The sequence below is a fragment of the Sorex fumeus genome, unplaced genomic scaffold, assembly GCF_029834395.1.
Source record: "Sorex fumeus unplaced genomic scaffold, SorFum_2.1 ptg000011l, whole genome shotgun sequence".
In the NCBI taxonomy this organism is placed as follows: domain Eukaryota; kingdom Metazoa; phylum Chordata; class Mammalia; order Eulipotyphla; family Soricidae; genus Sorex; species Sorex fumeus.
In genome coordinates, this window is record NW_026606068.1 from 6015717 (window position 1) to 6138918 (window position 123202).

At 57.0% G+C, this 123202-nt stretch overlaps 1 protein-coding gene across 12 annotated transcripts; it reads left to right on the forward strand.

Moving 5' to 3' along the window:
- The first annotated feature begins 2017 nt into the window (after window positions 1-2017).
- Window positions 2018-116734, forward strand: PTK2 (protein tyrosine kinase 2). Of its 12 annotated transcripts, none has more exons than XM_056110917.1 (34): window positions 2018-2160; window positions 37791-38017; window positions 41660-41826; window positions 47865-47952; window positions 55796-55875; window positions 56848-56910; window positions 58947-59001; window positions 60668-60808; window positions 61177-61254; window positions 63546-63653; window positions 64673-64790; window positions 67213-67243; window positions 68887-68939; window positions 71963-72046; window positions 72938-72955; window positions 78619-78675; window positions 80308-80328; window positions 81350-81447; window positions 83664-83748; window positions 87475-87575; window positions 88938-89053; window positions 89936-90036; window positions 92265-92354; window positions 94189-94393; window positions 102988-103099; window positions 107426-107512; window positions 109377-109514; window positions 109900-110031; window positions 110642-110707; window positions 111395-111434; window positions 111820-111926; window positions 113817-113972; window positions 114769-114849; window positions 115725-116734. In XM_056110917.1, the coding sequence occupies exons 2-34, from the start codon at window positions 37823-37825 to the stop codon at window positions 115935-115937; spliced, it is 3285 nt and encodes a 1094-aa protein (XP_055966892.1). In that variant the 5' UTR covers window positions 2018-2160; window positions 37791-37822; the 3' UTR covers window positions 115938-116734. The 12 variants fall into 12 exon arrangements, with proteins under 12 accessions (XP_055966892.1, XP_055966893.1, XP_055966894.1 ...); XM_056110918.1 differs by having other exon boundaries at window positions 110645-110707; XM_056110919.1 differs by lacking the exon at window positions 80308-80328 and having other exon boundaries at window positions 110645-110707.
- Window positions 116735-123202: the final 6468 nt, after the last annotated feature.

The following is a 123202-nucleotide window of genomic DNA, read 5'->3' on the forward strand; positions in this document are numbered from 1 at the left end:
TGGGGTGGGGGCATGGACGGGGGATTAAGTCCCCTATCTGAAATCTGACATATTTGCACATGTATGTTTGATTTGTGATGTCTGTTTATCAACTCCCCAAACCCTCAACTGTTCTGCGCCCCTAGAGGGTTCTCTGTCCTTCTGATCCGGGAACGCCGGGGTGATGGACAGAGTCTGACCTAGGCACCCCAGGGTGGTGGACAGGAGTCTAGTGTAGGATACCTGTCTTTTCTCCTGTCTGTCTGTCCTTCCCCTGCTCTCTCCACTTGTAAAGGGCAGCCAGAGCTGCTAGCTAGAAGTGTCAGCGTCACCCTATGATGAGAGTGGACAGTATGCACCCTGTAACCAGGATGGGGGGACATGAGCCCCAAACCCAGCGGCCAAGAGTGGTGGGGGGTGTGGGGTAGGAGGGCAGAAAGCAGGCAAACAGTCTCTGGAGTGTTAGAAGGCACTGGACAGCCAAGAGACATTATGACTAGACAGATGGAAGTCAAGATTCAGAGAAGATGGATCTGAGGGTTGCCGGGGATCAGTCCAGGACCCTTAAACGCAGCCTTTCGCAATGAGGCCTGAAGACAATCTCTTTTGTCCCTCTATCTATCCCCCTTACACTTTTATAATGTTTCCTTCTGTCACATCACCCAAAGCTTCATTCACTCACCCAACAAATATTTCATTATGCGCCAGGGCCCCAGAAGTGAGCAGAAGCACGGCCCTGTGCTAGTGACTCATGCGGGGACGGGCGGGTGCTGATGACCCTAGCAGGCACACGGTTGGGTGATGGGGACAATGAGAACTCTAGAGAACAGTCGGGAAAGGAGGGGGCTCTGGGGCCCCATGGAGCGGAGCTAAGCAGGGAAGGAGCAAGAAGGGGCAGGCAGCAGAGTGGGCGCCCCAGCCCTGCAGAGACAGTCTCTCCCCGTCTCAGCCGGCCTCAACCCCCCAAGCAACCAGACACTTCCTAGAGGGCCAGAGAGCACAGCGGGAAGGGCACTGCCAAGCACGGATCTCACCGAAGCTGGATCCCCAGCACAGCAGAGTCAAGAGGGTCCCTGGAATCCCCCAGGTGTGACTTCTGACTGCAGCGCCAGGATTCAGCCCTGAGCACCACCAGGTGTGGCTCAGAAACAAATTAAAGGGGCCGGGGCTAGAGAGAGAGCACAGCGGGTAGGGTGTTTGCCTTGCACGCGGCCAACCCGGGTTCGATTCCCAGCATCCCATATGGTCCCATGAGCATCGCCAGGAGTTAATTCCTGAGTGCAGAGCCAGGAGTAACCCCTGTGCATCGCCAGGTGTGACCCAAAAAGAAAAAAAAAAAAAAATTAAAGGGGCCGGAGCGATAGTCCAGCGGGGAGGGCGTTTGCCTTGCACGAGGCCGTCCTGGTTCAATCCCCGGCATCCCATCTGGTCCCCGAGCACCGCCAGGTGTGATTCCTGAGCCAGGAGTAGCCCCTGTGCATCGCTGGGTGTGACCCAAAAAGCAAAAAAATAAATGAAAAATTTAAAAAAAAAATCCTTCAACAGCCATACACCGGGCAAGCAAAAGTGTCCCCTGGCCTGCCCTGTCCTGGCGGAGCGCAGGGCCCGGCGCGCCCGCAGTCTTGCGGTGAGGGTCACCGCAGCCCGCAGAAAAGGAAAGTTGCCCGCTTCCGGTTTCGCTCTCGCCGCAGGCCGCCGGCGGGCTGGGCTTTTTTTTCTACCACCAATCGGAGGCCACTTCCTGCTCGCGCCCGGGCCCCTGGTGGGCGGGCGGCCGGCCGGGGCCCAGGACCCCGACTCCGCGTCCCGGAGGCCCTGCCCGGGCCCGGGAGCCGCCCCGCGCGCAGCCGGTCCCGGAGCCCACCGTCCCGCGCATGCGCAGCGCCCCCCTCCTTTTTCCCCGGCCGGGCCGGGGGCTGCGCATGCGCGGGGGCGCGCTTCCGGGAGGCGGAAGCTCGGGGCGGGGGCGCGGCCGGGCGCGCGCCCGAGTCGGCCGCCGCGCACGCGCACGGCCCCGAGGCGCGCGCCCGCCGCCGCCGCCGCCGCCGCCGGGAGCACCGGGACCGCCGAGGCCGCCGCGACCGTCGCCGCCGAGCGCCCCGAGCGGCGTGGGCGTGGGAGGAAGCGCGGCCGCGCCCGCCGGGCCCCGTCGTCTGCGCCGCCCGCGGAGGGCGCCGGCCGGTGAGTGCGGGCGCGCGGGGGCGCGCGGGGCGGGGGCCGGGGGCCGGGCCGCGAGGGCGGCGGGGGAGGGGGCGCGGAGCGGGCCCCTCCCGGACAAAGGGGGCCCCGGGGGCGGCCCGGTCGGGGGACCCCCGCCCCGGCGGCCCGCGCCGCCCCATCCCCGCCGGGGGTCGCCCCGCGCCCCGCAGCCCCTCGGCGCGGGCCGGCAGGCGCGCTCGGGCCGGTTCTCTCGGGGCTCGGCGGCGTTTCCGCGGCGTCTCGCGCCGGCGGGCGCCCCCCGGGGTGTCCACTCCAGGCCGGCCCCGGGCGCGAGGGGGGACCCGCGCGTCGCCCTCGCGTGTTCCCCGCCCGAGAGGCTCGGGAGAGCCGCCCGCTGCCCCGGAGGGCGCCGCCGAGGGAGCGGCCTGGCCACCGCCGCCCCGCGCGCGCCGCTGAGGAGGGCTGAGGAGAGCTGAGGGGAGCTGAGGAGGGCTGAGGAGGGCTGAGGGGAGCTGAGGGGAGCTGAGGGGGGCTGAGGAGGGCTGAGGAGAGCTGAGGGGAGCTGAGGAGGGCTGAGGAGAGCTGAGGGGAGCTGAGGAGGGCTGAGGAGAGGGGCGGCCGGGCGGGGGGCGAAGCCCGGAGGAGGGTCGGTTGGTCCGTCGGTCGGTCGGTCGGTCCGTCGGTCGGTCAGTCAGTCAGTCAGCCAGTCAGTCAGCCAGTCAGCCCTCCCCTCGCTCCAGCCGGTCGGTCGGGGTCCCGCGCCTCCCCCGCTAGAGAAGCATTCCGGTTCGGTCCGGTCCGGTCCGGGGACCCCGCGGGTGGGACCCGGTCCCGGTCTCGCCGCCCCGCAGCAGCATTTCAGCACATGCAACTTCGGAAGGAAGTCGGTGGTGTCCTTGCTGGCCGGGCGTGGAGTTCGCCGTGGCCCCATCCAGCCATCCTTCCTCCCCGCACTCGTCCTCCCCAATGATGCAGAAACCACTCGTCCTCCCCAGTGGTGCAGAAACCACCGGGGTCGTCGTCGTCATCATCATCGTCGGACCTGGACCGAGGGAGGGTCCTGGGACTTAGCCCCGGCCCCACTGAACGGCCACCGGAAAGAAGTTGGTTCTAGCTCCCACGCCAGAAGTGACTTCGCCGTCCTGTCGTCCGGGTCGCCGTCTCCAGGGTGGTGAAAGAGCACTTCGGGGCGGACTCGTGCCCGGAGTCAGTCTGAGTTCTAGCAGGAGGTCAGAGTTGGCATCGCTATTAAAGGTTTTGTGGAAACTACGTTGGCCCGCGCGTATTGAGGTGCCTTTTTTTTTTCTTGCGTGTGTCTGGATTTGGGGCCACCCCCGGTGGTGCTCGGGCCCTCCTCCCTGGCCGGGCTCTGGAGTCCTTGCATGCTTCCTGGGATCGAACCCGGGTTAGCCGCAGGTAAGGCCAGTGCTCCGGCCAGCCCCAAGGCTTGGTTTTTTGAATTTCTGGGCTGTGCCTAGGGGTGTTGAGGGACTGACCCCCAACCGCCAGGCTGCTGTGTTCCACCCTTTGAGCTCGCTCCCCTGCACAGCTCTCTTCCCTGTGTTTTATTTTTGAGAAAATAAATTAAGAATCGTTTCACAGGTAACAAAAAAAGGCAATTCAAAGTACAAGCATGTAAATCTTTTTTTTTTTTGTTCATTTGTTTTTTGCTTTTTGGGTCACACCCGGCAATGCACAGGGGTTCCTCCTGGCTCTGCACTCAGGAGTTACTCCTGGCGGTGCTCAGGGGACCCTATGGGATGCTGGGAATCAAACCCAGGTTGGCTGAGTGCAAGGCAAACGCCCTGCCCGCTGTGCTATCGCTCCAGCCCCAGCATGTAAATCTTTAACTTCTATACTTAAATATTCTCCTGTCCCTTTTAGGCAGTTTTCGACGAGAATGATTCTTGGTTTAAATTTTAATAGCATTGAAAAGTTCTGTTATTTGTGCAGGGAATTATATATATATGTATGTATATATTTTTTGCTTTTTGGGTCACACCCGGTGATGCACAGAGGTTCCTCCTGGCTCTGCACTCAGGAATTACTCCTGGCAGTGCTTGGGGGACCCTATGGGATACTGGGAATCGAACCCAGGTTGGCCGCGTGCAAGGCAAACGTCCTACTTGCTGTGCTAATCGCTCCAGCCCCTTAGTGGAGCAAATATTTTTGCTAGTAAATCTGAGTGGTTTCAGTTTTCTAGTACTTTAAAAATTCTCCTTTAGGGTCCAGACAGATTGTGCAGCAAGTCAGTCAGTCACCTTGCATGCAGCAGACCTGGGTTTGATCCCTGGCGTCCCATAATGTACCCTGAGCACCACCAGGAGGGAATTCCTGAGTGCAGAGCCAGGAGTAACCCCTGAACATCGATGGGTGTGGCCTCCCCCCCAAAAAAATTCCCCCAAAACAAAAACCCCACAAAACCCCTGTAAAGCTCCAGTTTAAGAGAGTATTTTGTTACTATTTCCAGTTAATAATTTAAGTAATAAGGAAAAAATTGCTAGAAAGGTCCTTGAGAAGTTTTACTGATGCCTGTATGAGTTATTAAAAGTGAGAACATTGTAATTTGAGCCTGTGGCAGAGTGTATAGCTGCTCCCAGTGGCTGGATGGGGCTCGGGAACCCCCCACCCTGCTCCTGGAGACCCCCAGGGAGGAAGTGGGCAGCTCATCCCTGATCCACTCTGCTTGTCTTCTGTAAACCGTTTTCGGGTGGCTTCCAGGAACCCTCTATTGCTTTTCCTCTCTGCCAGCATTTGGGGACAATTTTTGTCTTCTTGATTGCCAACCTCGTGTCGAGGGAAACGAAGGCCGTTTGTGCCCTTCTGAGCATCAGTTTCTAGGAATCTCAGCGCATCTCTGCAGTGTTCCCTTCGTGTCCCTGATGATGCCAGGGCTTGGAGGAAGCACCTTCGCTGTAGCCAGGCCACTGTTGGCTTGCGCCTGGGCTGTAGGATGGAAATGAAGCTCAGAAGCATGTGCAGTATTGTGTCCAGTGCCTGGGCTATTCAGAGGGGTCCGGGGGTCTCTGCGCACACTCAGGAAATGATTTCCAGCCAGAGGGTCTGAATCCTCAGCAGGCCTGTGCGCTGTCGCGGACAGAAGCCTCACACGGTCTCTAGACTCCCTGTTAAAATAATCCTCCCTGGGATCACTTGGCTCTCTGCTCTCCTCCTCTCTTTAACACTTACTTCCCACTAAAATAATCCCTCCTAAGGCTTATTCAGTAAAAGAACCACAGATGCGATTGCATCCAGTAATGGGGAGGAAAAGTGGTGATCCCGGCCCCTCTGGGCCCCAGGGGTGGTGGCAGGTGTGGTGCAAATCTGGGAGAGCCCCCTCTGTGATGCTGGCTCCAGGGGGATGGTTGCCCATCTCTAGCCTCACTGTTGCTCCTGCTCCTTTCTTCCGGGAACTGTTAGTTGTAGGGCTATTTATAGCCTCATGGAACCCTGAAAGTTTAGGGGTGGAGCAGCAGTGACCACTCTCAGCTCTTACACCTTGCTGCTCCTCCAGTGCCCTGCTAGCCTGGGGGCCTGGAAAAGCCAGTGACTAACCTGGCCTGGAGATTAAGATCTTTGAACTCTTTGTGCTTCTGCAACAGAGCAATGTATTGCCACATCAGCCTCCTCTCTCTCTCTCTCTCTCTCTCTCTCTCTCTCTCTCTCTCTCTCTCTCTCTCTCTCGTGTGTGTGTGTGTGTGTGTGTGTGTGTATGTGTGTGTGTGTTGCTCCTGGGGCTCACTCCCAGCAGAGCTTAGGGACCACACAGTGCTGAGCGTCAGCTGCAAGTGGTTCTGCCCATTGAGCTCTCTCCAGCCCCTTAGTGGTGTTTTCTGTCTGTCTCTAAATTTGGAGTTTGCGATCAGGAAGTTTGTGTTTGGCAGTTGAGACCCCATGTTAATAATGAATGTACCAAAACTGTTGAACGAGTTGGAGTTGGTTAGTTGAGGGTCAGTCACCAGTGTGTCTGGTCACTATGTGGGGCATGAGCACATTCTGATTTTTCACGGACAGGCTCGAGTAACTGCGTTTGCCATGTGTGGCGGTGACTTGTTGGGGCTGATGTTGTGTGTGAGTAGTTTTGTGGCAGGCAAGGAGTAACTTACGGGAAGCAGGATTCCACTGTGTCATGCAGATAGAGCCCTAGTGGTCATCTTGTCGCTGCGTGTAGTGGAGGATCCTTCCTTTCCATAGATGCCCCTCTGAAGTCTTTCTTCCGCCTTGGAACATCAGTTCATCTGCTTGTGTTTCAGATTTTATTTTGGCTTGCCAGGGTTCGAACCAGGCTCCAGCGTTTGGAGTTGGCCTGCTCTCACTTGGTACTTGGGTGCTATAGACCCATACCAGGACCCAGAGGAATCCCCAGGAGTCTGGGGACCTCTGGGGCTCTGCCTCCTCTCCCCTGGTGGCTGTAGGCCCACGGGTGTTTTTCCTGGACTCAGTGGGAGCTTGCACACTCTGTGTCCTTTTCACAGATTGTGTGTCTTCTTGGGAACATTTAACTAACCTGGAGCACAGGAAACTCCTGGTTCCAGGCACCAGGGAAGATCTGAGCAGTTTTCCTTCTGCCACCGGCTGTGCATGGAATGCTGGCTCCCCACCTGTCTGCTCATTCCTGTCGTCAGGCCGGGCCAGGAAGAAATGTTCTTTTTTTCCCTAGGAATTGTTCTTATGTTCCTTCAGACTCATCCTGGCTTCAGTAGACTAATGTGGGCCTAGGAGGTGAAGACGGGGTTCCTGCGGGAGCTCTGTGCCCCTTGGATTCCTGGCGTGCCCCTGGTCTTCAGTGCCATGCAGTGCTCTAGGTTTGAGACAGAGAACGACCTGGCTAGGGGAGAGACAGACGCCTGGGTCCAGGTAAAGGGCATCAGGCTGGAGCAGAGGTGGCAGTGCCGTGCTGTAAGCTGATTGACAGACACTCACGACAGATGTCCATGCTGTGAGGGGCTCCCAGGTCCCTCTGGCCTCTGACTCAGAGGGGGTGTGTGGGCACACGTGAGGGCATCACGGGCACGGGCCTATGGGCTGTGGCAGAGGCGGCACATCTGTGTGTGACTTTGTTGTAACCACTGAGCTCTGCTGGTAAGGTTGGCCTTTCAGATGGGAGCTGTTTCGGAATGTCTGTACCGGCTGTGCTTAGGGGCTCGGCTGGGGTTTGAGAGGGGCGTATGCCTCACGGCAGCGGCAGGACTATGTGCCGTTGGTACCCAGTGGATGCTCATCACTCAGTCCATGTTTTCGGGCCCGGAAGGTAGCCTAGGCGAATGGTGCGTCTTGCCTGCTGCTCGCCCTGGTTCTGTCCCTGGAAGCACACGGTTCCCTGAGCACCCAAGGGTGCTCCCGAGTGTAGACCAGAACCAGCACCTGAGCACTGCCGGGGGTGCCCTCTCCACAGTGTGTTTCATCTTGCTTTTTCCTTGTTTGTAGGGAAAGGGCTGAATAAAGCTGCTGAGACTCCTGTGTGTTGGGGGTCTCTCGAGGACAGTTTGGAGGGTCCGGGGTCCCAGTGCCTGGACGTCCTTCCCTAGCTGTGATGGGGGTCCTGAAGACTCACTCAGTCCTTTGTGGATGGCCCTTGGGCACGGGTCTCGAACTGACGAGGCCGACAGACGGGACCGGTTGTGAAGTCCTCTCTAAACTCAGAGTAGGAACTTTTCTGGTAAAACAGCTCTGGGGACCCCACTGTGGTGGGACCATCTGGGCCTTCGGGGAGATGACCCGTGGCCTCAGCTCTGATGATGGCGCGTGGGGCTGGACCTCCGGCCTTGCTGGGTACCCGTGGGCTGCTGCTTGGGTTTTAAATAGCCTTTGCCAGTGGCAGTGAGGTTGCACATCTCCATCCCCTTGTGGTCGCCCCTCCTATCTGAACCTCTTTATGCGCACAGAACACAGGTCCTTTGTGGCCGCCTTTCTCCCACTCGGGTGCAGTTTTGCTGACTCCGTGGTGTTTTGTTGTGTGAACCAGAGTGCAGCTTTTTCTATTTTTTTTTTTTTTTTTTTTTGGTTCCTGGGAGACACCCAGCAGTGCCCAGGGGTTCCTGCTCGTCCTGGGCTCGGCTCTGGGCTGGGCCTGAGTGGCCGTGTTCCCTGCGGCTCCTGTCCTTCCAGAGATGGACTTGCTGCTTGGGTTGCTGGCTTTCTCCCTGCAGTCTTGAATGGGGCCATGAGGATGGTGTGCGCCCCGCCCTGTGCTGTTAGCCTGCCCTTTGGGGGGCTTAGGGGGCTTAGGCCGAGCCAGCCCATGGGCATGTGTGCTTGGGCGCCTGAGTCCACTGTGAGTGGCCTGAGCTTGGGTTCCTGAGCGGTGTTTTTGGCCCCTTGGGGTCCCTGGAAGCCTCTCTGCCTCTTTGCCTTTTTGTGGGAGAGACAGGACCCAGGACCAGCAAGGCACCAAGCTCCAGTGCTGAGTACCCACAGCGCTCAGTAGCGGCCGTGTGGGCGGGCCCAGAGGAGGGCATGCGTGGGGGCTGTGGCACTAGGTGTCACCATGTGTGACTCTCAGCTGCGCCTAACGGGAGCAAGCCCGTGTGGGGAGGTTCAGGTGGGCTCATGCGCCTCGGGCCATCAGTGGTATGGCTCCTGCAGAGCCGCTGCCTTGAACCTGGAGGCCCCACAGTCATGGCGCATTTCCAAGAGTTGGGCACAGCATGTCCGTGCCCAGGAAGGGGCAGGTGTGGCAGGAAGTGGGGCTGTAGCTGGGTGGGGCGGGTCTGGCCACAGAGGGCAGGTCCGCTTGCCTTGGCCCACGTGTGGAATTCAGGGAAGCAAACCTCAGAAAGAAAAGCTCAGCCCCCTTGGGGTTCCCCAGCTTCATGGTGCCCCCCTCCAGCTCCACAAATTGTAGGTTCTGGTTCAGCCTGCTGGGGGTGGGGTGCCCAGACCTGTATCTGGCAGGTTCCTGTGGTACGCAGTGCTTGGGGGCAGTGGACCCTCGGGTTGGGGTCTGGCATGGTTAGTCACTTCTCCTGATGCGATTCCTTGTCAGTTAGTGGGCAGTTAGTGGGCGTTATAGCTACTGTCGGCTATTGTCAGTTAATAGCCACAGCCGTGGGCGGCAGTGAAGAAACAGCACCTGGCATCTGGGTGCTGACAGGGCCTGGCCTAATGACATGGTTCACTACAGGCAGCAATTAGAAAAGTGTTTACAGTCAGACTCTGCTGCCTTCAGTGTCCTCAGCCTTCCCCAGCGGCTAAGTGTGTCAAACTGCTGCTCCAGGGAAATTGGGCATTTCCTTCCTGCCCTTCAGGGGCCTGTGGCTTCCTTCTCGCGCCCCTGCCTGTCCTGCCATCCTGCAGCCTGTCCAGCTCTCGCAGACTTTTGTCGGTCTGTGGAGAGCAGTGGCTATTACCCCAAGGTCACTCCCCCAGGTGCCGGGACTGGTTTACCGTTTCCCTTTCTTGGGTTCACAGGTCGCTGAGGACAGTGGCTTCCTGTTCTGCTGGGTCAGAGGGAGCAGGCAGGCTTTTACCTGAGCAGTGTTAATATTGAGTTTTTGGTAGCCATTGGTAAGCTTGATGAAAAACTGTTTTGTGTTTAGGATTTTGGAAGCTGGAGAAGGGTTTCTTCTACATGGGGAATAAAGTTAACGTAAGTCTCTTTGATTTTATTTGATTTCTTGTCCTGGTGCTGGGCTGGAGCCCAGGGCCTTCTAGGTGAGGTGTGCACTGTGCGGCTGTGCGCCTCCCCATGCCCCTGCAGTTTTATTTTAAACCAGGTTGACTGGTCACTGCCCGACTGTCGAGCTGAGTTCCTTTCCAGAGCTCGGTGCCAGCCCACTTCCCACCGACTGGGTCCTGGTGGCACATCCTGCTGGCAGTTTCTCCGGCAGTGCCTGTTGGTGGGGAGGGGGCTGGTACCCACAGCTGCACACCACGTGTCCTTTCTTACTAGTGAAGTGAGTCACCGTGGACACGTTGGACAGGGTCTTCTGACTGTGAGGTCCGTGTCCGACTTTGCTTCTCTGTGTCTCAGTGACCTGTTGCCGCCCTTCCTGTGCAGGTCACAGTCCTGGTCTTCGTGGCCGTGGCCGTGACTGGGGTCGTCGTGTCGCAGTTTTTCTACTTTCGCGGCATCTCGGGACTGAAGTTATTGGTTCTGTTCCCATCAGCTTTAGAGGCCTTTCCAGAGTGGTGGCTTTGCTCTTTCCAGGAGTCTTGTTTTGGGCCTCACATCCCGCTTACTGCTTCTGTGGGGCTGCTCCATCCCTGCTGGAGACCCGACTGGCCGCCTCATGGCCACCTCCTTGCCCTCTGGGCTGTTTCCTGCCCCTGGAGTTTCTTGCTGAAGGTGGAATTTTGGGGCACTCATCTTAACCTCATGAGGAGGAGCTGGGGCACTGCTGGGACCTCCCCTCCAGTGTCCTCACACTGCAGCCCCAGCCCGGCTCTGCTGGTGAGCCCGTCTCCTGGGCCTGGCAGAGGGCAGCGGCGAGTGTGGAGTGGGGCTCTGATGCCCGCTCTCTAGGGCCTCAGGTCTCCCAGGTTGGTTTTAAAAGGCAGCATTAACTGATGGGCACCTTAGGTAAGACAGGGGTCAGAAAGGACATTGCATGTCCCCAGCATTGTCGTCTGAGGCGTAGCTGGTATGAGGGCCGGCCCCAACCCCATGGTCTGGGTGCTTAACTGGAGAGGGCCGTCATGTGGGTGCCTAGGTGGCAGGGCTGGTGGCAGCCCTGTGGTCTGGGTGTTGTAGCTGGCAGGGCCATCCTCCCAGAGGAGCAGTGCCCAGGACACCGGCGTTTCAGCAGCCTGTCTCCCCATCCAAGTCTCTGTGACTTCAGCCTTGGGGATTCTAGTGCATTGCACTGTCAGGGTACTGTCATGTGGTTGCTGGGATGCAGCTGTGCCACAGGAGGCTGCCAGTTGCTTCCCAGCTGCTCCCCCTCCTCAGGGGATCCCTCGGGGTGGCCTGGTGTGCAGCATGTCACTGACCTGTGCACCCAACACAGTCTCAGTGGCACCCAGCCCCCAGAACGAGGCTGATTCATCCTGCTGGTTATGAGCATGTGGCCGGGACTTGTCAGCGTCGTTTTGTGGTGAGTGCCTACGGACAGTGCTCCAGATAGGGCCCCCAGAGACCTACAGTGGTCATAGGCCCTTCCAGGAGATATGTTGGCTCTAAAGTCACAGCTGGATGCTATTGTGTTTGAAATGGGCGTCATTGGAGACCATGTAGGAATTCTGTGACCTAGACGGGGGTGTGTTGGAGATGGGCTCATCTCTGAATGCTGCTTGCTGTCCCTGCCACCAGTGATGGTGCTCACTGCGGAGAGGCCAGTGGGCAGGCCATGCAGAATTCATGGTGCGGGCTGGGGTGATAGTGCGGGGCTTGGGCGCTTACCTTGCACATGGCTGACCTGGATTTGATCCCCAGCATCCCATATCACCAGGAGTGATTCCTGAGTGCAGAGTCAGGAGTAACCCCTGAGCATTGCTGGGTGTGGCCCCAAACCCGCTTTCTCCCCAGAAAAAGAATTCATGATGGGGCTGGTATGAAATTGCATCCCACACGGTCTCCTCCAGGCTCTAGGTGGGGAGAAAGGCAGGGTCTGTGGGGGTCAGTGGGCCTGTGGCTGGTGGAATGGACAGGGTCCTGATGGCCAGCAGCAGGATGAATGCTGCTCTGATTTTCGTCCTCTGATCCACAGTTGCCCACAGACTTCCCAGCCCCATTTGTCCTAAAAGTCTGAAAGGTGATTTAGACCCGCAGAGGTGGGTAGAATTGAGGGTCACCTGTTCTGGAGATGAGGAAAGAAGCCAGAGCGGGTGAGTGATGTTGGGTGCCGGCCACCTAAGGTCCGCATGCGGTATGTGAGGACAGTGGGAAAGACTCGGCAGGGGCTGAGCACCTGGAGTGCCCCTCAGCACTGCAGGGAGTGACCCCCCTCAAAAATGTACAACATAAACCCCCAACTTCCTTGTTCGTTGGCGGAGAAGTTGAAACGGCTCCTGTCACGGATGCATTGGTTTAAGAGACGCCTTTGTGAATGAGTGAGTGCTTGGCCACACTTTGCAAGTGGCTTGTTGCATCCTTTTCCTTGTTTTCCCCATATCACCTTTGCTACTTAAGGAATTACAAACACATTTTGAATATTCTTATATTCTGATTTATTATTTATTTTTTTGTGGAAAAAAGGGAAGAAAGCTTTTATTGAAAAGTATTTAGAAGGCACGAGGGGAGAGAAAGACAGAAGTGGACGTTCAAGAGAGAACACAGGCTTCTCCAGACTGGAAATAAGCAAAGAAACAGGGAGAGAAGCAGCAAGACCAGTGTTCCAGGGAGCTCCGTCTCGGGAGCTTTCTGCCTTCTGAATAGGGAAAGGGGGCTGCTTTACCCAGCCGTCCGCGGGCCTTCAGAGCCTCTTCGAACACGATCTGTGTGGTGGGTGGATATCGGTGGTGGCCAGTTACAGACAGACCCTGCTCTCCTGGGGCTGTGGGGGCACTGGTGACCCCGAGTGGTGTCCTGTGATTGTCCAGCTGTAGAGCTCAGTGTGTGGACAAATGCTACACACTGTTGGTGAGACTGGCGGTGGGTCGCCAAGACCAGTAGAACTCTTGCAGCGAGAGGAGTCAGAGAGCAGTGGGTCGGACCCCATCATGGGGAAGGGCCGCAGGGGCCCTGCCCAGCTGGAGGTGAGTGGAGAGAGAGCGTATGTCAGCCGGATAGTCCAAGGCTGAGGGTCACACCTTCATCTGGGCGTGGCGTGTCCTCTCCCTCCTGAAGGTTTACTTCTCAGACCTGCGAGGTCAGCAGATCACTGTCGAGGGGGAAGAGGGTCGCAGGCCCTTTCTGCAGCTGCCCTCCAGCAGGGCGTTGGTCCTGAGACTGGCAGGCATTTTTATTGGGAGTTTGAGTGAAGATCAGAAGTCAGGCCGTGGAGCAGCTGCTCATTTTCAGAACCAGAATTAAAAAATATTTGGACAAATCCTGATGAAGTGCTAACATCAGAAGGTGAGACATCTCAGGGATGGATGTGGACTGGCAGTCATTAGTCCATGAAGGCCCACTGAGCTGGGCGAGCCAGGCCGCAGAGGTGGAGACGGGCTGGGCAGAGATGCAGCAGGGGGACGCATGTCCCCAACTGACTGGGTGTGCGCCCTGCGCTCTGCTAAGACAGTTCCTGCCCGCCGAGCTGAGGGCATCTCCTGCCAAGGGCCTGAGTTTGTGGCGCCCTCCTCTGAGGCTGTGGATGGTTCTTTGCCCAGACGGAGCCCTTTCTTTCTTTCTTTCTTTCTTTCTTTCTCTTTTCTTTTCTTTTCTTTTCTTTTTGTAGGAGTACTGCTATTTATTCAGCCACTGATTAGCTGATTGAATTGTGCATGAACTCCACCTTTCTTTTTTTTTTCATTTTTTATAATTTTATTTATTGAATCACCGTGAGAGCAGTTACAAAGCTTTCGGGTCTAAGTCTTGGTCATATAGTGAAACACTCTTACCTTCACCAGTGCCCATTCTCCACCACCAAAAACCCCAGTATACCCCTATCCCACTCCCTCCCCCTACCTGTGGGGCAGATGATTTCCACATTACTCTCTCTCTACTTTGATCACATTCAGTATTTCGACACAAGACCCACCATTATTATTTGAGATTTTACCCCAACACTCAGATCAGCTGGAAAGGCAGCAGTAGACAATTTGTTTTCTATTGCTGGTTATGAATAACATATGATGTCACATGGCTGCAGTAGGGCCATGTGATTTTGAAATTCCAAAATTTTAACACTTAAATCTGGAGGGATTTCTGCCAAAAGCCACTGGGTTTTGAGATTTGCTCCCAAGTCTCTGGGATCATGGCTGTTGAGCAGCTTGATCAGGAGCCAGAGAGGCCGTTTGTGGGCGATGACTTGGGATCTCGTTGGGACTTGGAGACCAGGACCGGCTCCACCCCCATCCTGTGAGGCCCAACAAGTTTCGTCACTGCGGGCCCAGACCTGACTGTCCAATGGCCTCTGTAGGATGACGGCCACCGAGCAGCAAGGGGGAGCAGGCGGAGGGACAACACCCTTTTCCCCCCCTGGGTTGGCTTGATGACAGTAACCTACTGCGGGGTCCAGACGGGTTTCTGCCAAAAGCTGCTGGGTTTCGAGATTTGTTTCTGAGTCTCTGGGATCGTGGCCGTTTAGCAGCTTGATCAGGAGCCAGAGAGGCCGTTCACGGGCGATGACTTGGGGTCTCGTTGGGGTGGGGAAGACAGGCCCGGCTCTACCCCCATCCCTGTGAGGCCCAAAATGTCTCGTCACTGCGGGCCCAAACCTGACTGTCCAGTGGCCTCTGGAGGATGATGGTCACTGGGCTGCCGGGTGGGGAGCAGGCCAAGGCACGAAACCTATTCCCACCTGGGTTGGCCCAGCGCTGGTAACCTACTGCAGGGACCGGACGCATTTCTGCCAAAAGCCACTGGGTTTCGAGATTTGTTTCTGAGTCTCAGGGATCATGGCCATTAAGCAGGAACCAGAGAGGCCTTGCCTCCAATTATATAGCTGAGCTGGAGGTGGTTTGTGGGTGTGTCTCCCACATACCTAACTTTTGGCCATTTACTTTCTTGGTAAACTTTGCCCCAAGTTTTTGGGGTCTGGCCAAAGGCACAGTAGCAATTTTGGGGTATCTGGAAGTCTGAAGGTGCCATCAGGCTGCTGATGCACTCGCCTCACAGATACAGATTGACCTGCTTTTGGCACCATAACCCCCAGAGCCTTTTTTTTTTTTTTTTATCTTTTTGGGTCACACCCAGCGATGCTCACGGGCTACTCCTGGCAAATGCACTCAGGAATTGCTCCTGGCGGTGCTCGGGGGACCATATGGGATGCTGGGAATTCAACCTGTATCGGCCATGTTGACTGCAAGGAAGGCAAACACCCTACCCGCTGTGCTGTCGCTCCAGCCCCAGCCTTTTCTTTTTGTGCCTTTCAGGCCGTCATCAGGAGGCAGTTCTCAGCCGACCAGGCTGGTGGCTCAGTTTAAGGACCTGGGGGTGCGGTGCTGCGCGGACCCCGCGGGAGGAATGCTGGGAGGAATTGAAGCAGGATCAGCCCCACACTCGGCCTGCGGCTGGCTCTGGATTTTCTGGGCCTGGACAGTGCTGCTTCAACCAGCATAGCCACTGCTCAGCGGAATTCTTAGACGTGCCCTGATAATTGCCTCTGTGTGTGTGTGCGTGCGCACGCGTACATGTGTGTATGTGTGCATATGTTCATGTGTGTGCGCATGGGCATGCCACACACAGTGGTGCTCACGCCTTGAGCACCGTGAGCACCCCTGACTGTTCTGGGATCACTCCTGGCGGGGCTTGGGATGTGGCTGTGTGGGATGCTGGGGATCAAAGTCCAGGTCCTCTTCCTTAAGGTAAGTGCTTGCCACTGTGTTACGGCTCCAGGCTTGACTTTTGCTTTCTCAGTGTATCCTTCCATGACAGATGAATCGTCTCCAATAGGTGGTCAGGCACAGTTGCTTACGGACAAGGGTTTGGACACTGTTTCATTGTGCTCTGTGAGGTTTACTGCAAGCTGCTGGAACGGTCTGGTCTGAACTCAGGAAACTGAGGTGCTGCAGATATGTGTGGCTCTGGCTGTCCCACAAACACATTTGGGCAGTAGCTTGAGAGGCCAGCTTGTGCTTCCAGCTGGAGGCAGGTGGCCAGGTGGGATCTTGCTGTGAGGTGCAGGAAGTTGGTTTTCTTGCCACTGCCCGGGATCCACAGAGCTGGGGCTCCAGAGTGGATGTGCTCAGACCTGAAGACCAGGGCACATCGTGGCTCTGGGCTGGAACAAGGCCCCCTGGCGCTATCCCTGGACCACCACATCCCACAGCCACTGAATGAGTGACCATGCCTTGGGTAGGAGGGCGTGGGGGCCCTGGCATGGGGAGGCTCACCTCACAGGGGAAGGACACAGGGGAACGTGGGCAATTGGGAGTCGCCATCATGGGGAGTACGTGGGAGCATGGTGAGTAGTTGGGGGTTACCATTCTCGTCGTGGCAGGTGCTTCCCTACCACGGGGTCTGGACATCCCTTCCCAGGAGTCTCCATGCCCTGAGTGCGGGTGGGAGCACAGGCTGGGAGGTGCTGCGCATCCTTCCACTGCCGTGGGTGGTCACGGGAGCCGTTGGGCAGGGTCTGCTGCCGAGGACTCACAGGAGGGCACTCGGGTTGTGGTCCTGCGGGAGAGTTCTTGTCAGTGTTCCTGGGCCTTGACTGCCTGAGCTGGCAGCGTCTCTGCACGATCCCCCCTGCACTGTGCCGCTGCCCGCTGTGGTCCCTGGGTCCGTGGGTGTGGTTCGTCAGGGGTACCGTGTGTGCTTCCAGCAACCCTCAGCGCCTCTCCCTCCGCAGCCCTGTAGCCGGGCGCTCGTTCTGCAGCTGGACGCCGGCTGGGTACCACGCTCCGAACTCGGCATGAATGAGCCAGTGTCCCCACCTCTGGGCCGCACCACAGTCTGGGGCCAGAGCTGTCTTGGCTAGAATGCTGCCTTAGAGCATAAAGAAGCTTTGTGTGCCTGGATGATTTTTGTGATGACACTGACATTCTTCGTATGTGTTCCCGGTATTTAGACAGCTCCTCTGACTGGGGTCCTGAGCATGCAGGTTCCGGCGGGGGGAGCGACTCGTGAGGCCAGTGTAGCCCAGGCTTGGGGCGCTGCCCGAATAAGAGAGACTGCAGGCATGGAGGGCGGGGGGAGGGGCCGCGACTGGGCATGTGGGTGTGCAGAGTGGGCATCTTGGTTCATGGCCGGGCCTGCCAGCTCCAGGGGGCTTTGCCGCTCTGTCCTGGGGAAGGCTCCTGGGATTCAGAATGTGTCTTCCTGCTTCGGGAAGCCTTGGCCTTGCTCACTGCATGCCCCGAGGTGCTCAGTGATGGATGTGGGGAGCCAGACTGGAATCAGCGTCCCCCGGTGGAGACTCTGATCTCTCCCTGTGTGCGAGTGCATCTTAGAAACACTCTGCTGTTCTCGGACTTGGTTTGCGGAGAAGTCAGCTGGTGCTTCTTCCTCCTGCTTTCCTGCTGGTGAGCAGTCAGGACGCTGAAGGCCAGGTCCAGTGCTTGGAACCACTGAGTTCGGGTTTCCGACCATCCCTTTGAGGCAGAAGTGCCCAGATGTGATGTTGGGGTTCCACTGCCATTGGCTGGAAGCTGTCCCAACTGGGTGTGCAGCAGGAGCAGCAAGTGGCCCTTGTGTGAGGGGCACAGTGTGGGGTGTGTGGCTGGTGGACAGGGCTTCAGGGCCTCTGTTCCGCACATGCCTGCCGGCCCTGCCCAAAGGTGAGTGTGACTCCTCTTTGTTCACTTGCAGCAGGACGTGGGGCCATTTCAGCGGTGGTGTCCGGGCAAGGTCTTGTTTCCTGCCTTTCCTGAGTGGCTGCCACTGCTCCCATGTATGCTGATTTGGCCAGTTTCCTGGTGTGGACACACAAGCTAATGGTCTTAGAGAAGACAGGTGAGAATCGAGGTTAAGTTGGATGAGTCTGCATGTAGCACTCAATGATAGGCCGTTCTCTGCTACCGTGGTGAGATGCGTGGCCCACGTGTTGTTGTGATGTACATGTCCCCGTCTGCACATGTGGGTAAAGTGGAATCCTGATGGATCCGTCTCTCCTTCACCAGGTCCATCAGGGTGCGTTGGTAAGGCCAGCCTGAGCTGGGCATTGGCGTGGGTGAACCCTGCAGAACCCTGTGGTACTGCCAGGCGTGCAGCAGTCTCAGCCCAGATCATGAGCGTCAGTGAGGAACGGTTTCTGGGGCACTCCCATGAGGTGAAGGCTTCGGAGGTGACCCTCCTGTAAGGTCACTGCTGGGTCTTTAGGTCCTTCTTCTTCTTCTTTTTTTTTTTTTTTGACCATACTCAGCAATGCTCAGGGGTTCTGTGCTCAGGAATCACTCCTGGCAGGGTTTGGGGACTATGTGTGGTGGTCCTGGAGGTTGGACCCAGGTTGGACATATGCAAGACAAATGCCCTGCGTGCTGTAGCCCTGGCTCCTGGGTTCCATCTCATTGGGTCTTGGGCTGGTAGGGAGGGCCAGTACCTGCAGGGCTGCGCGGGGTGCCCGCCCTTGGCCCCTGCTTGGGAAAGGGAACAGGAGCCGTTTCCGTCTGCTTGGGGGACAGCGTCACTCCTGGGAGAGGCCTGCTCAGTGTGGTGGTGGTGTGTGCCAGTCCGCCTACAAATCCTTGTGTGGAGTCAGGAATGTGGGCGGCCTGGAGGGCCCGTGGTGGGTGTGGTTCCCAGGGCTGCCTCCCTAGAGGGCCTGGAGTGTTCGTGACACCAGTCAGTGGCACCTCCATGAAGGGCGAGGCAGGCAGGGCAGCCCCCTGTGGTTTGGGTCTCCTTTGGTACAGAGGAGCAGTTCCGAGGACAGGAGGCAGGTCTCCTGGTTCCCCGGGTGAGGGTCCTTTCCCTCCCCGTCGCTGCTGCTTGTACTGCCAGATCTGTCTCAGCGGCCTGCAACCCCCATCAGTGAGTGCCTGCCCCTCTGGGGGACTGAAGACACAGGGTCTTTGCACAGCTCAGGGAACAGCCTTTGCCCTGGGGTACTCCTGTCATGGGTACCAGTCTGGGTTCTGAAAGGCAGAGTTGGTGAGTGACGCCCCTGTCTACAGGGAGTATCAGTTGCATGGACGGACCACACAATTCACAGCGTATGGGGGTGAATTGGGGCCTGTAATAATCCAGGGGTGAGTTGGGACGGGCATGTGGGGGTGAACTGTGATGGGCATGTGGAGTGTGAGTCATGATAGGCACGGGGAGGGAGAGATGTGTTGGGGACACGGGTGAGCTGTGATGGGCATACAGAGGTGAGGTGTGCTGGGCATCTGGAGATGAAGTGTGGTGGGCACGTGAGGGTGAGCTGTGATGGACAGGCGGGGCGAGGCATGACAGGCAGTCAGGGGTGAGCACACTGTTTTGATGAAGACCCAGGATGGGAGTCTGGAAACAGCCCTCTGGAAGCTCCGTGTTACTGAGAGTGGAGTGTGACCGGTTCAGGTTGGTGGGACAGGACAGGAGGGTTGGAAGCTCGGCCTGCCTGAGGGTGGGCTCCGTCTGGAGCCTTGACCACAAAGGCTGCAGGGGGATAGGTGCGGGGCAGCAAGTGGACTTCTAGGTCTGTTCTTTCCTCATTCCCTGTTGCTCACGCCCTCCTCTCCACCTCTGCCCTGGTAGGCCCCTCCCCCCCCCCCCCCTCCCCGCATCTGTCCTGGTTGGAGTGGGTTGTATGAGGTGTGGTGGTTGGGGGCAGGAGGGGGGCGGATACATGCTGCTGCCCACATGGTGCCTGCAGCCTGGGGATGTGTCCTCCACCCTGTTGGAGCCTGGTGGTGCCTCGGAGCCTTATGAGAAGGGTGGGGTTTGAAAGCTGGGTAACGTCAGTGGGGTGGGGCTGGGAGGGTGGGGATGAGGGTCCTGGAATCAGGGTCTGCTTCCGCCAGGGTTTCAGATGGAGGCCGCAATCACGGTGCCTGTGCAGCTCCAACACAGGTGTGGGCACGGACAGTGGCTCCCTGAAACCCAAACTTTAACCACAGAAGTGACAGGTGGCCGGAGGTTAACTCCGGAGGTCTTCGATGTGGGCAAGAGGTCGAAGGGCTCCTGCAGGCTGCTGTTCTTGGGGAGACCTGCTTGGGGGAAGGGGGGTCAGATCTCCCTGAGTGTGTGGGTTTTCCTTTTTGGTTTTGTGCCACAACCAATGGTGCTCAGGGGTTACTCCTGGCTCTACACTCAGGAATCACTCCTGGCGGTACTCAGGGGGCCCTATGGGATGCCAGGGATCGAACCCAGGTTGGCTGTGTGCTAGGCAAATGACTTCCCTGCTGTGCTATTCCTCCAGTTCCCTGGTCTCCCCAGCTGATCTTACTGTGGCTGATGTCTGCTTTCTTGGCTTGGTTGGCGGTTTCAGGAGCCATCTGTGGCCACCTGAGTCAGGAGTGCCCTTTGCTGGTCAGATGGCAGAGCTGGGCCTGTCGGCGGCAGCTTCCTCCAGGGCAGGCACTGGGAGCTTCCTCGGCCATGCTGTCCTCCCCAGCGGGTGGCGAGCAGCCTCTGCAAGGGTGTGGTTGGGGCTGCTCTGCACTGTTGAAGAGAGGTGAGGGTCTGTCCAGAGAGTTGGCCGTGTCTGGGAGGCGCTGGCTGACCTGGCCCTGGGAATGCTGGGACCAGCTTAGTGGGCAGTGGAAAGCATGTGCAGGGCAGGCAGGGTTGCCCTGATGGGCAGCCTGAGAAGACCTGGTGGCTGTAGGGCAGTGGGAGACCCGTGTGCTCTGCAGGTGGAGAGTGAGCACGCGAGGGGGGGGTGTGGGGAGCTCATCGGGGCCCCAGCTCCGTAGCCATTGTCCCGAGATGCCCCTGGGGTGCAGCTGGGTTCCCCTGCCGGGGTGTTTGTGACTCCAGTGCCCAGGTGCTGTCAGTATCCCATGGTCCCGGCTCAGCAGGAAGCCAGTGCGCTGGCTCAGAGACCCTTTGGGCCCGCTCCCATGTAGCGCGCACCGGCTTCTGGGCCACCAGGAGGCTGCACCCACATCTACCCACAAGTGCTCAGTGCTGACTGGTTGATGCCTTGTACGAGACGTGGCTCTTAGAGTTCGGTCTGGAGTGGCCCAGTGGGTCCTCCTGCATGGACACAGCAGCTGTGATGACAAGTCCTGTGGCTCAGTCATCGCCTGATGTTGGTGAGCTTGGCCTCGCATGTGGTCAGTGGCCTGCTGTCGGTGCTCCTAGCCTCGCGTGCGGTCAGTGGCCTGCTGTCGGTGAGCCTGGCCTCGTGTGCGGTCATTGTCAGGAGGGTCACCTCTGGGCGGTGGACTCTGTCTCATTGTGACAAGCCAGCCAGGGCAGGAACTGGCTGCTAATTCCGTTCTGGAATCTGTCTGCTGGGGCTTCCTGGACCTAAGCATTCAGCTTCTGTCAGATGCTTCCTGGGTCAGATCTGACAGGTCTCTGCCCTGCTCACTGTCCAGTCTGCCACCCTCAGCTCTGGCCACTGCCCTCCCTGCTTGTCTGCCATTACCCTTGACCTTTCCTCCAGAGATGGGGTCATGCGCTGTCTCTCATCCTTGTCTTAAAATTTTTTTTTTTTTTGTGAACGAGAAATGAGGCCTGACGGCTCGGGACTTGCTCCTGGCTTTGTGCTCAGGAGTCTTCCTGGCAGGTTGTGGGGCCTTCTGTGCTGCCCTGTTCTCCGTGCCCAGCCTTTCTTTATCCCGACTCATTCTTCTGCTCAGAGGCCCATCTCTTGACTGTGTTTTCTGGCCACAACAGGCGGTGATGGGGATTAAACTCGGGGCTCTTGCATGCAGAGTCCGTGTTTCAGCCCTTTGAACTCTCTTCGGCCCCAGGTTCAGACTTGAAAAGTATGGTACATGCTTTTGATCCGGGCAGACACAGCCTACTGAACCCCCTCCCGTGGGACCACACTGCTTCGGCCAGATCTCTCCTCCCATGCACATCACTTTCTGGAATCTTCCTTTACCACTGCCCCGCCCTGAAGACTTCCGTTAGCCCAGGTCCTTTGGGTGCCTTGTCTGTTGCATTTTGTGTGTCTGCTTGTATTTTGGTGGGGGCCTTTGCCCAGTGCGCTCTCAGTGCGGGCCTTCGTTTCACAAAGGAGTGTATGAAGGCCTAGCTGACCTCTGACTGGGGGTCATGTCTGCGTGGGCCCCTGTTTTCTTCCATGAGCTCAGATGCCACTGTTACCTCTTGTCTTTGCCTGACTGTTCATTTTAATAACGGCCGCACCTGGCAGTGTGAACAACAGTGCCCCGGGGTGGAGCAGAGCCTCACCCTGTGACCCATGGCGTGTGGCCGGGAGCGGCTCTCAGAAGCGCCTCTGTTTCCCGCTTGCAGTGTTGGTTGCTGTTGTTTTTGGATGGTGGGAGAGGGTTCCTCCCTGTGCCGTGCCCACGGCTTGTTTCTCCTGGTCATGTTCATGCCCCGGCCCTGAGCCTCCGGCACACATTGCACCTGCCTGGCCCATTTCACCTCACAGTCCGTGCCCCCTTCCCTGTGCCGTGGCTGCTCCTCGTACTCTTAATGGTCACGGGCCTAGGAGTTGTGGCGCTCACACATGCGTGGGTGTCGTCCTGGGGCTTGAACTCAGCCTCACGCCTGCCAGGAAGACGCTCTCTCCTGCTCTCCCGCCCAAGTCCAATTTCTTATTCTACGTATAGAGCTTTTTTGTTTTCTTTTTGTTTTGGCGCCTCAGCCAGCACTGCTCAGGGCTCAGTCTGTGCTCTGTGCTCAGGGATCACTCCGGTAGGCTCAGGATGCCGGGGATTGAACCGGGGATGTAACCTGGGCCATTGCACGCAAGGCAAGTGGCTTCCCAGCTGTGCTGTTGCTCCCACCCTGTATGTAACGTTTATTACCCTGTGTCACAGGAAGGCTCCCTGGCCGAGAGCTCTGTCATAGGAAGGTTCTCTGGGCCGAAAGATCTGTCAGAGGAAGGTTCCCTGGGCTGAGGGCTCAGTCCTCAGGAGGGGTGGTCATTGTAAGAGGAGTGGGAAGGAGGTCCGGTGATCGGGGCGAATGGTGGGTGGTAAGAGCAGAGCAGGTGATGGGCCGGGAGCAGTGGTCAGGCAGTGGGGGTGCTGTGTCCCATAGGCGCAAGACCCGGTGCAAAGCTGCAAGGACTGAGTGGTAGGATGCTGCGGTATTGGGAGAGAGTGTGTAAACTTTTGTGTGTGTGTATATATGTGAGTGTGACTCTGAGAGTGAGTGTGTTGTGTGTGTGAGAATGTGTGTGTGTTTGTTTCTGTGTGTGAGAATGACACACTGTGTCATTCTGTGTGTGTGTATGTGAAAATGTGTGTCAGTGTGTGTGTGAGAATGTGTGAGAATGTTAGTGCATGAGTGTGTGTATGTGTGTGTGTGAGAATGTGTCTGTGAATGTGCGAATGTGTGTATGTGTGTGAGAATTTGTCAGTGTGGGAACGTGTGTGTTGTGAGAAAGTGTATTTGTATGAGGACATGTGTCAGGGTGTGAGTGTGAGTATGTGTGTGTGAGTGTATGTTTCTGTGTGTGAGAATGTATGTGAGTGTGTGTTTGAGTGTGAGTGTGAGGGGCAGATGGGGCTGGTGGAAGAGCCACCAGCTCTGAGCATCAAGAGGCTTGGCCTGAGAATTTTTGAGGGGATGGTCATAGCCAGGAGAGCGATGGCTGCACTCTGGGCTTTGTGAGCTTGCAGGCTCCCAGTAGAGAAAGAGGGGGAGTGGGCGGAGGGTACCCCAAAGCCTGGTCCCCTGTTCTTCCTCTCAGTATTCATAGAGGGGCTGTGAGAGGATGAGGGAGGAGGGACCTGTCCCACGTCACCAGCTCTCACTGAGGCTGCGGTCAGCAGAGGATCAGTAGCATGGTGACGTGGGAAGAAAGCAGGCGTGGGAGGGTGGTCTGCAGGGTTAGGGAGGTGTGGACCTGCATTGCCTGTGGCTACGCAGGAGGCGGGAGTCACCGTGGACTTCAGGCTGCTGTGGGCACTGGATGCCGGACACGTGCCCACCACGGAACAGCTGGAACGCCAACACACACTTGTGTTGGCCAGGCTCAGGCCCAGCTGCTCCTTCTCCCTGGCTGGTGCTCTGCTGCCCTCTCCTGGAGGGCCCGGGGAGCCGGCGCTGCCCTCCTGCTCTGGTCACTCCGCTGTATAACGTCATGCTTCTGTGACCCGTGTCAGGCGTCCCCTGGGTGTGAGCAGCTGCCCCTCCCTGTTCTTCTTGGCAGGGTCGCAGCACACTTGACCCGACTCCTGTGCCCAGCCAAGTGACTGTTCGTGTGACTGTCCGTGCTGGCTCTCCTCTCCTTCCTGGCAAACCTCGCTCCTGTTTTCTTGGGTTCGAGTCGTCGTTTCCCCGTTCCTCTCTGGAGCCTGCTGAGTCTGTGCTCCTGGAGCCTCATACTGCCTGTTCTCACTGTCAGGCCAGTGATTCCGTCTGGGCAGTCACTCTTGGGCATTGGGAGCAGTGGTGGGTCCGGCAGGCAGAAATTTGGACTGGGAGCAGCTTTTATTCCAGGAATCCTGTCCGGGTCGGGGACCGGGATCAGCTGTGGGCAATGGGTGGTGTATGTGTGATGGGGAGTCCAGGAGAGAAGCATGGTGACTCCGGCTTTGGGGGTTGAGACACCTGTCCCGTGCGCCATGCTGGACCGTGTGCTCCCTCCATCAGCATGTGTCCCCATTGGTATGGGACAGTAGGGGCCACTGTGCTGCTGGGCATCAGCCAGAACTCGGGAGCTCTCAAGCCCCCACCTTGCCGTGCTCACTTGGGGCTTTATGAGGGGTTTGTGAGGGGCCTGTGTGTACCCGCTGAGGTTAGCGGGGCTGTGGTGAGTGGAGTGTGGGGATGACCAGGGAACAGTTGAGAGCCCTCTACTCATGGTAAGTTTTTGTTTGTTTGCTGTTTTGGTTTTGGGGCACTCCTGATGGGGCTCCGAGGTTGGAGCCCAGGCTGGTCGTGTGCAGGGCATCTGCCTTCTGCCCTTAGTTATCTCTGCGGCCCCCTTTACTTAGTGTTTCTCTTTGATATGTAATTAGTGCAAATCAAAAACACTTGGAAAATGGTCTCAGGATTCTTCCCACATTGTCGAAGCTCTCATTCTTAAGAAAATAATTTTGCCAACATCTGAAGTGAATCTGCAGTGCTTTCGGAGCTTGAGAGATCACAGGCCATGAAGCATTTTCCTCGAAAGCGGCTGCCACCACCTTGACCCTGGTTGGAATCTCCAGCACCATCTGTGGTCCCCTGGGCCCTGCCAGGGTCACTCTTGAGCACAGAGTGGAGAGTAGCTCCTGAGCACCATATGGTCCAAGGACCAAACCCCCTCCCCCCCCAAAAAAAAATAATCCAAAGACAAAAGACAAAAAATGCTCTCTCCGATAGCCCTGCACCTTCAGTCATGCTGTTGTCTTCGGCGGACAGTGCTGCAGTCAGCGACACTGGATGTGCGCGACCCTGTCGCCTGGCTCTGTCTTGTGGCCGCTGCACTGCACGGGTCGTGTTGCCCTGTGTGGTTCGGTTTGTCTTGAGTAAGGGTCTTCCCAGAACTCGTGCTGGCTTGTTGTGGCCCTGCTGTACGTTTCCTTTTGTGCCGTCATGGGGAACCCAGCACCTCACATGCCAGTGAACACTGAGCTGAGGCCCTGTGAGAAGCGAAAGGTCCCGAAAGGTCACAGCGTGCCTTGCTGCCCATCTGTAGAGGTGTGGTGTAGAATAGAAAGAGTGTTTGATTCTGCTTCGTCACCATGAATTTTAGTCTTAAATACCTGTATTAATTTGTGAAATTGAAATTGTATCAGTCAGAATAACTTACTAGAAAGTGGCCTCTCATGGAACAAGGCGCCATGGACATGTATAGATCTTAGCTGCTGGTGGGAACTGCAAACGTGGTGGCATTTGGGGACTGCATCTGTTTGGGCATGTCCTGTGGTCCTCAGGCAGCCACGTGAGGTGCTGGGAGGGTCCCAGCCATTGTCACATGCTGGGCAAGCACCTGCACGTTTGTGCAGTCTCTGTCCCAGTCCGTGCATACCACAGGTCAAGGCAGACCTGAGTGAGGGACTGAAGGACACTAGTAACCCCTGTGACCTCGTGTAATCCCGTGACCCCATGAGCACTGGGCACTTAGCCTGTGAAGATCTGGCTCTTGTCTGCTGGGGTCGTGTGCAGGCCTCCCACCCGAGTGGATGCTGGATCCTGGCTCAAGGGTGGGCTGGCCAAGCATCGTCCTGGCTACTGCGAGGTACCTGTGGCACACAGTGGCTGGAGTACTTGGGTCGAGTGTGCGCTTAGTTTCATTGTCATAATTTCTGTTCTATTTCCTTGAAAGAAAAATTTTGAATTGGTGAACTCACAAATGGACTTTAAACATCGATAGGGACAGTGTCTGGCTCCAGGCCGAGCCCTCTGGTCCAAAGGGCAGGATGTTTGTCAGGCAGCATACGGTGTGTGGCCTGGGAGCAGGGCTGCTCGGATTCCCGCCACTGCTTCTCCGTGCTGCGTCCGGAGACGAGTGAGGGTGCATGCTGGCACAGTGGCGCCTTCAGAACTTGCCCAGAGAGCAGCGCCGAGTGGGCCTTCCTGTGCTGGCGGACTCGGAGCTGGGCCTGGTGGACTCAGGGATGGAGCCTGCCGTCCACTCCCCATGTCAGGCTCGGTGTCGGCAGACGAGGCTCTTTCCTCCGTTCCTGTGTGTCCTGCTGTGGCAGTTGCTCAGAGAGGCGGTGTGTCTGCTCCCTCCCAGCAACCGAGACTTGCTGGGCATGAGGGGAGAGAGCGGGCATGAGGGGCATGAGGGGAGAAAGCGTGTCATTTCCCCCAGCGGGTGGGTGCCCAGCCATGGAGAAAGGGGAGAGTCAGCAGTGAGGGCAGCGGGTGCCCGAGAGGCGTCCCTAAAGAGCAGTGCGTGTTCCGAAACGTTTGGGGCTGTGCCGTTGCTTTTGGCTTTTTTCTTTCTCTTGTTAGATAAATTCACATTTCTGTTGTTTAAAGTTCATAGTTGATTTTTGTAGAAATCTTGTAAGTAATACAACAGACAATTCTGCATGCTCATATTCTAAGTGTCGTGAGGGAGATGCACGAAGCACCTGTGACTGGTGTCCGTGTGTCTGCTCTCAGGGTCACTCCTGGAGGTGCTTGGAACCATGTGGCGCCTGGGGTTGACTGGGGCCCACACTGCCACAGCCGCACGTGGTTCTATTTCCACTTCCAGTGCCATTGGAGAAGAAAGTAAGCACACACTTGGGACTGGGCGACGTGTGTGTCATGGCGCCTGACTCGGTCGTGGCTGTTCTCAGCAAGTCAGGTGTGGGATGAGCCTGCGGCTGGAGTTCTGACTTCTGGGGAGTGAGTCTGATGATGGTTCCAGAAAAGAGAACTTAAAAATACATGTAGTTTCTTCCCCCCTCTCACCACACTTTACTGGAAGTAAAATAGTTCTATATTTTTCAGTGTGCAGGTTAAGTTTGGTCTCCATGTTCATCGTGGTTCCTGTGTTGGAAGAGAGCCTTTGGAGTGTTGTTCATTGTTGCTATTTATTTTGTTTCCCACATTTGTTTCCTGTTCTTGAATGAGCACGCTCCTTAGCTGCAGAGCTGCCTGGAAGACCAGCCCAGAGATAGTGGACACAGTGATGCTTGACTCAGCAGAAGACACTTTTCCCTGAAGGAGGATTTTCCTAGGAATTTTTTGGGCCACACCAGTGCTCAGGGCTGACTCATGGCTGTGTGCTCGGGGTCAGTCCTTTTGGGACGCGGACTGTCTGGGATCCGGGGATTGCACCTGGGTGGCAGGCGCCTAACCCCACTCTGCGCTGTCTGGGCCCCTTCTTCAGAATTACTGTTAGCAGTGTTGGCCGCACCTGGCAGTGTTCAGGGATCCCTCCTGGTGGGGCTTCAGGGAACAGATGCCCGCCCACCTGAAGCATTACCTGCCTGCCCCCTTGCAGGGACTTGTGAGTGTGCTATGCTGATGCCCGCCCACCCAGCTATTCTTGGGCTGCGCGTCAGGAGATGTGGGGTCGCTGGCTCATCCTGCGAAGGGGGGCAGACCTTCTCTCCTTCCCGACCAGGCGGAGCGGGGCTGGGGTTGGGCCCTGTGTCCCTTGGTGCCTGCTGGGCATCACCTCCACCTGCCTGCAGGCCTGTGGCACAGCACGCAGTTCCCGGCTGTTGTGAGCACTGATTGGAGAGTTGCTGCAGGTGTCTGAGACCCCAGCGATTGGTGCTGCGGCCTCAGGCGTCCAGCCCTGCGATGGCTCCTTCTTTCAGCCACTGCTGCTTTCTATTGCTTTTCAAAGCTGTGGCATCTGTGTAGGCGTGAGGTCGGCCCTAAAGTACCGTGATGGTCAGGGAAGACTCTGCTTTCTGGGTAAGGTGGCCAGGCTTGGGGGGCAGTTCAGCCCCTGGGCACCTGGAGGAGGGGGCTGGGGGCTGCCAGAATGGGGGATGTCTCAGGAAGGTCATGAGAAACTCACACTGACTGGCAGGGTGCCTTATTCCCTCCTTCTCATGGCCCCGGTTCCTGCCCCCTGGGCCGGCCTTGGCAGGTACTGGTCAGACTATGGCAATACGGACTTACTCATGAAAATGTTCCCGGGGCTGAGAGGGCATGGGCTGCATGTGTATCAGTGCCAGAGTGGGCCTAAGGAACTGCGTCATGGTCACCTGGTTTTTGGTGAGTCCAGGAAGGCCCTTCCCTGTGCAACCCCCAAGACAGATTCTAGGGGCGTCTTTCTGACCTTCCTGATGGTGAACTTCCGACCCCTGGTGCCAAGCTCAGCAGATGCTCTGATCAGAGGGGGCTGCTGTGGCTCCGTATTCTTTCCCTGGCACCAGGCTCAGCCCTTTCAGAGTTGTCTTTACCCTGATTTCCCTATGTTACTATTGCCTCCATGATAACGTACTCCCCTGGTACCAGGCTTCTCTTTGACCTAAACACAGGCAGGCAGTGGCCAGCAAGAGGATGGGCACATGTCTGCTGGGGTGGTGGCTGTCCATGGGGTCTCTTTCCTTCCTCTGTCCTTGGTGCCACCCTGTGATCTCGCACCTTTGGAGGCCCAGGGATCTGTTCACTGCCCGCCTGCCAAGATGCCAGCACTGGGCTTGTCTGCCTTGGGGGCTGCATCGGTGGCTGCAAGTGTGTCCAGGCCCAGTGGCAGTCTGGGGGAGGACTGAGGGATGGCCACCTGTTCTGGGACCCACATGCACTCCAGTGCTGGCTGGAACAGGCGGGACACTCACACCATGGGGCTCTCCGCATCCCGAGGTTGGTGTATAGTCTCTCTGCCACACAGCACAGATACCACACAGTGTACATACCACACAGTGTAGATGCCGCAGTGTAGACATAACACGGTGTAGATGCCACATGGTCTAGGCACCACGTGGTATAGATATTACACAGTGTACATACCACACAGTGTACATACCGCATGGTGTAGACAACCACACGTTGTGGCTCCTACGTGGCTTAGGTGTAGTCTCCTCTGACAGATGGGCTGTGGGCTTCTTCTTGCCTGGGGAGTCTGTCCACAGACAGAACCAGGCTCCGTGGCATGTCACTGGCATCCCAGTGCCTGCCTCAGTATCCTCAGTTCTCCCAGAACAGCCTTGTTGACGCCGGGGAGGAGTTGTCTGGTCTCTGCTCCCCATACCTGTTTTCTAGGTAGTTTTACAAGTTCGGCAGCTTTCCATGTGGTAGCCAGGAAAGTGGTTGCCTGGTGGGTCTCCTGTGGATGTCATTTTCACAGACCTGTTTTTTTGTTGGTCATCCCCCTCCTCCACTGGCCGTGAGATTAGTTTTTCATCAGAGTGATGATTTTGGCTCCAAGGTCGGAGCAGGGGTTGGAGAGCAGGGCAGGTCTGCGGAGGAGCCGGCTGGGCCCTGATGTGGGTCAGGCTGGACTAGCTGCTGCTCTGTGTTCTCACTGAGGCTGCCGTGAATGGAACCCCAGGGTGACATTAGCATATTAATAAGGTGCTGGGTGCCGGCCCCTTTCTCCGCCTCTGGCCCGCCCTCTCGGGAGTGACTCGAGGAACACAGACCCTGGTCACTCACGGCCTCTTTTCCTGCCTGCCGCACCTTCTGGCCTGGATCCGGCGCTGGGAGGAGGCTGAGCAGGCCCTGTATTGCGCCCCGGGGGAAGCTGGGGCGCTTGGAAACGCAGCTGGACAGGGGGCAGGCAGGCAGGCCCAGAGCTGCGCTGGGCCAAGCCGACTCGATGAGGGGCGAGAGACCACGGATCCCGCAGGCGCCCCATGGAGAGGAGCAGATGCAGCCCGTTCCCCGTGTGCTGGGCCAGAGGTACAGAGTACTCCCCGGTCAGGGCGCCACGGAGGCGGAGCCGAGGTCTGGGGAGTCCTTTCACTAGATCGCCAGTGACGTAGTGTGGCACTGTTCATGAGCCGGCAGTGTTTTGGCCTCTCTCCTGTCTGTTTCATGATGTGCTGTGTTGTGCTTCGCACTGTAATCAGGGCGTTTATTTTCATTTCATTTTTATTTTATGTTTTGGCCCTTGGGCCACACCCAGCTGTGCTTGGGGAACCCCCTGTCGTACCAGGGATTGAACCCTGCTTCGCTGTATGCAGGCAGTTGCTTCCACTGGCCTGTGTCCGTGAAATTTTTAAGGAATAAAGAGATGATTTAAGCTTAAGTTGGATTAGGAAAACAAGTCAGCCTGGTGTTCTTGCTTTGAGGTTGGCGTTCTTGGTCTGTGGAGATTGTTTGCTAACCCTGAAGGCCCCTTACTGAGAGGTGCATACTCGGTTCTGCCACACTGGCAGCCCTTGGCTTTGTTGTTAGGCTTTTTTTTTCTTTCTATAATAAAAATAGAAATATAAAATTTCACTTATTTTTTTTTGGGTCACACCCGGCAATGCACAGGGGTTACTCCTGGCTGTGTTCAGGGGACCACATGGGATGCTGGGAATCGAACCCGGGTCGGCCGCATGCAAGGCAGACGTCCTACCCGCTGTGCTATCTCTTCAGTTCCCAAACTTTCACTTTTTTATTGTGACCACTAAGACAGTGTCTGGCCTGGAAGCGAGAGTGCTGTATAATTCTTGTGTGAATGAGATGGAAGTAAGTTTTGCTGGGAGGATGACTGGGAGACGGGAGTATAGTGTGTGCACATGGAGCCCCAGATTTAGGCCCAACCCCGACGCCACAGTGTCCCCCATCCCGCACACCGCCGGTGAGAGAGAGAGAGAAAGAGAGAGAGTATACACGCTCTTGCCATTCTCACGCCTGCACCAGGAGTAGCTTCCAGCACCTCCAGATGTCACCCCCAAACGAAAACAAACAGGAAGCCGAGACTTGAGCCACGTGACCTAGGGACCAGGTCTTTAGTCTTGGCTTCCTGCCACGCTGATCCCTGCAGAAGGGGGGTTTCAAGGAGCAGCCCCTGGCAGCCTCAGACCCTCTGGGTTTGGCTGCGGGGGACAGAGCTCAGGCCGAACTTTCCCTGGCGCCAGTGGCGCCCAGACTTGTGAGGAGCCTGGGAACAAAGCATCTGACACTTTGTTTCCAGTGTGGTCAGGGGACTGTGACTCGGCTTCAGGCTTCCTTTGTCTGGTGTAAAGGAACTTTGTGACCAGGCAGAGAGGGAAAGTCACCGATTAATCTGGATCCCAGAATCCAGCAGCCTGGCATTTTGGGTTTTAAGTTGGAGTGTGTGTGTGTGTGTGTGTGTGCACCCCGGGGTATTCGGGGCTCTTTCGTGGTTCTGTACTCCGGGATCACTGCTGGTAAAACTCGAGGATCGTGTGGGGTGCCTGTGATTGATCCCAGTCGGCCACATGCAAGGCCAGCACCCTGCCCACCCTGAGCCTGGAGCTCCATCATTAGTGGTCTCTTAGAGATCACCAGCGAGTCAGTAAAAAACAACAACCAAGAGGATTTGAAGTAACCTTTGAATTGGAATTTTGGGAGGAAAGCAAGATGGGAGTGGTTTTGTGCCTTGGTGATCCATGCGATTTTGTTCCATTTGCCAACAGCATCTGAAAGGTGCATTGACAGAGGTGGGGTGGGGAGCCTCCCAGGATAGGGCACCCTGTTTGTTCCCGAGCTTCGGGTGTCTGTTCTACTGTGGTGAGGGGGCTGGTGTGCAGGAGTGGTGGAATTGGTTATTTTCAAGTGTAGAAGTAACTATTTTTAGATGAAGGCAAAGTGAAAAGCTCAGATCTGCAGAACACACCAATCTGTGTTTGCAGCGAGACATTCTAAACCTCGCTTGATTTTATCAGCCTCGTGCCCTCCCACCCCGGCCCACTTTCAGACAGAATGGGAGCCAGGGGCTGGGCTGTGCTGCACCAGCCGCTCCCCTCCTTTCGGTTCTGGGAGTCAGGGAGGGGGACGGGGCTCAGATGGTGTGGGGGCTTCGTCCCTCATGGTGTCTACGCCAACCCTCCCAGCAGCATGGCCAGTGGCCAGCTTGTCTCCAGGGGCCTCAGACGCCAGTGCTGGGCTGCAGAGGAGACCAGGCGCCTGCAGGCTCAGCCTCGGCGCCTCTTCTCACTGCTGGACCCCACCACGCTCTGGCTGGCCCAACGGGGTGTGACCCCCATGGCCCCTTCCTGCTCCTCTGTTCTGGGTCCCTCTGTTTTTCTCAGCTGGAGCCACTTCCTGGCTGGTGTCACACTGTGACTCTTCCCTGGGACTGTCCTGATTCTTCCGTGTCCTTAATTTGAGGCGGGGGTGTATGGGGAGGGGGGTGTTTTCCAGCAGCTCTCATGCTCAGGAGGCCATGTGGTGCTGGGGCTCACACCTAGGTCCTGTGCGCCCCAGCCCCAACGTCACTTGAACTATAAATCCACCTTCTGTCTGAAAACTCCCTGGAGACTACTGCTGCATGGATAGAATGTCAGCAGGGCCCTGAGTCCCCCAGCTGCTCCCCAGCTCCTTCCCCCCTGTAACTCCTCCAGGCTCCTCCCCCAGCACCCCAGCTCCCTCTCCCCTCCAGGCTCCTCCCCAGCACCCCAGCTCCCTCCCCCCCTTCAGGCTCCTCCCCCAGCACACCAGCTCCCTCCCCCCTGTGACCTCTCCAGTCTCCTCCCCCAACATCCCAGCTGCCCTTCCACCTGTAACCCTTCTGTGCCAGGTCCTTCAGCTTCTGTTCAGCTTGCAGGGTCAAGCACCTCTCCTCCCCGCCTTCTTTGTGACCCTGCTCTAGCCTTCTCTCTGTGGTGAATCTCAGGACCCAATTGCTGCTTTGCTGTTGCATCTTTTGGCTCGGTCAGGGACTGCACAGTGGTATTTCTGGTTCTACCATGGGTGCCGCTGTCCTCTCCGCCGCTGGAGTCCCACCATGCCTGGTGATGGCTTCCTGGCAGGCCTGTGAGCTGCTGTGGCGAGTCCCCTGGCAGCAGATGGCTTTGCTCCTGTGCCCTGCCCGGCCCTCCTTGGGAGTTGCTGACCCCATGAGCACACGCCCCACGCTGTTGTGCTGAGAGTCTGTGGCTGTCCACCCCACAGGGCTGGCCACCTGCTGCTGGGGACGGCCAAATCAGGAAGTGCAGCCCTGCTCCTGCAGGTGGTGGACATCTGGGGTCTCTGTACTGCTCCCCCAGGCTGTCTTGTCTCCCTGCAGCACGGGGGAATGAGGGGCAGTACCTCCTGTACCCCCACCCCACTTTTCTTTCGGGAACTTGGCGTTGGGTGTCTACTTTGCTGGAGGGGCCCTTCTTGGGCTCGTGCATTGATGTCTCAGGCTTCCTGGCCTCTCATCCCCACACTGGCCGGCTCTCTTCTCACTGCTGTCTCCCTCTCCTGCTCCCTTCCAGGGTCCCAGAGCTGCTGCCACCATGGCAGATCAGAGGGCCTGTGCTGATAGAAATACAGGCCTCGGGCTGTGCTTGGGGCCTGGGCCTCTTGCAGCCATGGTGCTGTGGGAAGCCTTGAGGCTTATGGGACCCTGCAGGGCCGTATCTGCTCCTCAGTAGGGATGGGACCAGAGTTCCGTGCAGTCTTTTCCAGGCTGTCTTCTTGGCTGTCTTCTTGAGTTCATAGTTCTAGAATCGCTGATCACGAACCTTTGATACAAGACCCTGGAGAGAGAATACAGAGGATAAGGTGCTTCCCTTGACACAGCCAACCTGTGTTTCATCCCTGACATCACATAGGGTCCCCTGAGCCCTGCAGGAGTAATCTCCGAACACCCCCAGGTGTGGCCCAAAAGGACAACACACACACACACACACACACACACACACACACACACACACACACTCCTTTGATTTCAGACTCAGTTTGCTGGAACTGTAAATTTTGTCTTTTTCTGATTTATTAACTGTCAGTTTTCAGATAAAGAGAAGATCTAGCTTTAGAACAGTCCCCACAACCTATTTTGTCTCTGCATTCAAGTGATGTTCGTGTCTTGCTCTCATGACATACAGCTCACTTGTTTCTGATTTGTGCTCCGCTGGCATCTCCAGGGTGACAGTCTTTATGGACGCAGGTGCCACTCCTGCTTCAGCACCTGTGGGGATGTCCTTGGCATGGGGGCTGGTGCCCAGAGGCCGACTCAGTCTCTGCCTGCTGGGGCCTTCGCCACACACTCATCGGCGTTTGGTGTTTCTCCTGAGTCAGATGTCAGGACTCCGCACAGGCTTGGTGCTGGAAGGATGCCTTTGGTGTTACTTTTTTCATCGAGTGATGAGACAATCAAAGCTTTGCACATTTTCGTGGTTCCTGTGGTTTTGGCTTATTTTCTGTGTTCTTGTTCTCTGAGATGTTGGTGGGAATGGGGTGTCAGCTATTGATGGTATTGAGTGAATTTTACAGACTGTGGATGGGAGTCTGGCCAGCTGCAGCGGTTTCTGGAGCTGATTTAAGTTGTTTTGGTTCTGTTGTGATGAGACTGTGTTAAATGCGTAGAGCCGTGTGGACGAGCTGTTGTGAGGACAGTGCTGAGGCTGCTGTGGGTCTGTCCCGCTCTCCGGCACAGTGTGCTCATCTGGGGTGTGTGTATGTGTGTGAGTGGGTGTGTGTGAGTGTAAGTGTGAGAGGATGCCAGTGGGAGTGTGTGTTAGTGGGTGTGGGTGTGTGGGAGGGCGGATGCTTGGGACTCTTAACCCCGGTCTCATGCATTCATGCTGCTGAGCTGCATCCCTTGTCTGTCTTTTATTTCTGTTGAACTTTACAGTTCATGGCAGAGTGTGGAGAAACACATGGACTTGTTAGCCTGTACTGCAGTCTTATTACCCACGTATTTGTTGTTTCTGCTGTTTCATTTGAGCAAGCAGGGCGTCCTGTAAATCTGTGATCGTGTAATCTACAAGTAGAATCTCCTTTCCGCTCTATGATTTTTCATGCTTTTCTCTTTTTGTCATGCCTTTGTGCATCCATGGAGGCCCTTAATTCTTGAATGTGTAGGGCAAAGTCTGTGAAATAAGATTTGCCCGAGTTTCGTCTCTGTTGGTATGCTCTCTCTCATTCTGAGGCCTTACTTTGAATTTCTGCTTTTCTTGGAGGATTTTCTTTTCATTTTTGGGCCACACCCCACTGTGCTTGGTCTTACTCCTGGCTCTGTGCTCAGGGTCACGCTTGGCAGTTCTCTGGGGACCCTGTATGCTGCCAGGAAGCAGATTTGAGTCGGCTGTGCACAAGGCAGGTGCATCAACCTCTGTACTGTTTCTCCCGCCCTAGGTTTTTCATTTTATGCTGAAAGCACGTATATCTTTCGTTAGACTTTTTTTCTTTTTTTGATGGGGTGGTATACTCGATGGTGTTCAGGACTTAACTCCTGGCTCTGCACTCAGGAATCCCTCTTGGAAGTGCCTGGGCAACCATATGGAATGCTGGGAATCAAGTTCAGGTCAGACACGTGCAAGGCAAGCGCCGTAATGCAGTCCTCTCTCTGGTTCCTGCTAAGCTCTTTTTCTATGGATTTTACCATAAGTTTTTGTTTTGAAATGTGAGGAATTACCTTTTGGCTGTGAAGCTGGCCCTTGGTTCCTGAGATAATTCCCACCTGATTGGGATGTGTTTCTGCCTTCCTCTGTTCCTTAAGTATTTTCTTAAGGAGATCTGTGTCTGTATTCATGTGGGAATGCCAGTCTGCATTTTCTTTTCTTGTGGGCTTTTTTGGTCAGGATTTCACATTTGTCAGCTACTGCTGTTAAAAACAAACAAAAAAACCCCCAAGACTTTCTTTGTGTTTCTATTAAAATGACAAATTTAGATAAGATTTTAAAAAACACCAGTTTGGGGGTTAGAGCGATAGGTCAGTTTGGGAGGGTGTTTGCCTTGCTTGTGACTGACCTGGATTTGATCCCCAGCATCCCATATGGTTCCCCGAGCACCACCAGGAGTAATTTCTGAGTGCAGAGCAAGGAGCAGCCCCCGAGCATCATCGGGTGTGACCCAACCCCCACCCCCCCAAAAATAAAATCCAACCAGAACAACACACCAGTTTGTAGTGAGAATGATGGTGGGTCAGTGCTCAGGAGCATTGAGGGACATGCTCAGGCCTTTGGTCCAGGACTAGCGGGGGACACAGCTGGGAAAAGTCATCAGCTGGTTCGCCTGAGATCTGTTCACTCTACACAAAACGTTGTACTCTACGCTCAACGCTCAACGTGCACAGTTGAAACAGATCCAGCTTCCTGTTGCATTTCTAGAAACAAGGCATTGTTCTGTTTTTGGAAAAGGAGCCTTAAGTACACATCAGACATCCAAAGCCAGTGACTAGCCCAGAGAGAAAACCTGAAGTGTGTGTGGTTTAAGGTGTTGTTTCTTCACCACCTGACAGCAGAGACAGTAGTGGGAGAAGAGCTTGTGTGACAGAGTCATCAGGCTTCAAAGTTGGGGCTGCTGGAAAATGGGAGGAAGACTTGGCGGTGGTGTGCGGCTGTGGATGGAGAGACCCGGGGCAGGGTGGGTCCCTGGGTGCTGCAGATGGAGAGGCCTGGGGTGGGGCAGTGGGGGGATGGGAGGTGCTCAGGGCCTGACCTGCTCATCCTAGATGCCTCTGGGAGGCAGTTTGAAAAGTAGCTTTGTTGGCATTCTTGCTGCTGAGAGTAATGTCTGTGTGTGGTACTTAAGAGCTTAGGGTTTTCATGCAAGAAATTAATTTGCTGACACTTTGCTCTCAAACTCTAGGGGATTCTTGCATGCTAAAAGTTGTACTTGTATGTTTAGATTCTTTCCACAAAAGCTTTTGTCTGAAATGATCTTTGTGTTTGGAGATTTTGGGGGTGGGTGTGTGCAGGCAGGCTATGCTCAGGGCTGACTCCTGACCCTACTCTGTGCCCACACAGGGACAGGGAATCAGGCCATCTTGCGTTCTCCCCGGTGCCCAGTCCCTGTTCGTAGAGAGCCTAGTCTGGCAGGAAAGTGGACCAGCCACTGGAACGACTGTTTCTGACACTGCCCCAAGTCCCCAGGCACAGGCTTTTGAGAGACAGACTCTGTTTCCAGGCCCAGGACCACCACAGGCAGAAACCAGGTGAGCCGGAAGCCTAGGGTAGGTCAGGGGGAAAACTGTGTGTGTGGAAGAAAGAGCAGCAGAGTTCTTCCAGGGCATTTGGACACCAGAAGCTTACGAGCAGAACTGCACTCGTGGGTGCAGTGGTAGAGTATATGCAGACACCCATGCATGCACACACACAGGCACGGGCTGGCAGAGACACAAGGATGGGTGGCAGGCAGGAAGGTGGTCTGGACAGGAGGAGCGGTAGAGGACTTCTCACTGCACCTCTGGCTGTGTCTTGTGTCCCCCGTCCCACCCCTTTCATTCAGGTTGTTCTGCAGTGTTCAGCAGTGCCTGTAGGGTTTGTGTTTGCTGTGTTTTGGAGGTCGGGGTAGGTGGGTTTGGGGGCCACACCTGCAGTGCTCAGGCAGTGCTGGGGGATCATCTGTGTTGCTGGGTATTTGAGTGGAGCTGTGTTGTCTCCGGTGGTTCTGCTCTGGGCTTGCACTGGGCGTGTGGGCTGGGCTAGGGCTGCTCAGGGATGGAGGAACCCTGATCTCAGGTCAGCGCAGCATGTGAAGAGGGCGCTTGCTCAGTGTGCACGGAGAACCTGCAGCCACTCTTGGCCGCCCTTGGGAATGTCTCCCTGACCCCAGCTCTGGGTTCTTGAATGAAGAGGCAGGTGTGCCTGGGGGTCCGGCCTCGCGCAGTCTGCCTGAAGGGTGGAGCCATGCACTGACCCCTTCTTCCTTTGTCCTGCAGAGTATGACAGATACCCAGCACCTCGCAGAACGATGGCAGCCGCTTACCTCGACCCGAACCTGAACCACACACCCAGCTCCGGCACCAAGGCCCCGCTGAGCACAGGCGCGGAACGCTCCCCTGGGGCCATGGAGCGGCTCTTGAAGGTCTTCCATTATTTCGAGAGCAATAGTGAGCCGACCACGTGGGCCAGTATTATCAGGCATGGAGACGCCACAGATGTCAGGGTGAGTGCTACCCCCAGGTGGGATGCTCCCTGGGCCTCCGCAGGCTTGTGCAGAGGCGGCCACACTAGGACATGTCGCTCCCTGGTAACGCCGGCTTCACGCATCGTTTCCTGGGGAAGGAGCAGCTGGATCCTGCTAGTCACGTGATGTGCTTGTGCCATTCCTGACTTGTCCCCCTTTTTCTTCTCTGCTCCTTGAGTGACGCGAGAAGAGCAAACAAATCAGCCTCTGATGCTTACACAGTGAGATTCTGTTCTCGGAAGTGTCCTTTTGAAGTATGTGAGTCCCTTCCGTAAGACCATTCCTTTGGAAACGTTGAATACCTGCCGATACTCTTCAGGCGCCAGGGAGAGAAAGTTCCTGCTCGCACAGTCTCTGGTCTTTGTGGTTCTTCTGAGCTCCCTGCTGGTCCTGTGGGTGTCGCGGGAGACACCCAAATGGGCTTTCTGTGCCCCCTACATGCACTGAACTGGGCAGGGCTGCTCTGGTTGCCCAGTGAATGCCCGTGTGTGGTTAGCAGTTGGCACAGAGTGCCTCGAGGCCAAGTTACTGAGAAAGGGCAGAGAGGAAGTGGTACTGAGACATGAAGGGTCTGGCTGTCTGTCGAGACGCACTTCTCTGTCCATGTTCAAGGTGGAGGAACGTGGGGCAGTGGCCGCACTCCCATGGAACTGCCTCTCCGCTCGGCCTCATCCATCTGCTGCTCTTCGTCCCTGGGCCCTGACGATTTTGGAAATAGCAGAATGGGGCCTGAGTGAGAGGACAGCAGGGATAGCACTGGCCTTGCGCGTGGCCGATGTGAGTTGGACCCCCGGCACCCTGTTTAGTTCCCCGAGTTCACCAGGAGTGACCCCTAAGCACCACTGGATCTGGCCCCAAAAGAAATAAGAAAAAGGAAAGAGTGTCATAACCAGGAGTAAGAGTGTAGCCGGATTTTCATCTACTGTGACTGTGACACGAACTATTCTCTTTTTTTTTTTTTTTTGCTTTTTGGGTCACACACAGTGATGCACGGGGGTTACTCCTGGCTCTGCACTCAGGAATTACTCCTGGCAGTGCTTGCTCGGGGGACCATATGGGATGCTGGGAATCGGAATCAAACCCAGGTTGGCCACGTGCAAGTCAAACGTCCTACCTGCTGTGCTATCACTCCAGCCCCTGATTATTTCATCTTTGTGTGTGGGGTGTCAGGCCACACGCAGTGGCACTCAGGACCTCTCCCGCTTCTCTCCCCGGGAGGGTGTACTGTCATTTCTGGAGATGCTGTAGGGGGTTGTGCATGGTGCTGGGAGGGAACCAGGGCCTGCTACATGCTCTGATTACAGCGTTCTCTGGATATGGGGCATGACAGTGCAGGCGTGAGCGTGGTGGGTGGGGGGGCATCCTGGATTCCATGTTGGGCCCCTCTTTGGGGTCAGCGGCAGGGGTAGGTGCAGGAACACCGGCCAGCTCTCTCCAGCTCCAGCCAGTCACCTTCCTGGCTAGTGCACGTCACGGGCCTGTGGAGCTCGCCCTGCACTGACAGAATGTGGGAGGGAATGCCGTGGGGGCCTCTGGGGAACACAGTGACCTGAGGAGAAGGGGGCTCGGAGACCAGGCCTATGTGGGAGCTATTGAGAGGGATGAGCATAGGGAGGGGAATGGTGTAAGTGAGGGGTGAGCACTGTGAGGGGTGAGCACTGTAGGAGGTGGCACTGTGAGGGTTGAATGCTCCGAGGGTTGAGTGCCATGAGTGGTGAGCACTGTGGGAGGTGGCGCTGTAAGGAGTGAGCACTGTGAGAGTTGAGTGCTGTGAGGGGCGAGCACCATGGGAGGTGAGTCTGTGTCGTCAGGGTGTCACACACTGCCCTGGGCTGGCTGACCCGCAGGCAGTGGCTGGGGACAAAGGCTCTCTGTGGGTGTTTGAAAGCGGCGCCAGAGTCTGGGCTCACCACTCAGGGGTTTGTGTATTGGCCAAGGGAACTTGCTGGATTGTCTTTGAAAGAATTACGGGAAGCGGTGGCCCTCCCACTGGGCCATGTTCAGTGAACAACCTTCCTTGGCCTGTCTGGGCTCCTGCAGGCCTGGCTGGCCGCCATAGCCGTTTATGGGGTGCTGGCGGACACTATGGGTCTCACTGCACCATGGGCCCAGTGCCCACCTTATTCCCACAGCCCTGGAAGGTGGGCTTGCCTTCTAGGGGGAATGGGTGTGCCTTGGCGGGGAGTGGATGTGCCTTCTAGGGGAGAGTGGGCGTGCCTTCTGGGAGGTAGAGTGGGCGTGCCTTCTGGGGGGAGTGGGCTTGCCTTCTGGGGCGCTCTGTGCAGCCCTGTTGCTCCTGCTGCTTGTGGCCACATTGCTTCCTCCCTTCGCTGCTGCTCTGCTGGAAACCAGTGTCCTGCTGCACCTGCTGGGCCTGTGGACTTGTTTGGCATTTTGCCACTGTTGGGCCTGTTCTGTTTGTGTCCGGGGGCTGCCAGGGTGTGGGAGCACTTAGTGCCAGGTTGGGTATGGGGCTCTGGACTCTGGACCGAACCATTTCCCAGGGGCTGAACTGGCATGTCCTCAAGTCATAGAGACACAACTTTGTGCCATGAAATACTTGGTTCGGCTGGGACTTTGAAGTCAGGCCTTCAGGGTCTGGGGTTTGTTTTGTTTTGGGGCCATACCCGACGATGCTTAGACTCCTGGTCTACACTCGGGGATCACTCCTGGCAGGCTTGGGGAGCAGATGGGATGCCGGGAATCAAACTGGGATAGACCACGTGCAAAGCAGATGCCCTTCCTGCTGTGCTTTGCCCCAGCCCCCATGATCTGAGAATTGCTGGTCTTAGAACTCAGGGGTGATTTTTCTCTATTACGGGAATGTTATTGCTGGTTTCATGCAGAGAATCTTACCAAGGGCCTGAGATGTGTGAAGGACGAGGTGCTCCCCTCGAGGGAGGCATGGCTGGGTCTGTCCTGCCCCCAGATTCTCACAGATTGCCCATAGATCACACAGATCATAGATACCACAGACCAACCAGAGATCCCCATAGATCACATATAGATCCTCACAGCCATCCACAGATCCCTGCAGTCACCCATAGATCCCCATAGATTACCTATAAATCACTTGCTCTTACAAACCCTCTGGCTCAGGGCTCCCAGTTTCAGCCCTTCTGCAGCCCGAGCGCCAATTTCCCATGCTCTGGGAACTTCCCTTTTCTGAATGCACAGGCCCAGGTGGTTGAAGCATGAGACTGGGGGGCTCCAGTCAGCCACTGCCCGAGACTCATTATTCCCAGCTCCAGAGGCTGTCTCTGCCATCAGCAGTATTGGGAAGAAGGCTTTGAATGTGTCTCCCAAAATGACACACAGGCCGCAGCACACTTGCCGTGGCTCTGAGCTTGCCTCCCCTCCTCTCTGTTCAGCCAACAAGCTTGGGAGGTGGTGTCCAGTGAGTTTGCGGGAATATATTTCAAGTTTCCCTGCCTTGTTTATTCATTTGTGTTCTTTCCAAATTTTTCTCCTTGTTCAGAAAAATGCTATTCAATAAAAGAGGAGAGTCCTAGGTAAAACCTAAGTTATTTATTCTCAGTTCTCTGTCGGGGTTTTGAGAATTTACTACAGGAGCTGAATCGCCTGCTTTTCTGACAGTCACTTTGTGGGGCTGTGTTTCAGGGCATCATCCAGAAGATAGTGGATAGTCACAAGGTCAAGCACGTGGCCTGCTACGGATTCCGCCTGAGTCACCTGCACTCGGAGGAGGTTCACTGGCTGCATCTGGATATGGGCGTCTCCAGCGTGCGGGAGAAGTACGAGCTGGCACACCCGCCTGAGGAGTGGAAGTAAGAAGGCGCATATGCACACATGACACGCACATGACATGCACATGACACGCACATGACACCGTGCCTGCTGTGGCTTCCCCCCTGCTCATCTTGGCACTAAGTGAGGAGGACTGGGCACCGTTCTCCAGAGCGGTTTCTTGCTTCCGGGACACCTTGGCGAGACCGTGGTAACCTTTGTTGACCACACTTTCCATGTCCACCGCCGCCCCAGGAGAATTCCAGCCCGTGTCCTTGCCGCTGTTTATGCCGGTGGCATCTCCTGGGGCAGAGGGACTGGCTGGATTTCTAGGAGCCCACCTCCCAGGGTCTTGGCCTCTTAGGGGCACAGGGCTGGCCGGCGCACTTACAGCTGCAGTCCCAGGAGAGGAGGCGACCATCATGGCCCTCCACATGTGTGAAGAGGAGGTAGAAGCAGACACCTTAAGTGCCTTCTTGCCTGAGACACCCCCCCCTCCCCCAACCCGGACAAACAGCTCTGGTTTGTGTCGAGTTTGCTGTACAAGTAAGGACAGGAGGTCTTGGAGAGTGCCAGGGGCTGGAGGGTAGTACAGCATTGTGTATGCCTTGCATGTGGCCAGCTCAGGTTTGACCCTTGTACGGTCCCCTGTCCTCCCATTCCCAGCAGTGCCAGGAGTGATCCCTGAGTGCTGCTGGCTATGTTCTAAAAACAGTGACTTTTTTTTTTTTTTTTTTGGTTGGAAGGCAGAAGTGTTTGGGACAGTAAGACTCAGTTGGATAACCTCCCTGTTACAGAATTTATTTAAAAATTCCTTCTATCTTCAAGTTTATCAAATCCCCAGAGTTGGGCTAAGAAAAGGTTTCATGAACATTCATGCAGTTGACTTAAAAGTTTTGACTGCTGCCTCTGAATCATTTCATCAGGTTGCTGTTAAGAAACTAGACAGCCTGGGGAGGGGGCTGGGGTGTCGTAAGTGCAGGGCTGAGGGTCAGTGGTCACCCCTCCACTCACCGTATGGCCTCACAGACAAAAACTAAGGTCTTGAAGTGAAAAGTTCCCGTGGGGATCTTTTCTGGTACACTCCTGTTCCGTCTTGATTTGTCCTGACAGATCAAGGTTTACTCAAGGTGCTCAGGGTTTACTACTGGCTCCGCACTTGGAGGTTACCCCCAGGTTGCTCATGTGCAAAATATGCACCCTCCCTGTTGCACTATCGCTCCAAGTTTTTACTTTTTTGGGGGGTCACACCCAGCGATGCATAGGGGTTCCTCTTGGCTCTTCACTCAGGAATTACTCCTGGCGGTGCTCGGGGGAACATATGGGATGCTGGGAATTGAACCCTGATCGGGTGCGTGCAAGGCAAACGCCCCATCCACTGTGCTGTCACTACAGCCCCAGCCAAGTTTTTACTTTTACTTCAAGTAAAACTGAGGAGGCACACTGAGTCAGCGGCGAGGGCATCTGCCAGAGCAGGGTTGGCATCGCCTGCTCTGTGTTGCTGCCACAGGTGGCTCTGCGAGTAGGCTGGGCAGCAGCTGTGAACTGATGGCATTTGTCTGTTCCACTCAGTTCTGCCCAGGCCTGAGGGCCACTGGCCACCGGCCCTTTTCCACAGATAAAGCAGAGACACATAGCATTGGCTTCGGCTATATTCGCAGAGGTGCTGTGACCGGCCTGTCGCAGTAGGTGCTGTCTTACAGGCTCAGGCGGCCAGTGAAGAGTCCTGGGTGGTGGTGGGGTGATGGGAGGAAATGAGAGAAGGTTTTTTCTGCCTGGAATCCTCGGGGGTGATGGCTTATGAAGTTGTTCTGGGGATCTGGTGTGGGTTGGGGTGATTTAAAGTGTGGTAAGGAGCAGGGAACTGAAAAATCGCCTTCGTAGTACTTTCCCAGTATGTCCCAGTGCCTTCCCAGTATATCCCAACACCTTCCCGGTACATCCCAGTGCCTTCCCAGTATGGCCCAGTGTCTTCCCAGTACATCCCCGTGCCTTCCCAGTATGTTCCAGTACCTTTCCATAACCTTCCCAGTACATTCCAGTACCTTCCCAGTTTGTCCCTATCTGTCTTGGACATTGAAGTCCAGTTTTCACTGTGTGTGAAAGAATGAGGGGTGGGGGAAGAGGAGGAGGGAGAAGAGAGGGGGAAGAGGGGTCCGGGAGAGGAGGGGGGAGAGAGAGAGGGAGAGAGAGAGAGTGTCCCCTCAGGTCTGACGTGTGTGTGTGTGTGCGTGTGTGTGTGTGTGTGTGTGTGTGTGTGTGTGTGATAGCAGCACTCCTCAGGTCTGACCTGTGGATGCCAGATGCCAGAGTTTGTGTGTGTGATTGTGTGTGTGTGTGTGTGTGTGTGTTTCTCCCTTTCCGCATGGGAGGTCTGGGTTTGATTCCTTGCCCCAGAGTATTAGCCCCTACCACGTGGCCCCAAACAAAAATGTCAAGTGGAAAGTGAAGCAGTGTGGGTGACGTTGTGAAATAGTTACGCATGACTCGAGGAAGGAGTCTGACCTTGTATCTGATCCGCTCCCGCCATGGCTGTTTCTGTCAGATTGTCGCCAGGGCCAGACTCTCCTGGCTGAAATCGCTGCCGCAGTGAGGGCCCCATGGAGACTGGCTTTCCAAGAGTTGGGTGAGGCCAGGCTGCCTCTCAGGAGGCTGGAGTAGGCCCTGGGGTGCAGAGACCCGGGGGACGTGCCGGATTCCTCAGCAGCCTTGGGACTGCGTGGATGCCTCCTGTTCCCATTAGTGCTTGTGCTTTGCTAGGTGGAGTTGGGGTGCATACTGGGCTGGACTAGTAGCGGGGCCTCAGGGACCGAGCCAAGGGAACAGAAGTGGGGAGGCTCTGGGGCAGGCAGCCTGTGACCCTGGGAAGTGCCCCGCCACCATAGTTCCCTAATGACGATGACCAAAGGACAGCACAGTCGCCTCCCTGAGGTCACATTCCGGGTCTCTGAAGGAATGATTTGAGGCGTGGGCACGGGGTTCAGTCCTGTACCAGGTCTGGAGCCACCGAAGCAGCCATGAGAAAAAGGTGTACCTGAGACACGGAGATGGGGTCAGATACATTCTTGCTGTTTGCTTTGTAGGACAACCCGGGGGTGCTCGGGACTTTGGCATATGGGATGCCTGGTGGTGGGGGGCTTGTCTGCTGGCCAGTGAGAAAATTGCAAATGCTCAGTAAAGGGGCGGGGCTCTGAAGGTGCTTGGGCCAGAGACCCAGAGGCAGCATGACCCCGGGGCAGGGACACCCCAGGGCGGAAGGACACAGGGCTGGGGGGGGGGGGGGTGCCAGAGAGACCCCAGGGCAGAAAGGTGAAAGGACATTGGGCAGAGAGAGCCCAGGGCGGCAGAACACGTGTGACCTCTGGGAGATCATGGAAACGAGTCCAGTGCTCAGGAAAGGGCCACAGAGTCCAGCTTCGGACAGTGCTTGGGTCACTCGGCCATGCCTTCGGCTCAGTCCTGGGCCTCCGTGCGCAGTGTGTGACCCAGTGTGTGACCCACGGTCTCCAGGGGTTGCACTGGAGGCTGAGGGGACTGAGGACACTCAGCCGGACTCTCTCCCTGACTCCGCTGCCCAGGCCCGCCTGTCTCAGCCTGGCGCAGAAACAGTTTAGTTTTGGGGTCTTAGGGAGCCCATACCTGGCCCAGCACAGGGCTCTATTGGCGGCTGGCCTGTGTCCCAGCCCCTGACGAGCTACTCATGCTTTTGCAATCTTCGCTGAGTGCTTGCTGCCTCCCTCCGGCCGCCCTGCTCTCGGGAATGGGGCTGTCTGTGGGGAGAAAGCTCCACCACACCATGGTTGGGGCCGGGGCTGTCTGTGGGCCTCACTCTGTCCCACATCATGGTCGGGACTGGGGAGCCTCACTCTTCCCTGTTCCTGGCTCCTGACTGACTCTCCTACAGAAATGGAAAGGACGATGACAGCCAGCCTTCATTTGCCTCCCTTCATTGCCCCCGTGGTCTTGTCGGGGTGTTTCAGCACAGCTGCCGCTGAAGCGTGTGTGGGGTCCTGGCTAACACCCTCAACAACCCTGAGATGGGTCCGTACGTGTGGCAGCTCTATGTTTATTGATCGGCTCATCTGCTCCTCTCAGCGTTCCTTCTGAGGAAACTGAGGCCCAGCGTGACCTGGGCAGCCCCGTTCCTCGGCCCCCATCAGTGCACTGGTTGTGATGTACGTTGTTGGAGCAGGTTCTGTCCCTGCGGTGCCCCCTCCCTGATGCGGCCATGCTGCCCAGGGTCCAGCGTGAGCGCTGTCAGCCCTAGGCCTCTGGCATTCCTATTGCTGATTTTCACTGAGTGTTTTCCTAGTTGACAGTTCTATTTCCTGGTAAATAATTTTCCTTCTCTGATTTTGACCTCGGGTAGAGAAATCAATTCCTCTAAATCAACCTTAAATTAAAGCTAAATGAAAATGTCTCAGGCATCAGTGAATGTCTCTGCTCTGCAGTGGGTCAGTTGCCTCCCTATATGGAACTGAGTTCTTTGGCACAGGTGTGTTACAAGAAAACAGACAAAAATCTTCGTGTAACTTGTGTGTGATACTGTGTGTTTCCACCCTTAACTGAACTAAAGTAATTGCATTAATAATTAATAATAAACTTACTGCATTTTTAAGCAGTCCATTAGTAAAATTTTGAAAAACATAGATCTTGTTATAACCTTTGGGTGCACAAATAGTTTTTAAATAAAACAGTAAAAGAAATGAATAAATAGGACTGTCTACACATTCTAAACTCAGGGAGGGTGTTGAACGTTCCCTGAATCTGGCTGCCTAGTCTGTGGGTGCAGGCAGGTCGCCCTACTGAAGCAGGTCGCTGAGATTGAGTATGGTTCACCAGGAGGGAGCTGAGGCGCCAGCACCTGTGAGGACATGCCCCCTCACACCGCTCTGTGCTGTTGTGAGGAGGAGACGGGGTGCAGGGAGACGGGGCTGCTGGCAGGAGCCACTTGTGACTGTCTCAGAAGATGTGCTCATTGTCACACCCCTGCTCCCTGCCCCAGTAGACCTGAGCGTGAAGATTCTGAAAAAGCTCTGTGGGAGAATGTTCACATACAGACACACACATGCCACGTACACTCCAGACAGTACATATACCACAGAATACACACTACATGCACACCACAGAATGCACACATATGCATTCATGCCACACACACTCAACAAACAGCACACACCACAGTATACACATACACATACTATATACACACCACCCAAGCCACATATAGTCACTGCAGTATGCACACACATACTACATACATGCCACATATGCCACACACACTCACCAAACAGTACACATCATACACACCACATACACTCACCAGACAGTACGCACCACCGTACACACACAAATTGCATACACAATGCACATGTGTATATACTCACCGGACAGTACATACTCCATTATACACATATACTGCATACATTCCACATACCAGATAGGACATACCACAGTACACACACACAGTGCGTACCACATTCTCACATTGTACATATAGTACACTCAGTGCATACATACCACATACACACCATCCACACAGTACATACACATACTGCATACATACCACACAATGCACAGACCCCTCCTACAAGAGAGAACCTTCTAGTGAGCTTATTCTGTTTCCTTGAAGGTCATTAAATCACTGTTTCTGTTTAGGGGAAGGATGTAGTGACCCCAGCACCATTTCTGAAAGCTAAAGACTGGAAGCAAGTCAGTAGCCTTCATGCTCCTGTGGGTGGTCACCGTGGCTTCTCAACCCCATGCTCTCTCAGAGCTGCACAGCCCAGTGGCAAGGTCCACATGAGTCTCAGCTGGCACCGGGTGCGGCCACATGTGAGAACTGACGGGTAGTGTGATATGGGAGCAGGGAGTGGGGGCCTCTCCCATTTCACAGGCTTGTGGGTCAGTGTCACGCAGCAGCCCGCTCCATCAATGATTAAAATGGAACATTCACCTTTAGCTTATTTAAGTCATATTTCAGAATAATTGGCAGTTGCCGTACAATAATATTGTTATTGTGAGCGATGAATCGAGAAGTAACTTAATCTAATTGTTGTTTCTGTGAATTAATTTTTAGGTATGAATTGAGAATTCGTTATTTGCCAAAAGGATTTCTAAACCAGTTTACTGAAGACAAGCCAACTCTGAATTTCTTCTATCAACAGGTATCAAAGGGTGCTCTATTAACATAGCGGTTTCCCCTATCTGAGTCCTACTAGGGTGTGTTCCCATTGTAGAGTGAGTGTAGTCTAACATTCGGGAGAACAGCAGCCTGTCTGTGTGGCTGTGAGAATCCTGGTGCTCAGGAGAAGTGTTGCGTTGTGTCTCTGACGCTCTGTGGCGTTTCCTCTGTGTGAGCATGTCTGATAGAGACCTCTGTGGCCGCCTTGAACCCTAAGTGATCAGGCCTTTGTCTTTCATTTATTTAAGTGGCAGGATTACTGTGAGTGGCGCAGATTGGCCTCTTGTGTATGTAACTGTCAAAACCTGCTTCACACACAGACTCTTGAAAGCAGTTTTCGTGGTGAGGCCAGGCAAGCACAAGACTTTGTCCTAGCGGCCGCAAGCAGCAGGGTTTGGTCAGGCAGTAGGTGCACGTGGCATAAAGCACCGCGCAGGTCTAAGACCGACTGGATGTCACTTCTCAGTATCAGGCAGCATTGCCACGGGTCAGCTGCATGTCACAGGCACATGGGCACATGCCATTTTGCTCCTGAATGCCCCTTGAGGAAGTTTCAGCTCTGGATAAAGGAGGTGTACAGTCCAGACTGGGTTGGGGAGGGAGGGGATGAGATGCATCGAAACCTGAGCTGTCGCAGCCTGAGGGGTGAAGAAGATTTGGGTTTTTTTTCCTCCCACGGATGACTGGGGCCATTGACAAGGTTTGATCCAGCAGGGTGCAGCCCAAGCGCAGGCACCACCTCCCGTGTGCCAGCCTGGGTCACCACAGCACCACAAACACCAGCACAGTCAAGAAAACAATTCTGTTAGTGAACGCCCACTCAGACTGTTTTGTCTTGAGTGAAAACTGCCTTCTGAGATGGCACTGTGGGAGTTGTTCAGGCTTTCCAGATACTCCAGTGAGTCAGGGTCCCGTCAGCCATTCAGACAAACAAGGACACCAGAAACTGCCTTGTGGAGGGGACCTGGGTGATGCCTGGCCCCGTGGCCCCCCAGGCACAGCGCAGTGGGAGAAAGCCCCGGGTATCCATGTGTGCGTGTGTAAGAGGGCAGCTGTCTGCATGTGTGAGAGAGGCTGGGTGCTGGGTATTCCTGGGGTGAGGCTCTCAGGTTGGTATGCTTGGGGGTTGGGGTGGGGCGAGGCCTAAAAGAGACAGAGTGTGAAATGGGGGCCTGTGAGGTGAGGAGCAGAGGCCTGCTCGGGTACCTGGTGCCATGTGCCAGGGAGCCCCCCGGCCCCCCAACCCAACCCCAGCCTCTGTGTGTGGCAGAGCCACTGGGTTGTCCTGAGGTGGAGAGATGTCTTTGGCAGCGTCCCGCGGTAACCTGGGGTCCCCTGGTGTGTTAGGGGCCAGTGACTGTCCCTGTGACCGATGGATGAAAGAACGGACCCACAAACTGGTAATCAGTGGCCGTTTATTCAAACCCCTGAGCGCCATTATATAGGAATTGTGAAGGACTGGGGGGCAGCAGTTCCCCGTAGGAGTGGTTGAATATTAGCACAAACAGTGAAGAGAAGGAAAGCCCCTCCTTCAGGGAAAGCCCTACTAGGAGATCCACCCAACGATGCAATATCATCACCCAGGGGCTCCAGTATTCTAGATTCTTCTAGGAGATCTTCCAAGGATGAAATTCCATCTAAGGGCATATTGCTTTCTCCTTTACTGGCAATTCCTTTAAACATTTGTTAAATTTGATTCTTAATAATATTTCTAGTCATTTTGTACGAACACAGGAAGAGATACTTATCTGTGCCCTAGATTAAGCTTCATGGTCTCTCTGTACTCATGGTAAAGGATGGCTTTTCCTGGGGACATCTCGCTGTTTTTCCCAGACCACAGTCCTCAGGCCAGGTTAGTTTTTCCTAACCCCAACAGTGTCCTTATTCAGTTACTTCTTTTTGGGTCATGTCAGAGTTTGTTCCATGACTGTATTCTTAGCCTATTATACTTCTTATGGTGCTTAGGTTGTCCTGTGTCCCCATCTCAAAGCCAGGGTAACTTACGACTTGCCCTGGGTCCATTCAAGTCCCCCAGGACAACTCACCATTTGGGGTGTAAGGAACTAAGGTCAATCTAAGGGCAACGGAGGCTTAAGTCAAGTAAGTATGATGGATGCCCAGGAGTAGATAATATTTTGAGTCAATTACAAAAGCATAGCATTACTTGTCTTCCTGTGTCTCTGCAAAAAGGACATTGCTCTCAAATAAAAATATGCAAAGGACATAAGGAAAAGAGAAAAAGCAATATTTCACTTACATATGCAAAATCCAGAACCATCAGAAGGTTTGGCTTTACAAGTTGCAGTGTCTGATTAGGAGATACTTGTGACTAACAGGGGAAGCAGAGCACAAAGAAGAGTTTAAAGATAAACACAGAGGATTGGGAGCACCTGATGGAATTGGGTCTGCCTTGGGAGCATTGTGGTGGAGTGACTCAATTAACCTAAGCTCCCTGCAGGAGAAAGGACAACCCAATGTTAAACCTAAAATGCTTGGAACTGTAATCCTACACCCCTGACCTCCTCCTCTCAGTGGTCTGTCACCTTGAAATTCTCTGGCCAGCCCACCTTGGGGCTGTGGGGCTGGAGTGGATCCTGGTGCCTTCCAGGCTGACCAGCTGGCGAGGCTTTGGGTGTCCCGCCATGACTGTTCCCACTTCCCTCCTTGAGACCCCCCTGCTCTGGGGAACTCGACGCTGTTCCAGGTTTGCTCTCAGCAAGCCCTTACCGTTGTCGGCTGCCTTTGAGCCTAGTGCTCCCTCTCAGGAGTGGAAAGTGGGATGTGGCGCCCTCACTGTGTCTGCCGTGGCCCCTGTGTGCCTCCCCTGACGAGATCCCGCTCACCTTTTCCAGGTGGGATTCTGTTGATCTGTGTGCAGTGCCAGCCATTGAGCAGGGCCTCCCTGGCAAGGCTAGTGCCCTGTCGCTGAGCTCATCCCGTGCCCCAGTGCCCAGCATCCCTGTTGAGCGAGGGTGTGGTACTGCACAGGCTTCAGTCCACCCTGGGAACCTCCAGGACTGTGCCACAGAACTTGGGGACCCACTGTGTGCCTGGGACCCAACTTGGGTGAATGTGTGCCCTGCATATGCTTCACCCACAGCCTCAGTGTGCATTGGAGAGCCTGGCGAAATCCTCAGCCATCGCTCACCTGCTCTCCTTCCCACTGGGCGCTGTGCCTGCGAGCTCTTGAGATGGCCTCGTGCCAGAAGGGAGTCCAAGAAAGGGAGGCCAGACCGGGCTGAGGACATTGGTTCAGAATACCAAAGTGACAATCCTTAAATGTTTCTACCTTGCAATTCAGTGTGGCCCCATAGACATTGGTAGTTCTGTAAGTTAAATGTAGAATGCCTGTAGTTTCTGTTTTTGGTTGGTTTGGGGGCCACATCTGGTGGTGCTCAGAGCTTACTCCTGATCCTGTGCCCAGGGATCACTCCTGGCAGGGATTGGGGGACCATCTGGGGTGCTGGGAATTGAGTGCCTGGTCTGCTGTGGGAGATTCAACCCTGAGCTGAGCCCTTTCCAAGCCCACAGAAGTCAGTTTAATTCTGTTTTCTGAGTCTCCAAGTGCGATGCAGGGATGAGGGATCTCCACCAATGATACTCAGCCAAGTGGGCTGGAGGACGTGATGTTGGGCACGCGTAGAGCTACTCCAGGAATAGAGAGTTGGACACATGCAGAACACACATGCTGACCACTGTACTATCCCGCAACTGCCACACTCATCGGAAATCCGTTAGTGCCTCAGTGCTTCCTATCTGTCCGAGCATGTTGAGCCGGCAGCCCTGCTCAGGAAACTGAGGTCAGAGCCTGGTATTTCTGTGGGGAGGTCACCCTGGTCTTTCTGGGAAGGAGGTGAAGTTAGTATGGGTCCAAGGCTGACGCTATGGTAGTCTCTCTCTTGACCCCACGGTGGCTTCTGGGAACTGTGCCCTGTGCCTGGGGTCTTGGAGAAACCCCACCGCCTCCTCTCTTCTGCATAGATATCTCCAAACAGAAACGGGCACTTGCCCTCCCTCCTGTTCTCCACTCCATCCCTGTCTCCTGCTCTGTCCTGACCCCCACTCCATCCCTGTCCTCACTCTGTCCTATCCCCTACTCCATCCCTCCCCACCTGCATATATTTTAAAATTGCCTCTATCTGTGCCAGGGATCTTGCTTGGAAGGAGAACTCTGGTCTTTTCTGGGGGTCCCAGGGCTCCTGTATGCTCAGGCGATCATCAGGAGGGTCCACAGGACACAGTGGCGGGTGTGTTTGAAGGACCAACAGGGAGACGGATAGTAGAGGTGGGGTGCAGGGTTTCTTGTACCTCTTTGGCATTTGACAGACAAGTTTGTGATCAGGTCCATTGTCAACCTTGGGTGGGACGGGGCCGAGAGACCAGTCAGAACTGGAGAGTGGGCTTTGCCTGGGGGGGTCCCTGGGCTCGGGCACCACATGGCCCAGAAGCCAGCACAAAACACACAAAACCCAAAACAGCTCTCAGAGGTTTTTACCGGAAAGAACCACGTGGCTTTGTGGGGCCAGCCGGGAGATGGAGAGCAGCCATGTTGGGGGGATAAGAGCCAGCAGGGGTGGTGGCCAGATGAACTAGGAAGTGAGGGCCCTGCCGTTCTTGCTGTGCACCTGGACCTTGGTCACACCAGACTTCTACGACTCCTCTGCTGAGTCCTGGCTCTGTTTTTTGTTTGTTGGTGTTTGTTTGGGGGGCCACACCTGGCGATGCTCAGGGGTTACTCTTGGCTCTGCACTCAGGGCTCACTCCTGGCAGTGCTTGGGGGACCATGTGGGATGCTGGGGATGGCCATGCGCCAGCGCCCTCCCTGCTATTGTCGCTCTGATCCTCAAGTTCTTGCTCTTAACGCCTGCTGTGTCACCTCAGGCAGACAAGGCTTCTGATCTTCCTGACAGCGCAAGCCTGCCTGGAGTTTTGCAAAGATGGGGACTGCTGCAGGGGGAGCGCTGGGCCCTGGGCCGGCACACAGACTTCCTGCCTCCATCCTCACTGCTCTCAGGCCCTTTCTAGGACTGGAATCAGGGAATGAAGGCGGTGATGCTGTGAGGGTCTGTGGGGACATTCTGTGATAGTCATCCGACACAGGGCCATGTGCGCGGCACCAGGCTATGTCTGTCTCAGATTGTAGCAGCCAGAGGCAAGCTTGAATCTCGGGAGATGCCTGAGGCCAGCCGTAGGGGAAGGACGGACCACCGCCCCTTGGGGCCCTTTGCAGACGAGGCAAGGGGCCCGATGGCTCCCTGGGACAGGCCTGCCCTGCGGAGAGGGGCTGTCACTCCCCTTTCACTTGTGCGGCCACCTGAGTTTGAGGCCGACGGGTCTCTGCCTCCTCTCCCCTGTGGATGATGTTGCAGACCGTGATGCTGGTGTTGGGGACAGCTGTGCAGGGACTGTTCTCAGTGTGTCTGAGACTGCCGAGCACCTGAGTTCATGGCTCCTGCTTAGGTCCTCTTGCCTCATCACCTGAGTTTTGAGTTTTGAGGTCTATTTTTTTTTTTTTTAACTTTTTGGGCCATACCCGGCTATGCTCAGGGGTTACTGCTGGCTTTGCATTCAGGAATTACGCCTGGCAGTGCTCAGGGGACTATTGAAACCCAATCGGCTACGTGCAAGGCAGACGCCCTCCCTGCTGTGCTATCACTCTAAGCCATCTTGCTCCAGTTTTGAGTTCTTAACACAGTTCAAAGCCAGGCTCACCGTACCTGGATTTCCAGAGAGCCAGTTGGAAGTGTGGACAACGTGATGCCAGAAATGAATCTGCTACTTGGTGTACTGAGCTGTTCCTCATCCTCTCGAGTCTGACTTGGGGTGGGGGCATTGGCCAGAGGTTCACCACGTGCTTGACCCCCGAGGTCTCCTAGGCTCCAGGTGGGAGGCCCCTGCAGATAAAATGACTGAAAATCAAGTAAGCGAGTGTTGCTTTAGATCTTCACAAAAATCATACCTGCCATTGCCCAGAGGGCAGTTGGCTGGACACTGCTTGGTCAGTGTCGATTGTTCCCCTGGGTATGAGGCCCAAGGGCACTGAGGAAGGTGTACCTGGTGCCCGGAGCTCGCTGATGATCTGCTGTACCCAGGGAAAGCTCAGTGGACAGCTGCCCCTGCAAGACAGGGACCTCTGGCGAAGGTGGAGGCGGGGGCCCTGCGGGCCCTGAGGGTGGCACTAGGCCCTGGCAAGCTGGGAGCCGCGCTCTGTTGGGGCTTGTCTGTGGTTCCCAGCAGGGTCTCATTTGCTCGACCTGTGACTTCTTTACGCGGACAAGGGCTCCAGAAACACCTCAGATTTGTAGTGGGTTTGATCTCGACTTTTTCCCTTTTTTTTTCCTTCTTTTGGGTTTTTGTGCCATACCTGGCAGTGCGCAGGGCTTCTTCCTGGCAGGGCTCTGGGACCCTATGGGAATCAAACCTGGGTCGGCCGCGACCGAGGCAAATGCCCTACCTGCTGTACTGTTGCTCCGGCCCCCCGAGTTAATTCTTAGTTGTGTGCTCAGTGACCACCTTCTGCCGCCACATTCTTCCTGCCCCGTATTCTGTCCCACAGCCGCGTGGGGTCTCAGTCCCGTGTCTGTGAACCTGAGGCTGGTACTCCAGCTCCACGGCAGCTGTTTGAATCGTAGGGGTCGGGGGGGATTGCGGCAGTCGGGGTGAGTTCCCAAGGAGTTGGAGGTGGCTTGGTGGACGGCAGAAGAAGAGTTCAGAATGTGGACACAGTCAGCTGGGGGTATATGTCTTCTGAGCAGACGAGCAGGCAGGCTGGAGACTAGGGCCGGGAAGACAAAGGTCTTTGGAGATTTGTCTGCAGCTAAAGCCTCCACATTTTCTGTCGAGCTCCAGAGAGTGAATATAAATAATGAGTCAGGGCAGATGCAGATTTTATGGCGATAAAATTCAAAATATAAAAACGTGCAGGCCAGAGAGAGAACTCTAAGGACCAAGCCCCTGCTTTGTGAGATCTCTGCCCTGCACGGTCCCTTGAGTGCCGATGGGGTTCCTTTCCAAGGGAGGAGGAACATTAAACTGAACTGAGCCTCAGAATGAGTGTTCTCTCCCAGTTCCTCCATCACACACAGTGACCCTCGAGCACAGAGCCAGGAGTGAGCCCTGAGCTTCTGTCATCAGTATGCTCCATGTTTCAGCTGCTGATCTGGATTGGTCAGGGACTCCCCCAGTTCTGGGTTTTTGGTATACGCAGCGGCGGTCAGGGCTCACTCCTGGTTCTGTACTCTGGGGACCAGATGAGGTGTTGGGGATTGAACCCCGGCTGGTCGCATGCGAGGCCGGCACTTTCCCTTCTGTACGGTCTCTCCAGCCATGCCTCTGAGGCACTTGCAGTACCCACCTAACATTTGAAGGTGTCCCCCCGCCCAGCTGGTCGAAGGCCCAGCTTAGCTGCACTTCCTTTCCCTTGGGCATGGCCTCGGATATGTTCCAGGTTCAGTGGGTCCCCGCTGGGCCTCATGCCTGCAGTGTTGCCAAGTGTTGGGGAGGCACAGAGCATGCGGGGTAGGCTCTGACATGGACACTGGGGCTGGTTGGGAGAAGGCCCAGGCGTCTGTGTTGTCCCCCGCCCCGGGCAACAGGGAAGGCGTGAAGCAGCTGGATGTGGCTGGGGTTGGAGGGAGTCGGCTGCTTTTCGGCCCTTCCCAGGCCAACGGCATAGGAGGCTTTCTGGCGGGAGAAGCTTCTGCCATTCCCTGTTCCTTGCTCTTCTTTATTGTTACAGTCCAGGAGAGGGCAGGCATGGCATGAACAGAGGGGCGGGCGAGCGAGGTCAGCCTGTGACCACAGCCTGCCTCATCCTCCCTTTGTAGGTGAAGAGCGACTACATGTCAGAGGTTGCCGACCAAGTGGACCAGGAAATCGCCCTGAAGCTGGGTTGCCTCGAGATTCGGTAAGGAGGGGCCTGTGTCCACAGCGTGGTGTGGGCTGGCCTGGCGGTTCCTCCTGGGATGGGGCTCGCCACCTGAGCAGCAGAGGAGACACCTTGCTCCCACTTTCAGCCAGGAGAACCTTTCGTTTTCGCTTTCAGTTGGAAGTGGGTGGTTTCTGGCAGCCTCGTGCTCCCCAGAGAGCCGCCCCGGACCCCCAGCCTCCTCCCGCCGTGCCACCTCGCTGCCCGGCCCTTTTCGTGTCACTGACTCATGAGCTGGACCAACGAGGGTTCCGCTCCGGAAAACCCCCAGTGGTGCTGAGAGACAGTACAGGGATGATGGCTTGCGTGCTGTGACCCAGCTCAGCGCCCAGCCCTGCCACATTCCCACATGTGTCCCCCACCCCGTAAGAAAGAAGAGACCCCCCTGCTCACAGAAGCCAGCTCACACCCCCTTTGTGCCCGATTTCGTTTTCCCTGTAATCCAGCCCTTCCATTTAAGGAGGCCAGAGGGAAGTGACGAGATACAGCAGGTGAGGCCTGTGCTGTCCAGCTGACCGCACGTTCCTGTGGATGGCCCCGGGGGCTTGGCATTGTCGTGCTTCCCCTGCTGCACAGCCGGCTGAGCCCCCTGCGAGCGAATGTGTGCCTGCCAGAAGTTTAAGTTCCCATCCAACTGGAACTTGGTCCAGGAAGCTCTGCAGTTCTGAAGTCACCCTCCGGGAGGCCCTGGCGGGTGCCATGTACCATGGACACTGCCTGGTGCCGCCCACGCCCCTTGCCCTTCCTTACCTGGACCCATCCCTGTGGTTCGTGGTCCTGTCACTGCTCTGCTGGCTAGGCGCAGCGGCGACACCACTCAGTGCCCACAGCTGAGGCAGGGCTCCTGCTGCAGGCCGGTGAACACGGAGGCCGCGCAGGGCCTGGCTCATGGCTAGGTCTTGCAGACGTTCGCTCCTTGCATCTGAAACTCTCTGTCATCCCTGGTCACAGGCGATCCTACTGGGAGATGCGGGGCAACGCGCTGGAGAAGAAGTCCAACTACGAGGTGTTAGAGTGAGTCCCCGCCTCCGTTTGCTCGGAAACCTTCATTTTCTTCTTTAGTGCTTAGCAATTTTCTGGGTTTTTTTTTTTTTTTTTTGTCCTAAAGTCTGTTTTACTTGCCTTCGGTTAGCTTTTATTTTCCGTTTTTACGCTGTGTTTCTTTGCACAGGCACTTTCTCAGGCATGTCTCATAGTGGTGCCAAGTTTGGCGTCTTAGAGCTAGCCTGGTCTTTGGGCAGGCTCAGCATGTTCCCTTACAGGGCTGGTCTGGGCCGGCTCCGTTGCCTTTATTACTATTGTCCTTTCTCGTCATATACTTTTTTGTTTGTTTCACCTTAGTTTTGGGTTTTCTGTGTGTGCTGCCCTGGTTTTTGCTGTTTAATTCTTGGTTGGTTTTCTTAGTTTTTCTTCTCTAAAGATTAAAAAATTTGGGAATGACCCTTGTAGTTAGTGACTGGTACCTATTGAGCTGGATAGAGATCAGGTTTTATCTGCGTCCCTGTCCCCCATCCTAAAATCTTAGGCCACAGGTCGACCCTGTTCCCTGAGTCCAGCTCCAAGTAGCTCCCTCTGTCCCCCACCCTTGACAATAGGCACTCCTGTCCCCTGAGACAGACTGTCCATTTCCTGCCCCTGTGTCCTCGGCTCCCCTGGGCCTGCCCTGCCCCTGCCATGTGCCTTCCCATGCCCTGCGGGTGGCTGGGGCTGTGCAAGCCTGTGGTGGTGCTTCCAGATGCTCCCGCCTCTCTGGTCACCTCATTTGTGTTCTCTGAGTCCAGCTCGGAGCCAGTGCTCCTTGACTCCAGGGCAGGTCCCTGTGGAGGTCACCTGCTGTCCCTGTTTGGCCTTTGGTGGCTGTGTCTGTCATTTCATGCTGCTGAATTCTGCCCCCTCCCTGCCTTCCCTGCAGAGGAGCTCATGGCGCGGCGCCCCATGGAAAGTGGCCCCACATTCACCCCTCACTGTCATGGTCCCACTGAGGGACCTGTCTCTGAGTACAGAGACTGCCACGCCTGCGATGCCCAGAAGTCGGCTTTCTTCCCGATGAGCTCTCGGGAGAGTGTCTCCCTGGCTGTGGGACTCTAGAACTGGGGTCCACTGGCAGGTGCTGGGGAGAAGGGAGGCCGCACCTGCCTGGCCTAGGGGCCCCGGGGGGATTCCAGGCTCTGCTCTGAAACACCCAGTGCCAGTGTCCCTCGCAGGGACATCCTGTGCCTTTCAGAGCACGTGGCTGCCATCTAGTGGCCACTGCATGCAGGTCCCTGAGTTCGCAGGGAAGATGTGACTAGTGGAACTGGATCCTGTACTGGAGCTTGGAGTCTCTGGTGGGACCTTCATACTCCAGATGCATCTTGCACGCTAAAGATAGCCACTGTGACTGCCTTCATCTTTACAGCTTTAACTCATGGTCTCTGGAACTGAGACGACAGAATCTTGATTGGGTAAAGGAATCTCGTAATCAAAATGTTCCATCGAGAGGCCTGAGAGAGTACAGTGAGTAGTGCACTTGCTTTGTGCACATCTGACCCGGGCTCGATCCCTGGCATCCCATATGGTCCCCTGAGCACTGCCATTCCTGAGTGCAGAGCTAGGAGTCGCCTGAGCATTGCCGGGTGTGACCCCAAAACAAAATTGTTTTATTTAAAAAATTAGTTTTTTTGCATTCATCCAGGGGATTTGAAAAAAGACTTAAATGACATATGTCTCCACTGATCACCCAGGTGGCACTAATGTTTCTCAGTCTTGGCTTGAAGCAGAAGGTTGCACTGGGCGGTCAGTCAGCAGAGACAGGGTTCTCAGGGTGCCTTGGTGGTGAGTTTGAGGGTGCTGAGGCTTCGTTTCTGCACCAGCTTGTCCTGCGTATCTGGAGGGCTCTGGAACCTTGTCCTGTTCATCCCAGGTGCCCGTAGCAGCGGAGCTCAGCCTGACTGCCCTCTTTCTTGAGTAGTTTGTGGAAGAAGTAACTTCAGGTGCCTCTGTGTGTTGGTGACGTTCATCATGCTGGGTGGGCCCTTGCACTCGTTAACATGCTTCTTTCTGTGTTTCAGGAAAGATGTTGGGTTGAAGCGGTTTTTCCCTCGGAGCTTACTGGATTCTGTCAAGGTGAGTAAAAGTGCGTGGCTGGGACCAAATGGCCTTGTGATGCATAGGCACCATTGGGGTCAGTTGCTGAGGCTTGATCCATAGTGGGGGCCCTGAGTTCCACCTCCAGAGAGGCCCTGTAGGAAGCTGGTGGCTCTCCTCATCCGGTTCCTGTGCTTATGTTGGCTGCCCTTGGTGGCATGCGGGCCCAGGGGTGCCCTGCCTGGGGTCAGTCCATGGGAGGTCTCTGGGTGTGCCACAGCTCATGTTCCTTCCCAGCACTGAGGCCAGTGCCAGGGTGAGGAAGAGGAGCGTCTCCATGGGCTGGATCACTCCCCAGGCCCTCCTTGACTATCCCTGTGTGCATGCCTCCTGTGTGGGGATGGACTCTTCCCTTGCCCTCCGGGCTCCTGGAGCCTTCCGTTAGAATGTTGTAGTCTGTGCACCAGAGTCGTCATGTGAGGAACTGTGGCTGGCTGAGACACTTTGGATGACTGGCTCCATCCTGGCCCATCCCTGGGAATTGCAGAACTCTGGCCAAGCCACTTGTCTCGGTGCTTTGGGTCCACCTCTCTGGTGGAATAAGACCACTCAAGCGCATGGGCCTGATCTCGACTCCAAGGATGGAAATGAATCATTCAACGTGAAGATCAAAGTAAAGTAAAGATCTACCACTGCCAGACAGCACTGCAGCCACGTGTACCTGACTCCCAAGCATGATGCTTGGGAGTTTCATATTGGATGTTTCTTCCCTCGTGTCCTGTGGCACCAGCGATGCGACTCTCAGACATTGTCCCGTGCGGCCAGGATTACCTCTGCCTGGCACCATTTCTCCTCAGGGGCTGACCTGGGTGTTCTGCTTGTGGGGCTGGAGGTGATATGAGGTCATCTGCTCCTGCCTGGTGGGTGCCCAGATACCAGGGAACAGCGCTTGTTCACGGTACAGGAACCAGGACCCCGGAGGAGCAGATGCAGTCCCTGGCTCATTGGGAAAGATACTCCAGTGAGACCAGGGCTGTGATTAGGGGTCAACTCTGTGGTGTTTGCTGACCACTGCAGCTTATGTGGCTCTGCCTGGGGCCTATCCCCCAGCTGCATTGGGGGCAGGAAAGGGGCAGAACAGCTACTTGGGGATGGTGTAGCCCATGTTGAATGACCATAGCGCTCAGTGCCTGGGGTCCACGTGGGACTAGTAGGAGGCCCCTGTGGGGCAGCCCGAGGAGGAAGGTCCAGTCTGCATGATGCTGGCAGCCTTTTAGGTTCCTGTTTCAGAATGAAGGTCAGGCTGGACAGGGCACGTGCCTCACATACTCTGCGGCCTGGAGCCCTGGACTGAGCAGCGCCTGGGCGGTGTGGCCTGGGGCCCTGAGCATGCTTGGGAGGTGCCTTTCCAAACAGAGCTGAACGGTCACAGCTCAGAACCACTGAACGTTGTCTTAGCAGCCACTCAGGGACTGGGGCTGTGCTGCACGGGAGGCCCTGCCCCAGCCAGTGAAGGGTTAGGGTCTGGCGTCCACTTGGTGCACTCCCCAGCATTGACGGATGCCGCACAGCCCTGACTCTGACGGCAGCTCTCGAGGGGCATGGATAGGAGGAAGTGGCGTCATGGTCCTGCCCTGGTGTCAGCAGTCACTGCCCCGGTCTTTATTCTGTGTTGACTGAGCCAGGCTTATGTTTTCACCCGCAGGCCAAAACACTAAGGAAGCTCATCCAGCAGACGTTTCGACAGTTTGCCAACCTGAACCGGGAAGAAAGTATCCTCAAGTTCTTTGAGATCCTCTCCCCGGTGTACAGATTCGACAAGGAATGCTTCAAGTGTGCCCTGGGGGTGAGTGGGGGCGCCCTGGGCCTGGGGCTCTGTGTGCCCTGGGAGTACTTGTCCCCTGCTGGGACTCTGCTTTCTGTCCTCTCAGTGAGGAAAGCTGCCCGTGTGAAGGTGGGACCTGCCTCACTGATCATTGGCCAGAGGCCCCAGTTCCGCCTCTCAGACCCTGCTGGTCTTCCAAGGCTGAACGGGCAGCCTGTGGTTTTTCCTTCTTCAGAGAATCTTCCAGAACCGCCCCCAACCCCCTGCACGTGTCTGAGCAGGGCCCCCGGCTGCACTGCCTGTTAGTCTAAACTCCAACCCACTTGTCCTTGAGTCTGTCTAAAATCATCCTTTTTCCTTCTGCTTCTCTGTCCTGTTTCCTCTTTAAGTCAAGCTGGATTATTTCGGTGGAACTGGCCATTGGTCCTGAAGAAGGCATCAGTTACCTCACGGACAAGGGCTGCAACGTGAGTGTCTGTGGGGCTGAGAGATTGGGCGGGCGGGTGAGGATGCGCAAGTGCTTCCTGGACGGGAGGAAGCAGGTGCTGGGCTGAGTTGTGGGGGGGTCCCTGGCTGGGGTGTGGCGGAGGGAGGCTCTGGTCTCCGGGGAACACAGATACCGTCTGCCAGTTGTGGGGCCTGAGGCAGCACGGGCCTGCTGGGTTCTGTCAGGCCACTGACGTCTTGGGGGATTTGGTCACAGCCAGAGATCGAGGGCCGAGCTGCTCCCAGATACTGCAGCCCTGGCTGGCCAGTCCCAAAGAAAAATTCCCGTTTTTATTTTTATTTATTTATTTATTTATTTTGCTTTTTGGGGTCATACCTGGCAATACACAGGGGTTACTTCTGGCTTTGCACTCAGGAATTACTCCTGGCGGTGCTCAGGGGACCATATGGGATGCTGGGAATCGAACCTGGGTTGGCTGTGTACAAGGCAAACACTCTACCTGCTGTGCTATTGCTCCAGCCCCCCAAAATTCCTTTTTTTTTTTTATTCATTTTTGTGCCTCTCCTAGGCGGTGCATGGGGCTTAATCCTGGCTCTGTGCTCAGGATCACACCTGGTGGGGCTTGGGAGACCCTGTCAGTGCTGGGGTTGGAACTGGGTTGGCCACATGCCAGGCCAGTGCCCTGCTCGCTGTGTGCCCGCTTGGTCTGGCACGCGTGATTTCTTAGAGCTGCTCCAGTCCACAGTGAGCTCTGGAGGATATCTGCAGATGCGGATCTTTCCCGTCTGGTTTCTCTCTGTTGTTTTCACAAGCCTCTGGTTGGCTGTCGGCTTGGAGCAGACAACTCCGGAGCCTGTGAGTCCCCTCCAAACCCCCTGTGTGTAGACATAGGCTGCTTTGTTTTGGGGGGGGCCACGCCTGGCTCTGTGCAAGGGGACCCGGTAGGCGGTGCCGGGGACTGAACTGAGGTGGGCCATGTGCGAGGTAGGTGCCATGAGAGCCCCCATCTGCCTCCGTGCTGTGGCCTGGCCTCTAGCAACCCTCGTGAGCTTCCCAATCAGCAGTGCTGCATGAGTGGAGCATCAGGGGCCAGTAGATGAGCGAGACCTGCATCACAGGTCACACCTTCCCTTTATTCCACACGGGGAACTGTACATGGAATGGCAAGCTGAGTTGAGCTTCACAGAAATTGGGATCAGCTGAGAACTTGGCAGGGAGTGGTCTGATGGGACTTAAGATGCCGGCTCTGACAGGAAATCCTGACTCACTTCCAACAGGAGAGAGAGCCAGGCAGGCGTTGGCAGAGGGGGCTGGGTTGTTCTTTATGCACTAATTTCTGTTAAAATCTAATCATTTTGGGGTGGAGGGATAGCCTTGCCCACACCTGCCCAGGTTCAGTCCCGGCACCCGCCGTGATCCCCTGAGCATCGCCAGGAGTGATTCCTGAGTGCAGAGCCAGGAGGAAGCCCTGAGCATGCCTGGTGTGACTCAAAAAAACAAAACAAAAATCTGATCATGTTTGCAGTAGAGACCATTTTTTTGTTAAAAATTGTTTTATTTTTACCCAGACCACTGGTTGTGCCAGGGGGACCAGGAGGTACTGGAACTTGGACCCGGAGCTCCTCAGCCCCAGCCTGTTGCCTGGGGTGTCCTTTACCGTGTCTTGCCACTTTTCGTGGGTGGTAGTATTGCCTTTTCCTTGTATTTCTACGTAGTTCGGAATTCTTGTTTTTAAGTTGTTCTGGGAGCCGGTCTCAGTTGTCATTCTTATGTTGCTGTCTTATCCAAGGAGATGGTTTCCCAGACATTTCAGATGCGTTGGGTCTTGATGGCGGTGGATAGGGTTGATCTGTGTAAACATGGCCTGCAAAAACGTTCTCTTGTATGGAGGGCATACGACTCTAGACCCTGGGGAGTGACTAGGAGCTTAGGTCGGAGCTGCAGGAGGCTGTTGGGTGGCCCGGACAGCCCTGGATGGTGTGCTGCTCCTCATCCGCCTGCTCTGGTGCTCCTGTGTAGGATGAGGTGACTGTTCGCATGCTCCTGGCCTCACCAGGCCAGCTGGCCTCCAGGCCTTGCTGCCTGTTCCCTGCTGTGGCTCAGTAGCTGACTTGTCTGACTGCTTCAGTGACTGCCCCTCCCGGTCGCCAGGAGCACGGCAGGCACTGTGTCTTCCCTGGACAGCAGCGGGCGGGCCGTCCCCTGTGCCTGCATTTGCTCCCGGAGGCTCTTTGTACTGTGGACTGCAGTGCAGGATGTGCTGGCGGGGCTGCCGGCCTGGCACCCACAGGCTGTCCCCTCCCTCCCCAGCCCACGCACCTGGCTGACTTCAACCAAGTGCAGACCATTCAGTATTCGCACAGCGAGGACAAGGACCGCAAAGGGACGCTGCAGCTGAAGATAGCAGGCGCCCCTGAGGTAAGGTGCTGCCCCTCACCCACCCTCTGTTCCTCAGCCACCCGCCTCGTGACCCCCTGGGTGAGGCGACCCTTGTGTGCGTGAGCAGCTGCTTCCCTGGCAGAGCCTTCTGTGCCATGCTCCGGGGGCACTCGTACCTGCTGCCACGTGTCCTGCTCTTCTCGAGCTACAGCAGCCAGGAGCCCAAGGGTGCTCTAGGACCCAGTGGAAAAACCCTTCCTTGGGGGCCCCAACCCTTGGGGGAGATAAGATGGGTGCACCCCACAGTCGCCCTAGATGTGGGCTGCTGTGAGGGCTGCCGTCATGTGACACATGCATGTGAGCTGACCATGCCCTCTGGGAGACAGATGTGACCCTGCAGGGGAGGCCTCCGAGCCCCCATGCATGGCTTGGTGCGTGGGTCTAGCATGGGCTGGAAGGGTGTCTGCTCCCCTGGCCCTGGGCCCCTCCCGGGAGACACGCTAGGTCTCAGGCTGATGGCTGCGGTGCCTTGTGGTTTTGAGACCTGCAGGTGGAGACGGCCCGCCTGCGTCTGCCGCTGGCCTCCTTTTCGCTGTCCCCAAATGGAATGTGGAGCAGTGCTGCTGAGGGGCGGGCTGCTGTGACCCAGGCCAGCTCTTGCTCTGGGAAGGGCTGTCCCCGTGGCGGCTGCTCCGGGAAGGGCACTGCGTCTCTGTCTCTGCTGACACCTGGGCTCCTAGTCCTGAGGGCCGGGCGTGCTGGGGAGTAGTGGACGTCCACTCTTTGTTTTTCGCATTGAAAACGTATAACAGGTGTTGGACCGAGAGCTGCTGGTAGCCTACTTTCTAAAATGAGCCATTCTTGACGTGTGAGCTCAGTGCCTCCCTTAATCAGAGCGTGCCCGAGGGGCTGGGCTTCTGCAGGGAGCGGCCCACCTTTCGTTCTGGTTGGCTCCCCCTTTTCCTTGGGGTCCTTCCCGTGACCATGCCTGGAGCAAGCTCTGATGTCCCGGCACAGCTGTTTGTGCCGGTGACCGACAACCTCTCTGTCCTGTGCAGCCCCTCACAGTGACTGCACCGTCCCTCACCATCGCAGAGAACATGGCCGACCTGATCGACGGCTACTGCCGGCTGGTGAGCGGGGCCTCGCAGTCTTTCATCGTCCGGCCTCAGAAAGGTGAGTTGCCCGTGGGTGCTGAGGGTGTCCGGCAGCTCTGGGTGGTGTGTGGGGACACCGCTGTGCCCCGTCCCATATTCCCGACATTGTCTGACAGGGTTTTTTTGGTTCTTGTCACTGTGTACAAATAAGTGTCACTGCTTGCTTTTTTTAAATTTTGGGGTCACACCTGGTGATGCTCAGGGCTCACTCCTGTCGGGGGGGGGGGGCTCAGGGACTGTGTGGGGTGCTGGGGGTTGGTCCCGGGTTAGCTGTATGCAGGGCAGACCCCCCTCCCTGCTGTTCTATTGCCCTGGTCCTATGGTCGCCATTTTCTTAGGTGTCCCTTGTGATCCTGAAGTAGCCCCCATTTCCTCCTTGTCAACTCGGAGGTTAGAGCCACAAAAAAGTGAAGTGTCAAGAACAGTGGCAGTCTTCAGTGGGGGACTCCTGGCCTGTCAGCCATGGCACTCTCATGGGGGTTGTCGGGGACCATCCTGGGCCTGTGCCCCGCAGGGTATTGGCCCCTTGGGTATGGGGACACTGGGCCATGGACTATCGGTCACCGGCATGAACAGCTGCACTGGGACATCAGAGCTTGCTCCAGGCAGGGCCACGGGAAGGACCCCGACGAAAAGGGGAAGCCAACCAGAACGAAAGGTGGGCCGCTTTCTGCAGAAGCCCAGCCCCTCGGGCATGCTCTGATTAACGGAGGTGCCATCAGTGGGTCTGTTTGTCAGGCCCTCAGGAGCTCCCAGCACAGAGGCACCTCTGTCCCCACGGCAGGCATGAGCTCTGTCTGTTCCCCATAGCAGGTGATGCCTGTCTGTCCTCACAGCAGATGACACCTTTCTGTCCCCATGGCAGGCTCTCCTGGAGCTCTTTGGGTACCCACCCATTGCTTTGTTTCTCTCAACCCTACTCCTGAGGTGGCAAGCTTTAGGGGTGGCGCCTGCACGGGGGACATGGCAGAGCCCTGCAGAATTCCTAGCCAGTTCCACCCAAGTGACTTGGGAGCCCACAAAGCAGCATCAGCCTTCCTGCATTAGCCTGGTTCTCCGGGGAGAGAGGGAAGCAGAGTGACTGGGTCGTTCTGGGTGCATATCTCTGAGCGCCACCCAGGAGATGCAGCACACGCAGCCAGTTGTGTGACTGGGAGATGCGGCACACACAATTGACGGTATGACCGGGAGATGCGGCACGCACAGCCGACGGTGTGACTGGGACATGCATACGGCACGCACAGCTGACGGTGTGACTGGGAGATGCAGCACACACAGTTGGCGGTGTGACCGGGAGATGCAGCACACACAGCCGACGGTGTGACCGGGAGATGAGGCACGCACAGCCGATGGTGTGACCAAAGATGCAGCATGTGCAGCTGACAGTGTGACCAGGAGATATGGGATGCGTAGCCAGTGGTGTGACCTGTGATTGGGAGATGTGGCACACACAACCAACAGCGTGACCAGGAGATGTGGCGTGCATAGCCCATCCCAGTGTGGCAACAAAGGCTCCTGGAGACCTGCTCAGGCCAGCACATAGGCCCCTGGAGTTTGGTGGGGCGGGGTGGGCACAGGTCTGTCCTAAGACCGAGGAGCAGAGAGGCAGGTGTATCCTTCCCTTCCCTGGAGGCCCCTCCGCCCTGCCGGGTCAGGACCCACCTGGACTGGCCCTGTTCACCCTCCTGTCGGGGCACTGGCTCCTGGGTGGGTTTGGCAGACAATGCCTAAGGCTGGCATCAGCTGGTGGTGGTTTGAAGCTGAGTAATTCACTGGAGCCTGGTGGGGGGATGACCCTGCACCCGCCCTCTGGGGACCCCCTGTGTTTTCATGGAGATCTGCAACAGGTTCCTCTGTCCCCAGGGATGGCCAGTTAGACGGGGGTAGGGGGCAGCTGCACCCTGCTGGGTGTCATGTGTCCTTGCCTCCTGCTGTTGCATCCCCGCCAGTTCCTGCCCCGTGCTTGTGTCTCTGTCCCTGCCAGCCCCTACCCTGTACCCGTCTCTTTCCCTGCCAGCTCCTGCCCTGTGCCCATGTCTCTGTCTCCGCCAGCTTCTGCCCTGAACCCCTGTCTCTGCCCCTGCCAGCTCCCTCCCGGTACCCCTGTCTTTGTCCCCACCAGCTCCCACTCTGTGCCCATGTCCTTGTTCCCCATGAGGTGGCTGGTCCATGACTGACCCTGAGGCTCAGTGGTCAGCGCTTTGGATGGGAATGTAGTCTGCGCCTGGAGACACCCCCCGCCCAGCCACGCATGTCAGGGTGCGCTGCTGACCATGCAACACCTGCAGACTCTGTTTGTGTGGTGGGAAGGGGTCAGCACCCTGAGGCCCTGGGTAGACGGATGTCCCTCCGAGCTTCTGCCGAGAGTGGAGCTGGCCCAGCTGGCCCTTGCTTAGTCTTGACAGAGCATGCCACTGAACCTCAGTCTCTTCCTCCCACAGAAGGTGAACGGGCTTTGCCATCCATACCAAAGTAAGTGCCGCTGTGTGTCTGTGTGTGTGTCTGTATATCTCTGTGTTTGTGTCTCTGTGTGTCTCTGTTGGTGTCTGTGTGTATATCTCTGTGTGTATGTGTGTCTCATGTCTGTGCCTGTGTGTGTCAGTGTCTGTGTCTGTTTCTCTGTATGCTGTTTGTGTTTGTCTATGTATGTTTGTGTTTCTCTTTGTGTGTATTTGTCTCTCTGTGTGTGTCTAGTGTGTCTATATATCTGTGTGTACCTGTGTGTGAGTCCGTCTGGGGGGTTCCCATTGGCAGCTATCGGGAGTGTTCTGCTACCCACATCCCATGTGCTAGAGATATGTCAGGGAACTGCCTAGCACATGTTTCCTGGAAGAAGCAAGTAAGTCTTCAGTCACGTCAGGGAGCTGAGCACGCAGTCCCAGTGATGAGACCCTGCATAAGCCCAGCGGGACTGTCACAGTCCAGGCGGTAGAAGCGTTAGCAGGGTGGTATCGGCTCTCGGGACCCTTGCATGGCCCTTCCCGTCCTGCGTCCCCCTGGCTCCATATCCTGCACACTCCCGGCCAGTCTGGCCACTTATACTCCTCCTCCTCCCCAGCCATCTCCGGGCAGAGTCTCCCACTGACGGCCGGTGCCTCCAGCCGCAGGACGGTGGTGGGGTGTGAAGGCCCTGGGGAAAGGAAGAGGCGCCCTCGTTGCCCTGAAGCCACCGGAGGGTCAGTCTCAGGATACTCGTGACCTCGCAGCACTGGTGCCCAGTTGCCCCTGCCCTCAAACTCAGCGGGGCTACCCAGGGGGCTCGGGCAGTTGCATAATGGGAGCACAGAGCTTCCCCCACTGCCACCAGCAAGCCTGGGGGATGAACACAGACCCTGCTCAGAATAAGCCGGGCAGCCTTAGGGGTCTGCAGACCCGGCTTGGCGCCTTCTGCCCACTGCCCCCAGGGGTGACAGGTGGGTGGGTGGGCTGGGGCGAGGGGGCTGGGGGGAAGGGGAGACACTGGGCTCTGGAGCGTGTGCCTGAAGCCACAGGTGCTGTTCAGGGTGCTGGCCACAGAAGGCAGGCTGACTTCCCCAGCTCGGTCCAGCCCTGCTGGGGGCCCGTGAGTGAAACTGCTCTCAGTGCTCCCAGAGAAACGCCGAGTGTCTGGATGGGTGTTCTGGCGTCGGAAGCACCCACATGACTGGTGTCCCCACACTGAAGGGCCTCGTTTCCAGTGTCCTTAAAATCCTGAGCCGGTGACCGCATCTACTCTGTGCGTCTCCATCGAGTGCAGGGGGCATGTGCCTCATCCTGCTCCCCGGGGAGGCTGCTGATGTTTTGTTGGGGCCGTGGCACCTGGTGGTGCTCAGCGGCTGCTCTGGGCTCTGCTCTTGGGCCACTCTTGGCAGAGGCGAGGGAACTGTATGGGGTACTGGGGAGCGAAACTTGAGGCAAGACCAGTCCGGCCCCTGACCAGGCCAGCTGCATAGACATTGGCTCTTGGGTTTCCTCTGAAGTTCCTGCCCCCAACCCCAGCTTGTCTGAGTTATCGCTGCCCAGTGGCCCATGACTGGGGGGAGTCTTTGTTGGTTTACCTCCGGAAGCGGGCTCTCTGGTGTTGTCCTGCAGTGCTGTGGCCAGGCACGCCTCCACATCCTGTACCTCTGTTGCAGGTTGGCCAACAGCGAGAAGCAGGGTGTGCGGCCACACGCCGTCTCCGTGTCAGGTAAGGCCCACCCGCCTCCCCAAGGAAGAGCACTGTGTCCGCTTCTGGTATGTGAGTCCAGCTCTCTGTCCCCGAGTCTGCGTGACCCTCTGTCAGTCCCTGGCTATGGCCCTGGCCAGGTGTGTGGCATATGTCTGTACGGTTCCCGGAGTCCCGGTCACTCAGTCTTAATGTCCTGTCAGCTGTAGAGTGTTGGTCCTCTCCAGCACCCAGTGTCATGTGCCTGACTGTCCAGAACCACCATGCACTCAGTGTTCTCAGGGATCAGGCTCTGCAGGCGTCTGTCCCCACCAGCACCTCTGTGTTCATGGTTAACGCTGTGGCAGGTGGGGATGCTGCTCTCCACCCATGTTTTCCCACGGAAACACGATGGGACGTCGGGGCTGGGGCTGTGTCCCCATGTGACAGCCCTGGGCTCCAAACCTGACCCTTGCCCAGCCAGCACCTCCCTGTGGCCAGCTTTCATCTCCCTTTGTGGAAATGACTGTCTCTCTCCACACTCTGGAGGAGTCACCTCGGCAGAACCATGCTTGTGGCGGCTGACTGGGGGGCTGGATGTGTGCAGGTGCGGCTGCGGGAGTCTCTTGAGTTCCCGGGTAGCACTGCTCTGCCGTGTTCCCCGAGTGGGTGAGACCCCACGGCAGCGGCCCCTGGCGGGGGACAGGTTTCCTGGAGGACGCTGAGTGGTTTCTTCTGAAAAGGGCTCTGGACACCAGGTCAGTTCGGGCTGCTCTGCTTGAATGGACAGTCCATGACCAAGCTGCTTCCGGCCTGGCCTGGAGCATTCTGCAGCGCTGAACAAGGCTCAGCCTCTCCCTCATCCCCTGGCCGCTCTGTGCTGGGGATATGGGCAGTCCTGCAGGGATGGCTCACCTGATGAAGAGCAGGTCTCTGAGCACCCACGTGAGAGCACGGGCGGGGTCGGTCAACGAAGGTCTCAGCAGGGTGTTCTAGAGTGTTCTCGGGCACTCTAGAACCCGTGTAGACTGCCTCTGCTCCCACCCACACTGCCCCTCCCAGCCACATTCCCTGCAGGCTCTCGGGTGCTCCCTGCTCTGAGCCCAGAGGTGCTGCCACCCTCTTACTTAAGGTGTGGGCAGCCTTCCGGGCAAGAGCCTGAGGTGGTCCTCTGTCCAGTGCTGATCTGTGCCTGCAAGCCTCCATCCCCTTCCCTCCTTCAGACTTGACCCCCCAACATCAGCAGTGGCCAGCAGTTTGCTGGGGACTGTGGGCAGCTGCTGGCATTCCTGCAGGGCCCCTGACCATCCCTAACTGCCTGCCTCCCATTGCACCTGAATCTCCAGTGTGGTGTTCGCCAGCTATGTGACCACCCACCCCGGAGCCCTGCAGAAGTCCCCCCACCCCTGGGACAGTGATCACATGGCAGGACCCAGTGTGGTCTGCAGCCGCCAGACTGATAGAAGGGCAGGGGCCAGGAGTGCTGTGGCAGTGTGTGGGCGGTGGGGTCAGGATTTATATCCAGAGCAGGCCCAGCGCCTACAGGAAACTGCACCGCAGTTAGGGCCCTGGGTGAGCCCCGCAGCCCCACAAGGCTCCTCCTCCCCATAACAGATGCACAGGAAGAGACTTGGAAGCAACCCTCCTGGCCATGCGGCTCTAGGGCCACCCTGACCTTGAGGCACAGAGCCTTTCCCTGCACCCCGAGGCATGGAGCAGTACTTCGGCAGTGCAGACAGGGGGTTCAGGCCGACCCCATTTCCTTTGATTCCTGCCAAGTGCTTCCTTGATATTCTGAACAGGGCAGGTGCTGCCACCTCCTGGAAGCCTTCCCTGACCACTCCTGCTCTCCTCTGTGGCTCTCATCCCAGATGGTAGGGAAGGACTGTAGAGACCCTTGTCCACCAGCCTGTGTGCTGTATCAGGCCTGGGACCTAAGCACTCAGTGATAGCTCTCCACGGAGCTGCTGGATGCCCGAGCAAAGCAGGAGGATGAGCTGGCTTGATGGGGTCTGGGCCGTGGGAACAGAGAAAAGGTCGACTACTCTGAGCTGCAGGGGTTTGGCTGGCCTGATGCTCTCCCACGCCCTCCGGAAGCTCCTGCTCAGGGGAGGGCTGTGCTGTCCCGAGGCCCCAGAGTTGAGCGTGCGTGGCTATGGGCGTGGGGCCCGTCTGCTCCCTCTTACGCACAGCCCTGCTTTGATCTCCATCCTTCCCGGACCTTGGAAAGAGAGCTGCAGGCTTGATGGGCCTTTGCTGGGCCACGTCTCAGTGAGGTGTTCAGACAAGTCAGTGGAAAGTGAGGCGTCCACCCTGGCAGGGCCCACAGAACCACTCCTGCATATGTGCTCCCAAGACCAGGGACCACTGCGCAGTGGGCTCTGTTAGTGCTCATGGGAATTGCTCTCCAGTCCTGCTGAGGACCTGCACACTCTGGCCTGGCCACCCAGAACCCTGGGCAGTGCTGTTCGTTACCCCATGCTGGCCGCCTCTCAGCCGCTCATGCCCTCTGCCCCTGCTCCAGACTACACCGGTGTCAAATGCTGTCCTGTGGGTTCATGGTAGGACCTGTGTGCAAGGTCCTCACACCCGTGGATCTGCCATGGCCACCCCTGCCTGAACTCGTGTGTCTGCTCCTGGGACCCGGCAGAGCCCCAGGTGTGCCCGGGCCCGAGTCCCCCAGGGGCAGCTCAGACAGCTTCCACAAGCCACGGGCTGCCACCTGGTATGTGCTGACCATCACAGACATTCGGGTCACTTCCTGGGCCTCCTTTCCGCTCTGTTTGTAAAATCAGTGGTTGCCTTGTGTCACTGGCCCTATTCTCTCTTGCCGAAATTTCCTCTGTCCTGTGCTTATTTCTGCGGAAAGAGGACATAACCCTTTAAAATACCCGTGGTTTTGGACAACCCAGGCCAAGCATGGTAACGCAGGGCACCACTGACAGGTAAAAGCCTTGTAGTGGTGTGTGTGTGTTCGTGGCTGTACCTTTAAAATGTTGCAGACGTTTTCTTTCCTACTGAAATAATGTCTCTGTTTCTCTCTCCCCTCCTGCGTCTCTGTGAAGGAATCACTCACTGCCAGCACAGAGCTAAGAGGGCTAGGCGCTTCTTCCCCCTGGTCTTCTGCTCCCACGAGCCTCCTTCCGCCGGTACTGCTCCTTTCTGCACAGGCTTACTGGCCAGGCTGTGCCCCGGCGCCTGCAGCCTGCCCGCCCGCTGCCTGGCTGATGCCCCTTGGGGCCGCGCTCCTGCTGCCCATCGGCCTGTTTGTGGGTGCATGACGGGGCCTGGCGGTGGCTTCCCGCACTCCCCACGCAGCACGCAGTAACGGGGGAGGGAATCTGGGATGCTGCGGAGCAGAGGAGGCAGCCGGGGCTGTCGGGGAGCTCCCGGGAAAGCACAGAGACCCCGCCCCCATCCAGAGCCGCTTAGTGAGAGAAGAGTGGTGAGGGTGTGTCTACCCCATGGCTGTGTCCACCTTCCTCGGGGATGTGTGTAGAGCCAGGGCTTTGCTGAATGCGGGCGACTGGCCTGGCAGGCTCCCAGACACCTGGGACAGAGTGCGTGTGCACGCACATGCACAAGCACACACACGCACATAGGCACCCTGGAGCAGGGTTCGCACACACACACACACACACACACACACACACACACACAGAGGCACCCTGGGGCAGAGCACACACACACAGGCACCCTGGGGCAGGGCACACACACAGGCACTTTGGGCAGGGCACATATACACAGAAGCACTCTGGGGCAGCGTGCACACACACACACACACACACACACACACATATGCACACCGGTATCTTGGATCAGAGTGCACATGTGCACACACACAGGCACCCTAGGGCAGAGCACGCGCACGCACACGCGTGCACAGGCAGCTTGGAGCAGAGTGCAAGCTCGCCCTGCAGCTGTGCCCCGGGAACTCTAGTGGGGGGTGAGCCTCTGTTCCTGTCATTCTAATAGTGTTTTTCCTCTCTCCCTCCCTCTCCCTCTGTCCCCCTCTCTTTGCATGCCTCCTGGATCTGCAGATGAAATTAGTGGGGACGGTAATATTTATTTTCACCTTTGTGTTATGATGAGATGTTTGTTCATATGACTACAGTGCAGCTTTTCACCAGAGGCAAAATACAGTTAGGTCTCCCCAAACCAGTGTGACGAGAGAAAGAGCCAGTGTCCCACACAGCCCGGGGCTTTCTGGCCATGGTAGGAAAGTGACTGTCTCCTAGGATGTGGCTCCAAGTGTCCCTTGGCGAGACCAGTCCTTATGATGGTAGCAATGGGGTGGCGTCTGGCCCAGGCTGGGAGTCCCTGGCTGGGCTGCGGAGCAGGAGAGTGAGCCCACCCATGACTTCTAATGGGTCTTGGGGCTATCTCAGGGCTGTCACAGGGCTGGTGAAGACAAGCCTCAGATCTTCGGTGTCACACTGGAGTCTCTATGCCGCAGTGGTGGACTAAGGGACTCTGCCCTCCGCATGGTCCCGAGCACTGGGGGCCATTCCCTGGCAGTGCTGGTGTTGGTGGTAGGGCTTCCAGAGGCCTCTCACAGGCCAGCAGAAGTGCGGAAGCTGTTCCCAGGTTGCCGGTGTGGTTGGATTTGGGTTAGCCTCTCACGCTCACATCTTCATCCACTGCACGGTGAAAGAAAGACAGGCCAGGCCATTGCGGGCGAGGCTTTCCCATGATTGCCCCGTTAGGGTGCATTTTCCTCACATCTGCACCCAGATTCAACAGGACACATGCTGTGACCCCACGTGAGGCCTGAGCAGCACCCCCGGGCGGAGCCTCCTGCTTGAACTCAGGCATCAACAAACAAGGCCCAGGGGCTAAGGATGGGGTGCTCTGGGCTCTGGGACTGGCAGAGCCTCAGGACCTGGCCTCGGCTACTCCAGGCTGACCCCAGCAGTCAGCAGTGCTGAGCCGTAACACCTTGCTAGCCTGTCCGAGAAAATGCAAACAGCGTTTGCCATACAACGGTGTTTATTGTCAAGGCTGCGGAAGGGCTGTGAGGTGCCCTCCTTCCCCTCCTCACAGCCTGTGATCACCTCTGAGGTCACTCAGCATTGGGCCCCGAGACCTGCCTGAGTAGCGGGGAGCTGGCAGTAGCCTTGGGATCTCAGGGTCCAGTACTCAGGGTTGTCTGGGATCACAGTCTAGTGAGAGGCCCACATGGTGACTGCCCGATGGCCCCGGTGAGGTCGTGTGTGCCCCCACCCCACTCTGGCAGGGGGACCCGGGCTTCTCCCTCCTCACTGCCCTTCCTGTTGGGGCGCCGCCTCACGGGGAGACCCCCCAGGCCAAGTCTCGCATGGCGCAAGTGGACTCGGCAGGACTCCAGGCTCCATTACCACACTGGCTGTGGTGTCTCCCCAGCTCCATGTGCAGCTGCGTCCAGGGTAGTACCGGGAATCAGGTATCCCATGTTAGAACCCCACAGACTCGGTGGGAGAGAACCAAGGGGGAAGCTCAGTGCCAGCTGAGTAACCGTGTGTCACCCAGAGCCTCGTCCTCAGCCTGTGATGTCTGTCACCAGTCACTTGACCATTTTATACACCTCATACCAGCGTCTCCCAGGGCCCTACCTGACCTGGTGATCGCGTCATGTGGCTACCTGCATCAGTGATATAGAACTGTCATTGTCAGAACTGTCACTTATAGAACTGCCACTGGTTTTGTTTGTTTTGGCTTTTGGGCCACACCTGGCATTGTTCAGGATTACTTTGGGCTCTGCACTCAAGGATCAGTCTTGGTGGGCCCAGGAGACCTTATGGGATGCCAGGGATTGAACCCAGGTTGGCTGCGTGCCAGACAAACACCCTGTCCACTGTGCTGTATCACTCTGGCCCCTGGAACTGTCACTATTAAGAAATAGAGATGCCACGTGTCATCAGCAAAGCTGTCACTCTGTTGCTGTCTTGCTACATGTCACTCATTGTTCTGTTCCATGTGATCATCCATCGATATCATTGTTCTGACAGGGTCTGGGTTGCTCACATCGTTACCGTGTCACATAGCTTTTGTTGGGGCCATTAACCACCCGGGTCTTGTGCCACCCGACACCTGCACGAGGCCCCTGACCCCTTGTTGCACCATTAGCATCTGCTGCGTTTAGGACAGCTTTCGTGCTGGGGCCCACTCCTGGGATCCGCCTCCCATCTTGCTCTCTAGGACTGTGACCAGCTGCCCACTGTCTCAGGCTGGGCTTGAATGTTTCAGGGACCTTGTGGAGGCCAAATACTTGTCCCTGCCGTGCTGTGTTAGTCTGTAATGTGAAAGTTAGGGAAAATGTAGTAGCGAATCTATTTTAAGAATGCCTGGGAAAATGTGCTCAGCGTATACACGAGACCAGGTCTGTGGACTCACCACTGTGGATCGTGCTATGTAAGAAATACCCACAAGGATCTCTAAGCCCCTCATCTGCAACAGAATTTCTCTCAGATATCCAGAATCTACCTCAGAACCATCAGAAGATCCTGGATCCTCTATCCAGAACTGTTAGGAGATTCCTGGATCCTCTGTCCAGAACCATCAGGAGATTACTGGGTCCTCTACACAGAACCATCAGGAGAGATTCCCAGATCCTCCACCCAGGACCGCCAGGAGATTCCTGGATCCTCTACCCGGGACCATCAGAAGATTCCCAGGTCCTCTATCCAGGACTATCAGGAGAGATTCCCGGATTCCTCTGTCCTGGACCATCAAGAGGGATCTCAGTTCCTCTACCTAGGACCATCAGGAGATTCCCGGATCCTCTCTCAGAGACCATCAGGAGGGATCCCCAGATCCTCTACCCAGGACCATCACAAGATTCCTGTATCCTCTATCCAGGACCATCAGGAAGGATCCCCAGATCCTCTTCCCAGGACCATCAGGAGAGATTCCCGAATCCTCTACCCAGGACCATCATGAGAGATTCCTGGGTCCTCTACCCAGGACCATCAGGAGAGATTCCCAGATCCTCAACCCAGGACCATGAAGAGATTCCCGGATCCTCTACCCCGGACCATCAGGAGATTCCTGTGTCCTCTACCCAGAAACATCAGGAGAGATTCCCAGATCCTCAACCCAGGACCATGAAGAGATTCCCGGATCCTCTACCCCGGACCATCAGGAGATTCCTGTGTCCTCTACCCAGGACCATCAGGAGAGATTCCCAGATCCTCAACCCAGGACCATGAAGAGATTCCCGGATCCTCTACCCCGGACCATCAGGAGATTCCTGTGTCCTCTACCCAGGACCATGAAGAGATTCCCGGATCCTCTACCCCGGACCATCAGGAGATTCCTGTGTCTTCTTCCCAGAAACATCAGGAGAGATTCCCAGATCCTCAACCCAGGACCATGAAGAGATTCCCAGATCCTCTATCCCGGACCATCAGGAGATTCCTGTGTCCTCTACCCAGGACCATCAGGAGAGATTCCCAGATCCTCAACCCAGGACAATGAGGAGATTCCCGGATCCTCTACCCCGGACCATCAGGAGATTCCTGTGTCCTCTACCCAGAAACATCAGGAGAGATTCTTGGATCCTCTACCCCGGACCATCAGGAGATTCCTGTGTCCTCTACCCAGGACCATCAGGAGAGATTCCCAGATCCTCAACCCAGGACCATGAAGAGATTCCCGGATCCTCTACCCCGGACCATCAGGAGATTCCTGTGTCCTCTACCCAGAAACATCAGGAGAGATTCCCAGATCCTCAACCCAGGACCATGAAGAGATTCCCGGATCCTCTACCCCGGACCATCAGGAGATTCCTGTGTCCTCTACCCAGGACCATCAGGAGAGATTCCCAGATCCTCAACCCAGGACCATGAAGAGATTCCCGGATCCTCTACCCCGGACCATCAGGAGATTCCTGTGTCCTCTACCCAGGACCATGAAGAGATTCCCGGATCCTCTACCCCGGACCATCAGGAGATTCCTGTGTCTTCTTCCCAGAAACATCAGGAGAGATTCCCAGATCCTCAACCCAGGACCATGAAGAGATTCCCAGATCCTCTATCCCGGACCATCAGGAGATTCCTGTGTCCTCTACCCAGGACCATCAGGAGAGATTCCCAGATCCTCAACCCAGGACAATGAGGAGATTCCCGGATCCTCTACCCCGGACCATCAGGAGATTCCTGTGTCCTCTACCCAGAAACATCAGGAGAGATTCTTGGATCCTCTACCCCGGACCATCAGGAGATTCCTGTGTCCTCTACCCAGGACCATCAGGAGAGATTCCCAGATCCTCAACCCAGGACCATGAAGAGATTCCCGGATCCTCTACCCCGGACCATCAGGAGATTCCTGTGTCCTCTACCCCGGACCATCAGGAGAGATTCCTGGATCCTCTATCCAGGACCATCAGGAGAGATCCCCAGATCCTCTACCCAAGACCATCAGAAGATCCCCGGATCCTCTTCCCCTGGGCTGAGACTTTACACCAGGTGCTGTTTGCTTCAGGACCCTGGAGAGGCCTGACCAGAGACAGCCTCCTCTCTCTCGGCCCCTCAGGGAACCTTGGGAGTTCCAACATGGGTGTAGCTGCTCTAGGAAGGCAGCCTGTGTTGGGGTACAGTCCCTATCGTGTGCCATCAGGGTCTCCTGGGCCCCGGTCAGGTGTGGAAAACAGACTTTTCATGGTGTACGGGCAGCAGAGGGCCCGGGCGATGTTGAAGTGGTGGGTGGGCGGGGCTTGTCCCCTAAGGGGCCTGGGGGTACAGGGCTGCACCCGGGCAGCAGCAGCTTCGTCCCTGTTGAGGCCCTGCTCTTTCCAGCCACTTAATGCCCAGGAGCTCCGACTGTGCCTATGGATACTAGTCTCAAACAGGATCCTGTTGTGTCCTTCCCTAACTGCTGCCCTCCGTGGTTCCCTTCTGTCCCAAGTACCGTTCACAGAGCTCCTGTGACCCTCTGGCTCAGGAAACAGCTCTGCAGGGTGAGCAGGCACTGAATTGCACTTTCTATTACCCGTGAGCAGTGCTCGTGCAGACATGCCCTCAATGCACAGGCGTGAGCTGGACAGGGCGGGCCGATAGCAGGACTCCGGCATGCCGTGGCATGCGCCTGATATCTGTCTCCCGTCCTTGGAGCCTGATGGCGGCAAGAATGTCAGTGCTGTCCTTCCCCGTCAGACTCGCCTCTCTACGGCCGAGTGCTTCCCTGCCTGCAGGCATTAGCGTAAGCCCGAAGCCAGGCTGGCGGCACTGGGCCTGGACGGGGGTCAGCTCTGTTGCCAGAAGGGGCTAGTGGAACTTGTTTTGATCTGCTTTTTGTTGTTACTTAACTCGCTTTGGTAGCTGTCATATCCCCTCTTCAAATACATAAAGTTACAGGAGGTACTTGTGAGTACCTGAGGTTCTAGTGAATTTTCGGAAAAATCTGCAGTGTCCGGTCTCAGCTGTGCTGCTGAGTCCGATCCTGAATAGAATCTGAGCTGAGGTGGTGCTGGGCCTGCGGAGGGCAGAGCTGTGGGCTGCGGGTCGGGAGGAGGCCTGTGTTGGAGTCAGATGTGGTGGGTGGGGCGCTCTGGTCTGAGGGGCTGTCGGGCGGGACGTCAGGCTCCTCTGGACAGACTCGTGCTGGGCAGAGACGGAGTGGCGGTGTCTCAGGACTGTCCGAAGAGTAGGCATTTAACAAAGGTCGTTTTGCCTTTTCAAGTTATCTTAGAGGCCGGGGGTGAAGTATTTAACCTCTCCCGACACGATCTGCTCCTTTCCTCCAGAAACGGACGATTATGCCGAGATCATAGACGAAGAGGAGACGTACACCATGCCCTCAAGTAAGAGCCTCTGCTCGCTCACAGCTGTGGGTGCTTCTGGCCTCTTAAAACTGCTTTCAATGCGTTGTGTGCACAACTAAATTGTTCTTTTCCTTCTTTAGAATTCTTTATTAGCGCCTAGAGCTCCCGCCATCTCTTGGTTCCAAGTGTTTGTGATCTTGTTTTCTAGCTCTGATAATGTCCTTAACATTTTGGCAGGGTTCGAGATCAGTGTCCGCATGCACATGTAGTCCACGGGGTGTGCAGTCGCTGACTTCATTTCCCCCTCAATGGGTTGTTCTTTACTGCCCCTGGGGAGCCCTCCCTGTTCCCTGGGATGAGGGTAGAGGAAGGCTGTGCCCTGCAGGTTCAGCATCTGAAAAAGCTTGGACTCCCCATTTGCCTGGTGGAATGGACTGTTCCCACTTGAATCAGAGAAGTCCTTTTGTTCTTTTTTTGTTTTTTGGCCCACACGTGGCAATATTCAGGGGTTACTCCTGGCTCTGCATACAGAAATTACTCCTGGTGGTGCTCAGGGGACCCTATGGAATACTGGGGATCAAGCCCGGGTCTGCTGCGTGCAAGACCAGCGCCCTCCCCCTCTGTACTGTCGTTCTAGCCCCAGTCCTTTGATTCTTGAAACGAGAAAGCACTCAGGGGAGACAGTGCTGTAAAGTGTACCAGAACGAGGCCCCGAGTTCGATGCTGGCCACCTGGCCACTGAGCACCACTGGTACGTCAGTCTGTGGCCCCATGTCATGGAACCAGCAGCCCACATGACCAGGCCATGAACTGTGGGAGAAAGAAAACGTTCAACCTCCCTTATAGATGGGCTCAGCTAAGACTCCCCCTGACTGCCTCAGAGCCCGGATTCCGTGCTGGGCTGGGGAGAGAGCTGGGGTTTGGTCAGCCCCAGGGAGTTCCAGCACCCCATGGCACCGCAGGGTGGCATAGGGCCTTGTCCTTCGGCCTCGCACTGGGCCGAGCCCCCAAGCAGGAGGGGACCTGGAACCCCCTCAATACCACTTGGGAGACCCAAAGGAAGAACAAGATGATTTCTGAAATGAATGAGAGGATAATTCACATTCCTTTCCTGAGGTGAACATATATGTGATGTCCGAGTTCAGGTCCGCCTGTGTGGCTGTGACTCAATGTGGAGGGGTCATCTGCAGGAGCTGAGACCGCATGTGCTTGTGTGTCTATGTGCGTGCGTGCGTGTGTGTGTGTGTGTGTGTGCGCGCGCTCATGTGAGACTTTCGGTAGCAATTAGGGAAATGTGTCTATTCAGACATGCATTTTGGTTAGCCTTATGTACATGACTACAGAAAGTCAGTTTGTGTATTTATTATTTACAGTTGATTAGTAAGTGTCTCACATGGCTGACTTTTGTGGTTTGTAGAACCACAAGAATAGGTTATTGTTTAGGGGTTTATGAAATAGAAATTACAAAGCATTGTTTGTTTGAACTTTGAATTCATATGGCAATGTTTGATTTTTACTTGTTTAGTCCTTGTCTGAATCCATGTTCATGGTTAAAATATTTAACAAAGTAAACATAGAAATGTGCTTTCCAAGTTTGTTGCTGTTTACTTACTTGCTTCCAGCTGTTCTAAGAGAGGTCTTCAATTTTTTTCTCTTTTAATTGCAATACAGAAAGCTATGGAATAGATGAAGGTAACAGGACTCCTTTAAAATACTGCATTTGCTTGCATTGCAACCTGTGGAATGATATGGGGTGTTTCTGTTTTCAGTTAACTTTTATTTTTAAACTGTTTTCATTGGTTTACTCATGCTGTTAAATCAATGGAACTTACTGGCTAAAGTGATTTTAAAGAGGAAAATCACCGTGCACACTGGGACTGGCATCTCTGTCATTAGACAGGGTGAGAACCTGGGAAGGAGGGTATGTTTCAGCTCTTCCCTTCCCTGGTGATCGCAGCTGGCATGGGTCTGAGGGTGGGGGTGGGGCAGGAAATCAGGCTCCTCTGGGGCTGATCGGCTCAGAATTTAGTCGCTACTTCCTAGGGGATATTTTCTTGCCTTATGCCTCACCAGCGGATGGAACAATTGGTCTTCTACAAACCACTGCTAATGAAAACAGGAATTAATTTGAGGCATATGCTTTCAAAAATAAAAAATGCTTGTAATGAATTGTGATCTGGTCGGCCTTGACTGCCAGTCCTCTGATTTTAGAATGAGTGTTTGGATCTGCCCTCTTTAAACTCTTTTAGCTCCATAAATAATCCAGAGACTAAGACCGTGATGGAGAAGTGGAAACTGGACTGTGAGGCACAGCGTCTCCGGACATGGCCTGCTGCCGCCCTTTGACGGATGACTGGTTTTCACCTCCATGTATTAATACTTGAACTAATAGCATTTATTAATTGAGCATGTCCTTTAATATTTGGAGAACTTATTTAGAAAAACATCAAGCAGATAAAACCTTAAACATTCAAACACATGGAAAGCTTTGCCTCTGGTAAAATGCTTCCTCTTCATAGTTCAAACAGCGCTTAACAGTAACGTTAGTCTGATACTGTTTGAGAGGGTCCCACTCTGTCCTGACGTTGCTTAGAGAGCCGTGACTCTGATGAAATGTTCTCCTGTGGGTGGTAATGAAAGGAAAAGTATTGAATGTTGTGTTCATCTGGAATGTTCGCTTCAGTGTTTTTGATGTGTGGGTCCTGTTTCGCAGCCAGGGATTATGAGATTCAGAGAGAAAGAATAGAACTTGGACGGTGTATTGGAGAAGGCCAGTTTGGAGATGTCCACCAAGGCGTTTACATGAGTCCAGTAAGTCCTGCGAGATGATGGGGGTTGGGGCGAAAGGCCAGATGGTGGATCCAGCCCCCGTCTGACTGTGTAGATCCAGGGTGAGCCCCTGACACACCCTGACACAGAACTCACTTGCAGAACTGCACACAATCTCACGTCCTTCCGGAACCCCCGCACTGCTGGGCAGTGCCACCCTACGAAACCGAGAATCAGACATCTGGACTCTGACCATCTGAGTGTAAATTGCCTCTCGATTGTCCTCACAGGTTTGGACAATTTCTGAGGTATTTTGCAGCTGACCTTCATAAAACTTGTTACAGATGTCACCGTACTTGGTACCTTCAGAATCCAAAGAGTAGCTTGGCTCGCTCCCAGGGGGCTGATCTGCCCATGCTCTTGATCGGTTTCTGTCATACGTCAGAGTTCCCAAGCAGAAACGAACAGACACCAGGGGCTTGGAGAGACAGGACAGCGGGGTGGGCGACTGCCTCGCTTGCAGCTTATTCCAGTTTGATACCAGACATCCTGGATGGTCCCTGAACCTTGCCAGAAGGGACCCCTTAGTGCAGAGCCAGGAGTGAGCCCTGGACACTGCCAGGTGTGACCTCAAAATCAAAAAGCCAAAACCAGACAAGAAATAGAGCGATAGCGGCTCCAAACGAGGGGAGCGTAGCCCCATTCCTGCTTCCTGCCTTTCTCGAGGAAGGCGGATGTGCCCCCATCAACCCGTAGATGCGCTCAGTGGCGCTGCTGAGCTGTGTGATTTCTCTCGGGGGAATGGGGTGGATGCCGATTCCCTCCCACTTCTGCATAGCCTGGTCCCTGAGTGCTCCCAGGAGTGACCCCTGGGCACTGCCTTGGGCACTGTCTCCAGGGCCCCAAACAAAAGAGAAAAATCTCTGCGCTTCAGAAAGACCCCAGGCTCAGGAAATACCACCAGAACTCGAGCATGTGCCTGGCAGGGTCTTCCCTGAGCTGCTGCCCCCCCCGCCCCCCACACACACACACAAGCACTGGGGAGGCCCGGCACATGGGAACAGAGAGAAGTCCTGCCTTTAGCGCACGGTCCATCCCTGCCTTACTTCCTGCTGCATTTGCAGGTGGACATGCCCTCGACCCTGCTGCCCTCGGTCACAGGGTCCCTTCAGGCCCAGGACCCCTCACTTCTGCTCCCAGTCCAGGTCCATGTGCTGGTGGCTCTGGACAGCTAGTACTGCCACAGACACCACAGGCTCCTCTGAGTGGCCCTTCTGAGGGGTTGCCTGTGAATGGAATTGCTGAGCTAAGGATCCCTGGCTGGCTGCCTTCTGGGAAAGGTCAGATGTTCCCAGTATCCATGGTGCCACCCACGTCTCATCCCCACCAGCTCCTGGAGCAGCTGGTTCAAACGCCATTGTAGAGTGATACGCACATTTCCCCCAAGGCCTTATCCTGTAGCCCCGAGAGTGAAGCTGGGCCCTCACCATGCGTTGGGGACAGGTGTCCGTGCCACACCTGACCAGTGCCGGGGTCTCTTTACCCAGTGGTGGCCCCAGGCAGTACTCCGGAAGCCGCATGCGGTGCTGGGGACTGGACCAGGGCTGGCCGCCTACTTAATCCCTGTGCTGTCTCTCCACACCAATTAGGTTTTGGGGATTTGGATTTTTGTGTTTGGGACACACCTGACCGACTCTGCTCAGGGGTCATTCCTGGTCATGCTCTGGGGACCATATATGGTACCAGGATTCAAACCAGGCTGAGTGAGAGACCAGGACAATACTTTCTGCCTGCTGTTTCACCCATGGCCTTGCTCGGGGCTCAGGTGACTTTCCTTCACGGGTACCGTGGAAAGTTCCCCCCTTTCCCAAGCTCACGAGCCGGCCTGAAAAGCAGGAGCATATTTTTGCATGAAGGAGCCCAGGATTTGGTCCCTGGGATCACTTACTACCTGGGGTGACAGGAAAGAGTCCTTCTAGGCATGCCTGTTAGTCTCTGTCCCCCGACTGACCCCTGTGCTCAAGCCTGGTCCTCTACTTCTGCATCTCACACATGCCACACCGCCCACATATACCACATGTATACAGACACACTGCATACATAAACAGACCTACACCACACACACACACACACCAGCCTGCCCCTTCCTGGCCACCCCCGCAGCCCAGTGTGTGCACATGCATCCCACACATGCGTGCCCTCTGGCCACCAGGGTAAGCCTCTTTCCCTGTGTGTAACTCTGTCCTTTCCCTCTCCAGGAGAACCCAGCACTGGCTGTCGCTATAAAGACATGTAAAAACTGTACTTCGGACAGCGTCAGAGAGAAGTTCCTGCAGGAAGCCTGTAAGTTCCCAGATATGTCTTTGGAGTTTGCTGTGTGGGAATCAGAACTGTGTAGAGCAGCGTGTCCTGCCTGCTGAGGCCCTGTCACCCCACTTGCCGGCTCTGGTGTATCTGGGGAGCTGTGGCTGCTGACATGGGCAGCAGTGACAGCATGACTCTTCCTTTACCCCCGCACTTGTGACTGGTAGGCGCTTTTGTGCTGGGCTGGCGTCCTTGGATCTGTGATTCCGGCCTGGTGCTGTGGGTCCAGTGAGGGAGCAAGATCGGGCAGTGCCGGCCCTTCTCTCTTGGTGCCCATGGCTCCCCAAGGCCTGTCCAGGCTGCTCATCCTTCCCCTGATGTGGACTCGGGGTCCGGTCTGCCCACACATTCTCCCCCTCCCGCTCTTGCTTCAGCAACCCCCAAATCCCCCATCCCCGTCGGAGAAGCCATTGCTGACCCTGTAGGTGAAGGGTACTCAATCTCGGACCCGTCTTCCCAGCACCCGGCACGGTTCCACACCGGTTCCACACACGGTTCCGGCTGTCCAGGTGGCAGCTCATGTCCCTTGCAGGCACACAGGGCCCAGGCGACACATGGCCTGGCACTGCTGGGTACAGCCCTCACCCTCTCTAGGCCCCACGGAAGAGTCTGCAAAGAATTATTCTGGGCTCTTCGTCCAGTGTCCAACATGTCTGCTTGCTTCCTGCTCAAAGCCCCGGGCCTCGCCCTTGAAAGGTGCTCATGGATGCTGGTCATTAATCTTGGCCTTCCTGGTTCCAAGCATGCTGCATGACTGTTTGCCTTCTCCGGCAGCGCATCGGGCCAAGAGCCGGTGTGGTGGGTTCTGCCCTCAGCCCACAGTCGTCCTGCCCGCTCCCTGGGGCCTCTTGCGGGCAGTCACTATGTCTTTTTGACACACCCACATTTCAGATGCCTCCAAGCCTAACTGCCTAGTTATTTCCTCTGCTTCTGTAGTACCCGTGCACTCACAGAAGCAGTCCCAGAACTCTTCTCCTCCCCGTCAGGGTACCTCTCGCTCTCTGGTAGGGATACCGTGGTTCCACCCAGGTTCCACTGGGTCTTTCCTCTGTGTGCAGATGAGGGGAGGCTGCCCTCAGGGGCCAACCCATTGTCTTCTGGAGCTCAGCTCTGTGGCTGGACTCTGTTGACGCCAGCCTGGCTGCAGGGGCAGGTACTGTGAGACCTGGGCCTCTGAGCACCAAGCTTTGAGGCCGCCTCCCCTCACCCGCTCACTTTTCAGCAGGGCGGGTGCTGTGACTCTCTCCTGTGAGCCAGGAGTGGGCACACCCACAGCCACGGCCCCATGTTGCCTCCGTGGAACACCAGAGAAGGAACGCCGTTAGTCCTGCTCTTGGTGAGTGGAGGGAAAGTGCAGGTCAGGGTCACAGAGGCCAAGATCACCATACATAGCGCAGGCACGTAGGCCCTTGGTCAGTTAAAGGGCCAGCTTCCCACAAAAACCCAGGGTTGAGAGGCGACTGAGGACTGGGTAAGGCGACTGCGCGAAGGTGGAGTGTACTGGCTAGGTGTTGGTGGCCAACAGGCGGCGGCACCCCCACGCCCGCCCTGTGCATGGTGTAGACTGGGCGTATGCCATCCCATGGAAAAACCTTCTCAGCACTAAAGAAGCTGAGGATTATGTGGAGTTGTTTAGTCTTGAGGAGGCATGCCAGTCAGAAAAAAAAAAACAGAGCTTTTCAAAGGGCCGACACGGAAGCAGATGTTGTAAACCATTCCGACAGCATGCGCTGCAGAAAGCCCAGTCAGTATCAAAGAGCAAGCCAGGAAGTCCCCAGCTGCGCCCAGAGAGCACAGAGCGGGGTGGAAAGCCCTATCCGAGCCGGGACCGAAGCCTCAGACGGGAGTCGCCGCCCATCAGCCTCAGCCCTGAAAACAATTAGTCCACGAATTGTGCTCCCGACAGTGACAGTTTCATAGCTAGCAATTAATAATTTCTGGTTCTCAGAACTTGGAAGTTACAAAATATTTTGGAAACGGTGAAAAAGAACGGTGGCTCAGTGAAGATTGGAGACAGAGGCACACGCAGTGTGGTCTCTGCTTCCTTCTAAGTCTTGCCCAGCTTTTACTGGCAGCATCTAGATACGTGGTTTTATAACATGTTAGTGACGTAAAAAGACTTGGTGGAATTATTTTCATGTTCTTGGTTGGCATAATCTCAACTCTTTACCAGTCCCCTAAATTAAAAAACATCCTAGGGCTGGAGATACAGTACAGCAAGTAACCAAAAAATGAAAAGAAAGAAGGAGAATCCATTTTAATAGCATGGCATCAGGAGCCTTGGTCTGATTTGGGGTTTGGACTCTCTCAGCTGAGCACGTGCTGAGGCCTGCATTCCTACTGGTCAGTTCTGTCAAGTCGTTCCTGTGTTGGGCATTCTTGGCAGCTGCCCTGTGCCTTGGTGATCCAAGCATTGTAAAAGGGGCCCCTTAGCATTGGCGTTAGAAATGACACTCACACACCAGCATGTGTGGGGCAGGTATGGTGAGGGGTTGGCCTTCTGGATTGTCCTGGCGAAGGTGGTCACATTTGTGGCAGCTGTCCGCATGAGTGGGGCAGGGGACTGGCCTGAGCTGAGGCCACTTGACCACAGCATGTTACCACTTGCGGTTTTGTTGCTCGACGTCACTGTGGCACCACCACCACCAGTGTGCCCCCAACCTCCCCCGGTGTCCCGTGTCAAGGCCGACCATCTCTCATCCTCCCTAACAGCCTGAGGATCTGTCCTCCCTACTATCCCCATTCTGTTTCGTGCCTTCCTCCCTCTAACTGCACTTGGCCTATCCTACCACGTGGGGCTCGGGGCATGTCCCTGCCCAGCTCTGCATGTGGGACTCTGGGCGTGTCCCTGTCCAGCTCTGCGTGTGGTGCTCCGGGTGTGTCCCTTACACGCTCTGTGTATGGGACTTGGGTGCTTGTCCCTTCCAAGCTCTGTGTGTGGGACTCGGTGCGTGTCCCTGCCCAGCTCTGTGTGTGAGGACGTGTGTCTGTCCACTTCTTTGTCATGTGTTCCACGCTGCAGTGGCATAAGTGTGGCAGCTTTCTGACTCTACATTTTGCATTTGGAAGCTGAGGCAGAGACGTTGGGTCATTGCTTCTGTGGGCAATGTGTTTTTTCATCTGATATTTCTCTCACCATTGTCTCTGGAGGCTGACAGGCACATCCCCCCACACAGCATGAGGCGTCATTCCCACACTCTTCCAGTCACTGACTGCAGGCCGTTGCCACCTCACTGCCCTCAGTGGGCACCTTTCACCAGAACCTGTACTCCGCAGTATAGGCGGGGGACTGGGACTCGTGGGGAGGCACCAGTGTCAGTCCTACTCAGGATCCAACCCCCAGAGGGTCTCCACACCAGCTCGCACTCTGCTCTCAGTGCTTGCTCCGGGCTGCCTGCCCTGGGGCGATTCTCCCCCAAGGCCATATCTCAGGAAGGACCTGTCATCCAGCCCTGCTGGGCTTCTCGGGAGAATCCAGGGACCCTGTGCCCCTCTACCCCCAGTCAGTTCTGAGAACTGGGGACCCGGTGCCCCTTCTCCCTGGGTTGGTCCCAAGAACCAGGGACCCAATCCCCCTTGCTTACCGGTGTCTTTTCCCTGGACAATGGCTGCAGCTCCCTCAGGTGCTGCCCGCGGCCTGGCCTCTGCCCTGGGAGCATCTTCAGTGAGTTCCCCAATGTGACTGTGCGCCCCATTTGCCTACAGTGACCATGCGGCAGTTCGACCACCCTCACATTGTGAAGCTGATTGGCGTTATCACTGAGAACCCCGTGTGGATCATCATGGAGCTGTGCACGCTTGGAGAGGTATGTGCCCGCCGGCTGCCACGCTGGTCCCCTCTCCCCGGCTGCTGCCCGGGGATGCTGCATTAGCTGCGGGTTCCTGCATCTGTGGGACCAGTGACAGACACGTGTGAGCGTGCTGCAGAGACGGTGCGGGGCATTCAGCCATGAGCCGAGCCCTGGTACCACGGCACATGGCCCAAGAGCCCCTGCGTTGTGCTGAGGCGCTGTAAGAGCTCTTGGGACAGAATCCGAGTCCTCTGCGCATGCATCTTCTCCCTCATCCAAGGACGAGTGCTGCTCACTCCTCCTCCCTCCCTCCATCCTGGCCAGGCCTCATCCGGGAGTTGTTTCCAGAGTCTGCACTTGCCTGTTTGGCCGTCTGAAGCAGTCGACACATTTTACACCTCCCTCCCTTCTTTAAGGGCACCCAACACTGCTCGGCTCTTTCCAAGCGGGAGAATTTCTGCGGTTGGGGTCCTTTTCCTTCAGGGAAGTACCGCCCCACCCTCCTTTGCAGGACATCCCCTCCCCAACACACACACACACACACACACACGCATACACACACGCACGCTTGCACAGCCACACGGCTCTCTCCTCTGCCCTGGGTGCTGGAGTGTGTGTGGGGGGGGGTGTGCCCCACTGGCCCCCCTGTGGCTGAATGGGCTCCACATGTATTTTTTTATCCCCAGCTCTCTTCTGCTTTTACTTTTGGGAACTTTGCTGATCATTTATTTATTTACTTATTTTCAGTCTTTGGCCCACGTGTCTGGGGGTTGCTCCTTTGGGGCCAGGGGTCCTTAGGGTTCCAGCCTGTCCAGTTTGCACCAGTCCTGTGAGTCCTGTCCCCAACCCAGGAAGGTGCTTGCTTTCCTGGCTCTGCAAAGCTCCAGGGGCCGATGCTGTGGCGTCCCTGTCACTTCCCTCTGGTCTGTCTGCACTGAGCTGCTTCAGTCTGACCAAGGGTCAATTCATCTGGAGAGTGGTCTGGATGCCAGCCCGCAGCCTTTCATCTATGGGCACTTTCATCTATGGTGTGCCTCCCCGTTGCCCGTTCCCCAACTTCCATCCTTCACTCACAGTGCCCCGGCCCTCGGGGTGCACTGTTAGGACTGACACATCTGTCTGTCCTCCACCTGCTGGTCTGCGATGCTCTACTCAGTGTCTTGTTTTAAGCACATCTTTTCTGTTCTTTGCATACTTGCTGGAAAATCATGAGGATTTCAATCCTACAGTAGGATGAAAGATGCCAGCTAACCCTAACCTGAGCCAGCGTGTTCTGTTGCTTTGCTGAGTGAAGATTGAAGCCACTTTCATAAAAATATGCTTGGAAACTGTCGCTAAATCTTTTCCCCTGTTTTGTCTTGGGCGCTGTTCCAAAAGCTGAGGTCATTCCTGCAAGTGAGGAAGCACAGCCTGGCCCTGGCCTCTCTGATCCTGTATGCCTACCAGCTGAGCACAGCTCTCGCCTACCTGGAGAGCAAGAGATTCGTGCACAGGTGAGCACCCATGCTGGACAGGAGGCAGGCAGGCTGCCCCCAGTATGCTGCTGGCCCTGCTCCCCAACCCACCCACCAGAGGCAGCCAGTGTGTCCTGCTGCAGAGGCTGTGAGCCCGTGTGCAGTGTCCGAAACAGGCTGCCAGGCCTTGCCAGGGCCCCATGCTTCCTGCTAATTCCCAGTGGGAAGCAGGGCTCACATGTATGGGAGTGCAGGCCCCAGCTACCTATGCTAGCCCCTGTGTGTCTGCATATCCCCCCATGCAGCCCCCACTGCCCCAGCAGACTCAAGCACAGGCGTTCAGAGCTGGCTTCCTGCAGGGCTGTAGCTGGCTTCCTGCAGGGCTGTAGGCCCCTGCCACGTCTGTCTCCTCTCAGGCAGCTGGTGACGCAATGTTTAGACAAACACATAACTGTCCTGGTACCACAGAACACGCTCTCGCCGGCCAAAAGCAGCATCTCCCAGTTACTAAGTGAATGCCTGCACAGAGGCTCAGCACTTATGAATGTAAAGCAATGGGTTGTTTTTAGGGAAGGTTAGCCCGCAGGCATCACACGCAGGCTTCCGTGCAGGGTCAGCCCTCCCCCACCCCCCACCCCCCAAAACACACACACATACCTGGGCATCACACACAGGCTCTTCTGTGGGGTCAGTCCCGTGGGCATCACGTGCAGGCTCTCCTGTGGGGTCAGCCCCCCGGGCATCACACAGGCTCTCCTGCGGGGTCGGCCCCCCAGGCATCACACAGTCTCTCCTGTGGGGTCGGTCCCCCGGGCATCACGCGTGGGTTCTGCAGTCTGTTCCTGTGTGCCTTCACAGAGTGGAGTTCATGGATCTGTCTTCTTCACTCTCAAGTCTGTTGTCCCAAATTCCTCCTCACAGGGACATTGCTGCTCGGAATGTTCTGGTGTCCTCCAATGACTGTGTGAAATTAGGAGACTTTGGCTTGTCCCGCTACATGGAAGACAGCACGTACTACAAAGGTCAGAAGCCGGATGGGGCTCGGGGGCCCAGGTGGGCTCAGGTCCGTGAGGAATGTGCTGGGATGCTCGCGTCTCTCAAGGTAGAGGTGTAGCGTCACCTCTGCAGTCAGGGATCATCCTTGGAAAGGTGGCATCTGCCCAGGCTGGCACATCTCTCCAGAGCTGGCACAGCTGCAAGGCTTACAGGGAAGGAGGCAGCAGGGTCCTTGAATTTGACACCAGAACCTGGTATTTAAAAGGGAGGGTATTACATTGAGCTGCACTGAAGTTGAAATCATTTGTTTTGTAAAAGATCCTGATAAAAGAAGAAAACAGCATAAGCTGTAGCAAACCCAGCAAAGAACTAGTATTCACACTGCAGAAGATGTCTCCGGACTTTGAGAGTTGTTACCCAACCAGCAGAGATGCCAAGAGAGGCCCCACTGAGGCGGGCCACACATGCAGATATGCACAGAAGCTCTTGACAGCTCTAGCCACCGGGCACAGCAAGCTTGAGAACAGAGAGGGCCGGGGTGGGAGGCCCTGAGTTCACCTCCGGCGCCAGAACGCAAAATGGGGCCAGAGCCATGGGACAGTGGGGCAGCATTGGCCTTGCACGCGGCCCTCCCGGGTTCGATCCCTGAGCCCTGCCAGGAGTGATCTGAATACCGAGACAGGCGTAAGTCCTGAGAACCACCCAGTGTGGCCCAAAAGCCAGGGGAAAAACCAACAGCGTTTTGTAGATCATGAAAAATCTGCGCCTGCAGCTGTTGTCACTTCCCACCCCCAGCAGCCACGCCTTCGGCTCTTCCCAGAGCGGGAAAGTGTGTCCCCCAGCCTACACATGCTGCTCGCCTGGCGTCCTTGGCCATGAGACAGGACGCCCGGCGAGCAGACAGTCCAAGCACTTCGGAGCAGTGCTCGATGGATCAGTGCAAGAACTCAACATCAGGGGCCCAAAGAGATGGTCCAGTGGGTAGGGAGCTTGCCTTGCCCAGCTTTGATCCCTGGCACCCCATTGGGTCCGCTGAGCCCTACCAGATGTGGCCCCAAAAACCAAATGGAGAACTTCACCCCGGAGTCCCATTGTCTGACTCTGACTGGGATCTGTATGTGTGAGGACCGAGGTCTCTCCCCTAGTCTCTTCCTTTTGCCAGCCCTGTTATGTTGGTGTCAGGCCACACTGCCCCTCAGGGCATGGCTGGAGCCCATATCAGTTCATGGTCCTCTCCTGGGGCTGCAGGACGGGCTGTGTAACCCAGGACAGGGCGCTGGAGGCATAGTTGCTGTGGCTGCTCCTCCTGGGGGCCAGACACGGCTCCGCTCGTTCTTTTCTGCACCCGCGTGAGCGCAGGTTACAGACAGAGCTCATTTCTGTGTGTTGTACGCTGTAACTCAGGACTTGGCTCTCAGAGCCTCAGCCTGTGACCAGAGTGGCTCTGCCGGTGGCCCGTGTCGGGGACCCCTGAGACTGCTCCTTAGCTTGTTTAATTAGTCGTTTCTTTCCAGAGCGACCAAGGCAGCTTTTTCTGCTGTTTGTTGTGTTAGTATTAGGCTGGGGGCCATGCTGAGCCTCTTGCTCTGACGATAGGTCTCACCAGTTCAAGTCCTGGGGGTCCAGGAAGGATCTGAAGTGTGAGGGGCTCTGATACACATAGCATTTGGGGTTCAGAGGGGCGGCGGAGGGCCGCTGAGGTGCTCTCCTTCATGGGCCCGAGGCGTGGGGCTGGTGGCCTGTGGTGAGGGTCTTCTGAGAGCTCTCTTTGTGGAACTGGGGCTGCTGGCGTGCTTGAGTTCGCAGTGGGGCATCCCTGCCATCCATGCGACTCGTCTCCCCCCACACATACTCCTCTCAAAGCCTTGGCAGCCACATCCCTGGGACCCTGAACTGCCTCCCTCTGTTCTTCCTGTGTCTTCACTCTGCCTCCCTCTGTGTCTTCGGTCTGCGGAACAGCCTCCCCGAGTAGGGGCTGGTCTGACCTTTGGGCGCCCCCCAACTCTGTGCAGCCCGTGGGGAAACAGGGCCCAGGGCCTGACCCTGCAGAAGGGGGACTCCGGGAAGCACTGCCCAGGTCCTACGTAGGGAATCTCTCCCCAAGGACACTGGCCATGTGAGTCTCACCCCAACTGTGGGTCTCACCTGACTGTGGGTCTTACCCGACTGTGGATCTCACCCTGATTGTGGGTCTCACCCGACAGTGGGTCTCTGACAGGACAGGTAGATTGACTTTCTCCCACCATTCTTGTAGCTTCCAAGGGGAAACTGCCTATTAAATGGATGGCTCCCGAGTCCATCAACTTCCGGCGCTTCACCTCGGCCAGTGACGTGTGGATGTTTGGTGAGTATCTGAGACTTTCTGTGGGTGTCTTCCTGCTCTTCATTGTCTCTGCATAGAGCGGGCTGTGGCTGTCCTGGTGCTCTTGTTCCTTGATGCTGGTGCGAGGATGCATCTATGCTAGGCACAGAACCTTCTGGAAGGTTCCGGCTGTCGCTGCTCTTATTCCTGTTTCTTGTGGGAAGACACTCTTCTGCTGCTCCTTGAGAGCGCCCTGCCCCCTCCTCCCAGCAGCCCCATCTCCAAGTGTCGCTCTGGCCTGCAGCTCTCTCAGCCCCTTCCTGTCTCAGAGTTCCACGACTGACCCTTGGTCATCATTGTCTTCTGTCACTGCTCTGGTGTCTCACTCTCTGTCCCTGTCCCTGCCCCGGACTACAAGCCTCCAGCTTGCCCACTGCCGCCCCTTGCCCCGATGCCCCTCTTCCTTGTTCTCTGTCCCCCGTCTTTCTCTTCTCCATCTGGGGGTGCCCTGGGGAGGCAAGGCTGCCTTCGCCCGCCTGCACTCCCTGTGTTGGTCTCATGAGCGGGCCTGTGTGCTGGGTGTGGACTCGGTGTCGCTGCCTTTCAGACGCCACGCAGCCACGTCTGTCTTGTTTCCTGTCCACAGCTATGGGGCTCCCTGTTTCTTGCCCTGATTGCTGCTAAGTTAGGAACTTTCCAGTAGAACAGGAGTCAGGAACTTGGCCCAGGAAGACTTGGCCCCGAGGCCCCGGGGCCTGTGTGCTGGGTGGGCCACAGAGTAGGTGCCCCCCGAAGGGAGCTCTCATCTCCTGATAGGGCTGCACCGGGGAACCAGGCCTTTGTTCCCGTCAGTGCTCCTTTGTTGGGTTTTGACAAGGCCGTACCCACTGGTGTGGCATGGGTTATAGCTACCAGGGCCTTGTCTGACCCTTCAACCATCTCCCTGATCTTGGTGTGTTACTCTCATATTGATCAGTGATGTTTAATAGCTTTTCAGTCAGAACAAACAAGAGTTGAAGAGTGATGAAGGAATATGTCACAATTTCATTGGCATTCACCCTTTTCTTGGTCTTGTAAAAAATATGTTTGAGATCTTCTCCCAGAGAAGTCCAGGACAGCCTTTTGGGACCCATGGCTGGTCCTTGCATCGCTAGTCCAGCCTGGTCAGGGATTGCCTGGAGCATCATTCATCCGCCACTAGTGTTGGCATAGAAAGGTTGAAACCAACCTGCTGATCTGCCAGCCACCGTGGTGCTAACTGCGGTGCATGAATGGTGTGCAGGGAGGTGCTGCCCGCAGGTGTTGAGGAGCTGCCCTGGGGTGTCCCCTGGCTTGGAGGGCATTTCTCTTTGGCTTCGGGTCAGCTGCTGTGGTCAGCACAGGGATGAACAGATGAAGGGAGTGAAAGACACCTTCGAGTCCAGTGTTTTGTGAGCTGCTTCATTGGACCTATGGCAGCTGCCGGGTCCATTCTAGGCACATGAAATTCCATTAGATGGGCAAAGCTGACCCACGGTGGGTGGAACTGTCCTATTGTGGGCGGGGTTTTTCCACGGTGCGCGGAGCTGTTCTATTGTGAGTGGAGCCCTCCAACCGCAGGCCGAGCTTTCCCACGGTGGGCGGGGTTTCCTGACCTACCGTGAGCAGAGCTGTTGTATTGTGGGTGGTGCTCTCCTGTGGGTACATCTATCCCTGTGTGGGGTGGGGCTGTCCCCCCTGTGGGTGGAGCTCTCCCACCGGAACAGTGCACACTCTATGCTGCTTCATTTGCTGGCTTGCATCGCCTGACACTGGCGCTCTTGTGCCAGCTCTGCCCGTGTGCCGCGTCCCAGGAGCAACCCTCGTGCTGATTCACTGTTTTCATCCCACCTCACAGGTGTGTGTATGTGGGAGATTCTCATGCATGGTGTGAAGCCTTTTCAAGGAGTGAAGAACAATGATGTGATCGGGCGGATTGAGAATGGGGAAAGATTACCAATGCCTCCAAATTGCCCTCCCACCCTCTACAGCCTTATGACGAAGTGCTGGGCCTATGACCCCAGCAGGCGGCCCCGGTTCACTGAGCTCAAAGCTCAGCTCAGGTAGGAGTGGGGAGTGGGCCCGGCTGGGGTTGGGGCACACAGCGCAGCTCAGGCCCACACGCACTCACTGCTTCCTGCCTTGCTGGTGTCCCAAGTGTAGGCACTCTGCTCAGATCCCTGCCCTGGGTTTCTGACCCACTTGGCTGCAGAGACCCCCTCCTCCTCCTCCTCCTCCTCCTCCTCCTCCTCCCCCCCTTCCCTCCTCGTCTGCCCATCCTGTGGTGGTTCCCACTCTCCTCGTGTTCTCTGCCCACATGCAACCTTTTCTCTCCCAGACATGCCACTGCTGCTCTGGTGCTTTCCTTGTGCTGCTGAACACGCCCTGGGGCCTTCCTACAGCCATGGCGCAGCTCTTGTCAGCCTCTCCTGCATGCATCGGGGAGCTGTTAGGTGTTAGACTTCAGGCCCCCTGCCACCTGGCCTGGGTCTCTGCCGTGTGCCTGTCAGCAGCTGGGTGCCAGGCTCTGGGCAGGCATCTCTGAGCGGCCCTTGAAACCCGCCGGTCCCAGCATGAAGTGGGTGCTCTCGGGGTGCTTGTGACCTGGGTGTGTCCGGATCAAGGATATACACTTGAGTAGGCATGTTTGAATTCTCTCCCTGTGAATGGGCCGCGGAGCAGCCTGCTGGGGGCTGTGTCACAGGTTTCAGCGGGGGTGCTTGCTGAGTGAGGAGAGTATCGGGGAACGCTCCTGCCGACGGGAGCAGTAGGTAGGCCACCCAGTCAGCCGTCTCCTGGGCACAGCATGCTTGTGTCCACTGGGCCAACACTGAGTCCTGGACCTGGGGTGGCAAGGGGGCGCTCAGTAGTGAAGTCCCTCACGAGCATTGTGGCTTGGGCTCTTCCCTGGACCCCGACACTTGCCCATTGACAGGCATCGTGCTTTCTCCCATGGCTCCACATACACATGCACTTGACTTCTCGTGCAGCCTCCGTCCTGCCTCTTCGTGCCCCTGGTTCCTACTCTCGGCCATTCCTGGGGTCGCGTCTCCTAGCTCCCTCTCTCCCAGGTGCCATACTTGGGCTTTATCTCTCTGCATGGGGCCTTCGCGTCCACTCCGCCCCTCCGGGAAGCCAGGCGCCCTCCCTCTCATCTCCATCCTCTTCCTCCTAGGCTTCTCTCTTGTGCCCTCCTCTCTGCTGGGCCTTTAGCTGGCTGCTCATCCCACCTCTGAACAGGCAGCCACTGGCACAGAGGCTCCTGCAACGGCACAGTGACCCGTCCATCCCACTGGCACCTGGGCCATGCTGCCCCCTCCTCTCACTTGCTCGCATCTGCTCCTGGCTCTCGGCTTCTGCAGTGGCTCTGGGCACCCGGCTGCTGGGCCCCGCCCAAGCCCAGCGCGGGTTCTCGGTCGCTTGTGTTCAGCCCAGCACCACATCACCGAGCCTGGGAGCCGGGCGTGGTGCCCCCGGGGGCAGGATGACCAGAGCACTTTCCTTGCCCTCGAGGAGCTCACAGTCTAGTACGTCTCATCCCCTACTAGACTGAAGCTCCTTGAGGACAGGGATCGTCCTACTCACCTTTAGGGCTGAGCTGCCACAGGCCGTCCAGGACAGTCTGAGGGAGAAATAGACACACACACACACACACACCACCACCACCACCACCACCACCACCACCAACACCCCCAACACCCCACCCCCCACCCCCCCTACATGAGTCCAGGCAGCCAGAGTTTCCCTAACTCTGACTCAGTACATCTTTCCTTGTATCCGGTTAGAGCCGGTAACATCCTTGAATCATCTGGGCTTGCTTTTTGCCATTGTTAGGTGCATGTGTAGTCCGACCCCAGGTAGAGGGCCATGGCAGGCTTGCGAGGCTGGCTCCAGTGGACAGCACATTCCGTCTCTGCACCCTGGCCACCTGTGGGCAGGTGCAGGAGGCAGCTCATGTGCTTCGCCTGAGCTGAGGCCCTAGACGTGGTACCAGGCTTGCCAGGTATCCCTGTGGTCCCTTGAGCACTGCTTGAGGAGCACCCCGCACCCCCCATTAACATTTTAATAGCCTGATTGCTGGGCAACAGTGGATCCTGGTGATTCAGGTCCTTTGGCTGGGATCTTTAAAATCTCTTACACCTAAGGTTTGCAGAAGATTGGATGGTGCCTTCCCGTGACAGTCCAGCTGTGCCTCATCTCCTGCTTATCTGCCCCAAAAGGAAGTAGTGCTAGCTGACTGGGATCATGCATGCCGCCTGCCACGCCCATGCCTCAGCCAGCTGGGGAAAGTCACTTTCTGCTGGTCCTGGGCTGAGCCCTGAGGGCCTGGGCCTCCCCCGGCCTCTGAGTCAGCCAGGCCTGTCATTTCCGCTCTGTAGGAGGGGCTGGTTGCAGGAGAGCCTGGGATGGGCCTGCCCGAGTGCTCCCAAGTGCCCTTCTCTCTCCATCTGTCTCTGGTCAGGCCTGGCCTCACACTCAGGGCACCTTGCAGCAGTGCCCCCAGAACCCTTCCCCATTTGCCTCGGGGGGTCACTGCAGGTTCTGGAAGCCTCTTCTAGACAGAGGAGCTGGTGTCTACGTGAATACAGCTCGAGGCTTCATATCCTGACCCCTGTCGTCTTTAACTCTTTGTTGGTGTGAAAGGTAACCGATCTGTTGGCATGCCTGCCCACAGGACACAGGGCTCTTCGTTGTAAAAGCGCTCTTTCCCGCCCCCACATCTTGCCTGCCTGGCCCAGCACCCTTCCACCTCCTGGCAGGTGCTAGCATGCTCCATCCACACCATCCTCATACACGTCAGCCCTGTGGTTATCCGACCCCAAGCCTGCCCCAGCTCAGCTTCCCGAGACTGGCCTTGTGATGCCTGTAGCTCGAGAACCCATGGGGCCAAGGGAGACATCCTCATGGTACCATGATCCTCCCCTCCTGCGTGTTGACCCCATCCTCACCTGTGACCTGAGTGGCCGCTGAGGGCTCTGCCTGCCAGGGCGCTCTTTAGTCACGTGAAGCCTGTGGCATGTTTGTGGACAGACGGCCTCCTCCCTCTGTGTTGGGCGGCTAGTCACAACACCCAGATCCTGTGTATTGGCTGGGGAGATCTTTTGTGGGAGCACAGGCTTTACATATGGGACACCCCGGAGCCCTCGGGCACCGCCGGGAGCCACCGTGACCGCCATGCTGGGAGGGGCATCAGAGTACCAGTGTGTGTCACCAGCTGGGGCCTGCAGTGATAGGAGCCCGAAGATCTCTCTCCAGTACCACTGCCCCATAGCCCCCAGGTGTGAGGCACGCACATGTGCGCACCCACACACACACACACACACACACACACACACACACACATCTTGATTGGTCTCCTGTTTCAAAAAACAAAATCTCATCCGTTTTGCGGGCACTGTCCCTTGAGTACCCTCAGGTATCCTGTGTCCCTGGGGTGTGCTGTGTGTGGCAGGCACTATCCCCCATACACACCTGTATGCGGATAGTGTGGAACCATGAAGGTGGCCCACCCTCCACCTCAGCCTGGCTGCACGCCACCACGCTGCTCACCTCAGCCCAGCTTTGAGCAGCTGGTGACATGGTTTGTAGAGAAGGGGAAGGAGAAGCGTCTGCAGCTGGTTTACTACCAGCTGTTTGCCGTGTTTGCTGGGGAGACCCTGGCCATGCTCAGGTTTCTGTGCCAGCCGTGGAAGCCAGGGTCCCACAGACAGAGCCTGTGCCCCGGCCCTTGTAGCAGCAGGAGTGGGGAACGGTGTGTGGGTTCCCCGAAGGGCTCCGTGAGGTGAGTGTTAGGGGGCAGGGTGCTTCCCGCACTGCCCGGTCACTTTGTAGCTGCTTCCTGCTCAGGCGGCCCTGGGCTGCGCGGAGGCCGGAACACTCCCAGCTGCCGTTCTGCCTTATGACACCCTGTGCTGGCCCTGTCGCCCTATGGGACCGTCACTCTGCTCAGAGGCGCTGTATTCACGCTTGTGTCCCCTGCTCATGCTGCATCTAAGTATTGTGCTCATGTGAGGGAACCAGCTGTCTCAGACCCAGGTGACTTCAGGAGTCCCCCGGGAAGGGGTTGCTTGCGAGAGTCCAGGTCAGTGGTAGGCTGCTCAGGCGCCAGGAGCCTGATCTGCGCTGTGTGGCTTTGGGTGAGCACCTCAGCAACCTTTAAGGGCTGAGGAGGCCTGAGTATCTCTCAGGAGGCCAGAGCCACAGCAGAACTGCACAGGAGGGCAACTACCTCAGTCCCTGGCATCCCATATGGTCCCTTGAACCCACCAGCACTGATCCCTGAGCACCGCCGGAAGTGGCCAAAAAAAAAGAAAAAGCATCTTCCACACGGCCCATCAGGTGTGGGGTTTGAGGTCCCCCAGCCTGTGTCGTCTGTGCTGTGGAGAAGCAGCAAACAATGACCCCAAGTCAAGCGACAGCTTTTGTTGCCCAGACACCAGGAAGCCCGTGCCTCCTCACACTTCAGAAGTGGCTCACGGAGACCAGCCCGACCTTTCTGTCCTGTGAGCAGCACCGTACTTGGGCTCATACCGACCCTCGTTTCTGGCTAACAGCCTCCCTGACCAGTGGGATGTGCTTTTTGTTTTTGTTTTTTAAAGTGGTTTTGTGTTTGCTTCCAAAATTCCTCACACAGGTGGAGTCTACATTCTTCACACTTTCCTTCTCTTGCTGACCTCCAGGGTCTAGAATTATCTAGAAGACAAGTCTGTTTCTAGTTACCTATAAGCATCCTGATGTCTGCAGCACCTCAGTTCCAAAGTGCTGAGGAGGGGGGTGGAGTGTTTAATCAATCCTCCAAGTAAGGGGAAGTCAAAAGCAGCACTGAAGGAATGTGCTGGAAGCTTCCTGTGTCCCTGTACCCCTGCCAGCTTTCCCTGCCTTGGCTACCCTAATCCTGTCCAGTGAGGTTCCCCTGCTTTCTCTGAGTCTGGTCACCCTGACAGACCCGGGCCCCAGCTGGGGCCCCTGAGAAGGTGTTGCCCACTGGGTGAGAGTTTGGAGAAAATCAGGATTGGTTTTGCTGTGCCAGGGTTCAGCACAAGCTGCGCAGCTCCCCACGCTGTCTCTTTTCCTCACACCTCAGCCTGTGGCCTCTGGCCACGACCCCCCACCAGACGCTTCTGTGCCGGGGCCCTCAGGGTGATCCCGCAGTGATTCTGTCGGGCAGGGCCTGTGTGAGCGTCTTCAGGGCAGACCCAGCGGTGGTTGGTTCTGTCAGGGGGCCTCACCCCTGCAAGGCCTCTGGTCTGATTGACCTCTCTGCCTTCCTCCCTGCACGGCAGGCTCCACCCACCCCTTCTCCTGTCTGTGGGATACACCTTCCTCTCTGCTTTTGGGGAAGCAAATGTCTCTGCTCCCCTTTCTGCCCTGCTGCGCTCCAGATGGGGCTGGGACCTCGTGCTGCCCTGGCCTTCCTCCTTCCTCCCAACCTGCCTCTCCCAGGCACTTCTTTGGGGCCCTGAGTTTCTCTGCTGACACCACCATCCTTGCCAGCATCCTTGAACACAGCCGCTTGACCACCCTCGACAGCTGCTGTGGCCCATGGTCCCCCTGTGCTTGGTTCCTCCCCGACTCGCCCCTGTGCTTGATTCCTCCCCGCCCCGCCCCTCCCTTGGTGTGCTCTAGGGAATGAAGCTTTTCCTCACCTTCACCTGTCAGCTCATTTCAGACCCTCACCCCCAGGTCCCGAGAGACTATCTTCAAGCCTGTTAGCTGTCTGCCTGGAGCCTGTCCACAGGTGCCCCTTTGAGGGTCGCTTAGAGCAGAGGTAGTTACGCTGAGAATGTGAAGCGTCCGGCGCTTCTTCCTGGCCCCCCTCACTCAGTCTCCACCCGGTCAGACCGACTTTCTGAACAGTGACCAGGAACTCGGCCCGGGCTAGCCCAGGGCCAAGTCCTACCCCTGGGCCCTCCTGCCTGTGGGCCTGGCTGCCCCGGGAAGCCTGCACTTGGCAGGAGCACTTCCCTTCACCGAGTGCCAGCCTCCGCTCCCTGTAGACTAGGAGGACCCCAAGGCCAGCTGTCCGGTCTGCCCTGCCTGTGGCTCAGAGCAGAGCCCAGTGACCTCTGTGAGGCTGAGCTGGGCCCCCAGCCTCGGCTCAGCTACTCCCATCCCTCCCCTACTCTGCAGCCCGCAGGCTGGTTTTCTGTGGAGATATGAAGCTACGGGTCTGGTGAAAGGGCAGGTCCATTCCTCAGTGATGAGGCAATGTTGGGGCGATTCCGAGCTGGCATTCCCACGGGCTTGCCGGCACCAGCCCCTTCTCCGCACTCTCCTCCCCCTTTCTACTGCTCTCTCTGGCTGTGTCCCAGATGTGCCGAAGTGGCTGTGAATCTAGACCGAGTCTGTGTCCGAAGAAGGCCCTGCAGTGTCGTCCCAGAAGTGTCATGTTTGGGTGATCAGAGCACAGTCTTTTTCAGAAGGGGACTGGAAAGGTAGCACAGCAGATTAGGCACTCGCCTACATGTGACCACCCTGGTACAGTAGCCCCACAGACTGTCCCTGGGCACTGCCAGGAGTGGTACCCAAGAACCTCAGAAAATGAAAGAATGAAAAGAGTTTAGGTTTACCCTGAGAAAGAAGTCAGGTTTTTGTTGTTGTTGTTGTTGTTTTGTGTTTGTTTGTTTGTTTGTTTGTTTTGCTTTTTGGGTCACACCCAGCAAGGCTTAGGGTTTACTCCTGGCTCTAGCACTCAGAAATTACTCCTGGCAGTGCTGGTGTATGTGTGTGAGGGGAACCATATGGGATGGTGGGGATCAAACCCAGGTCTGCCACGTGCAAGACAAACGCCTACTTGCTGTCCTATCTCTCTGGCCCCGAATTCAGTATATTTTAAAGCGATTTGAGCACAGACTAAAGTGCTTCATATCGTTTGGACAAGCAGAATATTTTCCAAAGGGAGAAATTCGCTCTTGAAGTCCATTAGGAAAAGAACAAGTTACTTGTATTCTGTGGAGCTCCTGGGACACCCCATGTCCAGGCTATGTTACTCCCTGGGGGCAGAGAAGGGACCACGCCACGAGTGCCCAGGTGCAGCCCTGAACTGGGAAGTAACAGTCACGAAGTACACTCGGGGCTGCCCGGTCCACTACTTGTAGCGACCCTCTTGCTCAGAGTCAGCCCCTTCCCGTGGCTCCTCGTCCTGGGCTTCGGCCACATGGGGCCGAGGGCCTTCTTCATGTGGATCTGCTGTGGCAGAGACTGTTCTGGGCACTTGCTTGCATGCTGTGTGTGACTGTTCTGGCCGCTGAGCTCACCCTTTCTCGCAGCAGGGGAGTGGAGGGAGGCCCCTACGCCTTTCTCCGACGTGTGTCCTCCATAGTGGGGCGAGTGTGGAGGAGGCCTGGGTTGGGGGCGTCCTTCTCGGTGGCCCCGTCCCCGACGCCCTGAGTCCCGGAATGCACAGGACTGCGCCAGTTCCCATCAGCACCCGGCTCTCTGGAATGCTCTGCTGCTAAAAATATGTGTCGTTTGGGAAACTATGTCCAAGTTTGACCTCCCTGACACCATCCGTCGCAGCTCGCTGCTCTGGGCCCCTCGGCAGCGGGAACACAGGCCCTTCAGAATAGCCCCTACCTCCGACGCCCACTCAGACCCTGTGGCTTGCGGGTGGAGGCCCAGAAAGAAGTGCAGGCGCCGTGCTGGGGGCGAGGGAGCAGGGATCCCCAGACGGATGAGATGCGCCCAGGGAACGCTTCCCTGCTGCCCTCTGCTCAGGGGCAGGAGGGAGGGGCTTCAGGTCGAGGGGGTGAGGTTGAGGTTTACCCTGGCACTCCCGTGGTTTCAAACTCGGGTTTCTGGAACCCCAGTGTCAGGTGGGTGGCGGTAAAGCTGCAGCTTCTCCCAGTCCGCCCTGGCCTCCTGAGGACAGCTGCCCACCACCTCAGGGTGCAGGAACGGGTCTCCCAGGCTCGGGAGTGTTGGAGCGGGTGGCCCCTCTACTATCTGTCTGGGCACAGAAGGACTGAGGGGCCAGCAGAATGGGCAGTAGTGGTGAGGGGGCCGGCCTGGGTGCTGAGCACCGCGGAGTTCTGGGATGTTCTGAGGGAGGAAAATCCAGGCTCTTTGCTGGATGCTGGTGCTGGGCGGGGCTGTCTCCTTTCCAGCGAGATGGGGGGTGGAGGGGGGGAGAGGAGGCTTTCCCTGTGGGTCTCTGCAGTGACGCCCCCCCCCCCCCGCGCGCGCACCCCCCCCCCCCACTCCTCCCCCCTCCCCCCTGCGCCGCCCAGGCGTGGCTTCCGGGTTTGGGTTGGGGGTAGATGGTGGGAAGGGCTTTCTGCAGAGGCCATTCCCAGATTAGAGTCTGCAGCACACTGACCTCACTCCCATGAGTAATCAGGCTTGTTTACTGCGCCCGCCCGGCAGGAGGCCGAAACTGTGAATGAGCCAGGCTGAGTACGGGCAGGCGGACAGGCGGGCAGGCGGGCGGGCGGCTCTCCGTGGAGTGTGGCCTGGACAGGGGCGGTGGCGGCGGGCGAGCTGGGTGCTGCCCTGGCTGTGCTGCGGGGCTGTGAGGAGCATGTGGCCCTGCAGCTAGCCCAGAGGGCGAGCACAGGGAGGTAGGTCAAGGGCTGGAGCCTCGGCGCTGCGCATGTCTTGGCAGGGTGGGGGCGCAGGCCCTCTCGGGGTCGCCCCTGATGGCTCTTTGTCTCCCCAGTGCCATCCTGGAGGAGGAGAAGGTGCAGCAGGAGGAGCGGCTGAGGATGGAGTCCCGGCGGCAAGTGACGGTGTCCTGGGACTCAGCAGGCCCCGATGAAGCACCACCCAAGGTAGCTGTCCCGGGGGTGGGGGTGACCCCAAGGCAGGGCCAGGTGTGACTCAGCTCCTCCCTTTACTCTTCCCGCCCCTGCCAGGCATCTGGTGGGGCTGTCCCGGGCTCCTGCTGCTTTGCATTGTGCAGGCTGGCAGGCGCTGTTCTCTGAGTTCTGACGCTCTGTGCAAGGGAGAGGAGGGCTGCAGGGCTGCACCCGCCCGCCCGTTTGCTGGGGCCCCTCCTGTTGCTTTGTCCCCAGTGCTCTCCTGAGAGCCGGGCGCGGCTTCTTCCCAGACTTCTTCCGCGCTGGCGGGAGTGGCTGGCAGGAGTCATCGGGCTCTGCTGCTTTTCAGGGCAGGAAGTAGATGATGGGCTGTTTGGGCCCGCTGCCACTGGGCATTGGGGCAGCCACCGAGAGAGGAACCTTTCAGCTCTCACCAACTGCTGTTTAAGTGGCGTCCTCAGTTTTGTTTTGTTTTTCCCAATCTTGATGCCTGAAAGCTCCTCCTGTCCGAGTCAATGTTTTATAGCTTCCCAGCCATAAATGTCGGTGCGTTTAAAGGGGGCACGGGTGGAACGGGTGGAATTCTGTCCCCCTGACAACCGAGGTGGGGCCCAGGGCTGTCTTAGGCGCCCATGGGGACAGCCCACCGCAGTGCAGTGTCCTCGGGTGAGCCCCTGTCGTGCAGTCTGAGGCCCCACTGGCTTCTCGGCTCATCCATGTGGATGCAGGCAGGTGTGCTGCTGCTGCTCTCGCCACAGTCCCTGCCTCTCGGGCCGGGCCACCCACACAGGGACACGCTGCAGTGCCCAGGGCTGCCGCACTCCAGCTTGTGGACTGTCGGTTCGGGCTGTTGGGTGGTAGGGGTCAGCGTCGGCCCCTGCTGCCGAGGTGCTCTGGGCCCTTCTGCGCCTTCCCGTGGCCGGTGCCTGGATGGGGGCAGCGTGGATAGAGACGGTGTGACCACGTTTTCCACCTCTGACACTCTCCCCAGGTTTTCTGGCACCATAGGGGGTGATGCCGCCTGCCTGCATCTATCCAGGGAGGCCGGTTAGTGGCCTGGGGTGTCATTGTGCTGGTGTTTGCTCTCTTCCTCGAAGAAGGAAGAAGTCGGACCACCAGGGGCTTGCCAAGTGAGGAGGCGGGACGCCAGGTCTGGGGGTTTCTGGCCCAACGAACTGGTGGTGTGAGCACCCTGGCACTTAGAGGGCAAACTGCAGCCACCCACAACTGTCTGGCTGAACGCTGAGGAAAGGGCGGGCTCTGCGGGCCTCAGCGTGCCAGGAGAGTGCAGGCAGGGGCATGGGGGGGACATTCCCTGGGGACCCCTTACTAATCCCCCTCTCCACTGTGTTGATGAAGTGGACGTGGGTGCCTGTGCAGGATATGGACTCATTGGCAACTTTCCGCTGCAAGAACCGGAGGTGCCGGACGGTCGAGATTTACACTCTGAAGTAGACACTGCACTCGCATTCTGGGCTGTCAGCTCCATCCCTGGCCATGGAGGCTTCCCCTCCCACCCCCTCCTCCTCCTCCTCCTCCTCCTCCTCCGGCTTCAGATTCAGCCAGCGGGCCTGCCCCTTTGTGAGGGTCCCCCTGCCTTGGGGGTCTCGGGTACACCCTGCTCCAGTGGGCTTCCAGGGTTTTATAAAGAGACCTTGTCTGCTGGTAGCTCCGAACCCTGCGTGTAGTGTCCCTGCGGAGGGAAATATTTCCCATCCCCTGTCAGAGTTAAGGAGTGCATTTAGCTCACCACAGGCACATCCGAGCCACACAGCTCAGAGGTTCTGTTGGTGCCTTTTTGTTTCATTTTGGCTTCTGGTCTCAGTTTGGGACCCTCCCCCCAAGCACTCAGGGCCCCTACCAGCTCAGTGCCGGCCAGGTTGCTCCCAGCTCGGTGACCAGGGCTCTCAGAGCAGTGAGGGTCAGACCCAGGATTCTGGACTTCAGGCCAGCGTGGACAGTCATCCCACCATGCTGTGTGCTGGCCGTGTGGCACTGGCCACTTGGCGGGCCCTGAGCTCGGTTTGCTCGTGAGGGATGATCTTTGGAACCACTGAGCTGAGAGGTCTGTCTGCCCTGCTTCCCTCACCCCATGCCCAGTGCACGTGTTGCTCCCAGGTTTCCAGGTAAGCCCGTGCCCCCAACGCCCAGGAAGGACCTCGAATGGGGCCGGAGAGATGGCACAGGTCGAAGGCACTTGCCCAACCCTGACTCGGTCCGCTGTGCCCAGTGGGCGGAGCATGCCCTGACCTCTTGTGACGTGCTCAGTATGGCAGGGACACAGCTGGGCAGGGTGCGGGGTCTCTGGGTGCCCACCCTCAGCCCCACAAGGCTGCGATGTGATGAGGCATCACCGGGGCAGTGATGAGTCCGTCCAGAGGCGCTTGCAGCTTTGGGGGCCCCATGAGTCCCAGCTGGGCCCATGGGGTCCTCTGAACAGCCCTGGCCCTCAGCAGTGGCCCAGTGGGCGGGCAGAGGCCCTGTGGGGGCCCATAGCTGGAAGGGAGTGTGGAAGACCCCAGATTACCCCATCAGTCCCCTGCTTGAGCACCGGCCCCTCAGACTCGCACCAGGGAGACCAGCCGTGCCCATGAAGAGGAGCTGAGGAGGCAGAGACAGTGTGAACCCTGTCCATGGGGGTCCTGCTGCAGGACCACGGGCCATGAGGCCTCTGTAGGCCATGTCTGTCCTCCACACGGCCACCTTAGGGCTCCAGCGCCTGTCCGATGGCCCTGGGATGTGCCGTGGCATCAGCCCCTTACAGGCAGGATGGGGCAGGTTTGAACTCCGGTGTCTGCCACAAGAGAGGGTCTCTCCACAGCCCTTCCCGGGCCCCAAGGGCGGGAGAGCCTACAGAGCAAGACGAGGAGAAAGACTTGCAAGCAGCGCCCGGCAGCAGGGGCGGGAAGGGGGTGCCCGCCGCGCCGGGGCTGCGGGGCTGTTTGAAGTGAGGGGTTGTTGCTGTTACTGCGCGTCTGTTTGATTTCCAGTGGTGCAAATTGCAGCAGCTACAGTCCAGATAAACAAAAGCTCAGGGTCCTTGGTCATTTCTAGGAAGCGGGGGTGGGGTGCAGGGCCTGAGGCTGCAGGGTTTGGTCCTGCAGCTCCACTCAGCCCTGCCCCGCCCCTTAGCTGCCCTGAGGCTCGGCTTGCTGCACCAGGCACTCGGGTGCTGGGCACGAAACCCCCCCCCCCCGCCCCCCCCCTGCACAACACAGGAAGCCCCTTGTCTAAGCAGCAGTAGGGCCGACCCTAGTCCAGCTTGGCCAGAAAGGAGTACGGCTGCCGTGACAGCACGGGCAGTGACTTGCTGTGGTGAGGGAAGGGTCAAGCTCACTGAGCCGCACTCCCCTTCTCACACCGGACGGGTGGCTCATGCCTCCTGCCTACTACCAGAGATGCCACCCGCCCAAGGCCTGTCAGGGCCACGGCCACCAGGACCTTTCCCCGGGGCCTCTGACTGCCCCAGCAGCACTGTGGGCCAGAGGTGACGGACAGTCAGGCCTTGTGAAATCTGCAGTGATAAGTACCGGGAGAACTTTCTAGATACCCATCCTGGGGGCAGGGCAGCGTGAAGCAGTCCCTGAGATGCAGGGCACAGACAAGGGCCAGGAGTCCTCCAGAAAGCAGCAGCTGGTGAGGACCCGGGGACAGGAAGAGTGTGTATGTGTGTGTGTGTGTGTGTGTGTGTGTGTGTGTCCCCCGTCCCAGCACACAGCTCATGCCTGCACGCCCACGGTGGGTTGGAAGGAAGCACAGCCGCTTTCACCCAGCGCCCTGCTGGCACTACAGGAGCCCCTCAGTTGCTGCACGCAGCTCCCAAACACCTATTCAGAGTGGCACAGTCTTTGAGGCAGTGCCCCTAGCCCAGGGCCCGAGACTCCCACAACGCCCCAGGACTCAGGGCTGTGCCCGAGATACCCACAGCCCCCTGTGGCCCAGAGCCGTGCCCGAGACACTCACAGTGCCCTGCGGCCGTGGCACATCTCTTCTGGCTACTGGACCGTGTATGTGGTGGCCTGGGCCCACGTTTTAATTAGATGTCTTCTCTGGGACTCCTAACGCCTCTCGCCGAGACAGTGCTCTCCTTTCTTCTTCCCCTGGTGTCTGGTCCCTCACTGACATGGATGACGGCCCCTGGCCTTTCCTGTTTTTGTTGAACCTTGGGTGTCAGCTTGAGGGCATTTGCTTCTGAGGGTTTGTGCCTTCAGTGTCTCCCTCACTCAGCTGGCCTAGGAGGGTTCTTCACAACCCCTTCCCCGGGACCCACCGCCCTGTGCCTGTCTGCTCCTTTCAGCACAGCCCCCAGCTGACTCGCTCCTGTTGCTCTGTTCACAGCCCAGCAGACCTGGCTACCCCAGTCCCCGGTCCAGCGAGGGCTTTTACCCCAGCCCGCAGCACATGGTCCAGGCCAATCACTACCAGGTGAGTCACGTGTCCCGGGAGTGCTGGTGGCCGCACCAACACCCCAGTCCCTGCTCCAGGCCCCGCCACTCACGCCCTGCCCACCTCCTGCTCCTCTCACGGCCAGGAAGCCTGGGGCAGACTCCATGCGGGCCTAGCACAAGACTCTGCTACTTCTGGGAGACAGATAAGACCCACAGCCCCGTGAATAGCACTCCTATTAGTACAGCACCTGCCGTGGGGCCACTGAGTCTCCTGCGGGAGGACAGGGGGCAGCCCCAGAGGACGGGGGTGGACGGATGCTGGGGCTGGGCTGGAGGGGGGACAAGGAGCAGCCCCAGAGGCTGGGAGTGGATGGACGCTGTGGCTGGGCTGGCAAGGTGATGGGGCAGCCCCAGAAGCAAGGAGTGGATGGGCACCGGGGCCAGGCTGGCGAGGAGGGGTAGGTGCACAGGCTGGACTCACTGTCAGGGAATCTCAGGCTTGGCCCTGGGCCCTGCGTACACAACATCCCATGCCCACACAAGTTACTCTCACTTCTGTCACCTGGAGAATTCTGCCTGCTGGTGGCCTGTCCACCTGCTGCCCAGAAAGGGTGTGTATGTCTGCAGTTGGCAGCATGATGGAGGCCTCTGGGGCATGGTCAAGGGGCCGGAGCGAGGGTCAAGCACGGAGAAGCCTGCTTTGCACACAGCCAGCCTGCGTTCAGTCACTGGCACAGTGTATGGTCTAATAGGCCCCACAGGGTGTGACCCCTGAGCACAGAGACACGGGTAAGCCCTAACCACTGCCCCCCCTATTTTTTTTTTTAATTTAAAAATAAAATCGGACTGGAGCAATAGCACAGCAGGTAGGGCATTTGCCTTGCACGCAGCCAGCCTTGGTTCGATTCCTAGCATCCCATATTGTCCCCCGAGCACCACCAGGAGTGATTCCTGAGTGCAGAGCCAGGAATAACCCCTCAGCATCGCTGGGTGTGACCCAAAAAGCCAAAAAAAATTTTTTTAAAAATAAAAGCAAACGTTAAGGCATATCCCTGAGTTGTTTGGTTTTTTGTTTTTAATTTTTGTTAGTGAAACACCATGAGGTACAGTTGTAGACTTACACATTTTTGTGCTTGGGTTTCAGTTATACAATGATCCAGTACCCATCCTTCCACCAGTGCCCATTCTCCATCATTTACATTTTTTTAAAAATTTCTGTTAGTGAAACACCATGAGGTACAGTTGTAGATTTACAAATTTTTGTGCTTGGGTTTCAAGTGTACAATGATCAAACACCCATCCCTCCACCAGTGCCCATTTTCCACCACCACGGGTCCCAGTATCCCTCCCACCCCAGCCACACACTCTAGGGGAAAAGGGATCCCTGAGATTTTTTCATTGATAAAGCCTCTTCATTCAAGCAAACAAGAGTCATCTTTGTGCTTCATGTCTGAAAGTTCGTCCTTGGGGCCTCTGGGTCCACATCGATGCCTAGAGTGACACAGAAGCTGCCAGGGGCACTGAGGCATGAACGTGTGCATCTGGCCAAAATGTTAACGGAGAACTAGGACTGAGAGTGGAGAGGGGCTCTTCTGAAGGAGAGCCCCTTCCTTCAGAAGAGCCCCTCCCCAGCCGTGGCTTTGGGTTGTCCCCCGTGCCTTGGCTGGGCCACCATGCAGGCTACCCTTGGGCCTTGGGCCACTCCTCAGCCAGGGTCCCTCGCGTCTACTGCGGCCCAGGACAAGAGCTGCCTGGTGCTCTGACTCACGGTCCTGCCCCGGACTCACCCCTCTCCCTCTGGTTCCTCTCGGCCCTGAGGCACCCTATGAGGACATGGCCTCCAGGTGTCCAGAAGGTGCCATGCCCAGGTCCCATCCTAACTGACCCTGGCCCCCTCATAGGTCTCTGCCTACCCCGGCCCCCACGGGGTCACAGCCACAGCGGGCAGCATCTACCCAGGCCAGGCCTCACTCCTGGACCAGACAGACACCTGGAATCACAGAGCTCAGGAGGTTTCCATGTGGCGGCCCACCGTGGAGGTGAGTGTGTGTCCTTGCCCGGCCTGTCCGGACACGTGACTCAGTGCCAGGCTCCATGCCCGAAAGAGGGGACACATTCCCATCCCCTAAGCTCAGCCTGATGGTGGGGAGTTCTGAGCAGGCCCAGGTGCAAGCCCGTCCTTTCGGCTTCCTCACCCTGACACCCACCAGTGTCACCTTTGCTCATGGCTCGGACCCCACGGGGCACTGTGAGCCAACAGGCCAGAGCCATAGTGGGGAGTTGCCTCAGACATGGCCGTCCCAGGCTCCATCCCTGTACCCCATATCAGTGCCATGAGCGCTCCCGGGTGTGGTCCCCAAACCAGCTCAAGCAGAGCGTCTTGCCATATCCAAGAGCTCTGAGCCGCCATGGCCGTGTCCCCAGGACTCTGCCGCCCTGGACCTGCGTGGGATCGGGCAGGTGCTGCCCGCACACCTCATGGAGGAGCGGCTGATCCGGCAGCAGCAGGAGATGGAGGAGGACCAGCGCTGGCTGGAGAAGGAGGAGCGCTCCCTGGTAATGGGCGCCCAGCCTTGCGACTGTCCACGCCTCACCCCCACCTGGCCCTGATCCTGTCCACGTCTCACCTCTACCCAGCCCTGCCGCCTGTCCATGCCTCACCCTCCCAGCCCTGCTATCTGTCCATGCCCATCCCCACCCAGCCCTGTGCCTGTCCACGCCTCACCCCCACCCAGCCCTGCTGCTGATCCACGCCTCACCCCCACCCGGCCCTGCTACCTGTCCACGCCTCACCCCCACCTGACCCAGGCCCGACAGTACAACCACGAAGCCTTGCCCAGAAGCCCCCAGTCCTGGTGCTACCCCCATTCTTCCCAGAGGAAAGCCTCGGCCTGGCGTGGCCATGTGGTCTGACAGGGGCTGGGCGTGTGGCCACAAAATCTTGGCAGTTTTCTAAAATGGGAATTTCTGGCCCTTCTTGTTTTTTTTTTTTTGTGGTGCTGGGGATGCAGCCCAGGCCTCACATGTGTGAGGCAAGTACTGTGCGCCAAATACCCACCCCAGCCTCACCCCATCCCGTCAGGATACCAAGCTGTGCAGGACGGCCCAGTGTCCAGCAGGGGTCTCTGCTCCTCACACAGCTGATGCCCAGTTGTGTCTGTCCCAGCAGAAACCGGATGTGAGGCTCTCGAGAGGCAGCATGGACAGGGAGGACGGCGGTCTGCAGGGCTCGGTAAGCCGCCAGCCCCGCCCGCAGCCCCCAGGGATGTGGCCTTGAGGACACACAGGCTGTCCGTCTGGCACATCACACCGTGCACCCAGCCCCCGTTTCGGGTTCGGGGCAGACACCTAGTTCTCCGCCCAAGACGCCTAGTGCTCTGCCTGGAGTGAAGCTGTGCCACAGGGCTCTCGTGCAACACCCACTGCTCTGAGTGCCGGTTCCCAGTGTGGACACAGCTCCTGTGCACTGGGGTACGGGCCTGCGTGCCCCATGCAGGACTCCCACTTGGGCCAAGGATCCCAGGCCAGCCCCTACCCCCAACCCTTGCTTCTTCCCGTGGAAGCTGGTGTCAGTCGCGTGTGGGGGAGGGACCCACCATTTTGCGAGTGACTGCTGGGACAGCAGCTCCTCATGGGACAGAAGTGGCTGGATCAGAGGCACCTTCACGCTCTGCCAGCCGGCCGGCCCCCAGCCTGGGTGGCACACCCAGGGGTGCTGAGTACTGATGGACAGGGTGCCCGGTAAAGAGAGGTGCTGTGCTAAGTGCTCCCAGTGGGACACTGTTCGGACGTCACTGCCTTGCCACGTCTTGAGCCCCTGGACTCACTCGGGAGCTTGGACCCCTCGGCAAGAGGATGGGGGGAGGAGGATCATTGTTTTTGTTAAGTTTATTGGAGTGACGACTTCCCTCTCCCACAGACCGGGAACCAGCACATCTACCAGCCTGTCGGGAAGCCAGGTGAGTGCGGGCATGGGCCATGTGTGTAGGCACTGGGTGAGGGTGGGCACAGGGCGTGCGTGTGGAGCTGGGTGAAGGTGGGCATGAGCATACACGGACATGCTGCAGGATTTGGGGGCATGAGTGTTTTCAGTGTAGTTTCTTACACTGGCGCCCACTTGACCCAACACAGAGTGCACCAAGTGTCCAGTGCATTAAGCCCAGGGTGAGGGCAGGAGAAGGCAGGCTAGCAGGGCTTGGGTGGGGGTGGGGGGGCAGGCCAGTCATGGGGAGGGGGTAGGAGAGGACAGGACAGGTGGGGGGGAGCAGGGGACGCAGATGTCACGGCTTGGGTGCAGGAGCGGCCTGTGCCCTAACGTGCTCCTGACCGCCTCGTTCTTCCCAGATCCTGCAGCTCCACCAAAGAAACCGCCGCGCCCTGGTGCCCCTGGCCACCTGGGCAGCCTCGCCAGCCTCAGCAGCCCTGGGGACAGCTACAACGAAGGCATCAAGGTGGGCGTTCGTTCCGAGGCCCTGTCCACTGCAGGAAGGCCTCTGGGCTCCACGGGGCAGCCTGGGCGCAGACTGGGAGTGCCGGGGCCTCTCAGGCAGGCCGGGATTGCTGGCAGGAGGGGAACAGCTCCAGGCCCAGGGAGTGAGGCGGGCACTCTGGGTCTGCCCCGCCCCGCTGCGGACAGGAGGGCGCAGCCTTTCTTGAAGTGGCTCCTCAGCGCGAACGTTGACCGACTGGGGGATCGGGTCCCTGCACTGTGCAGCTCCAGGGTGGCTGCTCTCTGGGAAAGTCCAGCCTCACACCAGTGCCCTGGGATGGGGCGCAAAGAGATGAGCTGTCAGCGTCAGGGGTCCGCACCCGTGTGTGGGGTGGTGGTGTGCCCACGAGTCTCCGTCCAGTGGGGCTCCTGGAAGGGCAGGTGCATGGTGGGGGCGCTGCCCTCTGCTGCCCAGGGGTGCCCCAAGAACACTGCCTCCGGCCAGTGCTCAGACTCCCTTAGCCTCATCTGTGGGGACTTCGGGAGAACCTGTCCTGGCTGTGAGGGGTCGGGGTGGGGGCAGGCCTGCTCGCCCTCATTTCTGGGGTACACCTGTGAGGGCCCTGGGGGTCCTCCCGGTCCCGGTCCCTGAACTGCTGCTCAGCAGCCGACCCTGCCCTCCTCAGCATGGCAGACAGCCCGCGGCTGCCCTTGGGGGTTCCCGGTCCTCAGCCCTGCACCTCTGGGCACCCTGAGCTTTGCATGTGTCACTCGCTCCTGAGCACGGCCGCGGTGCATGTGACCCTGGATCAGCTCGGCTGGGCCTCACAGAGCGGCATGCGGGTGTGGGGTGCCAGGCACTGCCTGTGTTGTATGTGCGGGGGCCAATTGTCTGTTGCCTGTATTAACACTGTTTTTCTTTCCTCCCTCTGACAAATCTCTCCCCCTCACTCTGCACTCGACACTAGCCGTGGCGGGTAAGCACCTCGTGTGTGTGTGTCCCCCACCCTGCCTGCCCCTGCTGTGCTGTCGCCGAGCCCTTCCTGTGTCTGGCGGGAGCACCTAAGCCCAGGCAGCTTGGTGTCACCTTGGAGGGTTTGACCTGAGTGTGGCCGTGGGCGCGGAGAGCAGCGGGTCTCCTGTGTCCCACTTGGGCAGGTCGGTTTGGACGTTCTGCTGCACCACCCCGTCCCTGGCTACTGGCTGTGCCCATGGCCCAGGCTGACCACAGGGGGTGCTTAGCACATGCTCCTCCTTTTCTCTTCACCCCTCACTTGCGGGCCTCTGGCCCTGGTGAGGGCGGGGAGCAGGCCCGTTGCTCCTGTAGTTGGCCCGGGCAGGTGCTGGCCACTCAGAGCTGGCCGTGTGCACAAGGCACCCCCTCCAGCCATGGTCTTGGCCTCCTGTCAGTGCCATGAGATTCCTGCAAAGTGAAAGGTCTCTGCCTTTGTGTAGCCCCAGGCCCCACTGGTGATGCTCAGGGTTTACTCCTGCCTCTGTGCTCAGCGGTCACTCCTAGTGGTGTCTGCAGACCAGATGAGGTGCCAGGGATCAAACCAGGGTCGGCCACGTGCATGCCTCCCTGCTGTCCTGTCACTCTGGCCCCCCTTAGCCAGCGTCCCCCGGAGACCTCCGTAGTGTGTGTCCTCTCTCTCCCTGTGACTGATTGTGGGGCACACTGATGGGTTTGGGAACGAATCAGGGGCTGCCCATTGTGATCCCACCTCGCGTCCCCTTTGAGTCCAGGGTTAGCAAAATTGCTCGTGGATTTGCTCCACCTTGCCACCAGGCCCTCGGGCAAGGAGGGGACAGTCCATGCTCATGGGCTCCAGGTCTCCTATCACCCGGTCAGGCTTAGCGCAGGGCCTGTGCCCTGCTGCGGGCCAGAAGGTCACAGCCTCTTTGTTGGCAGTTGCAGCCCCAGGAGATCAGCCCACCTCCCACTGCCAACCTGGACCGGTCCAGCGACAAGGTGTATGAGAACGTGACCGGGCTGGTGAAAGCGGTCATCGAGATGTCCAGCAGGATCCAGCCCGCGCCGCCTGAGGAGTATGTGCCCATGGTGAAGGTGAGTCCTCCGTGGGCACGCTCGGAGCCTGTGCAGAGGATGAGGGGGAGACAAGTCAGGGTGGGGCCAGTAGTGCGCTCTGCCACGCCAAGTGGGTGCGTGGCCCTGGCTCTGGACACTGTGCTGCCAGGCCATCCCTAAACAGCGTTCCGGGAATGCACTGCAACGCTTGGTTTGGGACCGTCCTTGTGTCCACTGGCACTCGCTGGCTCTGCTGGCCATGTCTCTGCCCCACAGGTGCCTCTGGGAGGGAGCCAGGGCAGAGCAGCTTTCTTTGGCGCCTCTTCGATAAATGTCTGTCCTAGCACACTCCTTTTCTGGATTTACTTTTTTGTACTGCCAAGAATGGCCACGGTGTCTCGTGCGAGGAGGGGGACTCCCTGCCATGTGCTGCAGGGCTTCATGCGAAGGGGGTGCTGTCTGCCAAGCGCCAGGGGCCTCTTGCAAGGAGGGGTGCTGTCTACAGTGTGCTGGGTCTCGTGTGAGGAGGGGTGCTGTCTACCAAGTGTCAGGGGCCTTGTGTGAGGTGGGTTGCTGTCCACCGAGTGCTGGACCTCATGTGAGGAGAATGCTTCCTGCTGAGTGCGCCCACAACCCGTTCTCAGAACCGGGCATTTGGATTTTTCTCATCGAAAGTCAGGCTGCGTATCCTTCCACATGGCTGTTGGCAGTCTTGGGAGCACTTCCCCAAGACCTTGAGCCTGGCAGCTCTGGTAGGTTCTGGGCAGTAGGCCTGCCCTGGCAGCTTTGGGGCTGCCGTCCTTGGCTACACTGATGCTGGCATCTGTCCCTGCAGGAGGTGGGCCTGGCCCTGCGGACGCTGTTGGCAACAGTGGATGAGACCATCCCTGCACTGCCCGCCAGCACTCACCGAGAGGTAGGACAATGGAAGGTGCCCGGCAGGGCATGGGACATTTGGGCACGCTGCTTCTACCCTCCTTCCTTTTTCCTTTTCTTGGTTTTTGGGGCCACCTCTGGCCGTGTTTGGGCCACCTTTAGTTGAACAGGGCCCTCAGTGTGCAAAGCGTAACCCTCCCACCTGGTTCTCACTCGTCAGGGGAGGTGCCTTCTCAGAGCCTGCCCCTTTGCCCACTGCGTGGCACCCAAGTTCCCACAACCTCTCAGCTGCCTCGCCCCTGGCCTAGGCTGCGTCCCCTGCCTGGGAGACTCCACATGGACGCTGCAGGCTGAGGCCCGTCAGCTGTGGGTCCATGGACCCACTCCCGGGAGTGTGTGCTCTCTGCCTCTCCTCTCACCAGGATTTTCCCTCGTGTGCATGTGTGTGTGCCGGGGGTGGGAATGCTGTGTGCCCGTTTGTGCATGTCCAACTCTGCCCTCCCAGGTGAGCAGCTCGCAGGGCCCTTGGCAGCCCAGTCCATTTGTCGGGAGAGACCCCTATGAGCTACGCTCGCTGCCGGCTCTGACGTTTGTCCCGGTGTGAGAGTGTCTCATGACCATCCCGTGTCCTGCACTGCAGAGGTTGCCTGGCCCACAGTGGGTGGCTGGCAGGTTTCCCATGTGACCAGTCCCTCAGGCCTGCAGGCAGGGGGCCTGGTGGGGAAAGCAAGAGCACGTCGGGGCTGGGGTGAGAGGAGGCGCAGCACGGGCCACTGCGCGGGGGGCGGGGGGGCCGCCTCTTGCTCCCCGAGGAGGCGTTGCTTTCACGTGCTCTGGGTTTTCAGAGAAAACCCTAGGAAGGCGGGTGACGCAAAGAGTTGGTGGGCAGCATGTCCTGACTCCTCATCCCTGCAGATTGAGATGGCCCAGAAACTGCTGAACTCGGACCTGGGCGAGCTCATCAACAAGATGAAACTGGCCCAGCAGTATGTCCTGACCAGCCTCCAGCAGGAGTACAAGAAGCAGATGCTGACCGCGGCCCATGCCTTGGCCGTGGACGCCAAGAACTTGCTCGATGTCATTGACCAGGCGAGACTGAAGATGCTTGGACAGTCGCGGCCACGCTGAGCTGCCCCGCGCCTGCAAGCGCCCGCCTAGCCCGTCCTACCAGCACAACCTCGGCCACCGTGGCGGGCCAACGTCTCCTCGCTCACCACTTGGACCCCTGTTGATTGGCCCTGGGGTCTTGGTGTTGGAGACGGCCCGAGCGATATTTCTGAGACAGAGACCATGGGGGAAGCGTCTGGAAGGGCTCGGTGCACGTGACCCTCCTGGGGACACGCGTCACGGCAGTGCCGGCGCCGCCTTCACCCTGCACAGCTCGCCAGGTGCCGGGGGGGAGGTGAAGTGGAGTGTCCGGGACACATGAGGCTCAGCGCTGTCCAGACTGGGGGGTGCTGCTGGGACCCCCGTGGCAGAGGGGAACCGAGAAGCCTAGAACCGGCCGTGGGCAGCGCACTCCACGAACTTGGTCTTTCTCACCAGAACCTCGTGCCAGTTTTTTGTAGCGATGTTGTTTCTCTTGGAAGCAGACATGCTTTGTACCAGAGCACCTCCACACTGCACTGAGAACTTCCGGAACCTCCCGTCCCCTTTTTTTACATAATTTATAAAACCAGATGAAAGCCATGTCGACTCCGAGCACGGGGCGGGCGTGGCTCACGTGGCCTGTCCCACGAGTGCCGAGAGTCGAGTTTCCTTTTGATGTCCCGTTACACCATTCATTCTGTTAAATAATTTTGAAGAATATGCCCTCCCTTTAGTTTGTTGGGGGATATAAATTATTCTCAGGAAGAATATAATGAACTGTACAGTTACTTTGACCTATTAAAAAGGTGTTACGGTAAAGGTCTCGGTGTGCTGGCCTCGCAGCTCTGTCCCCCAGCTCAGATCCTGTCCCTGAAGTGTCCCCTCTCAGGGCAGACGGTGGGTGCACAGCCCAGGGATGCAGACTGGGAGCGGCCGGAGCCCAGGCCCAGCCCGTCTCTGGCTCCCTGCAGGGCTGCTGGGAAACCGGGGTGCTCTTCCCCCCAGCCTGGAGGGTGGGGGCCACTGGCTGCCTGGGACCTCTCCCTGGGAGAGGGCCCCCGCCCTGCGTTGGTACCGTTCCTTGGCTGCCCTGACTCTGCTGCTTCTCTACAGTCAGCTTCACTGCCTTCTAGAATCTTCCCATCTGCACTCCCAAAATAACATTTGGCCTTTCCCCATGACCTTTTGCTGCTGCACTGACTGTGAAACATGACTGCCCTGTGCAGCTCACCTGGGCCGGTGGGGGACAGGTGTACTGTCGCTGGGCGGCTGACCAGAGGGCCCTGCATGGCTCCGTCTCGGGCAGCATCTGAGGTAAGCGCATGTCTGTCGGGGGACTCGGACGTTTCCTGTGGCCGCAGACGTTTCTTGTGGCCACAGCCGTTTCCCGGCCTGTGGGTGTTGGTGCTTCCTCATGCTGCAGGTGGGGGGTGGGCTGCTTTGTCCCCTCCAGGTGACTGGTGTCCGCCTACTGTTTCCTCCTGGACTGGGAAGACCGCTTGGCTTAACTGCCCCTCCAGGTGTTTCTAGGCTAGTAAAGGACTGGTTGCAATGGGACCATCACTGAGTTTGATCTCACAGGCCAGAGTGCAGCAATCCCCCGCGGCACTGCCACGTGGTCCCCGACGCAGGGACCTGAGTGCTATATGTCTGTTTAGGTGGTCCATGGGCACACTATGAACAGGGGGTGTGGGGTCTCATCTGGTGTGGGGTCTCATCTACTGTGGGTTCCACTGCCGTGTTCTGTGCCGAAGAGGGTCCCGCATGCCTCCTTGTTGGCTTGGGGCCACACCCAGTGATGTTCAGGGTTATTCCTGCATCTGCTTAGCAATTAGGGGACCATATAGGATGCCGGAGATGGAATTGGGTCTGCCATGTACACTCTGGCCCTCTTGGCTGCTGTGCTGTCCCATCACCCAGAGACCCCGAGTCCTGTCCAGGGCTGGTGTGTCCTGCTGATTATACTCTGAGCTGCTATAACGGAGCAAAGGGCCCTGTCGGCTGGGAAAGCCTGTCCCTGGCCTATTCCATAGTGGCACTGAGAATCTGGAGGTTTGTGATTTTCTCATGCTGTTTCTATCCAGTTCTGATCTCGGGGTTATGTCGGCCCCTACAGGCGGGTCTTCATTTCCTGTGAGAGCCTGTAGGTTTGTAGACAGGTAGTAGATCTTTAGAGGCTTGTAGATGGTGTAGATGGCTAGAGTGATAGTACAGGGATTATTCATAAGGTGCCAGCCTTGCACGTGGCCCGCTCTGGTTCAATCCCCGGCCCCCTGAGGGCCCCCGCGCCCCTCTAGGAGTGATCCCTGAGCACCGCCAGGTGTGGCCCCCAAACCCAAAATGAAGGAATAAAATACTTCCGAGAATCTACAAGGAAATCTGCATCTGGACTTTTCAGTGTATACAGATTTCTTATAAATAGAATTTTTAAACCAAGTTTAAAAGTATCTATTGTGGGGGTCTCCCTGATGCTGGGGAGCAGTGTTCAGCCACCGGTGTTGGGCCTTATGCTTAGCTGCTGGGGGCCACCAGGCTTGCTGGCCTGGCTGAAGGGACCCGGTACCAGGGCCCAGCTCGGCCTGTGCATGCCGGGCAGGTGCTCCAAGTCGGGCTTATCCCCCGTGGCTAGTGAGTTTGAATGTCATGCTTTGGAGGTGCGGCGGCACCACACAGCAGTTCTCACATCACTCCAGGTGGTGCTCAGGGGTGAGAGCAGGGCCAGCTGCATGCAAGGCAAGTGCCTGACTCTTGCAGTAAGTCAGCCCTACCTCTAACCCCTGGCGGCCCTGACCCTTGCACCCCTACCTCTAACCCCAGAGTCTCCTGCCCCCCAGCCCTTCACTCCTCTCTCTGGGTGTTCCGTGTTGATGGTCTGGGGGAGCAGAGAAATGGGCCCCTCACCTGTCGCACACATGTGGTGATGGCACATTGGCGGATTGAACTGCTCAGCTCTGGCCGTGCCTGCTCCTTTGGTCGTTCAGCTGGCAGCACAGGGACCCCCAGGTGGTGGTGGGCTCCTGGGACCCAGGTCTGTGTGACCCTGCCATCTGGTGGCCAGACCCAGGACAGCTGTGGGAACCCTGAACTCGTGCTCTGTTGGGATGGTCGTCAGAGAGGCTGGAAGGAGGCGGCAGGACTTCAGGGCCCAGTGAAGCCTATGAGAAGTATCCAGATTGATGGGGGTTGCAGGGAGGACAGCGGGTAGGGCGCATGCTGTGCTGTGGCCAGCCTGGCTTAGACCTTCGGCACCCGATGTGGTCCCCGAGCATCACTGGGTGTGCTGAAAAATCAACACAAAGTTTCCCAATTCAGAAATCCCAAGACAAAAAGATTCCAGGCAACACCATTTGAAAACCTCCGTGAAAGGTACCGAACATGACTGTAAAACATGGCCGCAAGTCTGCGGGGTTCGCCACACCCACTGCCCGACTCGGTGAACAAACAGCACCATGCCTGCCTGAGCGACGGCTGCGACTCCCAGGAGGGACATCAGCCCTGGGGTGCTTCCTAGCCAGGTCCACACACAGCCGGCACCTGACCTGGAGCCACTCGCTTCAGCTGACACTCGGGGGTCATTCGCTGTTGCTGACAGTGGTCGCTACTGCTGACACTCGGGGTCACTCACTGCTGATGACACTCTGGTCATTAGAGCTGACACGCAGAGTCACTCATTACTGCTGACACTGGTAACTCCTGCTGACACCCCAGGATCATAGCTGATACCCCGATCACTTACTACAACCAACACCTGGGGCCACACAGCTGACAAGCAGGGTCATTTACTATAACTCACAGCTGACCTGGGATCATAGAGCTGACACCCCGGGCTCACACAGCTGACACTTGGGATCACAAAGGCTCCCCCAAAACCTTTTTAGATCTGGGGAAGCTCTGCAGGAGGGGGGCCATTGATTACAACAGAATCTGTAGGTACCACCTGAGTATGGGGTCCTTAATCAACACGTGTGTGTGTGTGTGTGGGTGGGTGAGAGAGAGAGAGAGACAGACAGAGTCACACAGCAGAGGGAGAGACACAGATACTGAGACAGTCACACAGTGACAGACACAGTCACAGATATAGTCACCATCGTTGATAGATGCAGTCACAGACACAGACAGAGGAGGGAAGTTCTACCCTGGCCTCCACATTCATGGCATATGTGCCACCCCGGAACCACGTCCCCTGCCCGGCTCCATGGACACCCCCTTGGCCCCCATCTCGCCAGGAGATTTCCAGTCCCGGCTCTTTTCACTTGAAGAGGGTGAGCACTGGTGAGTACCAAGGCTCTGAGGTGGAAAGGACCTAGAGCTGGGCCGTACCCACCCCCATCCTGCTCTGGCCTCTGCAGGAAGCGGGAACAGGTGCTGAGCCAAGGGACCTGGCCGGTACTCCATCCCGGAAGCCAGGAAGAAGGGGGCCCAATCTACACTCCAGACCCCGGAGAAAAGGGGGCCCAGTCTATACCCCAGAAGCTCAGGAAGAAGAGAGCTGGCTTCTCGAAGTTGCTGTTCCTGCAGAAAGGCTTCAGTTGTCCCCTGCTCTGTGGATGGTCCTCCGAGGGCACTGAGAGTGGCCCCCACACACTGGCCCCACAGAGTTAGCTGCACACACACCATCAGGTGTGGGCAGGGGGGGAAGAAAAGGCAAGTGAGAGAGAAGATGGGGAAGACAGTGAGGAAGGGAAGAGAAAGGGAAATGGAGAGAGGGGAAGAGGATGGGAAGAGGGAGAGGAAGAGAGATTTCTAACAAGACAACATTGTTTCAGTCTGGGTTTGATTTACAAGTGCTCAGAGGCTACTCCCAGCTCAGTGCTCGGGGACCATGTGGTGGCAGGAATGGAACTCCGCGCTCCTGCATGCAGGATGTGTGCTCCCCTGGGCCACGCCCCATCCAAACAAAGTATTTCTAATGAAATAATCAGGATTTCAAATTGGTCACACACTTGTATGGAGCGGAGGGTAGCTAAGATAGAGAAGAGACAGTATGACACTAAGAACTGGGAATGAGTATGCTGGACAGGATCTGAGGGTTCAAAGTAGGTAAGGGATATTCCTGATAACCTTTCAGTATCAATATTGCAAACTACAAGGTCCAAAGAGAGAGAGAGAGAGAGAGAGAGAGAGAGAGAGAGAGAGAGAGAGAGAGAGAAAACGCCTGCCATAGAGGCAGATGGGGTGGGAGGGTGATGGGAGGCAACCTGGGGACACTGGTGCTGGGAAATGTGCACTGGTGGAGGGATGGGTGTTGGAACACTATAGGAAGGCTAATCATGAACAGCTTTGTAAGGGTCTATCAGTGATTCAATAAAAAAGTAAAAAAAATAATAATAATTCGGTCACACACTTGTGTTTCAATGCACCATGAACCCACCAGACACGCACACATTGGTCCTCACCCTGCGAGGTTGACGGAGGAGCACACCGACTCGGGGCTCCGGTCTGAGCAGGCATGGGGCTTTGTGGCTCCTCGTAGATACCCGTTGATACGGTATTTATCTGACATCTGCTTACAATTTTCCAAGTGATATGACAGTTTTATTTTTATGTGTCAATATTTACAACATGCCAGAAATTGTATTTCTTGTAACTATTGAAACAAAAATATTTGAGGTGTCAACTTAATGTGTGTGTGTGTGGGGGGGAGTCACATTGCCACTTGCTGGAGGGCGATGGGAGCCACCGCTATCAGACACCCGCCCCGTCCCCATCAGACCCCCATCCCCAAAAGACGCCCGTCCCCGCGTGGACTGTTCCTGGGCAGCTTCAGGGGTTCCAGCCTGCTCGTCTGCTTCTGGCTTCCTCAGTCCCCAGGCACGAATGAGCAAGTAAAGAGCCTCCAACAACAGCCTAAGGATGGGGCACCTCTCTGGGAAGTGGCGGACTGTGGCTGTGTCATCCTGTTTTCCAGAAACACGCGAGGTTCTCCCCTCCTGGCCCAAGGTCCCCCATGGAAGGCAGCCCCCCACATGGCCCCGGGGTCTCTGGGTTCTGCCTGTCCCCCACAGGGGCGCTGGTGCCAGACAAACGCGGGTTCTTGACTTAGGATGTGCGGCCACGTGGGGCCTCCCAGAACTGCACGAAGCAAGGTGGTGGCCCCTGCTGGCCATGCCCAACCAGGCAGTGCTGGTGGCACACAAGGCCATGCCCGCAACTAGGCTTCTGATCCAAGGCCCAGGTTTGCTGCGGTTCTGTGGTCTGGGTACCCCACAGCTCAGGCACAGCTCTGCTACCTGTTCTCTCTCTGACTGACTTCCTGTAACATCTACCTAGTGGCAGCCGCCTGATGCCACCGTCCCTCACACCTGCACGGGGTTTTACTGTGTGTATCTGCTACAACTTCTAGATTCACTTGCCCGTCACTGGGCATCTGGGCTGTTCTCATATCCCGGCTGTCAGACTAAGTGCCGCAGTGAAAATGTGTGCGTATTCCCGCTGAAGAGATCTTTCTGTGTTTGAGGGGAGATGCCAAGAAGTGGAGTTGCCGGGGCCCATGGAAGTTCTGTTCTAACTTTTGAGGACTCTGCACTGTTTTCCATAGAGGCTGAACCCGCTGACAATCCCGCCAAGGGGGTGAGGGTCCTTCCCCACTCAGTCTGTGATGATGGTCCTCCCTGCAGGGAGGCGGTATCCTCCTTGAGGTGCATCTCCCCACTGCATCCTCCCTGCAGTGAGTTGCTGTCACATGTTCTGACTTGCATATCCCTAACAGTGAAGGTGAGCGCTTTCATATGCTGCCTGGCTGTTCTCTGCCTTCCCTGAAGAGAAGACATATGTCTCTCCTGTCACCCTTGTTTTGTTTTGGTGCCAGACCTGGTGGTGCTCCAGGGCCACTCCTGGTTTTGTGCTCAGGAATCTCTCCTGGCGGTGCTTGGGTGACATATGGGGTGCTGGGGATCGAACCCAGGTTGGCCAGATGCCAGAAAAATGCCCTCCCCGCTGTGCTAGGACTCCTACCAGTACTCAGGGAACCATGTGGAGCAGGGGATGGAACTTGGGGCGCAAAGCCTGCACTCAGCCTTTGAGCATCTCCCAGTGGCTGCCTGATTTTTTTTTTTCCCTGAAGCCCAAAAAAAGCACTGGCGTGTCCTCGTGTGGACTGAAGCATTGTAAGTCTGGTCCAGCACAGCCCCACAAGGTTCTTCTGGTTTTGAGGTTTGAGTTTCCTAGAAGGGCATCTTGTGGGAGTGAATTCCTGGAGCCCTGGCCAGCGGCCTGGCCTGCGGGCTGACCCCCCTTCCTCAGTGCGTCTCTACGCTTGTCCCTGCACTCTGGCCTGCTCAGAATGCCTGGCCTGCCCAGGATGA

Bases quoted from the DNA above. Each gene is read 5' to 3' on its own strand.
- PTK2 (XM_056110917.1), top strand. From the start codon at position 37,823: ATGGCAGCCGCTTACCTCGACCCGAACCTGAACCACACACCCAGCTCC. The intron at 55,876-56,847 runs GTAAGGAGGGGC...CCCTGGTCACAG, and splicing joins CTGGGTTGCCTCGAGATTCG to GCGATCCTACTGGGAGATGC. The intron at 113,973-114,768 runs GTGAGTCCTCCG...CTGTCCCTGCAG, and splicing joins AGTATGTGCCCATGGTGAAG to GAGGTGGGCCTGGCCCTGCG.